Source organism: Malania oleifera, chromosome 7 (genome assembly GCF_029873635.1).
Source record: "Malania oleifera isolate guangnan ecotype guangnan chromosome 7, ASM2987363v1, whole genome shotgun sequence".
In the NCBI taxonomy this organism is placed as follows: domain Eukaryota; kingdom Viridiplantae; phylum Streptophyta; class Magnoliopsida; order Santalales; family Ximeniaceae; genus Malania; species Malania oleifera.
In genome coordinates this window covers 93778138-93922316 of record NC_080423.1, presented here as the reverse complement: position 1 = coordinate 93922316, position 144179 = coordinate 93778138, and the positions used below count along the sequence as shown (strand labels likewise).

At 35.9% G+C, this 144179-nt stretch overlaps 4 protein-coding genes across 6 annotated transcripts; 3 read left to right on the top strand and 1 right to left on the bottom strand.

Annotated features, from left to right (window-relative positions):
- The first annotated feature begins 1797 nt into the window (after positions 1 to 1797).
- On the top strand, positions 1798 to 3944 carry LOC131160933 (uncharacterized mitochondrial protein AtMg00810-like). Its single transcript, XM_058116804.1, has 3 exons — positions 1798 to 1995; positions 3030 to 3129; positions 3775 to 3944. Exons 1-3 carry the CDS (start codon positions 1798 to 1800, stop codon positions 3942 to 3944), a joined length of 468 nt encoding a protein of 155 aa, XP_057972787.1.
- A 13866-nt stretch (positions 3945 to 17810) lies between these two features.
- On the top strand, positions 17811 to 24890 carry LOC131160515 (uncharacterized). The gene is made up of 11 exons (XM_058116288.1): positions 17811 to 18326; positions 18475 to 18721; positions 19900 to 19942; positions 20042 to 20089; positions 20203 to 20281; positions 20444 to 20489; positions 20584 to 20682; positions 21286 to 21354; positions 21488 to 21806; positions 22770 to 22897; positions 23456 to 24890. The coding sequence occupies exons 1-11, from the start codon at positions 18319 to 18321 to the stop codon at positions 24596 to 24598; spliced, it is 2229 nt and encodes a 742-aa protein (XP_057972271.1). The 5' UTR covers positions 17811 to 18318; the 3' UTR covers positions 24599 to 24890.
- A 24102-nt stretch (positions 24891 to 48992) lies between these two features.
- Positions 48993 to 72159, top strand: LOC131160328 (uncharacterized). Its single transcript, XM_058115908.1, has 6 exons — positions 48993 to 49511; positions 50377 to 50541; positions 50708 to 50833; positions 70070 to 70267; positions 70913 to 71077; positions 71302 to 72159. Exons 1-6 carry the CDS (start codon positions 49263 to 49265, stop codon positions 71719 to 71721), a joined length of 1323 nt encoding a protein of 440 aa, XP_057971891.1. The 5' UTR covers positions 48993 to 49262; the 3' UTR covers positions 71722 to 72159.
- Positions 72160 to 84382: 12223 nt separating this feature from the next.
- On the bottom strand, positions 84383 to 120783 carry LOC131159217 (uncharacterized). Of its 3 annotated transcripts, none has more exons than XM_058113945.1 (9): positions 120267 to 120783; positions 119450 to 120120; positions 112145 to 112221; positions 111880 to 112048; positions 100447 to 100535; positions 100175 to 100339; positions 99921 to 99998; positions 89706 to 89809; positions 84383 to 84785 (listed from the first exon to the last, which is right to left on the bottom strand). In XM_058113945.1, exons 2-9 carry the CDS (start codon positions 120099 to 120101, stop codon positions 84680 to 84682), a joined length of 1440 nt encoding a protein of 479 aa, XP_057969928.1. In that variant the 5' UTR covers positions 120102 to 120120; positions 120267 to 120783; the 3' UTR covers positions 84383 to 84679. The 3 variants fall into 3 exon arrangements, with proteins under 3 accessions (XP_057969928.1, XP_057969926.1, XP_057969927.1); XM_058113943.1 differs by having other exon boundaries at positions 119450 to 120128; positions 120267 to 120694; XM_058113944.1 differs by having other exon boundaries at positions 119450 to 120114; positions 120267 to 120688.
- Between the last annotated feature and the right edge of the window lie 23396 nt (positions 120784 to 144179).

Sequence of the window (144179 nt, the reverse complement as noted above, 5' to 3'; positions counted from 1 at the left end):
AATTAATATATCCTAAATTCTGTTTTCTTCAGGATATTCTCACCAAGGAGATAATTTGATGGGGATAAGCAACCCTTACCCCTTTCCTTCGCCAACATTGGGACATGTGGATGACCTTCGGATGTCCACATTGAGTTGTAATTCTTGTAGGTACACATAGAGTATTTTGAAGGGTTTTGGTATGAGAAGACCCCAGTTGATATGCTGAAGCAAGTCTGAGTTCAAGACCTATATGGGCCCCACATGGATCCATTGGGTCACACACGAATTGGGCCTCCCTTTTGACTTATGTTTGTATTTAATTTGTAATCTTACAAGACAATTTACTTGCATGCATGTGTTTGTTCCTAGTAAGTTGTTCTTAGTAGGTTGTCTGTGTCTATTAAGTTGTTAGTCTTTATTAGCTTGTCTCCCATGCTTGTGTGGGAAGTGCAAGTGTGTTTATGGCTTTGTTTCCCACTCCACTATGTTAGCTTACATATATATCTATTGTAAGAGCTGAAAATTTAGCTAAGTTTGAATATTAAAAATTAAAGGACTTTCCTTTGTGAAGCTTGTTTAGCTTTGTTCAATCCTTGTGATTGAGTAGTGAGAGGCTATGCGTTCTCTCCAGAGATCAGGCGGTGAGAGACCACTAACTATCCAACATTTCTATCACCATCTCTTCCTTCTCCCCAAGTCACTTTCATATACATACATCAGATTACTTCTTCAGTTGTCAAAGTGTGTTCAAGGATATTTACAGTGAGAACTGAGTTTGTGGTGAATCAAACTAAGTCATACAACGTTTTCTTTGGTAAGTGAAAGTTAAAGAGTTGTCCCAAGAGAGGGGGGTGAATTGGGTTATTAAAATTTTTATTTCTTTTTATGAATTCTTAACTTCTTGTTACTTTAACAGACACACAACAAGAACTTAGTTACTTTAATCAATCCACAAACCAATACTTAATACACCACAAGTAAACAAAACTTAAAAAATCAACCAAAGTAATCAATCACAAAATACCCAATCAAGATAGCTTTTTGGCAATTCTCAGCTTTTCCAAGAACTCAAGATATTTGGTTGTATGTAGCCCTATGGATAAATGTAGGCCTTGTATTGATGGATTTGATTTCTTAATATCAAGCACAATATGAAATCCAACACTTCTTCCAAGAACTTAGACTTTAAATAAACTTTCAGTTAATGAGTCTTGGGTGTTAACCAATCAACGTACTCCCTTATGATTTTTGCAATTTGTATTGATCAACCAGCGTACTTCCTTTCGATTTTCGCAAATCCCAAAATAAAATTAATCTTTAGTTTATTTAATATCCAATCCACGTAGTGTATATGATCAAAAATTAAATTCAACCACACAGTTAATATAGGCTGGAATTTAAAGAGAATAAGGAAAGAGAGTGACACCACGTGTTTTACGAGGTTCGGCTTATTCTCAGCCTACGTCTTTGCCTTAGGCCAATACCACCTAAGGATTCCACTATACCATTCCTTTTAGGGTGGAAAAAACCATTACAAGCAATACCCCACGCTTAGACACTCCTTCAATAGGTCATAGCAACGCCTCTCCAAGCGATACCTCACGCTCAGTCACTTCTTCAATAAGCTAGAGTTATGGGATGTAAGTCATGGTGTGTACGAGGCCAAATTTGGCTCATGTTGTGAGCGTGGTAAGTAAGTTTCTCTATAATCCAAGAAGGCAGCATTGGGAAGCCATCAAACGGATACTCAGATACTTACGGGGTAATTCGAGATATGACATCATGTTTGACAAGCAACAGGGTTGTCCTTTAGTCATGAGGTTTGTAGATGCTGATTATACTGGAGATATAGATGCCAGAAAGTCTACAACGGGATATGTATTTACCCTTGTAGGAGGTCTGGTGGTATGTTCGAGATCCATGGTACAGTCTCTGGTAGCATTATCCATGACTGAGGTGGGATATATGATAGTTGCTGAAACTGCAAAGGAAGCCTTATGGCTTACTGGTTTAGTTAGAGAGCCGGGATTACAGTAAGATGGAGTGGTGCTGCATTGTGATAGTTAGAGTGTCATTTACTTGGCGAAGAATCAAATATATCATGCTAGAACCAAGCACATTAATGTGAGGTTCCATAAGGTTCGGGAATTGATTCCTTTAGTTGAGCTTGTATTGGAGAAAGTTCACACGTCTAAAAATGCAGCGAATATTCTGACTAAATTGGTTACTTCTGAGAAGTTCAAGCATTGCTTGGACTTACTCCATGTCTCCAATTGATAGAAGGGAGACAAACCCAACCGAGCGATTCAAGTTTAAGGTGGAGCATTTGGACATATTTTTCAGGATTCTCCTAAGGGGCATATAATCACCAAGGTGGAGATTATTGTTTATGGTATGACTCTTATACCGGTGGTTTATAAACAAAGGGAAGGAAAAACATATGGATGCTTCTTGGTATGGTGTAGTAGCAGGGACTCGTCGACGAGTGCCCTGTGCTCGTCGACGAGTAGATACCAAGAGCCAGAAATTCTCAGAATTGAAGACTCGTTCACAAGAGGATAGACTAGTCAACGAGTGGGCTTCTTTGGCTCGTCGACGAATCCCCTTTACTTATCAACGAGTGCGCCTAGGCTGCGAGCAATATTTTTAAATTTTGAATTTGCATGTTCGAGTGGTTGGGTAATTGGAGGAATACGTCTGAGGGACTATTATATATGTCATTCTGGGCATGTATTGACATAGAGAGAGAGATCATTGTGAAGTGTATTATGTACTTTGACATTTCCTTAGTGAAATTGTTTGTGTCATTGCTTCCGTGGATGTAGGCAACCGAACCACGTAAATCTTGTTGTTGTTGTTCTCATTGTTTATCATTCTCTAGTTGTGTTTCATTTACTTGTTTTGTATTTATTCAGCTGTGCATCCTATTTATCCGATCCATATTACAACACATAGATTATCAAGAAACTTTCTCACATGTAGCCAAACTAAATACTGTTAGAGTTCTGTTATCTCTTGCAGCAAATTTAGATTGGCCATTGCACTAGCTTGACATGGAAAATGCCTTTCTTCGTGGCAATCTTGAAAAGGAGGTGTACATGGACATTCCACCAAGATATACTGCTTCCTCAGAGGCAAAGGTTGCATGTAAGTTACAATGGGCATTGTATGGATTGAAACAATCACCTCGGGCAAGGTTTGGTCAGTTGAGTTTGGCTATGAGAAAGTATAGCTTTCAACAAAAGCAATTCGGATCATACCCTCTTCCTAAAACATCTATTAGGAAAAGTGACAGCTCTAATAGTCTATGTATACGACATGATTATTATCGGGGATGATGCAGAAGAGATTTCAAGAATCCAAGAGAAATTGTCAACCGAATTTGAAATGAAGAACTTGGGAGGATTCAAGTATTTTCTGGGGATCGAAGTAGCTAGGTCAAGACAAGGCATAGTTCTCTCTCAAAGAAAATATGTACTAGACTTGTTGTTAGAAGTAGGATTACTAGAGTGTAAGCTAGCTGATACTCCAATTGTTCAGAATCATAAACTTGGAGGATATTCAGATCAGGTGCCAGCAGATAAAGAGAGGTACCAATAGTTAGTTGGGAATCTCATCTATTTATCTTATACCTGCCCAGATATTGCTTACGTTATAAGTGTATTGAGTTAGTTCATGCACCATCCTAGTGAAGACCACATGGATGCAGTAATTCAGATCCTTCGTTATTTAAAGTCCTCTCATGGAAAAAGGGCTTATGTTCTCAAAAAAATAATCATTTTGATGTTGAAGGCTACATGGGCATTGATTGGGTAGGAAATATTTCGGATAGGAAATCTACATCGGGCTACTTCACATTTGTAGGAGGTAATCTTGTTACTTGGAGAAGCAAGAAGCAAAAAGTAGTAGCATTATCCAGCGCTAAAGCCGAATTTCGAGGAATGACTAAGGGTCTTTTGTGAACTTCTCTAGCTTAGAAGGTTGCTAGCTGAGATTGGCTTTGCTCCTAGCTCTGAAATGAAGTTGTTTTGTGATAACAAGACAACAGTTGACATCGCCCATAATCCTATCCAGCTTGATCGCACCAAGCATGTTAAGGTGGATCGACATTTTATCAAATAGAACATTGAATACAAAATTATTCAGCTTCCATTTGTCAAATTAGAAGACTAGTTGGTGGATATACTCACGAAGGCAGTACCCACAAGGACTTCTATAACTCACTCAACAAGTTGGGCATAAGAGATATTGAAAAACAAGGTATAGTCCCAAGATGGGGGTGAATTGGATTTAAAAATATTCTTTTAATTCTTTTCAAGAATCCTTAACTTCTTTTTTTCCTTTTAATGAATTCTTTACTTCTTGTTGATTTATTCAAATAACAAATACTTAAAAACAAAATTCAATCCATACCCAACAAAGTACTTAACCAATCAATCAACCAATCAATTTTCCAATCATCCACAATATTCAAACTAAGATAGAAGGTTCAGCTTGTGTTTGTTGGTAGCCTTGTAGTTAATGAATTTGCTTTCTTAAAATGAGGTGCAATATAAAATCCAATACTCTTTCTAAAAGCTTAGACGTTAAATAAACTTTAAGTTTAAAGAGTCTTTGAGTGTTTCACCAATCAACGTACTCCCTTACGATTTCCGCAAAAAATGGATCAACCAACATACTCCCTTTTTCTTTCCATAATCCCAAAAATAAATTAAGCTTAAGTTTACTTAATTTCAAATTCACGTAGTGTTTATGATTAAGTAATTTAAAACATCCACGCAGTTCGTATATGTTGTAAGTAAAAAGAGTAAGGGAAAGAGAGAGTAAGACCACAGTTTTACGAGGTTCGACTTATACCCAGTCTACGTCCTCGCCTTTGGCAAACCACCAAATGATTCACTAAAACCAATTCCTTTGCCGGGTGGAACAACACTGTTTACACACTCCTTTAGTAGGCTAGAGTCCGCCTCTTCAATCGATATATCCTCGTTCGGTCACTCCTTCAATTAGGTTAGAGCAACCTCTCTAAGCGATATCCCCTCGCTTAGCCAACAATCCGAACACCTCAAATTTTCCAAGTACTACAAAAGATATGAAGTAATCACTGCGTACAAAGGCACTCTCAAAACATAGTAGATTAGTACAAATTCAGCTTTAAGTACTTCAACATTTTAAATACCAATAAGAAATACAATTGAAGTTCAAGTGTAGAATTCATCAAGGGTTCCTTGTGATTGAGAAAACTCAGTATGAGAACCTTAGTTGATGTTTTAGCAGCAATTCAGATGATTTCCCTCCAGCAAATGTATGAGCAATATGGAACTTTGAGAGAGATAGAGAGATTGAATGCAAGTGTGCTATGTAATTGCCTTAGTTATAATTTCTTGAGATTAAGGAAGTATTTATAGGCTTTTTTAGAATGGTTTCCTTATTCCCCAAGTTACTTGGAGTGTCCTCGAATTTTTTATAATGTTAATATTTCAAAAACCAATTTTTAGAAATTCCCGTTAAGTTCAAAATTTTGAAATCCCATGGAGTCAGTCGGCTGGACAGGCAACTGGGTAGGATATTTCCACAGGGTCAGTCGGCTGGACAGACGGCTGACACCTTCTATCTGCTAGAAATTAATCCTGAATAATTGTCAGTCGGCTGGCTCGACATAGTTCAAAATGGGTCAGTCGGCTGGGCACTGTCAGTCGGCTGAATGATTTCAGTTCATTGTGTCGGTCAGCTGGGCAGTTAACTTAGCTGTTGATTTTCTATCAGTCGGATGAGTAAAGCTAGTGCTTTTCTGGTCAGTCGGCTGACTAGTCCTCTTTCTAAATTTAGTTTTTCTCTCTTACTTTGATATTTCATAAAACATTTTTCGGATTTTTAAAATAGGTCTTTAAGTCTATGTATCCCTTAAAGAATTTCAACAATATTTGAAAAGATATTTTAATTTTAAAGCACTTATATAAAGACTTCTAAGTCATTCTTCATTCTTAAACACTTAAGCCTTCATGCTTTGATCTGCTACTTGTTTTCAAGCTTTAAGATACTTTGAGCTTTTCATCGAGTTCTCTTTAATATCTATGCTCTCATGATCTTCAAGTTTTAGTCTTTGAATTCATGCCATTTTAAGCTTCATATGATCATCCTTCTTTGAAATATAAGCTTTTAACACATTCTCTTTCTTAAACCCTGAAATAAAGTCACTCAACAACACATGTTAAAACATCTTCATTTGTTATCATCAAAACAAGATTGAAAAACCTAGTTAGGCCAACAAATATCTATGCACCAACTTGAGGGGGAGTGTTGGCATGAGCTGTTAGATTAGGGAAATTATAGGAATCCATTTATTGTAAAATCCCATATTTGCAGGATCAACTATGATTCCAGCAAATGAAATTAGTGTATAACCTAAAATAGCTCTTCTTTGTATCTATATATATATGTGTACTCAAGTTATAAAGGATATGAAAAAAAAAGGAGCAAAACCACTATTTTAACAAGAGCACAATCCAAGCTCAAACAAGTAAATGACTTGAGCCTAAGACCCGAGCTCAAGCTTGTAATTCAATTACCCAACTAAGCTTCAACTATGATTTCTAATCTCGTTTAAAGTCGAGCCTAAGCTAAGCTACTAGTCTACCAAGCTAAGCTTGAACATATCAAAATTTAGTTTGGTTTGGCTCAACTCATTTTGCAGCCTATCACTATCATTCTTTAATTTTTTTTTTTAAATCAAAAGCCTTTTTGTCAATATATATATTGGAAACTATATATTGCCACCTAAGCACAACTAATCTTAGGTTATACTTGATGGTGTGAATTTAAAATTTTGCAAGGATATTCAATTTCATATTGCATTTCTCCAAACTCATAAAAATTCTAGTTCCAGACCCTTAATCTATACTACATAGTTAAAGTATAATAATCTGTATTTCTAAAAAAAGAATTCTTCCTTGAGTACTATATATAAACAATATGTTTGAAAGGGAAAGTTGTTTTGTTTTTTTGGAATGAACATGCATAACTTGTCCATAATGGGTCTGAGCTACAAAACCGTTTTTCACTCTTTAGAGAATTTGAACCTACGACTTCTAGAATAAGAGTTTCAAATTTTAACAATTCAAATGTTTGTTCGGGGACAAAGACTGTGTGCAATGGTAAATAGTATTTGTCAACAAAATTAGAGTGGGTTTTTTAATTGCTACTAAAAATTGAAATTGAATTAGCTAAAATAGGTCACTCAAAAATTATATAAACAAATAAAATAATTTGTAATTTGGTTTGCTTTAATATAATAATTAAACCCAACCAAATCAAACTAAAAATTTGCATTTGATTAATGATCTTTTTTTTTTTTTTGTGTTCTGGAACTATCAGACAAAATGTATCGAAAAAAAAAAAACAAATAACAAAAGCATCGAAAAAGGAAAAACAACTCTAAACTTGTCAGCTATAAGAAAACTCAAACCATTAGGAAGGACACACCATATCTAGTTTTGAAGAAGTATTTGTGAACCCAACTTAGTCAAATAATTGCAGTTAAAATTCATACATGGTCTTTAACAAATTATGCTCCAATTCAACATTTGAGATGTTTAACATTCACAATAGAAGACCACAACTGGTAGAGAGCTCATCCTCAAAACCTAGATATTAAGGATAGAGGGTTAAGAGGATCTTATACTAGCTTTGGAACTGCTTACAGAGACGATATGTGTCTAAACGTACATTAATACTCTCCCTTGAGCCCATGAAGGAAATGAGACAAGAAGAGCCCATGGGGGGAAATGAGACAAGGAGAAGTCCAACCCACGGAGGAGCCAAGTAGCCTAAGGCCCAACTCTGATACCATGTTAGAGAGCTCATCCTCAAAACCTAGGTAATAAGGAGAGAGAGTTAAGACGATCTTATACTGGCTTTGGAACTACTCACAGAGATGATGTGGGATTGGACGTACATTAATAACAACGGATGCACATGAGAGTTGCATGTCTTCATATGTTAGAGAATTTCCAAGGAATCTAAGTGAAGAATTATGAAACATTTTTAGATTCCAAGCTAAATTAAGGTCATGCCAAATTACTACCAACTATGCCAATATACTACTAACTATCCCAACTGAACTAGAAAAACCAACTACTCAATTGCCAAGATGATCTGTTAGACATCCTAGCCCGGGAGTATATAGTCCAGAGGGGGGTGAATGGACTCTTTTTGCAGAATTACAAACTTTCTCTACAAAATAAAACACTTGGTAAGATGCTAGCAATTATATCACAATATATGAAATTTAAATCATGCACAAGACAAATAATAAATAGTATAGGGAGAGAAAATCAACACCGGTATTTTTACGTGGTTCGGCACCAAGCCTACATCCATGCCTTGAGACCAACTCAAGGATTCCACTATACGATCTCCTTCACCAGCGAAGAAGCCTTACAACTCGGGAACAAATCCCTACCCGCTCACCAAGAGCCTCTTCGGTTCACAAAGAACCTTCACCAAATGGTCAACAAAGAACCTTACAAGAAGATGATGGAAATATAATATGATGCTTCTCAAATGAGCAAATATTAAATACAAAGCAAACCTCATACTATCTCTCAAACAATGAATCAAACACAATTAAAGAGCAAGAGAGAATGAGCACTTGTGAATGAAGAACAACAATGCAAAGTGCTAGGTGCTTAGGTTTTGGTGCAAAAAGATATTTTTCATTAAAAATGATCAAAAACCTTCAAAACCATGTTAATACAAGTCCAATAGCTTGTGTTTATAGACTAAGAGCCTTAAAAGCCGTTGGAGGGAAGAAAAGATATTTTATTTGGTAAACTAGCCATTTTCCGCCCATTAGCGTCATTCTGCCTGTTGGACTCGTCGACTAGGCCCCTACACTTGTTGACTAATCACATACTACAACTCGTCGACGAATCTCCTATTTTTGTCAATGAGGTCACTGAATTAGAAAAAGTCATCAACATAAAAGTTGTGGCATTTTGTCTTAAATTTCCAGGGACACCAAGATCATCTCATTTGGACTTTTCTAGCAAAAGTTATGCCCAAAATACTGAAAGGTGTTTAGGACTCAAGGCTGTACTATGGTAATGACGATTGCTTTGTTTTTCCTTATCAAAAAGCGGTTTAATGACTCAAAACATTCTTGGATAAAAGTATATGAAATATATTAAGTCTAATGAAAATTAAAACTTGTCCAAATGAGTTTCCTTTTGAATATAAGATATCTTAATTAATAAAACACGTTTGAAAACCCATTTTGATATCTTATATGCTTAGTATGTCCTTTTATAAATATACTCGACTTTCTTTAAACCTTTAGGACACAAGAGTCGTTTTGATAAAACCGGGACTAAGTATGAAGATGTTCAAAATACCAAGATAGTTGAAAACTTGTCTCTTTAGATCGAAAACATGTTTGAGTTTAGGATTCATTTAATAGACTCTTTAAGTTCAACTTTGAAAACCATGAAATGTGAGTTTGTGTTTATATTTTTAGTGCAATCCTATAAACTCATGTGTCCTAGTATACATGTGTTTTGCTCAACTCTTACTCAGAAATCATGCAAGTAACACACTCGCAAGAGTTACAAAACATACTACCTCACACAACCCTTATTACAAATAATTCTATAATTAAGCTTCATTTGGTTGTGCTTGGGTCATTCCGAGTATGTGTCCATTTGATCTTTCTTTCTTGATGTCTACTCTGTCACGCTCCGAACCCAGAAATGGGACCTAGGGGTGAATTTAAGTATCCTAACCTGTCTCTGTATCAATTAAAACATACATGATACAACATACAAAAAGGGTCCGACCCCGTGGGGTGACGGATGTCCACATACATACATACAACCATTCATACTCATCCATAATACGCATTGGAAAACGATCTTTCTATACAAAAACTGTACCATACCAAAGTCTATACATACTAGGGTAAACATCCCTATGAATACCATACATACTACAAGTGTCTACAAAATCCATTACGACAACCCGGTTACAAAAACTTGTACCTACCAGGCACTAGTAGTAGCCAAACCACACCCCCGCTTCCGGATGCTAGGATGCTAGTTTCGGTTACCCGAAGGACCTGAAAAACATTTGTATATATTCGGGGTGAGACACCTCTCAGTAAGGGAGAAAATAGTTTATATCAGTGTGTGACATACCAGTGTCATTTTACATACTTCAAAACACTATACATACGATACAGTTTGAAACAATTCGTACAATTTCAAAACAGTTCCATACATTTCCATACAGTTCCAGTATTTTCACAAAAACCATTCCAGTTCATACGATACCCAACATACATACATACATACATACATACGGTCAGTGTCATCACACTAGTTTGCAACTACACCAGGTCACCTCGTCTCACAGCAATTACATTGCTACATACGCAACTACGTTGCGACGATCAAGGCCCAATGGTGAATCCATTGCATCATACGTAACTACACAAGGTCACCTAGTCTCACAACGATTACGTTTCTACACATGCAACTACGAAGATCTACAACTCAGGCCCAATAGTGAATCCATTGCTACATACGCAACTACATAAGGTCACCTAATCTCACCCTGATTACATTGCCACGTGCCAACTACGCTGCGACGACCTAGGCCCACTATGAATCCATTGCAACATACGATGTAGAATATAGCTCACACCACTTCGGTGACCAACCGAAATTAGACTGGTGATATTTCACACCCTCGGATATAAAGCCGGCCACTCTCGACGTACGGTAATTAGCCGCCACATAGCTGATTTTACAAAATCTGGAATCATTTTGGAACTCACGTTCCTATACATTTCACCGTACGGTAATTAACCGCCACATAACTATTTTACAAATACCTGGAACAATTTCATACAACCATACATACCACACTTATTTGGTTTACGACAAATCATATCATTTACAATTTCAAGTATACAGTTTATGCAAATATGGATTACGGTCACCTCAATAATACAGTTTAAAACGCAACCAACTGTTTTCCAAACAAAATAGAGATGATACCCGAAATCCCCGATTTTCTCAAAAAATTGTAACCCGAAAATCCCGCATTTTTACCCAATAAATTTTCCCAAATAAGTAGTCAAAACATACATACGATCGTAGCCTACAGGCTTACCGATCCTGATTTCAGAAATAGACTGATATAAACAGAATCCCCTTACCTTAACCCAAAATCCAACTACGAACTTTACATCTCTCAAAACTACGAACTGAGACTCCGAAATCTACAAACCCCAGTACATAACATACTTACAATCCATATCACTACACATATACTGAATCAGAAATGAAAATCGAGCCTTACCTCGATTTTTGCCCCTGAAACCCGAAAACGCTCGAATCGAGATTCTGATCCACTAGAAACGTAGAGAATCCTTCACTAATTCTCACAGTAACTTTGGATTTGTAATTTCGGTGACAAACGGCAAAGGAATCGAGGAGAGAGAGAGAGAGAGAGAGAGAGAGAGAGAGAGAGAGAGAGAGAGAGAGACCAAACTTAGGAGCTAAGCAACCCCTAAAATATCCTTTTATAGACCTTTAACTTGAGGGATTTAGTCAACGAAAAGGTGTATTCATCGATGAAAAATTCTGCGTTTTGTCGAGTAATCGGCGACTTCGTCAACGAAGTCTGATATTTCCAATTTTCCCCCTCTCGGCTTTCCTTCCTCAACGAACCTCTGAATTTCGTCAACGAAAATCCTACTACCTTCGTCGATGAATTCTTGCTTTGTCGACGAAGCCTGCAAAATTTACATTTTACCCCTCTTTTACAAAATCAACTCCACATATAACAGTTCGGGTTCTTACATACTCGGCCCGATCTTTGCCTTCGATCCAATAATTCATGTATGAGTGTCTGTACTAAACATGATCTACAAAGATAGGAAAATATTAAGAACAACATATAGTTTAATATCATCAAAACACATTAAACAATGATGGTGTAGCCTATAAGGTTAACATGATCCCTCATGAGACCACTAGTTCCATCTTACTTTGAATTGTCTTGAGATCTACTGTCAATATTTATCTTCCTTCGGCTATTGTTAGCAGGATTTAACTATTCTAAACTACATACAAGAAGACAAATTGATACGATAAAGACCAAAATTCATATCAAAGTCTTTTGTCAATTGTTAAACCAAATAGTTAAAGGTGTTTCATTCCTACTATGTTTTGATGTTATCAACCCATTAGTTGCTCTCAAGGTTACTAACGTTTCTCTAAGATATGTTTCAAGTATACAGAATGGCATCTGAACCAACAAGCAGTCAAAACAACTCATGTCATGACCAGAAGCACAAGTCTCTCAAAGCATTCATGAACAATACAACAAATGTACAAAAGTCATCTGAAAAATAAGTGTGTAAAATAAGAGAGATATTATCTTGTAAATATCTTGTACATAAAGTGAAACTCAATACTAAGAGCAAGAAAGAGGCATATCACACACGCACAACAAAATACTAGTAAAGTCATTTTTAAGTATATAAAGAAACCCCCAAATGGACAAGAACCTTCTTAGAAACTTAAAAGGACAAAAAGAACCTTTTGGGTGTCTCTAAGTGAGCACCTTGTTGAAGCTCTTTGTGAGCTGGTGTGTATTGGCTTCTCCGCCCGAAGGAGGATTTTAGTGGATTTTGGGAATCCTTGAGTTGGTCTCAAGGCGTGGACGTAGGCAGGGTGCTGAACCACATAAATATCAATGTGTTAAGCTTTTCTTCTCTCTTATCTCATTTATATTGTTATTGTGATTTGTTACATTTCCTTTTACACAACAATTTTATGCACTTGCTCTTGGTAAGATTTCTGTGCTTGTAGAAAGTAATCACATCACTGAAGAAAGTCTATTCACCCTCCCTCTAGACATACTACTAGGCCAACATCAATCCTTTTATCTACAACAATTGAGAAAAGATTGAAGAATATATTCTTTCTATGACTTTAGCACTCTACATCCTTCAAACTACCTAAATATCAATGTGTTAAGCTTTTCTTCTCTCTTATCTCATTTATATTGTTATTGTGATTTGTTACATTTCCTTTTACACAACAATTTTATGCACTTGCTCTTGGTAAGATTTCTGTGCTTGTAGAAAGTAATCACATCACTGAAGAAAGTCTATTCACCCTCCCTCTAGACATACTACCAGGCCAACATCAATCCTTTTATCTACAACAATTGAGAAAAGATTGAAGAATATATTCTTTCTATGACTTTAGCACTCTACATCCTTCAAACTACCTAACAAGTAATGATGAAGGCCCTTGGGAGATTCTCCCCTTTGAGGTTGTAGGAAGATCGTCCTTTTATCAATGGTCAAGACCTTGAATGAAGAAGTTTTGATGGAAGAGCATAAAAAGAAAGCCAAACCAAAATTCCTTGGCCTTTTAGCAATCCCAAAGAAGATGTAGAATATCTTCAAGTCTACCCATACACCAAGCACAACAACGTGAGTCAACTAAATTAAGTTTTATAGGATATTCACTAGTAAAAAACTATCCATGATATGCAAACAAAAAAAATATTTTAAACTTTTGAGAGAATTTGTACTTCCAAATTCAAAGTTACTGTGACGCCCCAATTTTTTGTACAAATTTTTTTTTTCCCAATAATAAATAAATAATCACTTGTCATCCAAAACATCCACAAATCAGCCATGTCAACAACCCTACTACCATTCGTACGACTCGACTTGTATTGGGTATTGGGTAAAGTCATTTTATTTATAAAATCTAACAGCGGAAGACTATATATATATAAGTCAGAATACAATACCCAGAGTATCAACATACATATATACACAATACTATCTCATACCCAAAAACAATACAACTCTAGGGAATCACACTTCCCTAGTCCAAACTCACTCTGTATATCAGGGTTCCAGCTCCCTATAATCACGGAGCTCTATCCCCCGGTCGGTCTCTATTTCCTTAAAAAATTAGATAATTTGGGTGAGACACATCTCAGTAAGAAGGAACAAATTATTTACAGTGTGTGGCCAAATGAGTTCAGTTATAACATACTTTACTTTTCAAAACAACATTTCATCTGAGAAAATACACTGATATTCACATTCTCATAATCATATAGATATATAACACAAGTTTTTATAACTTTAAAACCATTACTCAAGTTTATTCATTTACAACACACATAATTTCCTACAAAGTTCCTAAGAATAGGGAAGATTGCCCGCCCATACAGGTAGCTTCCCTCTGCCCTAACACATTATGCTGCCAAGAATGACCACATCTGATACCTATCGGGGCACTCACCTTACTCAGTAATCTCTCAGGTGGAGAGTTTCACTTCGCCTCAATTATTTATTTTATAAAACACACACTCTTTCATTTTTCATAATCATTTCCCATTTTAACTCATTACATATCTATGTATACATAAATTCACATTTATATACTTTACATACTACATTAGATCACATAATTCCAATTTTCGACACATTTACGATTTCCATACTGAGCATACCTCCCCAACAACATCAGTAGGAATCTCACAACACAATTTCCATACTGAACATACCTCCCCAACGGCATCAGTAGGAACTTCACAACACAATTTTCATACTAAGCATACCTCCCCAACGACATCAGTAGGAGCTTCACACACACACACAGTCTCCATACTGAGCATACCTCCCCAATGGCATCAATAGGAACTTCACATACACACACAGTCTCCATACTAAGCATACCTCCCCAATGGCATCAGTAGGAACTTCTCACACACACACAATCTCCATACTAAGCATACCTTCCCAACGGCATCAGTAGGAACTTCGCACACACACACAATCTCCATACTGAGCATACTTCCCTAATGACATCAGTAGGAACTTCACACACACACACACAGTCTCCATACTGAGCATACCTCCCCAATGGTATCAGTAGGAACTCGCACACACACACACAGTCTCCATACTAAGTATACCTCCTCAACGACATCAGTAGGAACTTCACACACACACAGAGTCTCCATATTGAGTATACCTCCCTAACGACATCAGTAGGAACTTCGCACACACACACACACACATAGTCTCCATACTAAGCATACCTCTCCAACGACATCAGTAGGAACTTCGCACACACACATAGTCTCCATACTGAGCATACCTCTCCAACGACATCAGTAGGAACTTCGCACGCACACACAGTCTCCATACTGAGCATACCTCCCCAATGGCATCAATAGGAAAGGAATATCACCTACCCGCAATCATTATGCGGTATTGACATTTCATCAATCATGTTTTAGTAAATCACAATTCAGTTCAATATAAATATTCTCATTATTTTCTATGCGCATTACATCATCTCATAATAATATATATCATATTTCACGTATTTTCACATTTCCCAAAATACTCATATTAGTAATTTGTACAAACTTATTTTTCATGCAAAGAATCTCTACTCATGCATAAATATCACATTTCATTTTTTTTCACTAATCACATCAATCATTCTCGTTTCAATATTTTCTCAGAAAATACACGTTGTTATATTTCACATTTTTCAATATAAGTCATATACCACACAGTCTTCATTTAATATTCACAATTTAATATTACTCAGATGCCACATAATTTATCTAATATTTATATCATAATCATTTTCAAGGAAAATACCATATGCTCATTTTCACATATTAATTTAAACAACAATTCTAAAAATAATGTTATAATTTATTTCCCTTACCTGGCTTACTGAGAGTCTCGTTAATACCCCAACTCCTACGCCCTTGGCGCCCGAAATTCAACTCCTTCAATTTACATTTTCCCTAGATTAATTAATCTATTTCTCCAAAATAATACCCATCTAACCTTCCCTAAGCTTCATTTACCTCAAATTAATATTTAAACTAACATTTAACAGTCCCACTTAATTTTCTGAATTTTGCTTGCGGGTCCCAAAATTACACCCGCGGCGCTCACTCGATTCCTAAATTCCAAAAATTTCGCTTTAACTCCAAATGCTCAACATTTTAGTATTTCTAAATTAATCTCAATTAATTAAAAATAAGCTCCTTAATAACCCTGTACCCTAAATTTGGGGTTTTACCCACGACTATCCCACGAGAATTCTGTCCTACTAGACTTGTAGAGAATCATCCCTAAATTCTTGTGGTGGTGTCCGTTCGTCGATTGGACTTATAATTTATAAGAAATTAAAGAAAAAGGGGAAATTGGTTTACCCCAAGAGATACGCCTACGCCACTCCTGCCACCGATCTGCTCCGGTAGAAATGACGGCAGCGGAGAATAGAGTCTAGCGGTATCTTTCGATTTTTGATCGGACGAAAATTTGTCACGTAATTGAGGAGAGAGGGGGAGAGAATGAGAGGAGTGAGAGAGACCGTGCAGGGCTCTTGCACAGATAGAAAAGGAAGAAGGGTGGGGCGGATCTCTCTTCAAATTTCATTCCTAGGAATGATAATAATAATAATAATATTTAATTAATATTAATAATAATATATTTTATTAATAAAAATAAAAATAAATTTCAATTCTTTTTTTCTTTTTTTTTTTAAAATTTAATTAACTAATTAATTATTTTATTTATTTTTATTTAGGAATCACTCCACCAATCTTGTATAGCCCTTTTTAGGGTTATTACAGTTACCCCTATCCATCCCTAGGCAAGTCAACCACTAGTAGACATCTCTTAAGCTATAAATCATATAATTAGCAAAGTATCTATAAAATGAGTCCTCTAATTGCACCCGACAAGCTAATGATGTCAATATAATGACATGTTGTAATCCAGATGTATCATAGATGAGATGTGCTCAAATCCTAGTTACCACAATTAGAATTAATATTTTTAACTTTTAGGTGTCATTCTATCTTCACCCAATTTTATTGAGGTTCAATCTCCAACCAAACATCAAACTTAAAAATTTTTGCTCATCCCCCATTTTGAACCTAAATCCATCCTTGATGAATCATCATTGAGTTCCAAATATTGATGGGTAGATTGATGTCGTATAAGAGGAAAAAAAAATCTTCTTTTCAATACTTAGTCTTCATAAAATTCAACTAGGTTTTATATACATTTAGTACGATATCACAAGACAATTTTTCCAACAACGTTATGTTATTATGGTGAATGCATCGATGACCCAATCCTCCAATTTTTTTGGGGGTCGTGATTGAATCTCATATAACAAAATGAGCACTTCTCTTATTCTTTGTAGATACCCAAATGTAATTCTTGAAGATCATATTGATGGCATCACAAATTGATTGTAAAACATTCAACCAATAAGAATAAAAATAGTATCGACTGACTCGCACACGTTCTAGAGGTGTGAAAAAAAATTAGGTTTTATTGGAAAGATAAGCCAAATCTTCCAACCTCTTTGCCTATAAAATTACTCCAAACCTATGTAATTACTACTTGATAAAACCTACATATAATCTAGGAAATCTATTAGAGTTCGGAGCCTTAATCTTTTCTTAATTTCTCCTGCACGATGGGCTACATTGGTTTATTTTTTAAAATTTTTTATTTTTTGAGGCAGAACAGAGTGAAGAAGAAATTGTTAGGTGACCCGTCGGTGAAAGTAGCTTTCCTCTTTCTTACAAATAGTGAATTTTATTTTATTCCTTTTCTTTTTTTATTACCCACACAATCTCTTGAATTCTTAAGGCGCTGTTTGGGAACTTTGTCCATATTCCACGTTTCATGGTTGGCGCGTCAGGGGACGCTTCTTCAAATCGCGTTGTCCAATCTTCGCTAGCCTATTCATTTCATAATTTTCATCGCATTTGTGATAATGAGATTAATTCGCCTTTCGCCCACACTTTTGACGTCCTTAAACCCTTCCATCGGATAGTGTGATGTGACCCAGAGGTTTTGCAAAATGTAAATTGCTGATCTCTCTCTGGCTCTCTCTCTGCTGTGTTTGGAGGGAAAGGGTCATTGATCCCCGAACAAAACGAAGAAGAAGAAGCAGCAGCGGCATCAGCATTCAGCATTCAGCATTGATCATCGAATGAAACGGCTATTTGGGGTTTAATGTTATTCCTTTTTGCGGGATTACCATATCTTCCAATTTCAGCAAAACAAGCCACCCTCAGCTGTATCTCCTCTGATGCAACAATTATCACTTCCTTTCTCACTTTATAAAGCAAAAGATTCATCTGCGTCAATCACTCCATTACCATTCCCTCCCCCTTTTCTTTAGAGGAGGAAAAAATAAAATAAAAAAAAACCCAAAAGTTCTGAGTTCTTGCTCTCGGTTCGCAAAAATGTCGAGGTGTGCTTCTGATATATTTTGAAGACATTCCTTTCCACACTTTTGCTTTTAGGTTTTTTTTTTTTTTTTACCTCGATGCTAGAAAATGTACTTGTGAAAGAAGCTATGAGAATTCAGAGTAATGCAATTTCCAATGTGGGTGTTGCAGAAAATTACAAAGATCAGCGTGGAAAGATGGGCAGAGGAGGAGCCCACGAATCTGCGCCATGGATGCATGGAAGGCCCAGCGACCGGCGCGTGCGAGTCACAACTCTGTATCCGCACAAAATTCCACACGGACACAGGCAATGGAGGACGACGACTCAGGCAGTGGAGAGGGACCACCAGCACGGACAAGGGCTAGGAAGAAGATAAAACTGAGAACAGTGGAAGAAGTGGCAAGCAAAGCTAAAATGGTTCGTTTTTTATTTCTTATTTTTTTCTATTCTTAATTATTATTGTTATCAGGTTCATTGATCTAGTTTATATTTCCCACCAGGGAAGGAGAGCTATTTCAGATTTTATATTTATTGTGTTAATCTTCTTCTGTTTATTTTTCCAATGTGCGAGACTGTGACTCTGTGGATAGGGTTTAAGATGGGTTTATGGTAATTAATGTCTCGGAATTAAGATTTAGTTTATTAAGCTGCTAGCTATAATTTTCTGTGCATTGTAATGGCTTTCTCTTTCTGTCATCGCAAGGGCCATTGTTGGGCAATGTGAATTGAATATTTAAATGCCATCTGCCACATAGTGTACCCCTTTCAATAATAAATACTTTTTTTTTTTAACGAAAAAACTTAGTTTGTATTCTGAGGTGATGACTTGAAGGATTTGTGGTTATTAATGCCTGCAGCTGGAAGCCTTCTTGCTCTATTTTGTCATTAATGTTTTTATCTGGTTTCCTAAATTGCAAAGACTCTTTATAAATTTCCAATTGAGTTTTATTACAAAAATTTTAATGCCTCAGATGCATCTGGAAAAAACAAACCCAAGTAAACTTGTACCTGTTGTGAGGGCAGCCACAATTATTGAAAGGACACCAAAACAAACTTCTCCATCATCAGAAGGAATTGTACTTGATCTTCTAACTAATAATTGTTTGTTTATAATGAGATCTGTTCAATAACCAAGACAGAAAAAAGTACTGAGCTGATCATGAGTTGAGTAAATTTAATACACCAAAGGAGAAACAGCCAGTATGTTTGTTTAGTCAACAAATATGGCTGTATTCCCGACCAACTCTAATCAATTTGTTGACTGTATTCCCGACCAACTCTAATCAATCTTATGAGTTCAGACTGATGCCTTTAGGAATCTTGTCATTGACATTCCAGTTTAATAGTCCCGACTGTCAAGCATTGGTAGATGAGTGAAAGGTTTTTGGGGAGCATTTCCTGCCTACTTCTTGGTTTACTAATGTGTGCAGAAGACAGACATACATGCAGATATGAATTCTTTGGATTGTCAATATGAACAAATGTTTTTTTTTTTTTTTTTAATGAAAGAAATGTGCTGCATGGTTATACTCAATCCCCCTTACCTTGTGTTTTGTGAATGTTGGTTTGAATAATCTATTTGAAATCACATGCAGGATAGAGAAAGCCCAAATCATGAAGATCATCCACTCAATAGAGGTGCACTTGTCCTTTTGTTGGGAATATTAACTGTTAATTAACCTGTTCAAGATTCAGTGAAATGAAATCAGTTTGTAAATGAGTGATTTGTTGTATCAGGCCACACAACAACTGTGGAAACCAAAGATTGCCAAGTTGCATACAATGGTTAGCATTTATTTCTTAATTTAAATTGAAGCTTGTATATCTAATCACAAGTATTTCAATATTCAACAATAAATAGGTATCTTTGTTTCTGATTTTGTTACTACTTGTATTAGGTAGAGCATCAGATGTTTTATCTGAATCATGGTTGCCTGAAAAGCGCATTCTCCAACTTGTCCTTGACATATTGCAAAGGTTAGTAGCTTTTAAATGCAGTCCTTTTTTTTTGGGCATATGTAGGGTCAAGTTCTTTGCTTTATTTTAAAAAACCGACATGGTGGAATGCAAATGAGTAATGAAATATTCAAAGTTACTTTCATGAATGGAAAATCATTTATTTTGTTATCCACTTTTTAGGAGAGACACATATGAGATATTTGCAGAACCAGTTGACCCCAATGAGGTGTGTACTCATTTCATTGTTTTCTTCATGTTACGTCAAGAATATTTTATTCTATTTCATCCCTTAAGCTTGACACAAATTTTGGTTTTCTAAGGTTGAGGATTACTATGAAATCATTAAAGAGCCCATGGATTTTGGCACCATGAGAGCTAAGCTTCATGAAGGGATGTATAGAAGTCTAGAACAATTTGAGGTTTGTGCATTTCCTAGAAATTATCTATCTTGCCAGTTCTTACCATGAATATATTGATATTAGAAGTTCCTACCATACTTACGTAAGATGCATACATACTACAAATTAAAAAATGGCAATGTTACTGGTATACACTCTTACAATACATAGCAACCTTGAGAAGGGTCTGCACTCGCTTTTTAAGTAAAATGAAGATTTGTGAGTTTATGCAAAACCACTTGTCACATTTCCCTGTGGACATAGCCATTTCGAAGCCCAAACATTCTTGTTGTTTGAGTCATGAATCATGATCACATCATGTATTAACCCATTTAGCAAGCTGCGCAGGTCATATATGTCTATATTCCAACTTAGAACTTGTATTTATCCCTCCATGCTGTTTTCAATTCAAACTTAGGGCAGCTATGCAAAGGGTAATAAATCATCCAAATATCTCGTATTGATTTTACAACATGGATTCAATTCTATGGCAAATCAAATTTGCAAGCATGAGTGGTATACTATATATTTGGCCGTTGGGGGCATGCAGATATATATCATACCCAAATAACTGGGAAAGCTGGGCCATCATCCACCTGATTATTTTTTTGGACTATTTTGCAGCATGATGTATTCTTAATATCTGGAAATGCAATGCATTTTAATTCCTCAGCTACAGTCTATTTCAGGCAGGTAAGTCGTGATAGAATTCCTATGAAGTTTATTGATTTCTTCATTAATGTTATTTTAAACTACAGTGATAATTTCTTGATGTCTCAACTAGTTGATTACTGCCCCCCCCCCCCCCCCCCCAACTTTTTTTCAGGCTCGTGCCATTCATGAGCTAGCTAAGAAGATATTTCATGTTCTGAAAAATGAACCTGAAAAATTTGAATTGGAGTTCTCAACGACAAGACGGAGATCTGGTAGAAGGCCCCAGGGTGATGCCAGGGTCTCAAATTTCAGCTCATGTTCTAAACTTGCTAGAAATATTGACTCCAGTAATATAGCTTTCGATGTTCCAGACAAGGACATGCCATGTTCATTAGGCAGTCCATTGAATCTCAAGAGGTTTGTCCAGTCAAACCCGGGGTACTCTGGTGCTGCTGCTCGTGTTGACGTAAGAGATCGTGAAACTTTTTATGGTAAGAAGTGTAAATTGATCTATTACATTTAGTTCCTTGGCTTGGTGAGGAAAAATTATCCCCCCCAATCTCCATGGGAGCCAAGTGATATAATGGATTATTTATGAGTTATAAAAAATAAAGATGTTAACTAAACTCATCTCCTACATTGGAAGTCTTGTAGAAATAATCCCAACCAGTAACAGGAGGAGAAAAAGGCAAATATTTTATTTTTATTTTTTAATAAAAAAGGAAGCATTACTTTTCACAGAATTTACTTCACATTTGGAGTTGCAACTCATAGCCTCAATCTCTTAGTGGATGGATAGAAAATTTTCTTCTTTCATTTTTTCCTTAAGATCTTTATGCTCTTTAAGTATGCAACCTAGTGACCTGGGAAATGCGATCTATGGGCACCCTCTCACGATATAATAGTTAAATTAACAAGCCTTACTTTATCTTCTCTAAAGAAAAAAGAAAAAGAGAAAAGAAGGGTGAAAGGCTTTGTTTTGTTGGTTCTCCTTCTGATAGCTAAAAGGTGCAGTTTTATGGAAGATTTAATGCTGGTTGGATCTTCATGTTATTCCAATCTTTAGATGTAGGCCATTACTTATTTAGTTATTCTTCCCAGTTATTGCCACATCAGTTCCCAGTTATTCCCAGTTCTTCCCAATTGTTCCATAACCATAAGATCTGGGGCCTACTCTTCTAAGTATATGTTGCACTCAACTTCTTGGAATTATGATTGAAATAGTTCTATGTCTCATGGAATCTTCATGAAATTCCAACTTTCATTTCAGTTGTGATGACCAAAGTTCAGCTGCAGTTTCTATTACCTGGTATAATTGCATTGATGCTTTGGACCTTAATATGACTCCATAAACTTCTTTCAGTCTATTCCACTCATACTAGCCAGAATTCATATTAAAATCAAAGTTTAAATCCTTTCTGACTTTTTTTTTTTTTTTTTGGTTCTGTGAACAGGCACTAGGGATGGCAAAAGATCTAGTTTTAACACAGCAGACCGGCGTTGTACATATATACCATGGATGCCTGTTAATGAGGACAATTCAATGTCCTCTGTTTATAATAGCCCCAAAACACTTACACAAGTAAGGTTTTCTTCTTTTTTTCTTTTCGATTTTCATTTGGGCTTAAACTTATTAACAAGGTAGATTGATGCATTTCTAAATATATGCTTAAAATATCTAAACATTCTTTCCAAGTTGTATGGGCTTATCATGTGCATAAAGTTATTTGAGGATGCCCCTAATTCTATGAAGGCAAAATTTCTCAGGCGCTATTTTCATAATAAGAAAGGATTTATATATCATTCAGCGTCCACCCTCTTAATATTGAAAAGTATAATTAGGGTCAAGGCCCTTCTGCCTATTGCCTGTGGTTGTATTTGCACCATCCTAAGAAAAGGCTTTATGAAGGTGTCTCCTTTCCCCAGAATCACATTGATTGGATGATTTTTCCTGACATTCTGTGACTGCTTATTTTATTCACCGTCCAATATATGGGCATGGAAGAATTTGTCAAGTGATCCCAACCGTCCAGCTGTGAGGAATAATTAAGAACGTTTACTAGTTATCATCATATTTTTCTTCTCAGAAGTAGGACTTCTTATGGAGTGTGTAGGTCATTAGATCTTCTTATTTTGATAGGTGGATCAGAAGGACATTAGTTACAGAGAAAGCTTAATGCTGTTTGCTAAAGATTTAGGACCAACAGCCCAGAAGATTGCCAAACGAAAGTTACAGGGGTGGCATGCAGGCTATTATGAGAATCAGACTGCAACTTCGAACTTTTGGTTTCAGGCTCCAAAATGTCAACTTCCTATAGCTTCTGACGCCACACAATTGAGACCTAGTATTCTGAATACTGTTACTCTTACTCCAAGATCTTGCAATTCTATTGAGCACCTTCCTGGGCATGCTACTGTCCTTGAAAACAACAGCAACAGAATTGATACGGGTGATGCTGACAAAGGAGCAAAGGCTTATCATACTAATAAACCAGTCCTTTTTGGTGCTTCAATTGGAGAAATGATTGACAATACCACCAGGAATCACCATCATGCCTTTGCTGATAATGAACAAACTAGTGATGTGGTGGATGTTTTTGGTCAATTCAGAGAACAGACGGTCTGTGAGAGCCGAAAAACTCAGATTCAGTTTGGTTCATCTTCATCAACTCCTAGTGCTGGAAAGGATGCTTCAGTGCAGTGGATAGGAAGCACTAGAAATGCACAAACAATGTTGAACACAGGCAAGTTGGATCATCATGTGCAGCCATCAGCCTCAGCTTCAGAGCACCCTGCGTCAAATACACACATAGCAAGGAAAAACAATCAGAGTCCTGCACCCAATTCATGTCGTGTACAAACCACAGAGCTTTTGAGCCCCAGTGGGCCCCGTACCTCCACACAGAACCTGGATTCACAATTCCCATGTCGAAAGAATCAAGACATAGCTGCACTGGGCTGTGAGGACGGAGGCAGTAGCTTGCCCGAGGCATGCCAGGCTTCAAAATCAGTGCCACCCATTCCAGTGCTGCCTCAGTTCATTTTCAACCTGCCATACTTGGAGTCACGTCTTAATCAGATGAATTCCTTAGAACAGGATAAAATGCTGCAACCTTCAGGGAAACAAAATTCAGGCACTGAGTCAAGATTCTTTGATGAAATGAGTCAACAACTGGCTTTTGCACGTGCCCGCCGAACTGAGGCAACCACTCAGGCTTTCCTCCATAGTCAACAGCAATCCACCTTAGGGGCTCAGCATGCCAATTTAGCACTTCAGCTGTAACAAATTTATTCTGGGCTCAAAAATTATTATTGAACAAAAAAGAAAGTTGTTGTTTATATTCCATTTTCACTTTTAAGATTTCTAGTGCATAGTTTTCCTGTTTGCTTCGAACTGGGAAAAGTGGGGAAGGTGCACCAATGCATTCCATTCTCCTTCCTGTAGTGTTTTTTTCCTTTTCTGCCTTCATTGTATTAGCACATACAGTAGTTAGTATTTGCCACATACATGCCTTGCATGGTTTGCTTGTTACCAATCCTTATATATTTCCCTTATAAACATTAGGTTGAAGGAATTTACACTTTCATTTTCATGTTAAGAACATGAATACGCACATGCACACAAAATAAACTAATGAACGCAATTTTAATCATATTTGAATAATTTTATTCTAAATAGTATTCTGCATATGAAAATTTGATATCCTTCTTAATTTCTTTTTCAAACAAAGTCCTTAATGCAGGTGGAGCCTATTTGTTGAATATCATTATTATTACTAATATTTTTTCAAATCAGAACTTGCACTTAATGTTGCAGTAGGTATGGGATGTAATTATCTCTACTTCTGCAAGTAATAGGATATCGTTTAATAGGATTGTACCCGTATTTTAATAAATAATGGAAAGTAGATTTAGCAACACTTTTTAATGCTCAAAACATTACATCTTACTAGGAATGTAGTTGTTGTGTTTTTGTGGCTCATATACTTGATGAATTGCATAACAAGGAAGAAAACATAGTAGAAAATCACATGTACTAAGAAGTAGTAGGAAAATAGTCGACTATTTAGTTCTAGAATTCAGACAATTTACATTCTGTCTGAAACAGTTGATAGGTTGGCCCAATCAGTCGACAGTTTGGCTCGAGATGCCAAGCACAGATTTCAAATTAATAAATGGACGTTAATACGGTTGGGTTTCGGGGGAAAACCTCCGAGGAGGCTTATATATACATAGTATATGTTATATATTGTAAGTCAAGTGCTTTAGTTGATAATTGTTGAGAGAATTGAGAGGGTTCTTGTATTGCTCTTGTAATTTACCCAAGAATATAGTGAATCCTTACTATTTACTCCCGTGGATATATGCATTGTCAAACCACATAATTCTCTGTGTCTTTGTGATTGTTATTGCTTTAATTTACCTGCTGTAGTTGTGGATTGTTCTGTATATTCACCATTAGATTATTACAGTGCGTGTTTGATTCTTTATGCTAATATATATTTTTGATGTGCATATTTGGGGCGTATTACACAAAAATTGGTATCAGAGCACTGTTGTAATGGTCTCTACATCTTCATTTGCGAAATTTTACGTTGTCAAGTTTGATGGAACCAGGAATTTCGATTTGTGGCGGAGAAGGGTGAAGGATCTCTTGGTGCAGTAAGGGATGGAGAAGGCATTATATATAATTCAACCGGAAAGTATGGATGAAACAACATGGAATGAATTGGAGGCAAATGCGGTATCAACTATCCGTTTGTGTTTGCCTGATGACGTGTTGTATCACGTCTTATGGATTCTCCGGCAACAGTTTGGCGTAAACTGGAAAGCTGATATATGTCTAAGTCTTTATCGAACAAACTCTTTCTTAAGCAAAACTGTATTGGCTTAAGATGGTGTAGGGTTCAGATGTGCATTATCATATCAACACTTTGATGGGGATCAACGGGCCTTAACTGTTTCCTTCACCGACATGGTGACACGTGGACGACATCCCGATGTCCACTTTTGTTCATAATTATTTTGTAGGTATGCATGGAGTTATTTGAAGACTACTTGAAGACTTTCAGTACGAGAAGACCCCAGTCGATATGTTGAAGCAAGTTCGAGTCCAAGACCCATGTGGGCCCCATGCGACTTTATGGGTCTCACACAGATTTGGCCTTCCTTTGATACATGTCTCATATTTTAATTGTATTAAGTATAAGTCAACTAAGCATAAGCATGTGAGTTTAGTAAGTTGTGAGAGTGTTTATTATGTTAGAATTAAGTGTAACTATTTAATATTTTGTTTTCTCATGTTTAGCTTCCCATGCTTTGTCCCCCCATGCCTGTGTAAGAGTTAATGTATTGTCCCCCCATGCTAAGTCTTTATATTCTAAATCATTGTAAGAACTCTACAGAGTTGATATTTTGAATATTGAGAAGAATTTCTTTGAGCTTAAAGCTTGTCCAATTATTTTGATTGAGTACTGTAAGACTACAAATGTTCTCTCCGGTGATCACGTGGTGAGAGACCACCCTATCCAACACTATCACCATTCCCATTTATTCCTCATACATCTCACACGACCATTTATATAGAGACTCAGGAAAATAAAATAATAAAAGAAAAGGGGAAAAGTGATTTTTAGCTGGGGAAGGAGAAAATCGGTGACGGTCTTCTAGAGGAGCCAGAAAACCGACGATGGTTTTGGTATTTACCGCAAAGCGGTGACGAGTAAACAGTTAAAATCGAACCGATAAATGGAAAACTAGCGACGATTTTTTGAGAGCTGGAGAAAACTGGCAACGGTTTTCTCTGCAGTGGGCATTTAAGGGGAAACTAAGAGCCATTTTATTTTCATGAAATCAAAATCTCCTCCTCTCTCTCTCTCTCTCTCTCTCTCTCTCTCTCTCTCTCTCTCTCTCTCTCTCTCTCTCTCTCTCTCTCTCTCATGCAGTGCACGAACCCTCTCTCTTTCTTTCTTCGATTTCGGCCTCATTTAAGCCCGGATTGACGATCAGAAACCATTACGGGGTTCCTGGGAAGATTCTCTGTAACCTACGTGGAGTAAATTTTCAATTTGGGGTTCTGGGGCACCATCTAAAAATTAGGGTAAGTGGTGTATTTCTAGGGTTTTTAAGTTAAATTGGAGTATATGAAATGTAGGAAGTGTTACATGGAAGTTACTACGGGAGTTGTGTTGAATAATTTGGGAAAAATATGAATTGCAAATTTTTGGGCCACGAACATTGAAGTGCGTAAAAATTGGGTGTTTTGTGAAATCTTAGTAAGTCAGGTGAGGGGAATAAATTATTATAGTTGATTTGAGAAATACTAAATGAGTTATTATGTGAAAATGAAATTATGTTATTTTACCTAAAATTTATTTATGATATAAATGTGACGACCTGCTTAATTTCCACATTTTTGTTCCATAATATAAATACAATATCACAAAACTCAGCAGATCATAATCCACCTGAACTCATGGGTACCAGGAATACATCAGAACACATAACGGAAGCCTAAACAGCAAGAAATATGCAATCATAAACATCACATTATACCATACATCACAATACCAGAGTTACTACAACCACTGTATTTATATACACACAGTACACAACCCAAAAGATATTTTAGGGTCATCCCACAAAATACTTCTGACCCTATCAACACTTACCCTTTTGGAAGGACAGATCAACAGTACTAAATCTGCGAGACTTTTCCCATTCTCCTATCTGGGGCTTCTGAAATGTTTATAAAATTTTGAGGTGAGACACCTCTCAGTAAAGGAAATAAACCAATACTAGTGTGTGGCAACATGAGTATTCCGTGTTATACATATATCATATAGAAACATATTTAGTAAACTGTCATGTCATATTTGGGAAAACGTATATATATATCATCATAGCATGGCAGAACATACTGCATTTTCATAATCATATTTCATCTCATAAAATATAATACAAAAATATTCCTAGTAGGTTAGTTAGTTGTTGTCATGTATAACCCCCATATGACTGGGTTGTGTGGCCCGAAGGCGGGACCTGACAATGGTTGGCCGACCACTGCCAAGTCAAAAGTACAATCTGTAAGTCTGATGAGTTTGCCAGACCTGGTCTGTACACCAAGGGCGCTCGCACACTTCTTAAAAACCACATCAACCATCCAATCTCACACCACTCCGTACAGCGGCATTAACACAAATATCATGATCATGATGACCATAGACACATAGCAACGGTATCATGCAAGTGCTAGCCTAGACCAAGCCAACCAGGTTCTGATATCATATAACATATACTGAAACTGTGATACATGAATATTTCTTATCATTAATTATCAAATCAATCATATCATTCTGCATATATACGTATATCATGAAAATCATTTACCATAGCTCGGCCTGTACGCCGGCAAATCATATCCATAGCTTAGCATGTACGTTGGCAAATCACATTCATAACTCAGCCCGTACGCCGGCAAATCATATACATAGTTCAGCCCATACGCTGGCAAATCATATCCATAGCTCAGCCCGTACGCTGGCAAATCATACACATAACTCGACCTGTACGCCGAAAAATCATATCAAAATCTCGGCCCGTACGCTGGTTTTCCAATATAAAAATCCGTATCATTAACACATTCTCAGAAAATAGTATTTCATATCAATTTCAACTCATGCCACACAAAACAAGTTTTTCGTATATTTAACATACCATCATTTTCAGCAGTATTTCCCAAATATAAATCATATATAAATATATTTATTTTCCTGAAATCAAATGTTGTAATAATATACATACATTTTCATAAAAGAACTAGCTTAATTTATCCTCTTTCCTGAGTCCTAAAAAGCCCCTAAGAGAAATACTTCTTCACTCGCAAGGTTCCCATTCAACACCCTAAAAACAACTTCCCCAGAACTAAAGTTCATTATTTCTACGTGTACAACACTTTCTACAACTGTCAAATAGGCAAATACTGAGTAGAAAACCTTACCGTGGATTTGGGATGGTTTCCAACTCAGCCCCACCGACGATCCGTTCTGGCAGACTTGTAGAGAACTTTCCCAAGAGCGTCGTGGTGACTTCAGATCGTCGAACTGGCAGAAAATCGGCCCGAGATCTTAGAGAGAAGGGTATGGAACCGAAGGATGAGAGAGAGAGAGAGAGAGAGAGAGGTTTTGCGCAGAAAATGAACTGAAAAATCATGTTTAACCCTATTTATACTACAGAATTCGTCTACGAGCCACGTCACCTTGTCAACGAGTCATGTAAAAAGTTCGTTGACGAACTTCAACCCTCATCGACGAATTTCAGGCTTCCAAAAATCCTCTCTCGGTATTTTCTCGTTGACGAGATGGAACTTCGTCAACGAGATCCTGAAGAACCCTTGTCGACGAAGCCCCTGTATTCGTTGACGAGACCTGAAAAATTTCTTATGATTATCCCATCCAATTCAAGTTCGTTGACGAAGTCGATTACCTCCTTCCGTTCTTGTTACCATTTTCCTTTTTTTTTTTATTATTTAAATACCATTATTCTTCGAGTCATTACAATATATATCAGATGAAATTTGTGTGACATATGATTTATATTGAAATGTGTACATGGAAATGTGATTACTGAATTGATGAAATGAATTATGAAAGTTGAAATGAGGTTATTGAAAATATGAATTAAGATATGAGATTTGAAATGGGGGAAAATGTTGAAAGTGATATCTACTGAAAAATAAACATCTTTTGAGAAATGATGAATATGTGATACATAGAAAGGTTTTATTGAGAAATGTGAATTTCATGAAATGAGTAGTGAATACTGAAAATGTGAATATCGCAATGTTAATTCTGCAATATGAAAGTGAGAAATGTGAATATGAGGAATATGAATATGAGAAATGTGAATATGTGAAATGAAAATATTGTAATGTTAATTTTGCAATATGAAAATGTGAAGTATGATTATGGGAAATGTGAATATGTGAAATGTGAATATTGCACCGTTAATTCTGCAATATGAATATTAAATTGTGAGAAGTGATTTGTGAAATTCCGAAAGGGGAATACAAACATGTGATTAGTGAAATGCCAGTAGGCAGTGATAATCCTGATTGATGGATATGGAAATCCTAATGATGGGTTGTGATATTGAGAGCACCGTACCATTGCTAGTGATGTTAGTGCAACCACATGGCCTCGTGGAGCGTGTGACGTGACAGTCGACTAAGTTGTATAGTAGAGTTGTTGTGCCCCCCGAGTCCGAATCAAGGCTTTTGGTTGGCCAGTCGTACTACGGATATGAGATATGTGATGATATCTGACTCCCGGTGACGCAAAGAATGCTGGTGATGTAATCACGGGTATCATTTACATGCTTTCTCATAAAGTTGTTGTATTATTTGATTCCGAGGCAACGCATTCTTTTATTTCCCAATGATTTGTTAAACTGTGTGGATTAGAGGTGTAACTGTTAGATTATGAACTAATAGTTGACGAACCCAGAGTTCTCGTCGACGAACGTCCTTTTAGATCCCGTCGACGAAGTACACGTGTTCGTCGACGAGAAGATATCGAGAGCAAGGAATTCAGGTCATTAAGGGTTCGTCGACAAACTCATTATCTTCATTGACGAATACCCTTCTGTGACTCATCGACGAGTACACGTGTCTCATCGACAAGGCCATATGAACAACCACCTATATATAGCGAAAAATCAGATTTCTTGGCAAGAAATTCACTTCTCTCTTCATCTTCTCTCTCTACTTCGGCTCTCCCTCCTTCTCTCTACAATTTCAGCTCCATTTTTCCCCATTTCGATGATCAGAAGTTACCACGTTGATCTTGGGGAATTTCTATACAACTTAGTCAGAGCAGATTGTTGGTTTGGAGTTCTTAGGCACCATTCCAAAATTAGGGTAAGTGAGTTATTTTAGGTTTTACCTGATTATTAGTTATTTATAGACCTAGGAAATGTACTAGAAGGTTTTATACTGAAGTTTGGGTTGATTGAATTGGAGTTAATCTAATTTTAGGAATTGGAGTTTTGGGATGTCATACGCGTGGTTTAGGATTTTAGCAGGTTTCCCAAGAACTAGGTAATGGGATAAACTAAGTTAGGTATTTCAGAAAATGCATTATCCAATATTTAGTATTTAATTTAGAAATTATGTATACTTTGGGAATACTGTGATGAAACTAAAATACTGTGATGAAACTAAGGAAACTTTGAAAAATAGATTTAATAATATTTTTTTAGAAATTATATGATTTCAGACTAGACAATATGTTATAGTATAGTACCCATTTATGTGTGGCATGAGTATAGATTTATGCAAATGATCATATATCATAATATTATGATTTTTCATAACGAACATGATTTAATGACAGTTTTCAGAAAAACTAGAAATAGTATAATAACTATATTTTCAATATATCATGATATTCAATCGGCGCAGATGCCGTAACTTTCAGTCGGTGTAGATGTTGTATTATTCAGCCAGTGCAGATATCGAGATATTCAGCCGGCGCAGATGTCGTGATCAATTTTAATATGGCAGTTTATTCAGAAATTGTGAAATGACAGCTTTTATTCAGAAATATGTAAAAGTTAAATTTTATTTATGAAATATGAAAATGTTATTTAAGAACATAATTATATTATGAGAAATGTATTATATGATAGTAGAGTCCGGATGGCTTAGTTTAGATTCAGAGCATGGTACCGTAGCTATCAGTTCAGGTAGTGCTACCACACATCTCAGATAGAGTGTGGGAGTTTGGATAGTCGATTGTGCATCAGCGTGGGAGTAGTTGCCCCCTGGTAGTCCGGACCAGGCTGGGCAAGCCAATCGTACTTACAGAATTATCAATTTAAATTAGCATGGTAGGCCAGTCATTGTTAGATCCCACCTACGGGCTGCACAACCTAGTCATGTGGGGGTAATACATGATATCAACTAGCTATCCATCCAGGGTGTAATTTCAGTATTATGCAGATATAATAGATGATTTTATGTATACCGATGTTATATGAAATATGATTTATATAGATTTATATAGAATAGTTTTATCAGATTTATCAAATGTAGTTGAATTATGTATTGGTTTTCCTTATTTAACAGATATAATATACCATGTTCAGTATATATTTATATTACAATGATACTCACGTTGTCACACACTGATATTAATTAATATCCCTTACTGAGAAGTGTCTCATCCCAGCATTACAAACATTTTAGGAAACCCAAATAGAAGAGCGGACTGAGCTCTGAGGTAGTGGAGGTTGTTTGATACTACCTTGTTTGAAGGGTGAGTTGTGGGGTTGTGTTCAAGATGGATTTTTAGGGTTATCACCCTAGGATATTATGGTTCTTTTTGGGGATGAATGTATGTGTATTTATGGACATAGTAGAACTTTGGTATTGTATATATATGGTTGTGTAAATTATAGTTTCCGCTGCATAAATGAAATATATGTATAGACAGGTATATACCTGGTACCTATGGGTTCAGGTTGACTTTGACTTTGTTAGTATATTATGGTATCAGAGTTATTATGATAATTTATTATGTGGAAATATATATATACAGTAGAAATTTCAGGTCGTTACCTATTTGGCTCCAGAATTCAGACAATTTACATTATGTTTTAAATAGTCGACGATTTGGCCCAATCAGTCAATGGTTTGGCTCGAGATGCCTAACGCAGATTTCAAATTTTGAATAAATGGATGTTAATATGGTTGGGTTTCTGGGGGAAACCTCCAAGGAGGCTTATATGTACATAGTATATATTGTATATTGTAAGTCAAATGTGTTGGTTGATGATTTTTGAGAAAAATTAAGAGGGCTCTTATATTGCTCTTGTAATTTATACAAAAATATAGTGAATCCTTATCGTTTGCTCTCATAGATGTAGGCACTGTCGAACCACGTAATTCTCCGTGTCTTTGTGATTGTTATTGCTTTAATTCCTGGTTGTGGATTGTTCTTTATATTCACCATTAGATTACTGCAGTGTGTGTTTGATTCTTTACACAAATAAATATTTCCGTTGTGCATATTTGGGGTGTTTTACACAACAGTAGAAGATTGGAAACTTTATATATTCTTTGATGTTTACTAAATTTTTTATAACTTCCATTACCAAAACACTCCCAACAAATCAAAATGGGCTTTGGACAAGAATGTTGTTTTCACTATTAAATCATTTTACAAGGAACTCTCATTGCTGGGAATAAATTGCAACAACTCCTCTTTTACTAAATGTTGTAATACTACCTCCAGCTTGACTAATTTTTTACCTTCTGAGAGATTAGTTAACAAGTGAATAAAGTTTTATAATATATTTTAATTAAGAATTTTTATGCATTTAAATTGCCATTAAATATTGTCTTATAATTTCTACTTTATAAATTTAATATATATATATATATATATATATATATATATATGTATGTATGTATATATAACTATTAAAGACATGGCACATTGGGCAAGCATTACCTACTTATTATTTACGGGACTTTGATTTTTTATCTTTCATATTTCAATGTAGCCATATTCTAATATGTATTTCTCACTTTATATGTATAGTCTCCCCCTTTTTGGCCCTTATAATATTGAACTCATTTTTTGGGTGAAATAAGCCTAAATATTCAAGAAGTTGCATAAATTTAAGGATTTGCAATTAAATTTACACGATTTTAAACATTAGAATTAAAAATATATTTTTGGTAATTAATTCATAATAAGGAGCATTTTTGGGCCTTAAATAAGATAAAAAGCCCAAATCGAATCATTCCAATATTTAGTCGTAATTCAGGAAAGAGGTTTTAGAGCAAGTAATGACACCAAATTGTGCCCACCATTGATGCCAAAATTAGAATGGCACCAACCATTTAACTTGTTGAGGGTGGCACCATCTCTTGCCCATCAAGGGAGCAGTGCATCTTCCCTCTCACTGCATACAACGCAAACGGTGATTAGTTGGATGTTTATAATAATCTTTCATCCTTTGGATGCCTCTTTTGATAGTTTTTGATGAGCTTCTAGCCATTTAGGGATATAAATATACCAATCCTTGATACTCGAAATGAAATCATACAAATCCTAGGTCTCTTTGTTTGTCCATAAATAGGGCCTTAAGGCCCTAGGCTTAAGGGGATTGAAGGACAAAGAGGGAGAGTTGAAAGTATGTTTGATTGATTACTTAGTTACTACTAGAAGCATTCATCTTTGTTCCTTATTGGAATTCTAAACACATATTATATTGGATTTCTATTTGTATTTGAGCCATTTTTGTTGTTGTTAGGAAGATACGCATTGTTGAACTTGTTATATTTACTATGCATCACTAGGAAGTAGGAACATGCTTAGAATTATTTATTTTAATTTACATGATTAGGAACATGCTTAGGATTGCTTATATTAATTTGTATGATACGGAGCATGTTTAGGGTTTTCAATCGTTTACATGATAATTTCATTAATGATATTTTTTGGAGTAAACATTTTATTTGCATGATTATTGATTTCAAAAATCATGTTTAAAGCCATGGTCAAATGTAGGACGACCATTATTTGGATCAGCATCATACCTTCTACTTGATCAAAAGTTCCCTCTAACGGCACTTTGAGCTTGATTTGAGCATTTTTCTTTCTTTGCTGATCCACTATCTTCATTATATCGTTTTGATGGGCCCTTCTCTTCAAATCCTCAAGGTAGGATCTTTACAATTATTTATTTCACATTATCAATCCCCCTTATTTTCTTAGCTTAACTATCATTTACCTCTAATGTTTCCCTAAACATCTTGCATTTTAACCTCAACTCGATCCTAATTAAAGTCTATCCTAAGGTTCACTCCAGTTATGCTCTCCCATAGGGTAAGAGATCCTATCTTTTGGAAGAATGCTATTGAAGAGAAAAAGTAGAAAAATAACACAAGGAAAAAAAAAGAGATGTTTAAACAAAAATTAGGACAAAACTAAGGAGAGAATGATAACAAAGTTGAGGTAGTCACGTAAGCAAGGACAAGAAGATAGAAGAAGCTACTACTATCAAGATGTGCACTAACTAGGGCATGGCAAATTGGGCGCTTGAGCATTTATGTCTTCTCATTGCACAACCCTCATCTAGCCTACATTTTGTCCTATGCAAAGTCCTCATCAAGGCCTTGATTGCGTGAATTTCTTGGTTCAACTACTCAATCTCATAAATCACATTTGGCTTCTCATCTTAGAATATTTTGCTTTTCATTCCTCATCCTGGTTGCGCATTAAGGTATTTGCTAGCAAACTTTTTAAGGTACTTCTTGAAAAGAGAGGACTTACTAATCATTTTAATTATAATTATTAGTGTATTTTGAAGAATTAATTAGAATTACATTTTTAGAAAAGGTGTATTTTGTGAAAAATAACAAATTAGACCAAAAATATTACTTCATTTGGTGAGTACTGAAAATGAAATATCACTATTACCCCTAATTTATAAACCATCTCTAAAATGTTGCGGAACAAAATAGGAAAAACAAGTAAATATAATCTTGTTGCTTTAAATATAAAGCAAAATATTTCAATAGAATTCATATACGCTTAGAGTTTGGAAGCAGAGAGTTTAGACCTTGGATTTGGATTTGGGTAGATTTGGATAAGTTTTAATACAATTTTATATTAGATCTTATCAAATCCAAAACAAATCTAAATTTAAGGTTTCTCCAAATATATAGTTAGAATTTTATTTATTCCAAGTTACATTATTATATTTTTATGCATTGAATTAACCTAGATTTAATGAATTATATTTAAAAAAATTAATAATAATAACCTAATATTAGGTGTGCTGGAATAGAGTGGATTGGGAGTTGAATGGAATGATAAATTATGTGGAGAACATGTAAAATTAAAAAGAAAAAATTATTTTTTTCTTACATGCCACACAAACCATGAGCATGTAAAGAGTTATTTTCGAAGAAAGGTTGGAAAAATTTTCACTAAATTTATCACATCCTATTCTTTAATAAATATTTGCAATGCATATTGGAAAAAATTTTTTTCTATATATATATATATATATATATATGTATATATATTATAATTTATATGGCATTTTATTATTAAAAAAAGGACAAAAAAATGCAAGGAACCTTAGTTCCATTTATTTAGATTAAAAATAGTTGTCAATGAAAAGTAAGAAATTATTTTCTTAAAAAAGTCCCTTCCTTTAATTTTTATTTCTTTTTAAAGACAAGATATTGTTTAGAAAAAATATTTTCAATAAATAATTTAGACACGATAAGTTAAGGTAAACATGATGTGATTTGATTTTGTTATACTATGAAAAATATCAAACCCATCATTTCAATTTAAATAAATTATAAAATTTAATTTAATTATAAACTCATCAATCCAACTATCATTTGTGGTAGCCATTTATATTCTCAAGTTTACTTTTAATTAAATTTAACATGCAAAAAAGTAAATATAAAAATGTAAAATAATCTATTACCCAATACCTCATTATATTAAAAAATCAATATTAACACATTACAACAACAACAAAACCAAACCTTAAGTCTCACTAGGTGGGGTCGGTTATATGAATCATTTTGTGTTCATTTATACAATCATGAACCATTTCTTTTAACAGATTTAGGGCTATTAAATCCTTACTCACTATCTCCTTACAAGTTATTTTAGGTTAACTCCTACCTCTTCTACTGCACACCACAGTAATTAACTCACTCTTCCTCACTAGCGCACTATGTGACCTATGTTGTAAATATCTATATCATTTGAGTCGTCCTTCCCTTATCCTATTTTTTATAGGAGCTACTCCTAATTTACCGCGAATATATTCCTTAATTTATCTTTTAGTGTTATACCACTCATCCATTTAAGCATTTTTCATCTCGGTAACTTTTACTTTTTAGATATTCTATTTCTTCGTTGTCCAACATTTTGATCCATATAGCATAGCTAGTCTTATAACCATCCTATAAAACTTCATTTTTAATTTTAAGGGTATTTTAAGATCACAAAGCATACTTGAAACACTTCTCCATTTTACCCAATGCAGTACATTATTTTCAATTTCTCTTTCAATTTGCATAAATCCAAGATATTGAAATCTACAAGTGCTATTTATTTTTTTATCATCAAGTTTAACTTTGTTTCCAATATTCCTCCTACTATTACGGAAATTACATTTCATATATTATGTCTTATTTTTGCTTATCCTAAAGTCTCAAGATTCCAAAGTTTCTCTCCAAAATTCTAGCTCAACCTCTATTTCGCCCCTAGTTTCATCAATTAATACAATATCATCTACAAACAACATACACCATAGAATCTCATTTTGATTACTTTTAGTCAGTTGGTCCATCACTAAAACAAAAAGATAAAGGCTCAAAGCAGATCCTTTATATACACCTATGGTGATTGGAAATTATCTAGTTTCTCCATCTATAGTCCTTACACTAGTCATTACTCCATCGTACATATCCTAATGACATCAATATACCTATTATATACACCTTTTTTTTTTTTTTTTCTAAAACCCACCATAGAACTTCCCTAAGTATCCTATCATATGTTTTCTCTAGGTCAATAAATATCATATGCAAGTGATCTTTCTTCTTTTCCCTAAACTTTTCCATTAATCTTCTTAAAATATATATAGCTTATGTTGTAGATCTCCCAGACATAAAACCAAATTGATTTTCTAAGACCTTCGTTTTTAACCTTAATCTTTGTTCAACTACTATTGGTCTTACAAGACTTAAAATCTTATTTTGATGATAACAAATACGAGAAACTTAACTTATTTGGTTAAGTGATGATATTTCAGGACTCAAGTATGTGAATACAAGGTCAAATGCTCACAAGGATCATTGAAAGCTTATACTCCAAAGAAAGATAATCAAATGAAGTTTAAAGAATATTAAGACCTGGATTCAAAGATGATCTAATAAAGCTTATAGATCATGAGAACATGAATATTAAAGAGAACTTAATAAAAGCTTAAAGTATATTGAAGTTTGAAAACAAGATGGAGCCAAAGAAAAACAAGCATGAAAACTTAAGTGTTTAGAATGTCAAAGTCCTAAGCAATCTTTATGTAAGTACTTCAAACAATTTCAATATGGATGCATGAAACTCTTAGATTAAGCTCTTAGGTCAATAAATACCATATGCAAGTCGATCTTTCTTCTTTTCCCTAAACTTTTCCATTAATCTTCTTAAAATATATATAACTTCTATTGTAGATCTCTCAGACATAAAACCAAATTGATTTTCTAAGACCTTCGTTTCTAACTTTAATCTTTGTTCAACTGTTGTTGGCCTTACAAGGCTTAAAATCTTGTTTTGATGATAACAAATAAGAAGAACTTAACATATTTGGTTAATTGATGATATTTCAGGACTCAAGTATGTAAATACAAGGTCAAATGCTCACAAGAATCATTGAAAGCTTATACTCCAAAAAAAGATAATCAAATGAAGGTTAAAGAATAATAAGGCATGGATTCAAAGATGATCTAATAAAACTTGAAGATCATGAGAGCATGAATATTAAAGAGCACTTGATAAAAGCTTAAAGTATATTGAAGTTTGAAAACAAGATGGAGCCAAAGAAAAACAAGTAAGAAGACTTAAGTGCTTAGAATGTCAAAGTCTTAAGCAGTCTTTATGTAAGTACTTCAAACAATTTCAATATGGATGCATGAAGCTCTTAGGTTAATTTATTGAATCTAGATACCTTTTAAAATACTTGAAAATATTTTATAAGGTAAAAAATTATTTCAAAAAGGTTAAAATTATTTTTGGAATGAAAAGCACCAAAAATAGGATTTTCCAAATGTTGTTATTTTTTTTATAGCCGCATTTATGTGCATTTTTTTCTATCAAAAACTCCTTATTTTAAAAAGTATTCACCATGAAAGTTGTGATTTTTTCTCTTATCTTTCTGTTGATACCAAGAACGTATAATTTGGAGTTATATAGAAAACATTATAATCAAAATACTGAAGGGGGGTCGAAGTTGTCAAGAAACCAAAGTTTTTGTCTGCTTAGAAGACTGAAGTTTAACTTCAGTTTACTAAAGAATTTCTTCAGAAGACTGAAGATTAAGTTCAGTCTACTGAAGAACTTTCTGAAGAAATCCTAAAGAGGCAGTATTACCTCAGAAGACTGAACTCTTCACTTCAGTCTTCTGACACTATTTCCAGACTGATTTTTTCAATGTTTTAAAGTACTTTAGAAGACTGAACCCGACACTTCAGTCTACTGAACACTGTTAACGGCCATATATTTTAAAAATTTTTAAATTCAAATTCATATTTCTTGTACTCCAAATTTTCTATAAACTTGGAAAACACTCCAAGTTACTTAGGAAACACAAAATAGACTTGATTTCTCATCTATAAATAACCCCCCAAGGCTAAGGATTAATTATACCAAGAAAATACAGCAATCAAGCTTTCTTGCTCTCAAATCTCCCAATTCTCTCAAAGCTCTTTTATGCAATCAATTTCTAAATTTCACTACTGAGATTTTGCTAATTTAAAGGCCACAGTTCTTGTGTTCTTAACTGAATTTTACAACTAAGAAAGAACCCCGGTAATATCTTCTTGAGCTTTACCTTTCCATATTGTGATTTTGATTGAAGTATATAGTTTTAAATTGTACTAATCAGTTCTGTTGTGAGAGTGTATTTGTACACCATATTGTTTCTTGTTTCTTGTAGTTCTTTAAATGATTTCAGGTTGTTGGATCGTTTGACCGAGCGTGGGGTATCGCTTGGAGAGGCGTTGCTCTGGCCTATTGAAGGAGTGACTGAGCGTGGGGTATCACTTGTAACGGTTTGCTCCGCCCGAAAAAGGAGTGTTCTAGTGGAATCCTTAGGTGGTATTGGCCTACGGCGAGGATGTGGGCCGTGGATAAGCCGAACCTCGTAAAAATCTTGGTCTCGCTTTTACTCTACTCTTTTACATTTAGTGTATATATATTGTGTGGTGTGTATGAGTGCAGGTTGCTGAAAAAACAAAATCCAAGATTAATAAGAAGACTCTTGAACTTAAGAAAGTATGTTTTGATTAAACTTTTGCGAGAACCAACAAGGGAGTACGTTGTTTAATTGTTTGCGGAAATCTTAGTTAAGAGAGTGCAAACAATTTTCATTCTTTACAGGGTTTGAAACAATCATATACACAGAGCTACAAACAAAATTGAAAATTGCCAAAGAACTGCATATTATATTTTGGTTGGGTATTTTGTTAATTGATTACTTAAGTCATTAATTGGTTATTTGGTTGATTAAGTTTTTTTTACTTGTATGTTGGTTTTTGGATTGATTGTTAAATTAAGGTTTGGTTGTGTGATTGCTAAATTAACAAGAGGTTAAGAATTCATAAAAAGAATTAAAAGAAAATTTTGATAAGCCAATTCACCCCCTTTTGGGACAACTCCTTAACTTTCAACTACCCTTTCCCATGTTTCATCATATGACTTATAAGTTTAATTTCACGATAGTTATTACAATTTTGAATATTTCCTTTATATATAAGTATTAAAGTGTTTTTCTTATATTCATCTGACATTTTCTTAGTTTTTATAATTGTATTAAACAAATTAGTTAACCATATAATTGTGTTATCACCTAAACATTTCCAAACTTAAATTGGGATGTTATCCGGTCCTCCAACTTTCCTTTTTTTCATATATTTTAGTGCGAACTTAACTTCATTAAATCTAATTTTACGAATAAATATTATATTTTTAGTTTTTTCCTCATTTGTCAAATCTAAGTTTAAGCCTTCTATTTGGTTTTCATTAAATAACTTACTAAAATAACTTCGTCATCTTTCTTTAATGTCTTAATCCTTAACCAAAACAATATCATCCTCACTTTTTATACATTTTACATTTCCTATGTCCTTACTCTTCGTTTCTCTAGCTTTAACAAGTTTATATTAATCTCTTTCCCCTTCTTTTGTATCTAATATATCATACAATATATTAAATGATTTGTATTTAGCTTCATTAATGACCTTGTTTGCATCTTTTCTCGCTTCCTTATACTTTTCAAAGTTTTTCATGTTTCTACATTTTTGCCATGTTTTTATACCAAATTCTTTTTGTTTTTATGAACTTTTGGACATATTTATCCCACCACCAACTTCCTTTGCTATTCGAGAATCTTCCCCTTGATTCACGTAGATTATCTTTTGCTATCTTTTTAATAGAGTTAGTTAATCTACTCCAAAGAGTATTTGTATCCATTCTATCCTCTATAGTCCAATCCCCATCTTTGATTATTTTATCTTTAAATTTTATATTTTCTCCCTTTAGGTTCTACTACCTAGTTCTCTTACATTGGTTTATTTTATCATTTTTCTTTAATTTTTTTAATACATATATCTCACACGAAGACTCTTTGTTGTGTGGTTAGGATTTCATTTGAAATAACTTTATAATCCTTGCATGATAAACAATCTACCCTCTTAGTTAAAAAAAAATCTATTTGACTTTTATTTTGTCCACTTTTAAAAGTTATTAAGTGTACTTCTCTCTTCTTAAAGTCAGTATTCATTATACTAAAATTATATGACATAGCGACTCTAAGATCATCTCTAGAAACTCATTTTTGTCTCCACATCCATATCCTCTATTTATCCTCTCATAACTTTATCATCCCTTCCAACGTGTCCATCCAGATCTCATCCTATAAATATTTTCTCAATCCCTTGTATGCCTTGTATAATACTATCCATATCTTCCCAAAATTGTCTCTTAAGATTTTCTACCAAGTCAACTTGAGGAGCATAAGCACTAATGATATTTATTATCTTTTGGCCTACTACCATGTTGATTTTTATAATTTTACCTCCTACTTTGTTTACATCAACAAAGCTATCTTTTAAGTTTTTGTCTACATTAATTCTTACTTCATTATTATGTTTTTCTTTTCTAGTATACCAAAGTTTAAATCCTAATTTATCTAGTTTCTTGAAAGCAAATTATATTAATTCTTCTTCTAATCATTGTGACCACAATTTCCATGCTTTTTACCTATAAGTGTTCCTATATTCCAAATTGCTAATCTAATCTTAGTTTTTTAAACTAACTTCTTTATCTGCCCACGACCAGAATGATGCAGGAACCCTTGCCTATTTGACACAGTACCCGGGCACCGACACTTTGTTGGAAGAGATATCAACAAACAATTACATCAAAATAATTCTTCTCCCTATATGTAAGCAAATATAGTGTATCTCTACTTTTATACGTGCTAAAAATAATAAGAAAAATAATCAATTACACCAAGCCACAAGAACACAAATAATTTTTTACGTGGAAAACTTTCCCAGTGTAAGGAAGAAAAACCATGGGACCTAATCTAGTTGAAATCTCCACTATCAACCAAATAATTGGCACACCAAGTCTTCTCTAATTGCAATTAGATGCTACAAATATATCTCATCAAGATATTAACAATCTTGGCAAATACAAAGAGAATTGGAGAGAATATACCAAAATCGTGGTTACAGTTCACGGGCAAAAATCCCAACTCTCGATCTCAAAATCTGATCTCCACCGTTCAAATTGTAGCTCCTTGAGTCATGAACCTCTCCTCCAAATTTCAGCTCGATCGGACCAGATAATAAGTGGGATCATAGTCTTGATGAAATCTGGCCAGCATGAGAAAAATCACGTTTTTCTCTCTTTTTTTTGTGAAGTGATGGCTCCTCCCTTCTCCAATCTCTTTTTATAACTTCTTTTAGGTTATTACACTAAAGGTCTGGGCTTTGGGCTTTTAATAAAGCCCACTTGGGCTTTCCTCAACATGGAAGGAATTAACCCAACAAATCTCTCCCTTTACGACTATATGGAGGGAATCGCCATCCCAGCGATCAAACAACAAACTTCAAGCTTCTCCCTTGGCAGTATCTTTGTCAACATATCAGAACCATTATCATTAGTGTGAACCTTCTTAAGTTCCAGCAACTTATCGTTCAATGCATTTATGATCCAATGGTATCATACATCAATGTGCTTCGATCTTGCATGGAAACTAGAATTCTTAGTAAGATGAATAACACTCTGGCTATCATAAAACAACACATACCTCTGCTACTTGAAACTAAGTTCTCTCAAGAACTTCTTTGCCCATAGCAACTCTTTAGTTGCTTCCATTGCTACAATGAACTTTGCCTCTGTCATAGAAAGAGTAATACACTTCTAAAGTCTCAATTGCCAAGTTATAGCCTCACCTGCAAAAGTTATCAAATAGCCCGAAGTAGACTTACGAGCATCCACTTCCCTAGCCATATCTGTATCTGTGTAGCCAACTAACAATGGTTGTTTATTTCCCAAACCAAGTCTCAAACTAGAAGTGCCTCGAAGTAGACTTACGAGCATCCACTTCCCTAGCCATATCTGCATCTGTGTAGCCAACTAACAATGGTTGTTCATTTCTCAAACCAAGTTTCAAACTATAAGTGCCTCGAAGATACCTCATGATCGACTTCACTGCATTCCAGTGCTCTCTTCCCAGATTTGACAAGAATCGGCTAACTACACCAACTGCATAGGCTATATCTGGTCTTATGCAAACCATTGCATACATCAAAATTCCCACTACTGAGGCGTAAGGAACTCTTTCCATGTCTTCCTTTTCCTTATCTCTAGAAGGACATTCCTTTGTACTTAGTCTAAAGTGGGCAATGAGAGGAGAGCTAACCACTTTAGCTTTGTCAATATTGAACCTCTGAAGCACTTTCTCAATGAACTCCTCCTGTGACAAATATAACTTCTTGGTACTCCTGTCATGATTGATTCTTATGCCAAGAATTTTCTTTGTTGACCCCAAATACTTCATAGCAAATGACTTACTCAATTGCTTTTTCAACTGGTCAATCCTTGAAGCATTCCTGCCAACAATCCGCATGTCATCCACATAAAGTAGTAAGAAAATAAAATCATCATTAGAAAATTTCTGAACAAATGCACAGTGATCTGAAGTTGTCTTCTTATAGCCTTGCTCCCCCATAATAGACTTAAACTTCTTATACCATTGTCTCGGTGCTTGTTTCAAACCATATAGACTTTTTTTTAGCTTGCACATATAATCCTCTTTCCCTTTCACTCTAAAACCCTCTGGCTACTTCATATAAATCTTTTCCTCCAAATCACCATGAATGAAGGCAGTTTTCACATTCATCTGCTCAACTTCCAAGTCAAGACTAGCTGTTAAACCGTTTACAACCAGTCTAGCTTTGTACTGTGGCCGTGAAGAGAACTCATTTGGCTTCTTCTTATAAATCCACTTGTTCTCCAAAGATCTTTTTCCTTTAGGTAGCTTCACTAACTCAAAGGGTGTGGTTATCATGCAATGACTGCATTTCATCTTGCATGGCCTCAACCCACTCTGCCTTGTGTTCATCTTCCATGGCTTTTGCAAAACACCGGGACTCTCCCCCATCAATCAATAACACATGTTGTTCTACTGAATACCAAGTGGAAGGATGTCGGTCTCTGGTTGACCTCCTGGATGGAATCTCTGGCATTGTCAACTACTCATCAGTCTCAACATCTCCCTAAACCTATAAGGGAACATCCACATCACTTCTACCCTGGTGGTCATCTTGAACATCATTCTCAACTTGAGATGGAAAATTCTTCAAAGGAACCAGATCCACATCAATCAAACTATCGCCCTGCAGAGACATGGATTTCTCTTCCTTCTCAATATCCTGAATCGTCTGATCTTCTACAAACACGACATCTCTACTTCTCACAATTTTCTTCTCAGCTGGATCATAAAGCTTGTATCCAAACTCATCTTGACTGTAGCTAAGGAATATACACTATCGCGTTTTCTCATCAAGTTTGGACCTTTCATCTTTTGGAATATGCACAAATGCTTTACACCCAAAAACACGCAGATGATTATAGAAAACATCCTTACCTGTCCAAACTCGGTCTAACACATCAAACTGTAGAGGAACACAAGGTGTAAGATTCAACACATGAACAACAGTACTCAATGCCTCCCCCCAAAAGGATTTTGGCAATCGATCTTGTGAAAGCAAACATCTCACTCTCTCAACCAATGTTCTGTTCGTCTTTTCTTCTATGTCATTCAATTGAGGAGTTTTCAGAGGAGTCTTTTGATATCGAATGCCCTATTGTCTACAATACTCATCAAATGGACCAGAATACTCTCCACCATTATCAGTTCGGATGTACCTCAGTTTCTTCGTAGTCTGTCTCTCAACTAGGGCTTGAAATTGCTTGAACTCAACCAACACTTGGTCTTTTGACTTCAAGGTATATACCCACAACTTCCTTGAATGATCATCTATGAAAGTCACAAAGTATCTAGAGCCACCAAGTGTTCTCATCTTCATAGGGCCACACACATCCGAATGTACCAAATCCAATATCTCTAACTTTCTCAAATGAGGGGAATTTTTGAAGGAAACTCTACTCTGCTTCCTTGACAAACAATGAGAACACCTTTTCAGAAGTGTACTTTTTAGTCCACATAGTAGACTTTTCTTCCTAGTAAAGCTAATCCTTTCTCACTCATATGAACCAGTCTCTTGTGCAACAACTTTGTTGTACCATTATCCTCCATCGCGTTAACTATGTTGTTGGAGACCTTTGCTTGTAGAACGTACAATGCAGAGTGCTTCATGCCTCGAGCCACAACCATAGCACCCCTGGTGAGCTTCCACTGGCCATCACTGAAAGTGTTGCAGTACCCTTCGTTGTCAAGTTTATCTGCATAAATCAAATTCAAACGAATGTTAGGAATATGCTTCACATCTCTAAGAACTAAACTCGTGCCATTATTTGTCTTCAGATACACATTCCCAATTCCAATGACTTTAACCAAGCTATCATTGCCCATCTTTATTGTTACAAAGTCACCAGATCTATAGGATGTAAAGAGATCCTTCCGAGATGTAGCATGAATAGAGGCACCACTGTCAATCACCCAGCTGGTCTCATGGTATGCAACATTTATCACCTCATCATCATAAATAATGAGGATGTCTGCAGGAGTGGTGGTAGCAACTCTATCATTACCATTTTTTTCATCTCCAGTCTTCGTTCCCTTCCCTTTCTCATTCTTGTTTTCTTTCTTCAATTGCTTGCAATATTTCTTGATGTGTCCTTTTTTCTTACAATGATGACACTCAACATTTGCAAACTTGTTGGATTTGCTTCTACTGTTATCTCTATTCTTTGGACCTCTGTTCTTACTTCTCCCTTTTTTTTTTGTAACCAAGTTCTCTGACTGTGAAGAGGATCTCTATGTTTTTCTTCTCATCTCTTCATTTAACAAACAACTTTTGGCCATATCCATTGAGATTACACCTTCTGAAGCAAAGTTAGATAATGAAGTTCTGAGCGTCTCTCACGAGTCCGATAATGAACCAAGCAACCATAACCTTTGTATCTCATCATCAAACTTAATACCCATTCCAACCAACTAATTAATAATTCCTTAGAATGTATTTAGGTGATTAGATAAAGGAGTCTCGCCCTGGTACCTCAAAGCCATCATTTATTTAATCAGAAACAATTTATTATTTCCAATCTTTATAGCATATAACTGTTCAAGCTTACTCCATAGAGAATGTGCATTTGTCTCTCCACTAATACGGTTTAAAACATTATCATCTACCTACTACCTGATATACCCACACACCTATTGATGAAACAAAGTCCATTCCACATTAGAGTTTTTTTTTTTTTTTGGTTTTTTAGCACTAAACACCGGTAGGTAATAATCTTTCATACAAAGAAGATCCTCCATTTTTCCTTTCCATATGTGATAATTTGAACTATTGAGATTAATCATTTTACTCGTATTTGCTTCCATAACTCAAACTGCCAACCTGGCAATTTGTCAACCGGGTTCTGATACCACTTTGTTGGGAGAGATATCAACAAACAACCACAATGAAATAATTCTTCTCCCTATATGCAAGCAAATATAGTGTATCTCTACTTTTATACATGTTGAAAATAATAAAAAAAATAATCAATCACACCAAGTCATAAGAACATACGTAATTTTTTATGTGGAAAACTTCCCCAGTGTGAGGAAGAAAAACCACGAGACCTAGTCCAGTTAAAACCTCCTCAATCAACCAAATAATGAGTACACCAAGTCTTCTCTAATCGTAATTAGAGGTTACAAATATATCTCATCAAGATATCAACAATCTTGGCAAATACAAAGAGAATTGGAGAGAATATACCAAAATCATGGTTACTGTTCACGGGCAAAAATCCCAACTCTCGAGCTCAAAATCCGATCTCTATCATTCAGATTGTAGCTCCTTGAGTCGTGAACCTCTCCTTCAAATTTCAGCTCGATTAGACCACAGAAGAAGCGGGATAAGAGTCTTGATGAAATCTGAACAACATGAGAAAAAACACGTTTTTCTCTCTTTCTTTTGAGAAGTGACGGCTCCTCCTTTCTCCCCTCTCTTTTTATAACTTCCTTTAGGTAATCACACTCAAGGGTTGGACTTTGGGCTTTTAATGAAGCCCACTTAGGCTTTCCTCCACATGGAAGGCAATAACCTAACAAATAACCTAACTTTGATACCAGTGTTAGGTGGTCTAGGGCCTTGTCAACCCCAAAAACTAGCTCTTGGGGTTGAGAAAACCCTAAACCACCTAATATTGGTATCAGAGCCTGGTTCACCAACTTTCTCCCTAGTGTGTCGTGCCGGGGGAGACCCCAATCATTGCCATGCTGAGAGAGACCTCGATGTGTGAGGGGGAGATTGTTGGGTTATCCCACATCGGTTGTGGAAGGGGCCGGTGGTCAGTTATTAAGTGTGAGGAAAAACCTCACCCCATGAGTTAGCTTTTGGGGTTGAGAAGACCCTAGACCACCTAACACACGGCGCGTTGCTTCGGGGCAACAACCTTGCCCACCCTCGCTCACTTTTCACTACACCCAAGTGGTACAAGTGCAGCATGTCACTCGTAAGAAATGCTCAAGAAAATATTCGGTAAGGATTCATATTATAGTGATCTAACAAATTTTACGCTGGCTATCAGCTACCTAAAACAACCCTCCTCCTTTATCCAAGTTTGAGATCAATTGTGTGTAAAAGATTAGGACATTACAAATGAGGTTTAAAAAATAAAATTACAAAATAATAATAAAAAACATATCAAAATATTAGAGTAATGAACTACAAATTAGCGTGAAAATTCACTAAATAATATAATTATATATAATGAATAAAATAATCAACATACATTAGTAGTGATTGATTTTTGCGTATTAAATAGTTTATTTTGTTATTTTTTTAAAATTCCCATATATCAAACGTTTAAGGTCATAATTGAAATAATAAATTTCAAAACTAAATTAAATAGACTCAAAATACTTAATTTGATTTGATCCAAACAAAAAAGTTTGTATTTATTTATTTTATTTTTTGCCTTGTAATAGGCAAGGGGCACGCGGGCAGTGCGGTAATAACCTAAAAAACTAATTAATGTGCTCAGCGGAAAAAAAGAAGAAGCTAATTAACGAAATGAAAGGTAAATTGTCTGGGCCATCTCTCGCTGATTATTGATAATCCAACGGTTCTCGGCTTTCCTTTAAAATGCAATTAACGGCTGTACCGCTTCTCTCTCTCTCTCTCGTGTTTTTTCAAGGGGAGTTCGTTAAACGCGGGCGCATCCATTTCCAGAGACATTCCAGCCCATCCTCCTGGTTCTCGGTGGAGATCGTGCTGCTTCAGGTGCTCGCGGTGGTGGTGGTGGTGGTGTTGCTCGCGTGGTGGCGCACCTGCCGGTGGCGGTTGTTCTGGTGCTGCAACGACTGACGGTGTGTAGTCATCATCATCATCGGGGTAGAGCAAGACCGGGAAGAGGGGAAAGCGGGGGAAGATAATGGCTTATAGAAGGAGGCAGGGAATGGCTAGGGCTTCGACTTTCAAGGAAGAGATACATTACCCTCCGGACGACCCCTTTTCTTCTTCGTCTTCTTCTTATTCTTCCAATTCCAATGCCAATTCTTCGTCTCTTGCCGCTCAGGCGATCCGAGCATCTGCCGCGCATCGCGAGTCGTCGCTTTCCTCTGCTTATGGCGATTCTGCTTTTTCCTACGCCAACAGAGATTCCGAGCGTCAACGATCTAAGGTTCTTTTTATATCCATTCATTTTCTCATACATTTGCCGCTTTTCTCTTTTACCAGCAGATCGGTCTCAATTCTCGACATTTTTAATGCGAACTGAAACGACCTAATGTGTGTGCGCCTCTCAATTGAATGTAGATGAATTACGCGTGACAAGTTTGTTACGGATTCTCTTTTCCTGGACGCTGATTTTGTTATTGAATTGGAGATGGTTTTCTTCTATGGATGATTCTGTTGATGTTAACTCTTAAAAAAAGAATTCTCTTGATCTTTTCTTTTCAAGTTAGGTATGGTGGAGCAAGTTGTAATGATTTTTAATCCATTAATTTTTGTTGAATCTAGTAATAGTTCGGAGGCATTGATATATATAGCAGAATTCGGAGTATTACTGATGATGATTGGAAGTTCTTCTCGTTAGTAATTTTGAGTACGACTTAGTTCTATCCGCTCTCAAAAAGTTTCAACATCGATTGTTTTCTAAAAGTACGTTGCTTTGAGAAATTATACTGCTAAAAATCCAATGTCTGACAATGAGAACGGCAGAGGATACATTTTCTGCACTATTGGTTTTCTTCTGTATGTAAGTGCATTTTACTTTGGACAGCTGGAGAGTCAGATATCATTCCTCAGTCAACACCTGTGCACTAAGTTTATGTTAAATTGATCAGTTTGTTTCTGTTATATATCTTGTTGGCATTGGCCCTTAAAATGTAGAAGAACTAGTCTGTAATCAAGTAAATTGGCAGAAAAGGATTCATGTAGCGACCCCACTAGTGGGACTTAGGCTTGGTGTGTGTACGTGTCTATATATATATCAGTTTTTCCTACTCTCCTGAAATGAAGTGAATCCCTGACAGTTCATATTGCAGGTTCCTACTCAGTATGAGTATACATCGCTGAAAAGTACAAATGAGCCCAAAGGTTTTTGGGGTGTTTTGGCCAGGAAAGCCAAAGCAATTCTTGACGATGATGAGCAGTTTGATATGCCTAAAAGAGCAAGGCCACAAATGGTTGATTCGTCTACAGGCAACCTGGTAATTATTAAATCACAACATTGTTTTTTATGCAACTCTGGCCACTTTCAAGTTAAGGGTGATCTTTTCAGTGTGCTCGTTTTGAATTTTAATGCCGAATACTTGTTCATGCAAAGCCTCTTTTATGATTTTTAATATTGTTCCTCTTATCTTCTCCATATTGCAGGTATCCCAACCATATCAGTCACCTGAGAGCATTAGAAGAATGGACAACCCCAAAATACGGAAGGGCTTGGATGCAATCACATCTTCTCTCAATCACATTGGTGGCACCATTGGAAATGCTTTTGAGGTTAGTTGTTTTGATCTTATCCTTTTAACAAATTATGCCTTTAGAATGCCAATTCATTTTCCTAGTTTCTCAACTGCAACACAGTCGCCTGATGGTCTATAGTTTCTTCTGTTCTTATTTTCTAACTCTTGTCAATTATCCCAAAATAGTGAATACTATTATCTATGGATTGTTAACTGCATTATTCTGACTGCCCACATCAATTGCCTCACATGATTTGATGTAATCTTATTCCCCATTAATCATCGTTTTCAACATTATGATAAAACAATAAGGTATCATCTTCAAACATATACGGCGACTTCTTTGTTACCAAGATTTTTTCTTATTTATCTTTTTAATGTGTTATCCATCTACTAAATTCTCCAAAAACTTCCTTTATTGAACTTGTAGAGTTCTTCTATGGATGGTTAATTGCATTATTCCTACTGCCCACAGCAATTGCCTCACATGATTTGGTGTAATCTTGTATTCCCCATGAATCATCTTTTCCAACATTATGATAAAACAATAAGATATCATCTTCGTATACAGCGACTTCTTTATTACCCAGATTTTTTCTTATTTATTTTTTTAATGTGTTATTCATCTACTAAATTCTCGAAAAACTTCCTTAAAATTGATTTTGTAGAGTTCTTCTTTTGAACCCAAAGGCGACTTCTATGTTACCAAGATTTTTTATTATTTATTTTTTTAATGTGTTATTCATCTATTAGGTTCTCGAAAAACTTCCTTAAAATTGAACTTGTAGAGTTCTTCTTTTGAAACTCAAAAAATTAATTTTCTATTTTCTGTTTTTTTTGGAATTGAAGTATTAAAAAGCTTACTAAGACTAGAAACAAGAAAGCAACAAAACAAGAGTAGATTTTTCTTTTTTTCTATTTTTTTTCTTTTTTGGATAAGAGAAAATTTTTATTAAGAACCAAAATAATGTACAATGGAAGAGGACAAGATGTCCTCAATATATAATGAACTGTACCATAAATATTACAAAAGAGCTGCCCTCCAATCCCTTTGAAGATCGGACAGCAATAAACCCCAAAAGACACCAAAAGAATGGGCCCAAAACAAAGCCAAGAACACCACCCTATTCCACAAGACACTAGCGCAAGATGTTCAACCCTTAAAGATTCTTGTGTTCTTGATACAAAGGGTCCATAAGGTAGCAAAAATTGCTCCGTTCCATGATATGCCGCCCTTTCCACTTGAGCTAAAATCCCTATCCTTCATGATCAAGAAATCTCCCACATTCCGAGGTGCCATCCAGCTTCACCTGTGTAAGATCATGCCTGCATATTGCAACAACACCAAGTAAGCATATTCAGAATTTTGATACAGGTTTACTTTTTACCATTTTTGTTAAAAGCAAGACATAAGATCTGTTGTAGGAGACAATGAAGAGTATTCTAATGTAAAAGAACATGAGTAGTTGCAGTGGTTTGGTTAGATTGCATTTATAATAAAATTTTAGGGGATGTTTGGCATTACAAACTTAGAGAGAGAGAGTGACTTTCTTCTGTTTTTATTTATGGGGCACGGGTTTCATCATCTGTAAAGAGTTATAGCTTTATTAAACTCAACTAAGATAAAAATCATTTATTGTGCAGTCCTCAACCCTTGCACTTAGCCTTCAAGAGAAAATTATAAAGAAAGGAATTACTATATATGTAACACATAGTTGTCCTCATGTGGGCATTTGGTTCACAGAATGTTTGCAATAATACTCTAAAATATGCCCAAATTTGGTTCAAATTAAAAATTAAGATTCCAGGCATGTTAAAATACCATCAGCATCACTTTTCATATTTTGTGGAGTATGATTACCATTACATATGTGATATTGTAGGTTGTAACATTCCAAAGACGGGGTAGTGAACAAAAAGACTTAAATTCCTGGGAAGGTCGTAGGAATAATACCAATGTACCAAACATAGAAATCCTGCAATCATGGGAATCTAATGGGGTATTATTGAACTTTATTGGAATCTTTGAATCTGCAAGTGAAATGGCTTTGTAAGGTATTAACTCTTGACTGATCCTATTTAGCACATAAATTTATTACAAAAGAATTTTTTGCATCTAACTGAATAATGTGAGAGAGAACACCTGTTTTGCATTTTTAAAATGCATGATGGTCAACAAAGTATCATAGAAATATATTGGAGAAAAAATTACATTTTGTTTAGTTGAGTCAATAATGCATTTTCTTGTTGAGGAAGTCTTGAATGTACACTGAATTCCTACAAGTTGCAGCTCTAGGGACTTCTGGAAATGATTTTGGAACTTATTTTACTTGAGGATAAATTACAAGGAACCCAAACTTAGGCCAAATTTCCACTTAGTAAGAACATCCTGACCCAATTTGCAGCTGCCTAACAAATTAAGATGGCATCGACAATTTGATTCAGCATGTTTTCACTTCCCATCCAAATTTCAAGAATAGATGGAACGGAATGCAAGAAAGAAAGATGTAGAAACATCTTAGGAGCAAGAAATAATCATAGAGCTTAAGATCTTGAGAACCAGTGTTTAGATATTCGAATCAGTAGACAAAGTATTATTAACAGGTCACAGCAGAAATTTTAAGGTTAAGGCTGTATAGGTTTAGTTACCAGTTCTAAGGAAACTTGTCGAGTGTAAACATGGTGTAGAATGCAAGTATATTTAAAATAATGAAAAAAATGTATCTGAAATGGTCAAATAGTGAATAAGCAGTGTACAAAGGTTAAAGTCGAAGTAGAAGGAAAGGACAAAGAAGATAAACTTGCGAGGGAGAGCACAAAACAGTCTTCCAAGTCTCATATTGTGAGCAGGATGAAGCAGCGCATCATATCTCACACACGTGTTTGGAAAATTTTCTCTCAGGTAGGCAGTTGTTTTTTCCTTTTATTTGGTTCAAAGTGGGTAATGGCATTAAAATCGTCTTCGGGGAGGATGTAAGAGACTTTGTTGGAGCAAAAGGTTCCTCATTTTTTAAGCTTTCTTCACTTCATAATGCTTCTATAGGCTCCTTTATTTCTTCCGAGGGTGGTTCTTCTTCTTGGGATTTCCATTTTTACAGGGATCTCAACAAAGGAGAGGTCGATGAGCTCAGTACCCTCATTTCCTTGTTGGACCAGCACATTCCCTCTTCTTGCGAGGATGAGAGAGTGTGGGAGGTGGATTTTTCAGGTATATTGCTTCCAAATATTTTCTATCTCACCTTTTAAAAACTCATACCTTAATCCTTTTCCTTGGAACCACTTTCTTTAGAGTGCTAAGGTGCCAGGGAAGATTTGGACTTTTGTCTGAACCATGATTTTGGAAAGTATTACATGCATGATCTGCTTCAAAGGAGAATACCCTATAAGGCTTTTTGTCTTGATATATGCTTCATGTGTTGTGAAAGCAATGAGTCGAATGCCCATCTTTTTGTGCATTGCAAGTTGGTATCGCAGCTTTGGAATGCCCTCTTCTCTCTGGTGGGGGAAGAGTGGGTGGCTCAAGGAAAGGTGAGAGACCTGTTTTTGGTTAATTTGAGGGGAATGACAAAGCTCTATGATGTGCGGCTGTTTTTGCCATGATTTGAACCTTGTGGATAGGGAGGAATGCTAGGATTTTGAGAAGCTGATCAACTTGTTCGCAACTTCTGTGGGATAGAGTGACTTCCCTAGCCTCCTTGTGGGTGCACTCCTTGGGTTTCTTTGGGGGTCTTCGCTGTCTGACCTTGCTAGAGATTGAAAGACAGCGCTCTTGAGAATTTTTTTGTATTGTGTTTTGGTTTTTCCTCTTTTGGTATTTTCCTCGCTGTTTATTGTTTTTCTTCAGCTTTTCTAGCTAGTTGAGGAGGACTCCTCTAAATCATGTTCTCTGATTTTCAGATTTAATAATATTGTCTTCTTGTTCCATTAAAAAAAAAAAAAAATTGAGAGCAGGATGCTCCTATGGTGAAAAGCAAACTAACAAACTTGGCCTTTGAACTGTGCGACTATCCTCTGCCACAAAACAAGGGTTGGCTAATTTTTTTTCCCCCCTCTGTGACCATCTGCTGTTTATTGTTAGTGTTTCCTGCATCAGGAACTTCATCAACTATTAATCCGTAATTTGTAAAATTTAACACCTTGTTTGGATTTATTTTTGTTTAATTTTTTTTTAATCAATGAGTGTCTGTGTTAATTTACTCTTCCTTTGATATAATTACTGCACACACAATAGGAACGTATTGATTTGCATGGAACTAGAAATACCTAATATTATAGGCTGCAACTTTTTTTTTTTTTCTTCTTTTGGGAGTTTGGGGGGGGGGGGTCAGGGTCACAAAAAATTATAGAACTTAGTCAATTTTCTAAGAAGGACCGAGACAAGGTATCTTAAATTTTGGCAGGGATAGGGCTGTAGCTGAGCCAAGCTTTACCATGCTCTAACTTGTTCATTATGCAAATGAACAAGCTGACGAGGGACCCCTATGGTGCAAGGTTATGCTGATGAACGGCTTGGTTCCTTTCATCTTATTTTGAGAGGGGAGAGGCTTTGGGGTTTGTTAGGCAAAAGGTGAAAAGGGGCTCTTACTAATGTTGGTTTAGGGTTTCTTTACCCCCACCAAGCCATCTTATTGGCCTTGGGCCTGGGTTTACTAAGATCATGTTATAGAATTGGGGTAAACAAGCCCACACCCAGACAGCCCCTACGTTTAGGTTACATAAGCCCACTACAGTCTATGGAACTTGACCATGGTTTTAAATAACGGCTGCGACTGTTATGTAATGCCGTTACGTAATGGTTTTGTGGGTTACCGATACTGTTACACACCACGAAACCAATGGGAAGAAAAATCACAACCGTAGCAGCTGTTACGGACCGCGACCGTTATGTAAAGGCCGCTACAGCCGTTATGTAATCGCTACAGGACTATTACACCAAAAAAAATTTTATTTTTTACTTTTTTTTCTCACTTTTCTCTCTCTTTCATATATCATTCTCAATATACTAAGTAGCAAGAGGGGAAAAATATTATAATGAGGATGACAATGATACAAAATTTACTATTTCTTTAAATACTCACAATAGATGCATTAATTAATAATTTGAAAATACTAACTTTTTAGGAAAATATTTTATTTTGATAATATTTGTAATGTGATATTTATGTTCTATATTTTTCAATTTCAACCTTCTTTCTTTTCTAGCTATTTTATATTTTTATTATTTGTATGTCTTATGTGTCTAATAAATTAATGGAGTGTATAATGTATTTTTTTTTATTAATTAATTTAGCACACATAAGAATTTATCACAAGATAAGAACAATGAGAAGTATAAATACACACACACACACGTAATTTTTCTATCAATGGTGGTTGAAAACAAATGTAAACTTGTTGCCGTTACCAAATAACTTAGTTACTCGAACTAAAGTATCCAAAATACGCTAAAACTCTTTCTAAGAAGGGCCAAAAGTTTAAAACATGCAAGTACGCTAATATGCACAAGGTTGTGCATGTTTCAAAAAAATTCACGACCATTACACCTGCTTCCCGTTATATAACATCCACTACTCCCGCTTCCCATTACACCCGTTACTGTTACATTACGCTACCCGCTATGGCGATTTTAAAACCATGAACTTGACCCTATTGAAATGGAGCTGCCCACAAGCCTCAAAATTTTGGTTCAACTCATTTATCAAACAAGCCTCAAAATTAAGCTTGGAAACCATTTTGTATCATGAATGAACTTGAACAAGCTCTTATGAGCCAAGCTCTTGAGTTGTTTGAGCGGCTTGGTTTGATTTTAGGCCTAAGTAGGGGCCAAGGATTTTATATTGTAAATACTAAAAATAAATAAATAAATAAACAAATAAAACTTAATGGTCCCCGAAATTCCGGCAATGGGTTGGGGGGTTTGGTGGGTTGGGTGGGGTGGCTTGGCCCTCTCTCTATGCCAATGGTTAATTTTTAGGTCAAGATTACTGACTATTGGGAAATTTCCATAATTGAAATTTTAAATTGGACAAATTTAGTCAAACAATGTGGATATAATCAAATGATCAAGTAATGTCTCAATTGACTCAATGCCTTTAAAGCACACTTTTTGCAATTGATGATAGTATGTTTTGCATCTCATAAACCCTTAGCACATTGTCTTCTAGGCAAACCTTTGGCCAGTGATTAGTAAGATACCTTTATTTTATGGTGTGCCATAAAACCTAAACTTCCTCTCTTCCTGAGCTGTCATTACACATTAAGGTTCCGTTTTTGGTTGGTGATGGCATGACCATGGCCCCACAGATTATGGTGTAAAGTGGGAAAAAAAGAGAGGAAAACATGGGGAGAGAGGAAGTGTAAGAACAGAGAGGCATATAATGACATTATCTTCTACGTAGAGTCACACCCTTTGCCACTTATTTTAGTAATATGACTTTGATTTAATGGTGTGTCATGAATCCTAGGCTTCCCTTCTTCATGAGCTGTCATTATACAAACTATGGTGGTTTCCAGTTGGTGATGGTATATCATGCTACCAAAGACGACAAAGTAAAGTGGGAAAGAAAGGAGATGGAATAGAGTGAGAGAAAACGTAAAAAGGTACAAGTGCCCATCCATATTCTTTAAATAAATTCCAAAGCCGTTTCTCTTAAAATTTAGACAGAGTATCTAAGTGTGCATGTAAATTTCATTACATTTGTAACTAACCTTAAGTTCAAACATGTGTGTATAATGCAAGTTTATTGATGAATAAGAAGATCACTGATCTAGAATGGTCAAATAGCAAACAAGTAGTGTTGGAAGGTTTAAGATGGAGAAGAAAGTAAAAGAAAAAGTGAAGTAAATAAACTCACCAAGAGGGAGAGCACAGCAGTCTTCCTACCCTTTTGATTGTAACTTTGAAAGTAGGTGCACCAATAGAGATGACTAGACTGAGAAAAGCAACTCGAGCCACCAAAGAAGAAGAAAACAAAAAATGACGGGATAGGGAAGAGAGGGAGAATGGAAGTAAAGGAGAGAGGGATCTAGTCCAAGTATTCAAATCAATTAAAGTTCCCTTATAACAGGCATAATGTTATAAGAACTTTTTTATAAAGAGGGAGTAGAAGTAGATAGATAAAAATGCTTACTCCTTAGTTAAATGTACAATTCTTTTAACTATGGTTTCCCTAAGAAAGCTAATGAACCCTTGATATTCATCGATTACATAGTTTCCCATAAGCCTTAAAATGTCTTAATTCTATAGTTCATCGTAATTGTAGAAGAGTTCTTTAATAAAGAGGGAGTACAACTGATTAGAATGCCAATTCAATTTAGTTATAGGTACATTTCTTTAAGCTATGGTTTTCCTAAGAGAGCTGATGATCCCTTGATATTTCATTAATTACATAGTTAACTCTAACCTTAAAATGTCTTAATTCTATTGTGTCCTTCCCTAATATTCACAAGACACACACATAAGTTATTGTTATGACAATTCAAGTGGATTTGGACACTCATGTATCATAAGGATGATGCAATTTGTCACCAAAGAAGGGGATAATAGATGTATAATGTATGGCAACCATCCAAGAACAAAATCTTTGACCCTAAAAGAAAATTATTGAAAAGATAAACTAGACAAGACTACTATAATTGACTAGAAAAAGCCTTATGGGTTGGTAGATGAATCCTTTTGTACCAATTTACACAATCTTATACAGTTACCTCCAACAAATTGAGAGTTGGTAATTCTTTACTTGCTCTCTTATTCTGGGTTGTCGCCTGTGACCTAGAGGTTACAGGTTCGAGGCGTGGAAACAGCCTCTTGCAAAAATGCAAGGTAAGGCTGCGTACTATAGACCCATTGTGGTCTACCCCTTCCCCGGACCCTGCATACGTAGGAGCTTTGTGCACCGGGCTGCCCTTTTTACCTGCCCTTTCTACTACCATCAACAATAACTAGCTTATTTTCACTAGTGCAATAATTGGCCTACATTGCAAGTGACCAAACCATCTTAGCCACCCTTCCCTCATCTTATCTTCTACTGGCGCTATGCCTCAACACGAATATCTTTATTCCTTAATTTATCCTTTAATGTTAGACCACTCATCCACATTAGCATTCTCATTTTAGCAACTTCTACTTTTTGGATATGTTGTTTTTTTGTTGCTCAACATTTTGAAAATAATACCATGTAGCCATTATTGCCACCATGCCATGACTACACTAACGCCTCCATGACATGAAGCCAACCCTCACTACATGGGTGAAGCTAAGTTCAATTGAAAGGAGGAAATTATCCCTCTTATTTTTTGTTAAAAAAATTGTAAATAATATTAAAATATTGAAATAACAATTTTTCCTGCACATTTCATTGTGTCCGACCCTTTTGCCCTCTAAAAAACTTCTTAGACCATTCCATTTATTTTGGATCTTTGGGTTGGTGGTTCTTCATCCATGGAGAAATAGATATTACCATTGGTGTTGTTTTCCTTTCCTTGCACTAATGTTCATTTGGCAGGTATCTTCTTTAGTTTTTCTTTATATCAAATATAAAGTGGGACACGGCTGTAGGTTTCAGCTTTGAAAGGATCTCTAGTTAGGAGAAATAAGTTTTTAGGCTTCCTTCCCTTCCATCCTTCATCCTACTTTATGCTCTACTGATTTTATCTCTTCTTTTGTCATCATTCATGGCATTACGTTTTCTTGGGATTGGGATTTAAAATTTTGTAGGAACCTTAATGGTAGGGGGGCAGAGGAGTTTTTTCTCTCATTTATTTATTGGATTCTTTTTAAGAATTATGGGATGTTAATAGTCTGATGTTTGAATAATTTTGGTGTTTTCATGTAAATTATTTACTCTCATCTAAACCAATCTTTCTATTCTTTCCCTGTTGCTAATCGTATATGAGAGCTAAAATGCCTACAACGGTAAAGGATTTTGTGTGGATTGCCATTCTTAATAGAGTTAACACAAACAAACTTTTGTATCTTCCTAGACCATTCATGGCTCTCTCCCTTGATGTATGTGTTATATGTTTTGCTAGTAGTGAGGATCATACTCATTTATTTCATCATTGCTATGCAGCATGATGCTTATAGAGAGCTTTTTTGTTTGTTGGGGTTAAATTTGTCCTTAGTTTAGGGAGGATTTGTTGTTGGTTGATTTTGTTGGATTGGGGAGGCAAAGAAAAAGGAAGTTCTTGTAGGCCTTGTGGCAATGGTATAGTCCCTGTAGTTATAGGGATAATTTGGTTGGATATGGATGCTTGGGTTTTTCGTGGTTGGAGAGGAATGCTTGGAATTTTCATGATTGTGCTTCATCTACAAATTTTATTTGGGATGTGATCTTTTCTTTGGCCTCTTCGTGGGTGTTCACTATTTGGTGTTTTGGTAGTATGTCTTTCTCCAATTTTGTGCTTGACCTTTTTTGAATAGCTAGCATAGTTGTCAAATCAAGATTCGCATCGTAAATCAAAATCTCAATTTTATGAATTGAGAATCAAATCAAATCGTAAGATTTGGTACAAATTTTCAAAAAATCAATCCCAAATAACATGCATTTATTGATATATAGCCCATTAAAAAATAGTGAATTACATTAAATTTTAACGATAAAAAAATATGTTTCATGTGTGTGCTTTCTCTAAATAGTAAAATGGTGGGAGTCTAAAAAGATTAATAAGAAGACCTAAACTATGAGGGAAGGAAATAAGAAAAGATAACAAAAAACTAAGCCTATGGTATTTATCAACAATTAGAAAACATATTTCATGCATATGCTTTTTTTTTTTTTTTAACTAAAAGAGGGCGGCACCTCCATTTATTTATGAATAAACCCTCACTTTTGACGGAAGAATACTGTGGTTACAAGTTAAAACCAACCAACCAAATTAGGACAAACAAAATTAAACATAACTAACAAAGGAGATAAAAACATAAAACAATCAAAAACAAAATGAAATACACCAAATGAAACTCTAGCGATGAACTAACGACGAACAGAAACAAGACCCCACCTATCCATCCGAAGGATACCTTTCAGATAACATGGTAGAAGATGTTGTTCTTCGTAAATTACATTGTTTCCCATTTCTCTTTTTTTAGTAAGAAAATCAGCCGCACTATTGTCTTCGCTATACTGATGCATTACCATGACATTCACTCCTTCTAACTCTGCCATGAGTTCCTCCCAAAATTCCCAAAGATACCACAAAGTACATATACCTTTCCGAAACCAATCAACTACAATTTGTGAGTCACTTTCAATAATCACATTAACATAATGCAAACATTTACACAAACGAATTCCTTCCCTGATTGCTTTTAATTCTGCACTATTATTCGTACCATTGCCAAAATAACTTGAAAAAGCCGCTTTTACCATGCCATGACAATCCCGAATAATTCCTCCACCTCCTGAAGTACCCGAAATGCCTTTACAACTCCTATCACAATTAAATTTTATCCATCCTACTGGAGGTTTAACCCATGAAATAATTTTTCCAGGCCTATCGCAAATTCTCTGATGCTTAATTTGAAACTCATTCAAAATCTTAATGTCCGACTTCTTCAATTTTTGAAAAGAAATGGTGCTTTCAGCAACAAAACTAACCCAGAATCAAACACTTCTCCACATCTGATCTGCACTTTGATAAACTCCTTCTATTCTCGCTTTACATCTTCGATTCCAGAGGCACCACGTAATCAAACATGGAATCAGCCTGATTAAAATATCTTTAATAGACAATTTTTTTACATAGTGGAACCAATTTGCCATTTTATTTTTCCAAGGAAGAGATCGTTGGAAAGAAATCCCCAATGCCACACTAGCCCGACGCCAAACCTCTGAAGCCACCTCTCCTAAAGAAAGAATATGATCAATGTTTTCCTGGCTTCTATGAACGCAGCAATCACAAGCTGAAGCCATTGATATTCCTTTGGTCTAAATTCTATCATCTACAGCCAAGCATCTAAACCAAGCTTTGCATCGATATTTCATGCATATGCTTGCTTTCTCTAATTAAAAAAAAAAAAAGTTACTCAAACGAATAATTAATTGAAAAAACTATTAAAAAATCACAACACAGCGAAATGTGATTGTCTAACATGTGTAGATTGGGGACCACACGCCTTGGTGGGGATGGTGAGACAAAATGTGTGTGGGATTAGGTTTCCTATACCATTTAGTTGAGTTGCTACTAACCTTTTATTTACCCTAGGTGTCATTAGGTCACTTAATTTAATTAATAAAAATCAAACTTAGGTCACAAAACTAATAGGGTTTGGTTTTTGTAATCGAGTTGAGTTCGGTAGTATTAGCATCTCTTACAGATCTATCTCATGAAAGATACCTAATTAACCTTAGATTATCCTAAATATGTATAGCAAAGATCTTCAATTTGCTCAATTATTTATAATTTATCATCCATTTTTAATCTTGATTTGCTTCATGGCCATCTGACATCCCAGTCAAGTACGAGACAGTTCTCCCACTTCAAGAATCCTGAAAGGGCACTATGACCCTGTTTTTGAGTTCCATTGTTGGATTGGTTTAACTAGGGTTGTCAACATCAAATATTGATATGAGAATAAATTGTACAATAAGTAAACAAGAAAAATGCTACAATAGTTAGCAAAATACAACAAGCAAAACAAGAAATACAACCTAACTTGTAACCAGTAATAGGAAAACCCTGCTCTTGAATTTTTCAATTTCTATTTTTTTTTTGATAAATTTAAAACCCTATTTTTTTTTATGGGAATGCCTCAAAAGAAAACCTTAGAGAATTTAGAAACCCTAGAAAAAAAAATCTATAAATTTTTATATTTCTTGTACAATTTTTTTTTTTTTTGAATTTTTAATGAAAAAAATAAAAAATAATAAAGAAGCGGATAATTAACTGAAAAAAGAAATCAAACTAAGTGACAAGCACAAAAAACCTTTTTCTTTTTCCATTTTATTTTTAAAATTTATAGCTATGTCGCGACGCTTCTCGGGAGTGAGGGTGCCCCGGGGTGGCGAAATAAAAATGGTTTAATTATTTTCAGGAAAAATAGGAATGATTGGAGTCGCCATTAACCTTTTAGTGTGGTTAGAACACTTGATTGCTACTCAATTAAGGGTAGAATCGGTCTGCGTTACCAAAGCAGGGAAGTTCGGTTACTCGAGGGGAAGATATGAGCACCCCCTACGCGCCCGTTCTACGAATGGTACCTAAAGTCTTTTATTTTACTCCCCTTGAAAAATTACAAAATTATAATGTACATGCACAGATATTTACAAGATATATTTAATATAAATATTCCCTTAGAACCAGGGTACGCAAAAGCTTAAAGAAAAGCTCGTACCCTTTTGTTGCAATCATGGGGATACGGAAAATTGAGAAAATATATTACAAAGTACACTCCCGACCTTTTGAAAATTTGTAGGGTTTTCCAAGTATGAAAAATACTATTTTGGGAGGTTTTTGATCTAATTCAGGATGAAAAATTACCAAAAATGATTTCTAGGTCTCAAAAATATTTTTCCTGATTTTTTCTATTTTCCTAAATTTTTTAATTTTTTTTTATATATCCCGAACTTTGAGCAATTAAATAACGAAAAGACAATTAAAGAAAATAATGAAAGTTAGGTCAAAAATACTTTTAGAATTTTTCTCCTAATTTTCTCTTCTTCTTTTTTTTTTTATGATTTTTCTATATTTTACCGAAATTTCAAATAGCCAATATAATATGAAAAATAAATAAAGAAAATAATATAATACTAATACCATATATCGTAACATGTAAATAATAATATATATCATAATAGTCAAAACCTCAATAATAAAGTCCCAATATCAACAATAAAGGGAACTTCCAATAACATGGCAATCAATCAAACCCTAGTAATATACCCTAGTATGGAAATAATTAAGCCCAAGAAATTATATACAATTTATAATTATGTAAAGAAAAAAAAAGAGATTATGGAAAATAATTCACATCATGAATCTAATACGAAATATACACAAACTCTAAAAAAAATCAATATACCATAAGATGGGAATCCTAAAAATAAATATGGAAATAAATTGAGTTCTATCAAGCAAGATTCAATAATATGGAAACCTAAAAATTAATATACATTATATGGAAACCCTCAAGATCAATATACAATAATATGGAATCCCTAAAATTAATACACACTATATGGAAGTAATTAAACACCTAAACATGGAAACCAATCAAAATTCTAAACATGCTTAAATAATAACATAACATAGTTACAACCCTAAATAATAACAATAATAAATAAATAAAACCTAAGTGCTATATAATTAACAAACATGGTGGAAAAACCCTAAATAAGTATTAACAATACTATAACAATATATACATGACAACAAGAAAAAAAAAAACTTTTAACAATAATATACAGTAACAATGAATAATATAATGACGATAAGAACTTAAATAATACCACAACAGATCTAAAATTTTTAATAAATAAATGCAATAAATAATAAAAAAGTTTTAACAATAATATACAACAACTATGAATAAAATAAAGATACTGAGAGTTTAAATAATACAACCACAAATCTAGAACTTTAAGCAACAATAGAAAATATGAACATATATACTAGGTAATAAAGGATATAAAAATTTAAACATATATAAAACATGATGACAATAATAAAGTTAATTTATAACAATAAATCATAAACATTACTAACAAATAATTACAATAAAATAAAATAAAACATAACAAGACAAAAAAAGAAAGAAACACGTGCATGTGTGTGCATGGTTGGAGGCAGGGAACTCACCGCCGGGATGTTGCCGGAGCTGGGTCGCCTGGAGTTGGTGCAGAGCCAGTGCAGGGAAGGGGAGAGTGAACGGTGCGGTCTCCGTAAGGTGGCTGGAGGTTAATTGCTGTGTTATGAGTGCGTTCGGTGGAGGAGCAGCGGGGATCGTGAAGGATGGCCGGAGCTTGTGCAGGGAGGGCTGCTGTGCAGTGTTGGAGACGGTGGTTGTCTGTTCTTTCCGGAGGCATGTCTGTTGGAGTTGCAGATGAGATAGTGAGGGAGATGGAGGACTGAGAGAGTTGCGTGAGGGTGAGGACGGAGAGGAGAGAGGCTGCCGGTGACGATGAGGTGTGAGGGATGGCTGGCTCTGCAATGTGTTGCAGGGTGAGGACGGAGAGGAAAGTGGCTGTGCATGAGGGAGAAGCAGCAGCAGTGGTGTGTGCGTGAAGAAGAAGATGGAAAGGTGAGTGAATGGAAAGAATGAGAGAGCTGTGGGTGAAACTGTGCGTGAGTCTGGAGTTCCCCCTCTGCAGCTGTGAAATTTGTGTGTGTTCTCTCCTCTTTTTATAAGCTTTTAAAACCCTAAGAAAACCCTAAAATTCTTTGCCTGTTTGCCGGCAGCCCCTCCTTTTAATTTGAAGCAATTTCCCAATTTTATTCTTCCTAAAAAAATAAAGGATAGGCCCAATAAAATGGAACTTGATTCCCGGAATAGGAGGACCTGGACTCAAATTTTAAACCAAAAGACCCGATAAAAAAAATGGACTTAATTTTAAAATAACAAAGACTCAAATTAATTTAATGACCGGGACTCAATTTCAAAATAATCGGGACTCAATTTAAAATGTCGAGGACTCACATTTAAAAATAACGGGGCTCAATTTAAAAATGCTGGGACTCAATTTTTTTTTAAAGACCGAAACTTAATTTTTTAAATGACCAGAACTCAATTTTTAAAATGACTGGGACTCAATTTTTTAAAAATAAAAGAAATCAATTTTGAAATTAAAGGACCCAATTAAAAATAACTGGTACTTGAAATTGAAAATAAAAGGACTTGATATTTGAAATAACTGGGACTCATTTTAAAAAACTCTAGACTTAATTTAAAAATAATTGGACTCAGACCGGATCCTCCCCTTCCTGGTATACAAAGTCGACTTTTATTACGAAGGGTCTTCCCAACCCGGCCTGGTTAAAATTGGGGTGTCTGCAAGCAAATTCAAATAATGTAGTATTGATAACACTAATATAATGACAATATATAAAAATCAATAAATAAAAATAAATAAAATACTCATATATATTTTATTCCCTACTCCCCTCCAAGTTCCAAACGAAACCCTAGATTCCGTAGTCTCTCCCTATTGCCCATGGTTTTAAATAATGGCCGCGACCGTTACACACTGCGAAATCAGTGGGAAGAAAAATCACGGCTGTAACGGTTGTTACGGTTTGCGATCGTTACGTAAAAGCCACTATGGCCGTTAAGTAACTGCTATGGGACTGCAACACCAAAAAAATTATTTTATTTTTTACTTTTTCTTCTCATTTTTTCCCTCTCTTTCATAAATCATTCTCAATATACCATGTGGCGAGAAGGGGAAAGGATTATAATAAGGTTGACAATGATAAAAAAATTTACTATTTCTTTAAATGCTTACAAGAGATGCATTAATTAACAATTTGAAAATACTAACTTGTTAGGAAAATATTTTATTTTGATAATATTAGTAATGTGATATTTATGTTCTATATTTTTCAACTTCAACCTTCTTTCTTTTCTAACTATTTTATATTTGTATTATTTGTATGTCTTAAGTGTCTAATAGATTAATGGAGTGTATAATGTATTTTGTTTTATTAATTAATTTAGCATACATAAGAATTTAACAATGAGAAGTATAAATACTCACACGTAATTTTTCTATCAATGGTAGTTTAAAACAAATATAACTTGTTGCCCTTACCAAATACACTAAAACTCTTTCTAAGGACTAAAAGCTTAAAACATGCAAGTACGCTAATATGCACAAGGTTGTGCGTGCTTAAAAAAAATTCACGGCCGTTCCCCCCGCTTCCCGTTATGTAACATCTGCTACTCCTGCTTCCCGTTATACCCGTTACTGTTATGTTACGCTACCCGCTACTACGATTTAAAACCATGTATCGCCCCCTGTGGCCTCAAGCCACCCAACTCTGCTGCCTGATCACTGTCACCAACATCCAGACCACCGCCAATGGAGCTGCTGCACTGGGGAACCCCTCTCTCTCTGTCTCACAAGCATTTCAGGGGTTTGGGGAGGCCGGGTTGGGTAGCCACTGACAGCCGCATGGGGTCTACTTCTCTGCCTGCTTTTCTCTCTGTCTCTACATTCAACTCCCTGCCATCACAGCCGACAACAGGAAGACAACAAGAAGAAGAAGACTACAATGAACCGTACCCTAATACTATATGTGTGCTGCATGTGCCTTACTACATGGTTGAACCAATGCATCCTTAAAAGGGTAAAAAAAAAAAAAAAACTTTCCTCCTTTTTGGATTCTCTATATTTGTGGCCGTGGATAGGGAAGTGTGAAGTTGCTGATGATGTTCAAGGTATATGAACATGGTTGAATCAATGCATCCTTAAAAGGGTCCCAAAAAAAAGAAAAAAAAGAAAAAACAGAGAAATTATCTCCCTCTTGGATTCTTTTGCACCTGCCAATTAGAAAACCTAGGGTTAACCTTTCTCTTGATGACTCCTCCATATGTGGCTTCCTTTCCCTTTCTTCTTGGTTCCTTCTGAACCTTCCTCTTGCCAAGACCCCTTCCTTTCTCCAAAACGTCCTCTTTTAATGTGAATCTCCAATCTTTGTCCCCCTGGCCCCCAACAATATCCTCCTTCCAACGTGCCTCCCTAGCTCTAGAGTTTGGGTTTTGCCCAAATCCCAATTCTTCCCAAGGGATTCCCAATTGAGCCCGAATTCAACCTCTGAACCAATGAAAGTGTCGAGTCGCCAGGATTGGGAAATTGAGTCTGAAGTTGGCTGGAAAAGTATGTGCCAACCGCGAGTAGTACCATCTCAGGCAACTATGAGAGAGAGAGAGAGAGAGAGAGAGAGAGAGAGAGAGAGCTGAACCAATGAAAGTGTCGAATCGCCAGGATTGGGAAATTGAGTCTGAAGTTGGCTGGAAAAATATGTGCCAACCGCGAGTACCATCTTAGGCAACTATTGTGCTGCCCTCTCTTCTCAACAGTATGACACTATTGTCCCACTAGAGGGAAGAATAGTTTTGTGAGGCAACAGGAGACCTGAAGTCTTGCCTTTCTCTTTTTCAGCACACAACCTGTGTAGAGAAGGAATTAAAAGCAAAAAACAATAGGCTATTTTTGGGGTTTTAAAGTAGTTGGAGTTTGGCTATATCTAATAGGCTGAAATGATTGGATGGTCCCAATAGGTTCAAAATTGTGTGAATTTATTGTTTCACATCAATTTGTTAGATTCAAGGGTGAGTTTAGAGACTCAACACAATTTGGTTGTTTTTTGATTCTCTAGTAATATTCAAATTGGTTTGATGTGGAATCGATAAAAATCATACTGTTTGTATCGCAAAAAAATATATTTAACCGAAAGACTATATAATCTAATTACAGTTGCGGCCTTTGCATTTATATGGGTAGTCTGATTGGAAAGGATGCTTGGTTTTTTTGTGATTGGGCTTCATCTATAGATCTGATTTGGCATAGTCTGTTTCTTTGGCTTGCTTGGGGTTGTTCATTAATGGGTGTTTTATTAGTATGGCCATCTCTCATGATTGGTTGGCCCTCTTAGCTTAGTTTTTGTTTTTGTTTTTGTTCTTTAAATAGCTAGCTTTTGTTTTCGATTTCTTTTTGTTCTGTGAGGATTTTTCATCCTCTTTGTACTTTCTTCTTTATTATTGAATTTCTTCCTTTTCCATTAAGAGAGAGAGATGGAGCATTGTTACAATTAGAAGTCTCAGCACCACAATGATGAGCTTGTCTGGACGCATTCCCTCATAGAAAGTGATATTAGCCTTCCATTGGGTATTGGTACTTATCACTTATCAGGTATAAAATAGATCTGCTTCTCTTTGTTCCTACAAACATAATTGTTTCATTATTACTAACAGAATAGACTACCAAAAAAATAAACAAAAATTCACTTTTACTCCGAGATAATCCCTTGAAAGGGGGAATCTGTAGCATAGTATTTTCCATTGTGTCCCGGCCCCATATCGGATGTATACTAGGGAGATCTTGAGCTTATAAGGAGGGTTTGGGCTCCATGTAAGTGAGGCGTCTTTTATAGAACAAACCTGTGAGGCCAGTGGGCCAAAGCGGGCAATACCTCACAGGAGTTGGGCTTAAGACCGTTACATTTGGTATCAGAGCCACCTTGGGGGTACTATAATATGAGTGGATCTGCCCTGGGGGTACTTTCATGTTAGTGGATTCTACATAGAGGTGTAAGCCACTCTAACAAGTACATCAGAAATTGGATGGGAGAACTTGTCACGGTCCCACTTCAGATGTGTACTGGGGAGATATGATCTCTCTCTCTCTCTCTCTCTCTCTCTCTCACACACACACACACACACACACGGCAGAAGGCAACCACAACAAAGAACAGTGAAAAAAACCATGGAATGTGTGGGGTGTCTGTGCATGTCTGTTGCTGATAGTTGTGTTTCCTGCCATGGGGTGCCCCTACAATTTTTATTTTATTTCTTTGTTTGCATTTGTGTCACATGAATGGCCATACCCCATACTGATCTTGTGCCAGTACCCATGTTTCATATGCACTATTCTCATCACCTGATGCTTGTTCCTACTACAGCTAGTTTTTGCCTGGCCTACTATCATCATTGTGCTGCCACTAAGATGGAGGAATAAAAGCCTGCCATCTTATGTATTTTGTTTAGTGGTGCAGTATATTAAATGACTTCTTGTGTGGATAATTTTTAACTGTCTAATTGCATGCATTTTCCCTTCTAACACATGATCTGGACCACTATTGATAATATAATGGATAGAGTAGTTTGAACCCATCAATTTGAATTAATTATTGTTAAATGATAAATTACTGAATGTGTGTATCTGTTATACATGCTTTGCAGTTAACTTGGCCCATGTACAGTTATCTATTTTAGAGTCCTCATAGGTTCCCGCTAATGTTGGTTTTGTGCCCAAGTTCCTAGGTAGCCATTTTTTAGAGTAAAATTTAGATCAATAGCCAACGAATGGTTACTCCCAGTATGGCTTGTATGTTTATATGTGTGTGTGTGTCTGTGTGTGTGTAGAGAGAAAGAGAGAGAGAGGTTACTCCCATCCGGCTTTAGTCAATTTTTCTTGCTTCTGATTAAGTATTAAACCTGTGACAGAGATTGGACATTCACTCATAAATGGAGTTCTCTCTCAAAATACTTCATGGTTTTTTTATTGAGCTCTAAAACTGCAATGGCCTCGCTTTAACATTGTTTTCCACATTCCAGGAAGGTCGCACAATCGTGGAGAACAAGACTGCAGACATCATCCAAGAGACTCGCAAGCTTCAAATAAGGAGAAAAGGAGGCAATTTTGAGGCACAAAATCAAGTGTCTGGTGTAAATAGTTCATTGCAGCAACCTCTATTTCAACCTGCACAACCACAAATACAGAACCAAGAAACTCAGCTGAAGGCATCTCGCGACGTAAGGTGGCAACTTTGTAATTGTGTATTGCTGGTTCACGCAATGAAAGTGTGTTGAATGTTTTTAACATCAGCTTGACCTACTTGAAAGCATCCAAATAACTAGCAGAAGGGCACTTCCTCGGTCTGTCCATTACTCAAATGTTTAAATAAGCATTGTGAGTTCTGTAAGAATAAATCAAGCTTACAGTAAGCCAACCTCAATTTAAAAGCATTAAAAGATGATAAATAAAACAAGGAAGACAGGCTCTCTTTTTCGGTCAGACTGTCATTTTTTTGGAAATCTTTAATTTTTATTCATGGTACTTCTGCTGTGGGACTTAGTATTTTACATAAAAATGTTAATGATGGGGTGTGCAGCTGACTTTTCGGATATCATTCTCAAGTTAATTGACAGTTGAGATGATCTTATGTTCAATTATTTAGGTTGTGTTTGAGAGCATGGATTTCAGGTTGCAGATTTGGATTTGTGTGGACTTGGATGAAACTCGGTATAATTTTTTATTATACAACGTATACTTTATTCAAGTTCACACAAATCTAAATTCAAAGTCTGAACTTCAAGGTCCTAAACATGGGGTTGAAGTCCAACTGTTATCTCATTTGGATATGATATGCATTGTTTGGCGTTTGTTCTGGTTTGCAGGTTGCCATGGCAACAGCTGCCAAAGCTAAACTACTTCTTCGAGAGCTGAAAACTGTAAAAGCAGATTTGGCTTTTGCAAAGGAACGTTGTGCTCAGCTAGAAGAAGAAAATAAAATCCTTCGGGAGAGTCGTGAGAAGGGAGACAATCCTGCAGATGATGATCTGGTATCTTGCTTCTATTTGTTTTTATGATTTGAAGATCAATACATTGTTTTTATTTGTCCGGACACACTAACATCGTTGGTTCGAACTTCTAGTGTACAAAAATTGATAATGAAGATGTTTACACATTTGTACATATTGTTTTATGTTTTATTTTTGGGAGCAGAAGTAAATATAATGACGATGATGTCCAATGTGCAATTTTTTTTTTTTTTAATGAATCCCAGATACGCCTCCAACTTGAGACACTTTTGGCAGAGAAGGCTCGTTTGGCCCATGAGAATTCTGTATATGCGCGGGAGAACCGCTTTCTAAGGGAAATCGTTGAATATCACCAGCTCACCATGCAGGATGTTGTTTATTTGGACGAGGGCATTGAAGAGGTCACAGAAGTGTACCCAATCTCCAGGATGCTCTCTGTTTCCCCTCCCTCACCCATGTCCCCAAGCTCAGCTCCTGATATCCCTCCATCCGACAGCCCACCAGCAACCAAGGAAATCTATTCGGTCCCGATCCCGATCCCAATCCCAATCCCAGTCCCAATAAAAGAAATTGCGGATGATTCGAGGAGTGAGGTCCCACCAAGTTCTAGTATCCAAATTCCTGAGGCAGAAAATGCAGAAAGACACTCAACTTCTTCTGCCTAAATTAACTTTTTCTTTCATCAAAAGTTTGTACAACAATAGGTTTTTTTTTGGGGGGGTGTCCGTGGAAGGGAGGAGGAGGAGATTTCATTTTTTTAAAATAATTTTTTAAAATTTTGGGGCTAGGGTCTCCATTCGTTATTATTCTGTGTATGTAATTGTGCATGCCATCTTTGGGGGATTTGTTGTTAGACAATGTCAGAATGCTCGTTCGGTTTTTGACTGGACACTGGACATTGTATTGTAGCCCTTTCTTCTGTGGTATTGTTGATTTTATAATTGTGAATCTGGAATGCAATGACATTCAAAAAAGTGCTAAGTGTAAAGTTTTGAATGCCTGTCTTTGATGGTCATTTTTCAAATGCTAGGACAAGTCCAACTATATATATATATAGTGTGTGTGTGTGTGTGTGTGTGAATACAAGGACAAGTCCAACCATATATATATATATATCTGTATCTGTGTGTGTGTGTGTGTGTGTGTCTCCTATATATATGTATGTGTGTGTGTGTGTGAATGTAAGGACAAGTCCAACTATATATCTGTCTGTATCTGTCTCTGTCTCTGTGTGTAGGACAAGTCCAACTATATATATGTGTGTGTGTGTGTGCGCGCGCATGTGTGTGAATGCAAGGACAAGTCCAACTATATATATATATATATATATCTGTCTTGTCTCTATGTGTTAGTTTCCATTTATTCTGAAAAGTTTCTTGGGAAAAAATGACTGTCTATTAAGGAATTTTTTTTTTTTTTATATCTTTTTATAAATTGATTAAAAAAAAAGAAGAAGGATTGAACATATATGTTAAGTTATTTGGACCTTGAATTAGAATTTTATGACGTCATCCCTTCTAGGTATCAAGATTTAAGCAGTGAGGGATGCTAAACATACTTTACTAACTCATTAAGTTCACTAGTTTAGTATTTCTAGGATTGAACATATATTATTCTTTGCATTTGACCTTATGTTTTGTTCATATAATGGGAAGATGTGGCAATAGAATGGAAAGAAAATTTGAATGGGGAAGGGATAAACTAAAATTCATCGTGTCTGATTCATTTCATTCCCTACTTATGTATTAAACATGTAGTAAATGTCATACTTATTAGTGAGATTACCCTTTATAATAAAATAGCCCAAGTGTTATAGTTCAACTATGACTTGGACTACAACTTAGGCCTCCATTGCACCAGCCAGTTGCTAACATGCCTTTGACCCACAATTGGTCACTAACGCTTAAGAGTTGAACCCAAGACTTTGCTCTAATGCCGCTTCTAGGATCAAGGTCTTCCATCGCACCAAAAAGCTATAAATAATAGAGAGTTCTTCAAATCTTTTATAATATAGTAGTCTAAACGCCATATTTTGACTATAAGTTTATCCACACCGTGGGCCTTCATTACACAAATCAATTGCAGACACACCTTAGCCAACAAGAATTTATTTACATTCCACTCTCTTCAATGAGTGGTACCACACCAAGTTTACTTAAGAAACCAATGAAGGATCACTGTCCATACTTCCCCTACTCTCAGCACACTTGTGACATGAAAGGCTTCGTCTCTTGCTTATGCGGGTACTTGATGTGACCTTAAACCTCCATATTAGTCTTCTCCATATTTTTTAGTTATGGACATAGTTTTTGTCTATTACAAGGACTACAACAATCTTCATTACATCCTCCATATTAGTCTTCTCCATATTTTTTAGTTATGGACATAGTTTTGGTCTATTACGAGGACTACAACAATCTTCATTACATCTTGCATAACTGATGTGTCAAATTATTTTTGTCAACATTCATTTAATAGTTTTCAGTATTCAATTGAACTTATCATTATTATGTTAAACTTCTCAATTGTGAGGAGCATTACTTTTAAAGTATATCATGGATAGATAGCATCTAGTTTAAATGAGTTCTTAGGTGACATTTATTTAACATTGCTTAGTACTGTCAAAAAACCTTTAGGTATAACATTTAAAGATCAAATAGCATTTAAAAAGAAATGTCCATTAGCTTGAGACAAATTAGTTGTTTATTAAGCCCAACTTGCATAATTGTCGAATAGAAAACTAATAGAAATCATTCTCCAACAAAAAGTAATTGCTATCTTCTAAATTGTGTTCATTTCAAGCTAAAATTTTGTGGGATTGATTGATTGGATAATATAACACTAGAATTTGGATAGAATAATTTCAATATTGTATTTGGTTCGTCATTTGTAAGGGATAAGATATCAGATGGGTGGACTTTTTTCTTCACTTTTTGGCTTTTATGCGTTTTTAACTTCCTAAATTTGAGCTGGCTAATTGGCAGACTGAAACGACCAGCTCAAATCCCAAGTGCATTATAGTATTTATGCAGACTTAACTCATAAAACAAATGTGCCCTAAACAAATTAAAACAACTTTAACCATGTTAAAAATATTAAAAAGATCAAACAAGTATGACTAAATCTCACTAAGTATTAATAGGTTAAAGACATTCATGGTCACTAAACTTGTCACTTCAAATTCGATTGGGTCATTGTACTTTAATTTCTACAGTTGAAGTCATCAAAGTTACTAAATTAGCTCAATGTCATAAAAAATAAAATGAACGTTAAGTAGAGTAGACATAATGCCTCACCAACGTCCAAGTCAGCATCCCCATCATCCTTTTAACACCTACTAATGCATGACTCAACATCTCCTTCACAGCTACGAGTAGTGACAATCCATGAAATTTCGTGACTCGAACATACCCTAATCTCGTTTTGATGATAACAAATCAAGGTTACTTAACATGTCTATGTAAGTTTGAGTTTCAGGACTTGAGTGTTCTTGTGAGCATACTTGAAGAGCTTAATTGATTTTGTTGACTCTACAAGTCCAATCCAGTTTTGATAATAACAAATCACTTGGTATTTGATCTGTGCATTGAGTTTGTGAACATGACATATATTAAACATGCACGGAAGGATAAGCTTTTTGTTTTATTTATTGGATTAAATTGGATCATATTCTACTTATCTGTTGACCTCTATGCTCACGGGTACACCCACTAGAGTAGGAATGTAGATAGAGTAATGAAGAATAACATTTTAATTGTATAAACTAGGGGTAGCAAAATGGATTAATTGCTTGGGTTTGGATCAGGTCATAAATGGGTTGGATTCGAGTTTATCTATTTACAAATGGGTGAGTAAATCACAAACTCAAACCCACCCAATTAATAAAAGGGTTGTAAATGGGTACCCATTATATAATATATTTATATAATTTTTTTTCTTTAAAATTTCATCAAATATGAGTTAAATATTTTTTAAAAGAAGCAACATTTGTTCTTTTCTCATTAGTATCTTACATCTATGCATTAAAAAAATTTTATTACTTTATTTATTTTTCTCTTTAAATATTGTTGCCCTTACAAGGCTTAACATCCTATTTTGATACTAACAAACAAGTGAAACTTAACATATTTGGTTGAGTAATGATATTTTAAGGCTTAAGTTCAAAGAAGGATGATCATATGAAGCTTAAAGTATGGATTTCAAGATGATATTTTAAAGCTTGAAGAATATGAGAGAGCTCAAAAGTATATCAAAGCTTGAAGAAAAACAAGAAAGACTAAAGAAAGCAAAAGCAAGAAAGTTCAAAGAAAAGACAAGCATGAAGACTCAAGCGCCAAGAATGTTCAAAGTTTTAGAAGTCTTTATGTAAGTGCTTCATATTTTTAAATATCTTTTGAAATATTGTTGAAACTCTTTTAGGGTTGAATATACTTAGAGACCTACTTTTAAAAACCTGAAAAATGTTTTATAAAAATCAAAGCAAGAGAGCAAAACTAATTTTGAAAACTAAAAATGAAAAATGAAAGATTTTTAGAAAGTGGACTGGTCAACGGACTAACCAGAACATACTGAGATTGGCCAACCAACTGAAAAAACATCAGAGTGGATAAACTGCCAGCCGACTGACAGTTTAAACTAGAAATAGTCAGTCGATTGACAAGCCCAACCGACTGACATTTTTGAACTGTGTCGAGCCAGCCAACTGACATTTATTTGGGTTAAATTTTGAACAGACAGAAAGGTGTCAACCACCTGTCCAACCGACTAACCCTGTGCAATACACTACCTAGTCACTTGTCCAGCCAAATGACTCTACGAGAATTTGAATTTTTAAACCTCAACGGGAAAGTTTTAAAAATTAGTTTTTCAAATATTAACGTTATAAAAACTTGGTGGACACTCCAAGTAACTTGGGGAATAAGGAAACTAATCCTAAAAAGTCTATAAATACTATATTAATCCCAATAAATTAACAACCAAGCAATTACACGGAAAACTTGCATTCAATCTCTCAAAGTTCTCTATTGCTCATACTCTTGCTGGGGGAAATCATATGAATTGCTGCTGAATCATCAACCTACGGTTCTCATACTGAGTTTTCTCAATCACAAAAGAACCCTTGGTGATCTCTACATTTGAGTTTCAATTCTATTTCATATTGTTATTTAAATTATTGAAGTGCATAGTGCTGAATTTGTACTAATCTACTTCGTTTTGAGAGTGTTCTTGTACGCAGTGTTTACTTTATATTTCTTGTAGCTCTTGGACGATTTAGGGTGTTTGGATCGTTGGCTAAGCGTGGGGTATCGCTTAGAGAGGTGCTGATTTAGCCTAATTAAAAGAGTGACCGAGTGAGGGGATATCACTTGGAGAGGCGGGCTCTAGCCTACTAAAGGAGTGTGTAAATGGTGTTGTTCCGCCCGGCAAAGGAACTGGTTTTAGTGAATCCTTCGGTGGTTTGCCAAAGGCGAGGATGTAGGCTGGGGGTAAGCCGAACCTCGTAAAATTTGTGGTCTCACTCTCTCTCTTTCCTTTGCTTTGTTGGCCTAGTTAGGCTTACAAATTCTTGGTTTTGATGATAACAAAGTAAAGTTATTTAATGCATTTTCAAGTGATATGACTACAGGCAAATATGATTTGCTCAAATTACATATACCCTGACATGAAAGCTTACAAGGATCAAGGGACAAGGAAAGTCATATAAGAACACCAAAGATCCACAATGAAAGCTCATAGAAGTCTGAAAGATTGAAGAAGCAGCATTGAAAGGACTCGAAGCAAAGAAAGTTTCAGAATAAGCTTAGGACAAAATCTTTGTAAGTACTTCCAAGTATATTCAAATATGAATCTTTCATTTTGAAGCTCACTAGGCAAAGAGACTTAGATACCTTAGTATAAAACTTGGAACACATTTTTCAAAGTTAAACAAACTCATATTTCAAGATTAATTCAGCAAAGTAGAGAGAATTCAAAAATATGTTGAAATGAGGAAAATCTGCTGACAGACGACTGTCTGTTCAGAGATAAACGAATGGCATGTTTTGAAATGTTTTTAATACAAGTCAGAATACTGACAGACGACTGTCAAGTAATGGACAGACGATTGCCAGTGACTAGTGCGCCATCTGTGAGTGTTCTGCCATACAACTGTCAACCTTCTGTGTATATTGAAAAAATTGACTTGTTCATGGACAGACGACTGTCACCATATGGACAGATGACTGCCACCCTACTATATTGTATTAAAACTAAATTATTCTGGTGACAGACGATTGCCAATCTGGGGACAGACGACTGTCACCTCTCTGCCTATGAATTTTATAGTTATAATATATAGGTAGACGACTACCAGGACTTCACAGTCGTCTGGCTCGTGGTAGTCGTCAAATTTCCAATGGATATATTTTTTGAAATTCAACTTATTTGAAGCTTAAATAATTTTAAAACTTGGAAACAACTCTAAGTACACTTGGGGAACAAGCAAGAAGTTTTTCTACCTCTATAAATATCCTCAAGGATCATTGTTTTAAACACCAAGAAATCAATTCAGCTCTCATTCTCTCTTAAAGCCTACTGAAATTCTGAAAGTGTGTTATTGCTCTCATCAACTCACGAAAATCTTTGAAAGTTTTGCTGAGTTTCTCACTGAGTTTGTACATCAAGTTGTTGATTCTTTTATTCATTGAAAGATACTTATGGTGATAAACTTCTAAGAGCTTCATTCTGAAATTCATGTTCTGAATTTACTGAAGTATATAGTGTTTTAATTTGTACTAATAAGCTCTTTGAGGAGCAAGATCTTGTACGCCTTGTTTTATATCTTTGTAACAGGTTGAGTGACGGTTCGAGTGCTGAATCGTTGAAACCAAACAAGGGGATATTGTTTGGAGAAGGCGGGCTCTAACCTTACCTAAGGAGTGTTGTAATCGGTATTGTTCAGCCTAGTAAAGGAACAAAGATAGTGAATTCCTTTGGTGGTTTTGCCAAGGGCGAGGACGTAGGCTGTGTTAAAGCCGAACCTCGTAAAAAACCCTGTGTTCTTCTTTCTCTTCTCTACTCTTTATTTTTCAGCAAAAGATATCATCTGTGTGGTTGCTTTAAAATTCAATTCTGAGTGTTTGGTTGTTAAATAGACCAGAAGATAATTTGTTTTGGATTGATCAGCATTGATTGCGGAAACCGAAAGGGACTACGTTGGTTGATCATCTTTGACTTATTCATCTGAAAGTTTATTTGAAAGCTGAACGTTAGGAAGAAGAATAATTGTGATACAGGGCTTATAACAAGTTCAGCAGATTTTCATATCAACACAGGGCTATTATTTCAAAGATTGAGTGTTTGTTCATATTATTTTGATTGTGATTACTCTAGATAAATTTTGTGATTGTGTCTAAGTTTTCATTACTATTATAACTCAAAAGAACTAAGACTAAGGGGAATAAAATTTTTAGATCCCAATTCACCCCCCCTCTTGGAAAGCTATTCCAATTTCATACTCTTTATTTTCAGCACATATAAACTGCGTGGATGATTTAATTTCTTAATCATATATACTACGTAAATTTGGAAATTAAGTAAACTTAAAGTCTAATTTTGATTTGGGTTGCAGAAACCAAAAGAGAGTATGTTGGTTAATTCATATTTTGCGGAAACCATAAGGGAGTACATAAATTGGTTAACACCCAAAGATAAATTAATTAAGAGTTTATTTGAATTACAAATTTTGATAAGAGTGTGGATGTTTTGTTGAAAATCATTTTGAGAAAGCAAATTCATTACCACAGGGCTTGAATCAAACTTTCATATTTATAGGGCTGCAAACAAATAAAAGCTGAATCTTATATCTTAGTTTGGATATTGGCTTGGTTGACTGTTTGGTTACTTGATTTTTTAAATACTTGTGTTGTGGTTGTGAATTGAATTTTATTTTAAGTATTCATTGTGTATTTGATAAATCAACATAAAGTCAAGAATTCTTAAAAAGAATTAAAAGAAAATTTTTAAATCCAATTCACCCCCCTCCTCTTGGGACTACACCTTAGTTTTCAAATATTTTATTTAAAAAAAAATGATTTGAAATTTAAAAAATATCACTAACAACCTATTTATCATTTTTTTTCTTCCTAATTATTTCAAAAAATGTAGTTATATAACTTGTATCTTATCTATACTTGTTTAAAAAGACATGGTACATCATACATGCATCAAATATCTTAATTTATACATATATAGAAAATTCAATATTTTTTCGATAAAAAGTTATACGGGAGACCTAACGGGCACCCAACTCGAACATGACTAACCCGTTTTATTAATTGGGTTGGGTTTAGGTTAATTCGTTTATAAATATATCGCTCCTCCTTAGACTCAAACCCGTTTTAAATGGGTTGATAACATGCTACCTGTTGGGTTGTGACCTGTTTTGCCACCCCTAGTATAAGAAGAAGATACAAAGTCGTTTAAAACTATTCGTCATAATCAAACATCAAACACCTTGTGCACCATATCACATCAAATAAACACCAAAGTTGTTATCTAAAGTGGTATGAAGTGGGATTATTAAATAATAATAAAAAAGAATAAAAAACTATTATCCACATTTCATTAAAAAGAACTATTTTTTTTTTTTAAATTGCAAATTCCTCTTTTGTTGGTCAATGCAGCTCACATCATGTGCTTGCCCTTGTACCCTGCTGGTGATGTTGTTACTGCCTTTTATTCTGCTATTGCTGCCTCTTAGTCAGTATGCTTGGCCGTGTTCCCTACTACTATTGTTTTTGCTTGCCATGCCTTGGCCGTATGCTCGGCCTCCTATGGAAGTGTCTTTCTCAACTGTCTAGCTACTATCCAGTGACTCTTGGAGTTGATCTCAATTAAATAAAAGTAATCAAATTGAATCACTTCATACATACATCTAGCATCCACCTCACTGTAAAAATTCCTTTTTGGGTTGTTTGAGTGGACATTGTTAGGATTGATTAAGTGGACACTATTAGGGTTAGTTAAGTAGAGTGGGCTTCTTGTCCGCTTTTGCTAGTAAGTTGTCTAGTAGGTTCTGAATTATGATCATGGAATCTTTTGGTTTGGTGTGGCCTTCTTGCCTACATAGGTAACACTTCATCTTAGCACCTTTCCTACTGACCTTGGTTAGGTTATATTCCTTTATCTCCTCAACATCTCTCCTCCTTAATTTATGTCTCCTCCCTTGTTTGAACCTAACTCTCTTTGGTGGTAGCACTAATTCCTTTCCTCTCTTCTGCCGCATATCAAAGCTATTATTGGGGATTAAGAATGTGGCCATGTATCTTCAGATTTGTTTGAATTGTGTAGCATACATTGACATAAGCTTCAACTTTTTCATTGTTGTAAAAAAAAAGGTAAGAATCAACATGAGTGTAGGGTATGCTCCCACTTCCTGCATAAGCAAGAATGGGATCCTAAGTTTATAACATATTGACTGGAAGGCAAGGCGCTAGAAATTTGGGACCACCAGACCATTGTGAGGATGCATAGTAGGATGTCCTCCTTAGCTTTGTCTACTTCCTTCTACATTTTTGGACACAATGGCCCAAACCATTTCTTCATGGTCTCCCTCTTTAGATGTAACCTCCGTGCTAACTAGCACCTAATTCCCCCCCTTAGTGTCAGAATGCCCTTCTTCCTAGCCTTAATAATCAAGCTTGTTCAGAAGCATAACGCACTTGGGTAATGATGAGAAACAAGACTTACGCCATTGCTATGTTGGTATATTACTTTATGCATAACCACTGATGAGTTACAGGGGGAAACTTCTCTGATCATGGTCATCTTCTTCTCAAACTCAACCATATAGTTTGCCCTTGCAACATGTCATAGGTAATCTTTTAATAGCTTACCTCTATGCTTCTTCCTAAAGTTAACGTACATATGAAACACAAAGAACCTATGTTCAGCTCCTACAAAATGCTCCTTCAATATTGTCACAAGCCCCTGCATTCATAATGAGAAAAAGCAAATGAGTGCTACAATAAAGTCAAATGAAACCAAGCGTATGAAAATCAGAGCAAGTTAGTGCTACAATGAAGCCAAATTAACCAAATGTATAAAAATTAAAGCAAGTGTGTTGCATTGAAGCCAAATGAAACCAAATGTAAGTAAATCGCAGCAAGTGTGCTGAAATGAAGCAAAATGAAACCAAATGTAGGAAAATCACAACAATAATCTAACCTTTATGCCTACCGACATGAAAGTTTACAAGTGGTTATTTTGAATGTCCAATCTTCTGCCAGAAGCACAAGAAACCAATCCCAACTATCATTGCACACATCAACAACTATATAAGCAATAGGGAGTATGCAGCCATTGACATCTATGCCAACAAAAGCCTACTACCCTACCTAACCGCCCTTCAGAAAACATCCATCCACGTTGAACACTCTCCTACAACTAGACAAGAAATCCTCCTTTAAGAATCAAAAGAAACATACATCAAAATATACAACTAAGTTCATAATGATTATGCTGCCCCGATTTGTCCTTAACAGCTATCTATAGTAGCCATTGAGCATTGAATATGCTTTTCCTCAAACCTTTCTAGCATTTTCATATATATATAGCACTACATGCCTTAGTTGTAAGAACCTGAATGTGATAGTCATGCCTCACTCTCTTTTGCATACCTTTCCTTGTCCATTTCAGGTCAACCCTGAAAACCTCCAAATTCCTTTTCGCAATCTATCTAAATGATGCAAACTTTATTTGGAAGTCTTTTGAGCAACTATGTGTATTGTTCATTGTCTTTATTTGAACTATGGCACGATCTCTTTTGTATGATGCCCACAAATTATATAGACACCCCAATTTGCTTACAACTTTGACCTTTTGCTTTTTATTTCTTTCAAATTTTATTAAAAACCTATTCTTGCAAGCATGCTGCCAAATAAATTACTTCAATTCATCTAATGCTCTAAATAGCATCATAACTTTGAATTGGGGAACCTCCACGTTGACCTTTGTATTGAACTCACTCCACCATCTTGAATAACCACCTATTGGGTCATAGTAAATTAGAATCATAGTTAGTATAAAGGTCATTTGATCCATCATAATTTGACTCTAATTCTAACTCTAAGACATCAACACCAACACCTTCTTCCCCACAGTTTTTTTCTCTTAACAACTAGGTCAACATAAATCCCAAAAAATTCTTATCATCACAATCGCTATCATGAAAGTCATTTTCTTCTTCCTTTTCAACATGTTCAACAGATAATACATCAAATTGTTCAATAGATAGTTCATTAACATTCTTAGTAGGTGGTTCATCAACATTCTCAACTAATAGTTTATCAACATTCTCAATAAATGGTTCATCAAGCTTCTTAGCACATGTTTCCCACTCTTTCTTAGTAGATGGTTCATCAACCTTCTCAGCACATGGTTCCCACTTTTTCTCAGTAGATGGTTCATCAACCTTCTCAGCACTTGGTTCCCACTCTTTGGTTCATTAACCTTCTTAACACATACACTTTGCCCAACACTTTCATCTTCTTCAACATACAAGTCTATCCACCTATCTTTATGAATCCTTTCAATCATTCTCAAAGCATCTCTATCATTTTTAATTGGCTTTAATGCTTTCAAGCCATCATTAAATCTTCCATGACATTCCCAATAAATTGTTTTTAAGTTATTGGTACCACAGAACTCCTCAACCAAGTCTTCAATAACCAACAATGATATTTCATCACTATTTACCCACATCAAAATAATCAATTCTACTAGCAGAATATATGCTCTCACCCTCAACTAGCAATAACTAACCACCATAATGAAATCCTAGGGTAAAGTATTCATCATTATTGCCCAGCCAAATTAAACAACACCTTCATTATCAAAAACAATATGTCGCAGCTTATGTTCTTAAATACAACTTAAAAAATAGGGCTACAACGTATTAAAATACATTAAAAATTAAGCATTATGCACTTCATACATTCTCAACATAGGTGAAAATTGTCTATGAATTCCTTTATTTTATACATATCCCAAACCCAGGGCCATAGTGCGTCATATGCTAACATTGATCTACACATCGACTTATAGTGCATCACATGCAAATAAAAGCACTAATTTTTATAACCAAGGGGGTCTCAAATCTACTTTCTTTGACCAATGACCTATAGACCTGCACATCAGTTGAATAAGAAATTTTGGGTTTCAACAATTCTAGAACTTCAAACTTGCTCTAGAAAGGCAGAGGTCTTCGATCCAACATTCGGATTGGGGTCATATTTGACAATACTTAGCACCTCACATTGAAGATAATTGGGCACAGCGCAAGGATACATTCAAATCACTAAAGTGCATGGATTGTGGTTACTCTCCTAATTGTGAAGGAGATGTCGAGTCATGTATTCAGTAACTTTGATAACTTCATTTGCTAAAATTAAAATACAGTGACCTAATTGGATTTAAGCAATAAGTTTAGCAACCACGGTTGCCTTTAACCCACCTATTAACAATAATAAAATCACCAACTTTGACATAGTCTATTGTAGTCTAAAACCATAATTAGAGAATAAGGTAAACAAAGAATGTTAACATGGTTAAACAAAGTGTAAAAAAGTTAATAGACTATCCTTCTTGCCAAAGCCCAAGAACAACAACCTGGTAAATATATCATGTGGAAACAATGCCCAATTTAGCAATAGAAATGGAATTGGAATAGAATAAATGATCATTAACATTCTTTTGGCCACATGATTCCAAATAGCGCAAAAGGGCTACTCAACACGAGCATATGATGCGTTTTAAGATGCTGATATGAAGGGTTGTTGCTGCCTGTAGTAGTTGGACTAGGGTAGCTGCTTATTGCATACACAACATAAGCTTCATAAATCAGCCAACTCCATATTTTTCAGTTCATTCACAATATTCATTTCTATCAACATTTATTTGCCACAGTTTAGGTACCTCTGCTTGCTCGCTTCATAGAACAAGCATACAAATTTTTTGGTATACGAGTGGCCTCAACAATCAAGAGAGCAAAGAATCATGAAACACTTTTGAGGTGATTTCAGAAATTATCATATTTCATTTTCAATTGTTCCAAAAGTGGTGGTTCAAAATCATTTTTCATTTTAACAAATTTAATTTTTTAGTATTTCAAACAAGAAACTGCAGTAACGGGGGAAAATAACCCACAAGAACAGACGACAAAAAAATCAGAAGGTAAGATTGCTTGCATACGGCGGCCTCTGAATTTTCATGATATGACAAAAAGAGGTGAACCTTCCTGGGAAACATGGAGGGGCAGTAGAACATAAGATCTACAAACATGGCATGTGAACAATGTTGCATATGTTTGGATTTCCAAAGAAACTTGGTCCGTAGATTAAAATGACCATTAAATACATTTCCAGTATTGACCTATTCTTCATACAACATATGAGCAAATAACCAGTTCAGTTCAGTTCTGTTGGGAACCACTTCCTGCCACTATCCACGAACAAGGCAGAGCAAAAATACAGTCAGATTCGCCTGTGGTTGGATGAGGTGCTTAGGAGGCGATCACTTCAAATATGGATTTGGCATTTTGGACTTCAAAGAAGAAAAACTACACAATTTTTACAATTGTTGATTTCAGAATAGCTGGAAAAACAGACTAGTAGAACCATCGCCAAATGATCGGAGATCTGCAGGTTTTACCAATGCCCTGCACAAAGGGCATGTCCTCTCTCTTTCAAACCTGGAAACACAAAACTGTCAATAATTCATCTCAAACCAAACACAGAAGCACATATGATGAACAATCATAAACAATTGGCAACTCATAATAATAAAGTGCGCAGAAAATATATATTTAGTAGCTGCGTGCAAGCATCTGGGAGATGTTTGTGATTGACTCACAAAAGTAATTTATGCAACTTTTGACTGATGAATTTGGACAAAATACACCAACCTCCCCTTGAGGTTTTTCAAAAAGATGCAGACCTCCACTTGTGTGCTCCCTAACATTTATATATAACAACATTATATCCTTGTTTGTCGACCTCATGATGACTTCATATATGCCTTAACAATGAATTTCATCCCTTAAATGGGAAGAAAGAAGCCTTAATAATCAAGGAAAAAAAATTTCATATTGTTCTTGGATGAGTTTCAATGAGAACACTGTGTCATTGGTCAGCACAAAGTTATCCAGTGAGAATACTCATGGAGAAGAAGATGCATACTCGTGGGAAATTATATAAATATTTCTGACTTATGTTCTGAAGGAGATGGTAAACTACTGGGGGCTATATGTGTCGTTTTATTTAAAAATCAAGGGAGATTAGCGTGATTTTTCTAAACATCAGGAAAGGTCTTCGTCGGCAAACCTGAGGGAAATCCATGTATTTCGCCCAATAAATTGTTTATTAAGAATATATATGCATATTTGAGCCATATGTCACTTTATTGTCACAAATTATCCCCAAACATCCCAGGCATAGTTGTTAAAACGAGACTAAATCATGCATCAAAATCTGAAATCCACAATTGAGAATCAAAGCCTAATAACATTCTGTACAAGTGTCTGGTACCACTGCTGAAAATTCTGAAAATGAAACTAAGAAACATAAAAAAAAATAAATAAATAAACACAAACTAAAAAAGAAAACATCAACCTGTTTGGTTCTCTTACTAAAACTAAAAACAAAAACAGAAAGCCTGTTTTTTTTTTTGTATTTTTTTTCAATCTCTCTATTTCTCTTCCTCCAAAGCTACATTTTCCCTTCGATATGAGAAAACTTCTAGTGGAGTGGTGTTAAGGAAAGCCTGTTGAACAGCTGAGGAGACGTGCCAAGTTCAAACTATGACCTCATGGAAGACAACACTCAGGATCAGTTTCTAAGAATCAACCAGCAATTAAATATTTTGAGCACCAATTTTGCACATAATTTGCTAATTATGCAATGGCAATTGCAACCCCAAAAATCCAAACCAAAAAAAAAAAAAAAAGATAAACACAAGTAATTGATGCTGTGAAGAAGTACTGACTGAAGTGTAGAAGGACGGCAATGTCAAAGATTGACAGTCCTCTCTTTCCGCAAGGATGTAGAACAAGAAGTTCAGAGAAAAATGATTACTTTTCAAACTCAAATGATCTGTCTGAAACAATTTTACATTTTGTTTATCAATCCCAGTAATTGCACAATTGAAATTTTTTTGAGTCGTGGAGAAGTTGAAGTCGAAGGTCAAAGCACACCCCAATCCATACACAATAGCTTGGGTGAACAATACCAGCTTGAAGGTCCGTCAGCGTTGTTTGCGTAACTTAGACCGGTTCCAATGTGGAGACGTGCAATCTTTCCTCACAAGATTAGTCACATTCTTTTTAAGGAATCCATGGCTGTTTGATAGGAGGATTTTAGCATGATGTATAAGAAAATATCAACAAGAGGAGGTAGAAGTTCATGCCATCTTGCAATCTTCCACTAGCCAACATGAAATGCACCACCAGATCTTCTCTAGAAAGTAATAGCAGAATGACACCTCATTGCTTTTCCCAACTTGACGAAGTTGATATCTTTTCGGCACAAAGGAATTGACGTATGATTGAATGATGGGAATCCAACCATTGGATGGATCACTTTAACTCTATTTGGAGGTCAATTCCAAAGGATAGTTTCAACAGCTTGTTGGGCCATAAACCAAACATATTAGGTTTAATTAAAAAGGCATATACTTCTATTGGGGTTTTTGCTTGTAAATTTATCTGTAGGAGTTGGTGGTAATTTTCCTAATTTTAGTTTCCCATATATTAGATGGTTGTAATGTTGTAGGAACCCTGCTTGTCATGCACCTAATGTCTTAATTCTCACCACATACAGCTGGTTTTACACAGTGACAATTAGAGTTAAACTAGATTAGCAACTTGGAACATAGAGGCACTTGTTGATAAAAGCATGGAGCTAGTTGACACAATGAAAATTAACATGATCTACCTTAGAATATTAAAACACAATGGTAGTAAATGTTAAAAGAGTAGGAAACAAAATCATAAAAAATAAAGATGATCTTAGGACAAGATATAATAAATATTGTAAATGTTTATGCACCTCGAATAGGATTTTAAGAATTTTGGGGGAAGATGGATTATAATATACAATGAATATCAAGGGAAAAAAATATTCACAGGAGCAGGTCACATTAGAAAGGACAGCAAATGAAGGGCATGGATTTGGAGATAAAAAGAGTTGGGTGATATGATCATACACTGCCATGCCATATAATCTTACAACAATGAATACGTGCTTTAAGAAAATAGAACAGCTAATAACCTTCGAGTATACAAATAGATGCTTCATCAATCTCCCATCAAGGGATAACATTTCATGTTGATGAAAGAAATCCTCTATGGAAGCAAGATCAGATCAATATGAGGCTAGAGAAAATTGGAGTCGTCATTCGTGATTCTTTGCGAGAAGAATAAGACTCACAATCAGTGGGTGAAAGTGCCATTGTCAGCTATCCAGTGGATTGTTCAAAGCGTGACCTCGATTAAAACTCTGTTGACTAGCTTCATTTTCTGGAAAAAGTTTGAACAATTTGATTATTTGGTGGCAATTAGACCAACTTAGGCTGGAAAATTTCTAGAAGCCGGTTTGTTTCTAGAGGTAAGGGTTATGCAGATTTCATTCCAGTGGGTTGCAAGGGCTTCGATGGAGAGTTTTTCTGGATCGAATACAAGGGTTTTTAGAGCAGCAGGGTTAAGTATCCCAGAATTGAAGGAACTTCCACCTAAGAGTTGGAAGGATGTTCTTACTGGATCAAATAATTTGAGGAAGAAGGATAAGTTGTTCTGTGCTACATTTGGTGGAAAAATGGGTTCTTACAGGGATCAGTTTCCCCAAACTGTCAGTGGAGATTGGCACATGTTTGGTTGCTTCATTGGATAGAGAGGAGGTGGTGGCAGCGCTACAGAAATTCAAGGCTAGCCAGTTTGCAAGGGAGAAGGGAGGATAAGTTGCAAAAGGAAGTCCTTCAGCCTTTGTCTCATGAAGTGATTAACGATCAGACGAAGTCAAGGACAAGGGATTCTGATGGCGCAAGTCACAAGGCGATGGTTCCAGAGGCAGCTAGGGTTTCCTTCATGGAAGAACAAATGCTGAAGGCTACTTGGGTTGGGCCTGGGTCTCTAATGCTTATCAGACCAGGACCGTATTACAGACAGTTATGGTGGCCTCTTTAAATTGTTGTGGGCCAGTCTTTTAAGCATAATCATACTAACGTTAGTAATTTAGGCCTGCTTAACGAGAAGAAAAATATTCTGGGTCTCTTCAGCTGGGTCATCCTAATGGGCAGGACCAAAATCCTATTCATAAAAAGCCCACAATATCCAGGCTGATTAGCAGGTCCCTCTTTTGAATGAAGCCCAAAGTCCTCCTTTAAAAACTCGAGGGGGTTGGACTTCGTCAACCCTCTGAGCAAAAGCTAGAAGATAACAATGACCACGATGACCAAGAGGACAGAAGGAATTGCTCCAGAGATAGAAAAGGAAAAGAGGCAGAATTAGAAAGATCAGTTTCTAAAAACTCAACATCTATTCTACAGGGAGAGCTATACAGGAGAGAGCCATCGGTGACAGAATATTGGAGATGAAAAAGGGGAATTTCCTCTAAGAATCATAATTCTTGTGAGGATGAAAATCAGGGTATTATTGCTGCTTTGGAGGGAAATACATCGGGTAAGGAAGTAAATTCAGACAATTTTGAGGAGCCTAAAAGGTTTATGCTCACTGAGAGGAAATGCAAATGGATTTTGGAATGAGGAAATATTTTGAAGACTGAGATTCTTCTGCTGAGAAAACTATATACATACATACATATATATATATACATACATATATATATACACACACACATATATATTCAGATGGTGTTTTGAGTGTGGAGGAGCCAATCAGTGAGAGGTCTTGCAGGAGCCGTGGTCGAACATACACCAGATGAAACCAAAGGCTACGAGATAGGAGGCGGAAAAGAGAGAAAAAAAGAGAGCATGTTCTTAGCTTCTTTCTCAACTCACATACAAATATCTCTTAAGTAATATTTTTTTTATCTAACATTATTAGGCATTTGTATAAATGATAGCAATATCAGCACTTCTTCCTTGTATGATATGTAGAAACATGTACATTGCATTTAAATCACAATTCACAAATGATCTAAATTGCAGAACAAGCATTCTAAATCACAATTCACAATGGGGATAGAATTACAGTAACTCTACAACCAGATGAATCAACAATATCAGCAAACCCCAAGAGATGCTCTAGCATAGGTAAGTGTAATTTTTTCGACCAAAAAAAGGAACCAAGAATACTCTCGAACTTCCCATTTTAAAAATAATAATAATTAATTTCTGGACTTAATAATTCTCCACCAATTCATTCTAGAGAAAATGACATGAGTAATTTATTGCTTATTAATGCAAACTCAACAAAAACATAAACAAATTAGAACCACAAAGACTCTCAAACTTCCCAGTTTTTATATTAAATCAATTTCAAGACTTAAATAGCTCTCCACCAATTCAATCTAGAGAACATCATATAAGTAATTTCATTTATAGCTCATAAACACAAAGCCAAGAAAAACATAATCATATTACAAGGCAACAAACTAACCATTCTGATACGCAATCTTCACAAAAGATGTGTTTACAACGAAGTAGGATTGGAGCATGCATCTTCTCCTGGCATATAGCACACAAATCTCCTGCCGCGTTGACCTACATTAGATCACTAAACAAACTTAGAACACACAGATAAAACTACTAATAGAAGCTCTGTAATGTAAAATTTTAAGCTAAGAATTAAAACTAAGGGGAAAAAGACATTGAATAGATAGTAATGATTGGAGTGCATGTTGCACAATCTGCTGAAGAACCTCCATGGCGGCAAGATTAAATAGATTATTGTATTATTTCAACTCTCCTTGCTCTTTTTTATCCTCCTTTTTCCCTTCTTATTGAACGCGTAATACTCTCTATTTAACGACAATAAATTGCTATTAAACCAGTCATAGCATTATACAGCATGTTCTGCAGCATGTCTGTCCACGAGAAAAATGAGGATGCCAAGTAATGCGACCATACGTTTCACCAATCAATAACATGACAAATGAAATTTAACAATGATGTAATGGTAATTAAATATCGGAATGACATCTGCATCAGTGACTAGTAAGTTTAATAAAACCAAGTAAAGGGACAAAATGCAGAAGCTGTAAATAAATATAACCAATACAGAAAGAATGGGGGAATAAGGTCCATTTAGCCAACCCATCAGCACTTGAAAGAAGATGACATAAATTTGCCAAAGTAGGAACCTTTCATAGAACACTAATAATTCAAAAATTATTTCAAAAAATAAGATTGACCAATTTTTCCCTGTTTGTTATGTTCTAGCAATCCATTGCGAATATAAGTCAATGTTTTATGTTGCTGTACATAAATCTCCAAGAATTATTATCCAGAGCTCCAAACATTAGTTTACATTTTGCCACCATTAAAGAGTGTTGGCAAATCATACTACTTTTAGCGTTGGAAATGGGCATTCATCTTAAGAAAGGTATTCCTTCATCTTCTTAAAATGCCGACATGGGTGGTGAAATCTTCTCCTAATTGAATGAATCAGGTGGTTGTAAGGTGTTTCACGCTTTCCTGTGATTCAGAAAAGCCTCCATTGATGGAAGCCACATGCTCTCTCTTATTTTAAATGAATTGTTGGATACTTCAAAAAAGAGTAGTAAAACTCATATAGGAAAGGCCCATGACCACGAAAGTTGGGCTTACGTATGTGTCGCAAGTATAATTTTCAGAGAAAGATAATAGTAACAGGTGTTTGTGTGCAAGCCTGTCATTTCTTTCTCAACACCATTTGAATGGGTTCTCCTTGCAGTTTATTTAAAAGGATCTCGTGGTTCAAGGCAAGGCAATGTGCACACCAGACTAACAACATCATATCAGCGGTCTGAGTAGGCCACAACCCCATGTGCATAGCCTTATACGTTGGTGTGGGAAAACCATGTATAAATAGTTAGCTATTTTAGGATATTCTTTTAATAACATATTGTATCCTTAGAATTAGGCCTATACAGCTAAGTTTCCTATTCTGTTAGTGTGTCCCATAAATCATGGGATTTGATTTATTAATTTACTTTTTAGGAATGCTAGGATTGTTGTATATATTCACATGTAATGTTCAGGTCAATATATAACTCCATTCAATTTTCAACATGGTATCAGAGCCAAATTAGGCTCCTCAGGGTTTCAATTTTTTCAGCCTTCATCGCTGATATTTCCAGCCTTCATTGCTGGTTTCCTCCCGTCTTTGCAGACCTCTGTTCTACTCTATTTTTTGAGCCTGTGCACCTCTGTTTCTGCCAAACAGGGCTTGTTTCGTCAAAGCCTTAAAAACTTCTGTTTGCCTTCATTGCCAATTTTTATCTTCTGTGGGTTTCACTTTTGCCCAGTCGTCGTCATCATTTCTGCTTCCGGCTGACATCATCATTGATTAGCTGATTGTTCAAGCCTTCAAGATGTCAGAAATCGTGGAGACTACTACTACAGCTCAATCAGAAGAGGTAATCCGACCCCAACAAGCAAGAGAATTGCAGAATAATTCATGCCTCCTACAGGTTAGATGGAAAGAACTACCTTAAGCGGTTTCAACTCATTCGCACAGTGTTGAAAAGCAAGGGAAAGATTAGCCATCTCACGGGTACAGGTCCTAAACCAGGGGATCCTAAGTTTGAAGCATGGGATGAAGAAGTCTCTTTGATCATGGCATGGTTGTGGAATTCCATGATTCCAGAAATAAGTGACACATGCATGTTTTTGGCTGCTGCAAAGGACATCTGGGATGCGATTCAGCAAACCTATTCCAAAGCTAATGATGTGGCACAAGTGTACGAGGTCAAGGTAAAAACTATGGCTGCAAAACAAGAAAATAAAACAGTCACTGAATATGCAAATCAACTGAAATCCTTGTGGCAGGAATTGGATCACTACCAGGTGATAAAAACAAAATGCTCCGATGATGCAGCGGTTCTAAAGGCCTTTATTGTACAAGATAGGGTGTATGATTTTCTGGTTGGACTTAATCCAGAATTTGATCAAGTGAGGATTCAGATTCTTGGGAAGCCAGAGGTTCCAAGCTTTAACAAAGTAGTGGCTATAATCCGAAGTGAAGAAAGTAGAAGAGGGTTGATGCTTGAACAACAAATCACTAATAGTTCGGCTATGGTGGCTAGTGGTAACAATAAATCAGCCACAAACATCAAGAGAGGAGCAACACTTGAAGGAGAAAAAGGTGGCCAGCTGATAACCCAAAATCGTGACGGATTATGGTGCACTTACTGCAAGTAAGTCTCATCACACCCGTGAAAAATGCTGAAAACTTCATGGAAAGCCTCCAAGCCGAGAATGGGGCCAAAAAGGAGGACAACCATGGAACAATGGACAAGTCCACATTGCTGCAGGACCACAAGGTGAATCAACATCGCAGGAGCTGAGTAGTTCCAACCAAGAAGAGATTGAGAGGCTGAGATCACTTACCAACAGTCTTGGAAAACTTGAAGGATCTCCAAGTACTTGTTCTTTAGCATATTCAAGTGAGCTTCCATCTTCTATTGGATTAAATGTCTCAGACAAAACATTTACCAACTCCTAGGTCATGGACTCAGGAGCAACCGATCATATGACCCATTTATCCAATATTTTTTCAACCTATACTCCATGCCCAAGCAGTAGGAAAATAGCCACAGCAGATGGATCCTCGACCACTGTGGCTGGTTTTGGGGATGTGAAAATAAGACCATCGGTAACTTTGAAAAATGTCCTTCATGTTCCTAAATTGTCCACAAATCTGGTCTCCATACATAAACTCACTCAAGATTTATGTTGTAATGTGATTTTTGACAGTAGTAATTGTATATTTCAGGACAAGGATTCGGGGAAGATGATTGGACATGCTGGGGAAAGGAATAGCCTCTACTATCTTGAAACACCAAGTCAGTTGCACATGACCAAGGACAGATTATCTTCTTCCTTTATGTCAGAGTTTGTCTTATCCAAATTTTACTTCATTATTGCTGACTTGGACATCCATCGTTTAGGGTTATTAAAGTCATGTTTCCTTCCTTGTTTAAGGATTTAGATGTTGAAAATTTTCAGTGTGAGGTATGTGAACTTGCTAAACACAAGTGTGTACCTTTTCCAATTAGTTACCAAAGAAGCTCAATTCCTTTCTATCTTATTCACAGTGATATTTGGGGTCCATCTACTGTTTCTAATGTTTCTGAGGCAAGATGGTTTGTTTCTTTCATTGATGATTGCACTCGTGATACCTGGATTTTCCTGCTTAAACATAAGTCTGATGTTAGTATTATGTTCCCAAATTTCTATTCCATGATCAAAAACCAATTTGGGGTCAATATCAAAAGGTTTAGGTCAGATAATGTTAGGGACTATTTCAATCAAATTCTTACCCCATATTTTCAGACAGGAGGAATAGTACATGAGTCATCTTGTGTCAATAGAGAGGAGAAATGGCCATCTCCTTGAAAAAAACAGAGCTTTGTTGTTTCAAAAAAATGTGTCTAAGGTTTTTTGGGGGGAAGCAGTTCTGACAGCCACTCATCTAATAAATCATTTGCCTTCAAGAGTCTTGGGTTTCAAGAGTCCTATGGACATACTTTCCACATTCTACCCATACCTAACCACTACAAACAACCTTGCTCCTAGGATTTTTGGGTGTGTGTCATTTGTCTTGTCCATGTTCATAGTCACAACAGGGAGAAATTAGATCTAAGGGATCTAAAATGTGTCTTTGTGGGCTATTCTTCGACTCAAAAAGGATATAAGTGTTACCACCCTCCGTCAAAGAAATTCTATGTCTCGGTGGATGTTACGTTCAATGAACAACAAGAATCTTATTTCATTAATCCTTTTCTTCAAGGGGAGAATTCAACTAGGGAAGATAAGGAAGATTTTTTGCTTGATTTGCCATCAATTCCTTCGTCTAAAACCTCGAAACCTATACCTGTACCTCCTTGTTCATCTTGTTCCAACCATGTACCTGAGAGTTCTTCTGAACCTGTGCCTGAAACACCAAATGAACCCAAAGAAAAGACCGATTCTGCTCCTAGAAATACCATATTTGGCAAGATGTTCACAAGAAGGAAGATGGCTGTTCCTGAACCAAAGCAAGTCCAAGAGTCCAACTCAGATCATTTGAATGAGGTAACAATTGTTAACCATCCATTGCAAGATAAAACTGAATCTCATGTTGATAATGATGACCAAGACCTTCCAATTGCCATTAGGAAAGGAACTCGAAAATGCACAAAGCAACCATTGTACCCTCTTGCACATTTTTTTTCGTTTAAGAATTTTTCACCATCCCATAGAGCCTTTCTTGTAAGCCTAAATACCATCACCATTCCTACCACATTATCTGAGGCTTTGTCCAATGGAAAATGGAGACAAGCTATGAATGCGGAGATGGAGGTGTTGGAAAAAAACAAGACTTAGGAGTTGGTGAAGTTACCGGCAAGAAAGAAACCGGTGGGTTGTAAGTGGGTATATACGATGAAGTATAGGGCAAATGGGTCAATTGAGAGATACAAGGCGCGGTTGTAGCCAAGGGGTATACTCAAACCTATGGGGTTGATTATTTAGAGACCTTTGCTCCTGTTGCAAAGATGAACACGGTTAGAGTATTATTATCACTAGCAGCTAATTATGGTTGGGAGTTGCAACAATTTGATGTCAAGAATGCTTTCTTACATGAGGAACTAGAGGAAGAGATTTATATGCAAGTTCCACCAAGATATGGGAAGAATTTGGCAGCTCACACCGTATATAAATTGAAAAAGGCACTGTATGGCCTTAAGCAATAACCAAGAGCATGGTTTGGGAGATTTGCAAGAGTTATGTTGGCTATGAGATACAAACAAAGTCAAGGGGATCACACATTGTTCATTAAACACTCTCCTTCAGGGGGAGTTACAGTCCTTCTAGTGTATGTTGATGACATAATAGTGACAGGAGATGATGCTAAGGAGAAACAGGTCTTGAGTCAATATTTGGCTAGAGAGTTTGAGATTAAAGCGTTAGGGAGACTGAAGTATTTTCTCGGGATTGAAGTTGCTCACTCTAGGCAGGGAATTTTTATCTCTCAACAGAAGTATGTCACGGATCTTCTCAAGGAAACTGGCAAGACAGCATGCAAACTAGCAAGTACTCCCATGGATTCTAATCTTAAACTTGGAAAAGCTCAGAGAAATGTATCAACGCCTAGTAGGAAGACTCATTTATTTGTCTCACACACGACCAGATATAGCATATGCAGTGAGTGTGATTAGTCAATTTATGCATAGCCCAAAGGAAGTTCATTTACAAGCAGCCCATAGAGTACTACAGGATCTGAAGGGAACACCAAGGAAAGGTATCATGTTCAGAAGAAATGGAGGATTGGTACTTGAGGCATACACTAATGCTGATTATGCTAGATCAATTGTGGATAGAAAATCAACCTCAGGATATTGCACCTTTCTCGGTGGGAATCTTGTGACATGGAGAAGTAAAAAAACAAAGTGTGGTAGCTCGATCGAGTGCAGAGGCTGATATCCGGGCAATGGTTTAAGGTGTGTGTGAACTACTTTGGCTGAAGATCATCCTTGAAAATTTGAAGATTAAGTGGGATGGCCCTATGAGACTTTATTGTGACAACAAATCTGCAATCAGCATAGCTCATAACCAAGTACAACATAACCAAACGAAGCACATTGAAGTTGACAAACACTTTATCAAAGAAAAGTTGGAGAGTGGATTGATTTGTACACTTTACGTGTCTACACATGGTCAACTTGCTGATGTCCTTACCAAAGGGTTGAGTAGCTCTGTTTTCCAAACTATAGTTTCCAAGCTGGGAATGGAAAATACCTATTCACCAGCTTGAGGGGGAGTGTGGGAAAACTGTGTATAATTAGTTAGCTATTTTAGGATATTCTTTTAATAACAGATTGTATCCTTAGAATTAGGCCTATACAGCTAAGTTTCCTATTCTGTTAAGGTGTCCCATAAATCATGGCATTTGATTTATTAATATACTTTTTAGGAATGCTAGGATTGTTGTATATATTCACATGTAATGTTCAAATCAATATACAACTCTTTTCAATTTTCAATAGTTGGAAGAGGTGATTTTCAAGAAATGAACTTGAGACCACCAGATGAGTGTAACACACTTATGGCTGGGGATTAACACCAACCAACCATGGTAGACCAGGACATGATCTTTTATTTTTCATATGCCAATGATTTGACAGTTTCACAGGGCAAAAAATGGAACAAATTAGTACTTAACAAGGCTAGGAAGGTCCAAGGTGATAAAGAAGATGAGGAAAGCACCTTTGATCATTTTGGAATGCCATTTTGATCATCATTCAGAGAAAACTGCAGCATGCAATGTTTTTATAAAAATAATAAGGTTTACTTCAATGCATATTGTAGATGTACTTCGATTTGTCGCTCCAAACACTTTCATCATCATGTGATCTTGTTCTCAAATCCAAATTCTTCAGCTTATCAATTCAAAAATTACAATAGAAAATCGGCAGGCTGTTGCTACAGAGGAATTTAATAATCATACTGAACCTGCTTGTGCATGGCAAGGGAGGCAGTTGGGAGTTGGGACTGCTATAAAATACATAAAAAATGATAAATTAAGCTCTTGCAGTTACATGTAAAAGGTTAACCACAGGAGGCAGCAGTCATGTGGAAGTTCAGGTGTTGTAGAGAATGGCAGTCCAAAGAGGCAAGTAATGGTGCTGGGCATGGAAGACAACTATGAAATGACTGGTCCAAAAACGTGGGTTTATACCATTCAAAAAGAGATGATGTTGATAGATAAAAATGGCAGCGATGCACTAAACATGTGTGATGGAGTATTTTGACAATTAAAGAATTTCCAGAAAAGAGACCATTTCAAAAAACAATAATAAATTATTTTTTCATATTTTTAAATATGCAACTCACCAAAAATTGAATACAGACGAGATTACGAGAAGAACAGCTTTGAGCATTTCGATGTTTTTATGTTCATTGAAGAATTGATAGCAATCTTCAGAAAATGGTACTAAACACACCCTTAAGCATTGAGACAGTTGTAGGAATGAAACTCAAATGAAGGCTTTACCAAATTTTTATTACAGAGATGTGGAAAGGGAGGAATGAGAATAGCATATTATGTCATTAGGTAGGAAGATGGGATAGCATGGAACGACCCTCAGAGGATGTTTTCATTACTGGGAGATGGAATAAAATTTGATCCAGAAATTATGTCCTCAATGCTCAAACTTCTACAAAAGGGAGATGACATCTTGATCTAGGGGAAGATTTCTAATAGATATTTTTGGTCGAGAGGTGTCATAGTGGAGGATGGAGCATTTCCAGTAAAAAGGGTGCAAGGTTATTCTGCTTCAACTCAAGGCATCATGTGCAAGATGACAAGAAGAGGAACAATGAATCATTGCAAGGAGAGTTCTGGACCTTCATTTTTGTAGAATTGGAACTGCTAGGAGACATGCCAAATTTCAGCAAATCAGTGTTATAAAAAATAATAATAAATTAAAAAAAAACTCCTGCATGATGAAGCAGGAAGACAGACAATTTGTTAAAAAAAAATCAGCAATTCACTGGCCAAAAGGGACAATAAATTGATAATGAGGACTTCCCTCTAAAGATCTAGGATGTCTTATTTAAACAATTAGTCCCAGAAACTTCTCTTCCTCGTTCAAAATTAAACCATCTTTTACACATTTCCTGGATTTTTCTTTAAGTATCACTCTTCAGTGGTTGACGTATACTTCAATCTCTTTTTGATAAGAAATTTTATTGGGAAGAAGAATACAAACTAACAAAGGACGAGAAGGGTTCACTGCTACAAAGATGAAGAGAAAGAACAGAAAATAAAAATAAAGGCCTAAACTAAGATAGCTTATTAAAAAAACATTTCCTTAAACCTTTCCCTGCATAATTAATGGTGCATTTCAAATTGCCAATTTGCTTTATCTTTTCTTTTTCTTGCATTTTCACCTCAAAAATCCAACTTCCTGGAGTAGTCAGCTCGAAACCCATCTTTTTCCAAAAGAGCTTGAGCTTCAGCAATATTTTTCTGTGTGTGTGCGTGTGTGCGTGCATGAACACATATATAAAAGAAACTTTACCAAGAGAAAGGAGAGAATATGCAAGGAGGATAAGAAATCCTACTAAAACAAAACTGAAAATAAAAAATAAAGAAAAAAATAAATACATACATGACAAAAGAAAGAAAATTGGGTTAACAAAGTCTTCCAATCATTCCGAAGTTCAGAGAAACTAACACTGCCAAAACAACTTTGAAGATAAAATAAAAAAACCCACAGGGGCAAAAAGACCATCCTACCCCAAATCACTGAGTGATTGCAAATATGAGCATTTCTCTCCAACCAAACAACCAGAAAAAAGGAACACAAAATCTACACACCACCTTAATCTTCTCCCATCCGTACAACTCCCACCAGAAATCTCTAAAAGCAATCAGCAAAAAAAGCAATCCTAGGGGCAAGGAACCAGAAACTGGTCCCACCCAACACTATCCAAATAAATGAAAATCCTTGTTCCCTCCTGTCCGTTCCAGAATCGGGTAGGGGAACATACAAGTGATTGCCTTTGTAGATAGCAAACATGCTCACAAGACACACACTAAGAATAAGACCAATAGAGACTTCATAAGGGACTGTTTGTGCTGCAGATCTTAATGCTCCTAGAGAGGCACCCCCCCCCCCCCCAAAAAAAAAAATTCACAACAGAAAAATTTGTTCTCGCCGGGACGTTGGAGACATGTTTACTTGAGGAGGAGGCTTCGTTGGGCTCCTCATAAATGCACATACTTCAGTTGGGAAAGCCTTAAAACAAATTGTTAGTGTTGACTCTATTAAGGATGGCCCTCCACACAAAAGCCTGAACCTTAAAAGGAATTAGCATCCCACAAATGATTAGCAAGAGGAAAAGAATGAGAATAACAAATCAGAAAAGAATAAAAATATTTACAAGAGAATCCATCAAAGACATCCAAACTACAGACCCTGACAAAGACATTCCTAGGACTCAAAAAAAAAAATCAAAACAAAACAAGAGAAAAATAAAAATGGTGCTTAACCAGCATGGCAACTCAAGCAAATTGATAAGATCCTCAAAATGTTGAAGAGGCAGTTACAACATGTATTTGGAAAACCACAAGTGGTCAGCAAGTTTTGACAAACATGCTGAAGAATATGGTTTGACTAAGATTCACTGACGCCAAATTTGGGAGCATAGAATTCAGGTCTTGGATTTAGATTTGAGTGGATTGGACAAAATTTAATACAATTTTGTAGAACACCTTTTCCAAATCCACAGAAATCAAAACCCAAGCTCTCTCCCAAACATATTGTAAGAAATAAATGTCATTCAATTAAATAAAATTCTATAACAATATACGGCAGTTAGCAAAGTAAGAAAAAATAGCCATTATGCTATAGCTGAATCGACACCATGCACAAGCCAGCTTCTCTACAATATGTTTGCTTTCTACTTGTCTCCTTGAATCAATGCTTCTGATTTGCCTACGGATGACATGATATATGTTCCCTTGGAGCTTTTGACTTAAAATGAATGTACTAAAAATACACATGCAGGAATATACCTTACAACAGGGACTATTGAAATAAACGTAAATAATTATGATCTGAAACATCACACACACAAGCACACCATTCATATCAGAGAAATTGGTAAAATAAGAACACATTACCTGTTCTAATGTCGCATAAGCACCATAATGGACCTCTTTACGTGATAATGCTTTCAATGCCGCAAAGAAGGATTGAACCTGAACATTGTCAAACCAAAAAAGAGAGGGTAGAGGGGGAAAAAAATGAGCAACATGCTAAATCATTCTCTACTACCCAAAATCAAACTTAATTGCAAAATTTAAAAAAGACAAGTAACATGACAAAGTTATTATGTGACAAAAAATAGAGGTTGAATATCCACTTAAAATCATACCTTCTCAACAACAGATGTAAGCTTGAAAGTTAAATACAACCCTGTCATCAGTGATGAAAATAGGCTGCCATACTCTTTGTTCAAGAAGAAACGGTACCAGACTGGTGTTGGCAACAAAGCACGGTACAAAAGTAACAAATATTCAACCAAAGTAAGCATTTGGCCCTGGAAAACAGGTTCTTCTGTTGTAAGAGCAATGGCATACAAAAGGAACTAGATAATATGAACCACAAGCAAAATCCCTGAGTGCGAGGGATTTCATTATTCAATACCTGCTTACGATAATTTCGACCTCTGCTGTTTTTGTAATACATTAGAAGTATACACTTGAAAACCATTGACCCCTGCCGGACCAAAGTATCTGAAAAAATATGCATGCATCAAACTTAACAAGCTCATCAAGAGCATTGAACGTGATAAATCCAATAACTGTACATATATCAACTTGCTAAAACAGAAAAAAAAAAAAATTTATTTCAAAATGAAAAACAGGAAAGGCAAAGAGGATGACAAACAATATGTAAATAAAAATAAAATATTATTTTATATTATTATTTTTCCAAAATGATAACGCTGCCAAATGTCAAGAAAGTGCAAAAGTGCACATAACAACTATAAAAGTTAAAGCAGGCACGATTAATATAACTTCCACACAAAGAAGAACTCGTGCATTTTGATCACCGATCCAGTGATCAGTATAAAGGGGAATATAAGAATATGATGATGATGATGATTATTTGAGAAGCCAAAAGAAAATTCAGCAAAGCAGAAAAGTATCCAGATTGATGCCTTCCAGTGTACATCTGGCCTAAACATCCCCCTCCCTCCTCAAAACAAACAAGCACATCAAAGTTTCAATCAGTGGTAAGATTCAGGTTGACCTAACATGACATTTTCTATAATCCCAAACACAGCAATGCATTACAGACCATTTGCATGAGCACACCCCATCATGCACATGCACCAACTAGACAAGAAAAATGCATATAATTACAATATAAATTCAGGAAAGTTGATCTTATTCCATGTGGAACCAATCACATATTTACCGCTGAGAGGACTTATTCCATGAGGAACCAATCACAGATTTAGGGTTGAGAGGACACACCAGAAATAAATTGTCTCAGGTTACTGTGTGTTAAGAAGGGAATGTTGTCCTTTATATGTATAAAAGATAATTATAAATAGAATGGGAGAACTATATACTCCATAGGTCCTAGTGGTATCAGAAATTATTCAAAGTAGTATCAGAGAAAAGACCGGACATAAACTCTTTTGAGCTGCAGCCACTGCTGCAGCCCAACCAAACCCCAAGACCCATAGCTGCCTCTCTCTCATCCCAGGAGTGTTGTCCACACCTGAGCCAACTGGAATCATCCAAAAACCTCACTGGCATCACTGCCATATTGGTTCGACAATCACCTCCTGATTTTTTCTCAACAAACCATTGCCACATCATTCTCAAGAGGTCAGACCTTGCTGCAGTGTGCATTCCTAAAAGGCCATTCCCAGCAACTGCTTCATGCCCTCATGCACTGATCACAGGCTAATGACTACATCATTTGCAGGCTTGTGAGGCTTCATTGGGCCTTACTTTTGCCCCAATCTGATTTGTTATGGTTCAGTTCTCTCCATAGCCATGCTAACAGATCAGTTTTCATGCTATTAGATAAACCACCAAATGCAGGCTCGTGAGGCTTTGTTGGGCCTTGCTTTTGCCGCAATCTGATTTGTTATGGTTCAGTTCTCTACATAGCCATGCTAACAGATCAGTTTTCATGCTATTGTGCCCAGGAATCAAGATTTGTGATTTCTTGCTTGGCCTTATTCAGGTTTCATGAATCTAGTGAGTGGGCAGTAAATCTCTGCCCGTGTAACTTAGTTCTTATGCCTCCTTGATGGTGATTGTTGGGTTGTCAGTGCAATGTCAGTTTATGCTGCCTCATTGGTCATCTCGTCAGTGACTGTTGTGTCGCTGTTTTTGTTATTTTGTTTCGCAGCTGATTTTAAAATTTTCCTTTGGATGAACTACATGAATCCCAAGAGCTTAGTTCCCCTCCGTTCCCTTAAATGGTCGTAACTACTCGTATTGCTCTAAGGTCAACAAGATTTATTTGATGGGCTTAGGTAAGTATGAAAATCCTTCATTTTTTTTTCAGAAACAGAAAATGTTGACAAGAGGGTGAGATATGGATTCAAGAGGATGCGGTAATTGTCTCATTGAAATTGGAATTCTAGGGAACTTCAAATTTCTAGGATGTGCATGTACCTTGACATTAGTAAGTAGATTTGGGATTATGTAAAACCCTTGTATTCTAGCAGCCTGACTTGCATGTATGATCTCTTGTAGGAGTATTTTCCAGTGTTCTAAAAGGCTTTTTTGAGGTGTGCCTTGAGCATTTTGCTGCTAGAATGCACTGAGGCAAAGTTCAATAGGCGAAAATCCTGCTATGCGTACGTTTTCTGGGTCAGAGCGTATGCCTCCACTGAAAAAAAGGATTTGTTTACACCTCAAAGAGGAAGGCGCAAGCATTCAAGGATCAGCCCTTAACTTACTTCGATAATATAAAAAACTTATAGAACTGCAAAATAGGGCAGAAAGACCTTTCTTTCATGCTTCTATCAACAAATGGATGAAAAATCAAACGATCGAAGACTCCTCCCTTCAACAAGTGCTCCATCACTTAGACAAAGAGCCACTATCATCTTCTTTGAAGAGCTCCTCCAATGGGATGACTCTGCCGCCACCTCTATCTAGCTGTTCATCTCTTTCCCTCTCTTGTTCTCTCTCTGCAACAAGATTATTGGCTCGTCTTCAAATGTCTCTCACTCTTGTCTCAAGTGTCTCTTTCTCGGCTCGAAACCGTTTTCAATGGAGGTAGTGAACTGTGGAGAGAAGATGGTGCGAGAGAGGCAACCGGAAAAGCAAGATTTCTTTACTAGGTGGGAAGGCAACCTGCAAGGAGTGCCTGTGGCTGTGGAAAGGCAATGTGGCTGTAGCAGAAGAGACACATTTAAACATGCTAAAGCTAGAGCAAGAAAGTGCAAAAACTTAGGTAATGTAAAATGTATAAAGAATGTGGATGATAATGTCTTGGCTAAAGAAGAAGCCATAAAGAGAGCTGGTAAAGCTACTCCAATAAGTTGTTTAATGAAAAACAAGTTGAAGGCTTGAATTTAGAAGTGACAAAAGCAGAAAAGGCTAAAAATTTGAGATTTATTCGCAAAATTAGAGTCACTAAAGTTAAGATGGCTTTAAAAAAAGAAAAGATGAAAAGTGTGAAATCTATAGAATCAATTAACATCCAAATTGAAGTTTGGATAATTAAAGTATATGGTTAACTAATTTATTCAACACAATTACAAGAACCAAGAAAATGATAGACGAATGGGAAAAATCATGTTAGTACCTATATACAAAAACAAAGGTGATATTCAAAATTGATACAACTATCGCAGAATTAAACTTGTGAATCATACGATAAAACTATGGAAAAGGGTAATTGAACAAAAAATAAAATTAGAAACAAGGGTCTCAAAGAATCAATTAGATTTTATACCTAGGAGATCGACTATAGAAATTATTTATCTTTAAAAACGATTAATGAAAAATTTTAAAGGAAGAGGGATTTGCATTAGTTTTTATTGACCTGGAGAAAGCATATAAAAGGTACCTAGGTAAGTTCTATGGTAGGTTTTACAAAAGAAGGGAGTACACGTAAGTACACTATTATCATTAAGAACATGTATGATAAAGTAGCAACTAGCTTTAGAATTGTTGGTGGAAAGTCTAAAGAATTTTCAATCACAAGAGGTGTACATCAAGGATTTTCTTTGAGTCCTTCTCTTACGGCTTTTGTGAGCTGGTGGAGAATCTATAGAATTTTCAATCACAAGAGGTGTACATCAAGGATTTTCTTTGAACCCTTATCTTATTGCTTTTGTGATTGATGAACTCACTACAAGTATCCAAAAGGAGATCCCATGGTGTTTTGTTGTTTGTGGATGATATTGTTTTGATTGATGAAAGTAGGAGTGGAGTAGAATCTAAGTTAGAATTATGGAGAGAAGCTTTGAAGCCTAGAGGTTTTAGAATAAGATTTAGAACAAGTATAAATAAATCAAAACATATGACTGATATTATAACCGTCTTATAAAACTCTTCGTGTTCCTCAGGGCTCAGTATTTTGCTGCTGCCGCTTGCTGGAAGCTGGCAGGCTGCCCTGCTCTTGGCAAGTTGTAGATCAACTTGCATTAAGCCACTATGTTGATGCTTTTGGGCCTTCGGCCTGGCAATTTCATTTCCTTTCTAATTTGAAGCTTGAACTCTTGCAAGTGTAATTACTTATGTTGAACTACGTTTGTTTCACTTGGAACTTAGTTGTCATAATTTCTATGCATTTATGTTTTGGTATTGAATATTTGGCATTTTAAATTATAATATACTATTGATGTGCTTTCATATACCAATTATCCATCAAATAGGCATTGACGCATTGTACACAATTTTAATAATTGTCCGGGTTAGTCTCGTGCCTCGCACCTCACGCCTTGGCTCCAAGTACTCTTTGCGCCTCAGTGCGCCTTGCGCCTTTGACTACTATGCCCACATCCTCAACCACCTTATTAGCCACAAGCACAACATCTAAAATTAGTCTATCTTAAATCAACGCTAACTGAGTCTTGGTTGTATCCCCCAAAACCTCTTGCGGAGCCTTAGACTTTTGAAAGAATCTTGAAAAGACTAGTGACAAGGCTAATAGGATTCGAATCCCTTACTTTCATAGATTTCTCCTAGTTTGGGATAAGGTCTAAAAAGTTCACACTATTTCTCACCACCCCAACACAATGCAACTCAAAAAGGGAAGAAAAAAAAAACTCAAGATGTCTTGCAACACCTCCTCATTCTCCTCAAAAAAAAAATAAAAAGTCCATTGAGAAGCCATTAGGGCAAAGAGCTTTCTCCCTACTCATCTTAAGCACCGCTTTTTAATTTCTTTAGCTCCAAAAGGTTTCTCACCATTGAGTTGAGCGGCCCTCAGTAGGGCTCCAATCAAAACCCTCCACAATCACTTTGTTTGGGAGCTCCTCAATATATATATGGCTACTTGCATATAAAAATTTATTTAGTCCCCAATTGAGAATGCCTCCTCACCAGAGATTCCCCAAGTTTAAGTCCAGCTCCTTCGTAAAACCTCTCCTTCCTTGACCCAACTTCACACACTCTATATAGCACCCAAGCATATCCTCCAACAGTAACAACACCTCCAAATCATTACAAAGAGAAGAACTTCTGGCCCTAGCCTCCTCATCTAGCAATCCACACTCCTCTTGCCTGTGCAATCCAACTATTTCAGGAAAGATGTTGTTTTATCTCTCTGAACATTCCCAAAAGCCTCTTTATTCAGGCATTTCAGCTTCAACATGATATATTTTGGTTTCTTCATCAATTTAAACCCTTTAATCCCCAAACCTAACACTCTTCCCACCAATCTCTAACAAACTCCCAAAAGAAGGATGCATCAACCACATATTCTAAAAACAAAAAGGGGTGGGACATTAATGCACTGGGCTAGAATATAAAAGCAGCATACGATGGTCAATGCAGGCCTTGCAAGGGTCTCCAATACTATGTAAGGAAAGGTGTCTTCCCACGTGTTGGTGAACAAGAATCTTCCAATATAAGCAGAAGCATGTCTCTCATGCCATCTAGATCAAGCAACCATTAAAGGAATGTCCCCAAGTCCACAATCCCAAATAAAGAAGTCAAACCTCCTCGTACTACTAGAGATCCTTGACCCCAACCCCCTTCCCCCCCCCCCCCCCAAACCCCCCAAAAAAAAAAAAAAAAGAAAAAAAAAACCTGCAGACTATACAAACCAAAAACAATGACTATACACCCTAGGCTCGAGCATATGGGTTGGATTATTGAGACATGTTCTCTCATATGGCCAAACTCACTTCAATAATGTTTATGCATTCGCTTCATCAGTTAAGGGTGCTTAGGTTAAGCACTGTTAACCACATTGGCTCAACAAAAGTAAGGGATTAACCAGCCTATGCACATGAGCTAGAGTTGGCCATCCCACCCCCCCCCCCCCCAAAAAAAAAAAAAAAACAAACACACTAAAAATAAAATTAAATAACACTGGACAGCTCAAGCTAAGGCATCTTGTAGGCCAAAAAAAAAAAAGGGATGAAATTCCACTCATGTCTTTACCACTATCCCTTATAGATGACAAACCAAACATGGGATAGGATAATTTTCGTAGCCAATCCAATCTAATACTACATTACATTGGCTTTTATAATAATTGGATGTGAAAAACCCATTCTTACATGGTGATTTTAAAAGGGGTTTACACCGAGCAAATTCCTAGATTTGTTGCTCAAGGGGAGTCAAGGTTGGCATATCATCTAAAAGAAGTCTTTAGATGGCTTAAAGCAATCTCCCATAGCATGGTTAGGTAAGTTCAAGATAATGATTGATTTAGATCTTTAGAGATGTACGGTGGATTGTTTATGCTAATTTTTCAGGTGATGAGTGTAGGGGTATACAGCATTTAAAGCCATTTTTGCAGACAGAGTTCCAAAATAAAAAACTGGGACGTTGAAATACTTCTTGGGAATAAAGGTATCTGGGTCATGTCCTAGCGATTCTCATCACAGAAGAAATATGCTAACATAGGGTTATTGGGATCGAAACTTCTCCTTACACTTAAATATCCTAACAGTAAACTAATGCCAAATGGGAGTGAATGAATTGTTGGCTAATCCCGTATGAAATCAAAGAAAATCTAAAAACCACTCAGCCATATGCTCCTTTTGCAACATGTATGAATTTCTCAATTCTCCCCAAACCAATCATTGCGATGTTGTTACATTGTTATTTGTATCATGAGAAATTCTTAAAATGGTATTAGAACAAGAGATAATAAATATCATTAGTGTTTATGCTCCTCAAGTTGGCTTAGCAGAAAATCTTAAGAGACAATTTGGGAAGATATGGATAGTATTATACAAGGCATACCAAGGACTGAGAAAATATTTATAGGAAGAGATCTGAATGGACACATTGGAAGAGATAATAAAAATTATGAGAGGATACATAGAGGATATGGACATGGAGACAAAAATGAGTCTAGGGAGATGATCTTAGACATTGTTATATCATATGATTTTAGTATAATGAATACTTGCTTTAAAAGGAGAGAAGAACACTTAATAACCTTTAAAAGTGGACAAAATAGAAGTCAAATAGATTTTTTTTTTAACTAGGAAGGTAGATCGTTTATCATGCAAGGATTGTAAAGTTATTCTAGGTGTAAGCCTAACCACACAACTTAGAGTCTTAGTGTTAGATATATGTATTAAAAAATGGAAGAAAAAGGATAAAAAAAACCAGTGTAAGAGAACTAGATGGTAGAACCTAAAAGGAGAAAATATAATAAAATTTAAAGATAAAATGATCACAGATGGGGACTGGACCAGAGAGGATGGGATAGATACAAATACTCTTTGGAATAGATTAGCTAGCTCTATTAAAAAGATAGCAAAAGAGATTTTAGGTGAATCAATGGGCAGATTCTCGAATAGCAAAGAGAGTTGGTGGTGGGATAAAGATGTACAAAAAATCATAAAGACAAAAAGAATTTGGTATAAAACATGGCAAAAATATAGAAATAGAGATAACTTTGAAATATATAGGAGCCAAGAAAAGATGCAAAAAAGACCGTTAGTGAAGCTAACTATAGATCAATAGTTTGTATGATAGATTAGATACAAAAGAACGGGAAAGAGATATATTTAAACTAGCTAAAGCTAGAGAAAGGAAGAGCAAGGACCTAGGAAATGTAAAATGTATAAAAAGTGAGGATGATATTGTCTTGGTTAAGGACGAAGATATTAAAGAAATATGATGAAGTTACTTTAGTAAATTGTTTAACAAAAACCAAATAGAAGGCTTAAACTTAGAATTGTCAAATGAGAAAAAGATTAAAAATATAAGATTTATTCGCAAAAATTAGAGTTAACGAAGTTAAGTTTGCACTAAAAAAGATGAAAAATGGGAAAGTTATGGGACCAGATAACATCCCAATTGAAGTTTGGAAATGCTTGGGTGATAACGGAATTATATGGTTAACTAATTTATTTAATAGAATTGTAAAAACTAAGAAAATGTCAGATGAATGGAGGAAAAACACTTTAATACCTATATACAAAAATAAAGGAGATATTCAAAATTGCAATAACTATCGTGGAATTAAACTTATGAGTCATACGATGAAACTATGGGAAATGGTAGTTGAACAAAGATTAAGGTTAGAAACGAAGATCTCAGAAAATCAATTTAGTTTTATGCCTGGGAGATCTACCACAAAAGCTATTTATCTTTTAAGAAGATTAATGGAAAAGTTTAGGGAAAAGACAAGGAACTTGCATATGATATTTATTGACCTTGAGAAAGCATATGATAGGATACCTAGGAAAGTTCTATGGTGGGTTTTAGAAAAAAAGGGTGTATTGTAGGTATACCGATGTCATTAAGGATATGTACGATGGAGTAACGACTAGTGTAAGGACTATAGATGGAGAAACTAGAGAATTTCAAATCACCATAGGTGTACATCAAGGATCTGCTTTGAGTTCTTATCTTTTTGCTTTAGTGATGGACCAATTGACTAAGAGTATTCAAAAGTAGGTTCCATGGTGTATGTTGTTTGCAGATGATATTGTATTAATTGACGAAACTAGGGACGGAGTAGAGGCTGAGTTAGAATTATGGAGAGAAGCTTTGGAATCTAGAGGCTTTAGGATAAGTAGAAATAAAACAGAATATATGAAATGTAATTTTAGTAATGATAGGAGGAATATTGGAGACATTTAAACTTGATGATGAAGAAATAAATAGCACTAGTAGATTTCGATACCTTGGATCTATTATGCAAGCTGAAAGAGAAATTGAAGATGATGTAATGCATAGAGTTAAAGCAAGTTGGGTAAAATGGAGAAGTGTTTCAAGTGTACTATGCGATCGTAGAATACCCTTAATATTGAAAGGGAAGTTATAGGACAGCTATAAGACCAGCTATGCTATATGGATCAGAATGTTGGGCAACGAAGAAACATAATATCCAAAAAGTAAAAGTTGTCGAGATGAGAATCCTTGGATGAGTGGTATAACATTGAAAGATAAATTAAGGAATGAACATTTTCGCGGTAAGTTAGGTGTAGCTCCTATAGAAGATAAGATAAAGGAGGGACGACTCGGATGGTATGGACACTTGCAACGTAGGCCACATAGTACACCTGTGAGGAAGAGTGACTTACTTATTGTGGGGGGCAGTAGAAGGGGTAAGGGTAGACCTAAAATAACTTGGGAGGAGATAGTGAGTAAAGATTTAATGTTCTTGAATCTATCAAAAGAAATGGTCCATGATCGCATAAATTGGTAGAAAAAGGATTCATATAGCTGACCCCACTTAGTGGGACTAAGGCTTGGTTTTGTTGTTGTTAGAAATTCTTAAGGGTGCATCTAGAAGAGGTTTCTTGTATCAAGATAAAGGCAATCCTCATGTTCAGCGACACACGCATGCAGATTGGGCCAGATCACCTTTGACAGAAGATCCACGGCTAGATACTATATGTTTGTTGGTGGCAGCTTGGTATCTTAGAAGAGACACAAATTGTGGCTGCATGATCAAGTGCAGTCACTTTTGAGCATAGAGTCATGTACCCACCTGTGAATTGATTTGGTTAAAGAATGTTTTGGAAGAGCTTGAGTTTCAACATTCAAAACCTATTGAATTGATGTGTGTTAATCTATTGCTTCAAACATAACTTTTGATAAGAGAATGAAGCACAAGCTGATTGTCACTTTGTTCAGAAAAAGCTTGTGCAAAACCTCATCACAACCACCCATGTGCATCTTATTATCAATTGGCTGATTCATTTACTAAGTCATAGGGGCTACACACGTTAAGTTCATTTTATAAACAATGAGCATATGAAATATATGCCAACTCCAAGCTGAGTTGTTATAGTAACCATGCATTAGGAAGGTACTATTGTCCTTATTATGTACATGAGACATATTAAAATAATAGGTAACCATGTGTTAGGAAGGACACTTTTGTCCTTACTATGTACATGAGATATAGTATAAATAAAATGCATAGGTAACAATTCCGCAGGTTCTCCAGTTATCATATATTATTCAACACAAATATAGATTACAACCATAAGAATGACGAAAAATTACAATGGACGTAGTAGAATAAGGCTTTCTCAAGGAGAATATAGTATTCTGAACTAGGGGTGAGCATAATTCGGGGAAAACCGAATTAACCGACCGAAATTGGTCGGTTCGGTTCGGTTAAAGATTCGGTCGGTTTGGTTATGCATTCCAACATTTCAGTGAATCGGGTTTTGGTTCGGTGAATAGAAAATATTAATTCGGTTAACCGATTAACCGATTTAATAATTAATTAAATTTAAAATATAAATTAGTTTCGTTAAAGGCGTAGGCGGGAGCGGGATAAGGAAAAAAGGCAAAGCTATGGACCACATCGCTCTGCCTCTGGAGTCTGGGCGTTCTTCTGCGCCAGAACGCCATCACTGCGGCACGCCGGCACCGCCTCCAGCAACAAGCAGAATTTCATCCCCATGATGAAACAAAATGTTGCCTCCACGTCGTTGATGACTTGATGTTGCTCCCTATGGTAGTTACCTCTAAGTGACTGCAATACCAACCGGGAAGCAAGCCAGAGCCGTCCAACGTCAGGCGCATCTTGCAAGCCAATCCGGCGAGGCAATCCCCTCTCCCGCTGAAGATGTCGAGGTTGCCGCGCTCGAAGCCTCGAAGTAGTCGTGATTTTGGGCCTTTTGGCCCATTAGCCCGCCCCATGCCTCCAAATCCGACATCTCCACCGTCATGTCGTTGCCGTCGAAGAGCGCCAAGCTGATTTTGGCGTTCGTTCTGGCCCCCATGACGTCTCCTGTTCTTATAAACAAAGTGTACACATAATCATCTCCTTTCACCTGTCAAGTGCCAATTTTTTTTTAGACAAAATAAAAAAATTTAAATGAAAACACAGTGCCAAACAATGGTTCCTCTGCCGCCACGCCGAAACAATTCTTGGACATGATATCGTCGTCCACCGGCGGGGTCCTGAAGCCTTCTTCGCTCTAATTGTGCATGCAACTCAACGAGCTCAATTCAAATTTTGGGTCCCAAATGAAAGAACCCACCAGCTTGGAAGATAAGAATTCTGTCAATGTCTGCTATTCTATACTGCACCTGCCGCCTCTTGGTCTGCATGGTTAATTTCGGTTAAATTCAGTTAACCGAATTACCCGAAAAGAAATTCGGTCGGGTTCGGTTCGGTGAGGCCCAACAGTTCAGTCGGTTCAGTTAATAATATTGTTTAACCGAATATTTCGGTTAATTCGGTTAATTAACCGAAATTGGCCGAACCGACCGTTTGCTCACCCCTATTCTGAACAATATATAAAAACTACTAAAAAGCAACAAGCCTTGCGCGAAGTGCCAAATTTCCCAACAATTGCTCATAAATATCCAAGAAAGATATCTCAAAAATGCATCGCATGAGACTAAATGATGTTTGTACATCTAACTAAGCTACAATATAAACTGTTTCATCGTCAAAAGAAGAATTAATAATGAACCAGGGACAAGAACGCACCATTCACCATGATAATGAAAACAGCATGCCAAAAAGGTGGGATATTTTTTGGAGGAAGCAAGACCAATGGGTACAAAAGTTCATCATTCCGGTACCACCAGTAAACTCCAACCACATGAAGCATAAATATGAAAGAGATGCCAATCAGCAAAGGAATTTTTCTCTCTCCCTGTAGACAAAAAAAAAAATTGCTCTTCTTAACAATCAAGTTCTTATCCCAACTCCTACACTAATGTTTAGAATATGGAAGGACAAATTACATCACCTTCAGAGCTGTCTGCTTTCTCAGAATATCATTTGACTTAAACATAACAGCAGCAATCCAAATTGTCACAAAGAAACCTGCAGGTCATCGCAGCAGGGAAATAGTTATTCATTTAAAGAAAAATATACAGCAACAATACAAATTCATACAAAGAAACAGCAAGACCTTGCAGGAGGGGAAGAATTGCATAAAGAAATAGAAATTAGATAATCTGATCATATATCCTATATCCAACATACAGAATGCTGAAACTTAAAGACACTAAAAAATGGATGATAAAAACTATTAAGAAAGCAACTCATATGCTATGAGGGGAAAAATGAAAAACAAAATAAAATAATAAAATTTAAAAAGAACACTTGCTGCAAAAACGAGCACCCTCATTTCTCCCTAACATATGTCAATTTAGAAGAGGGGAACAAATTGAAAGATGAACAAGCTAACTTGATCATCAAGGACAAAAGCCGAACAAATAAAGAAAGGAAAAGAAACCAACACTATTAAGGGCTCTGTTTCGATTAATTACCCCAAATCCTGAGACAAAGGAATTAGACATTTGAGTGAGGGCAAAAAGGAGTTAATATGCAAAAATTAGATTTACCTGAAGTTGGGAAAAACTATTGAGACTGTAAGGGATTCTTGACTCATCAATTCAAAAAGACAAAAACTATGATAAAATCAAGCAAGAAAAACAGAGACAGTCAATGACAAAAGGGAAAAAGCTTCCCACAGCTAAAGAGTGCAAAGGGGAAACAAATTCTAGAGGGAGTAAACAAGGATCTTCAACAAGAAGCACACAACAACAACTAAGCAGTACAAATTGATGGGGAACCACCAATGGAGAACTTTGGATGTTTATATTGCAGCTAGGTTTTTATATTAATTTGGCAAAACTCTGGTTATTTTAGAAGTTTAGTAGATTTAGGTTTATTTTGTGTATTTAAGTACTTTGGGCTTATTTTGTAATTTCTTGTTTTATTGGGGCTTTTATTTAAAAATATGAGTTTTAGTTCGTAGTGGGTGTAAGTGCTGGACATGGAAGTATTGTACAGTTACAGTTATCACTTGAAATCAGAATTGCTGCAGTTTGCCGTTCTCTCTCCTCCTTCTGTTCCTCCTTCCTCCCATCTCTGCTCTGTTCTGTCTCAAATCCTATCTCTTTCGCCTGCTTTGTGTCCGAATCCTCTGTTCCGTCCTACTGCTTCTTCTTCCTGTTGCTTCTTCTTCTTCTTCTTCTTCTTCTTCGAAATCTGTGTCTATTTCTGAATTCTATTGCTTGTCCAAGATCAATTTGGTATCAGAGCAAACCACAATCACCAGCAGCCATTCAAAGTTCAGAAATTGCGGGTACTGAAGCACTGTTCAACTGCAACTTTTTCCAGAAAATACAATTGGGCCACTGGTTCGAAACTCCACTCTCCAGCGTTACTTTTATTACACCTCCATTGCCATTATAATCAGAACCCTCCGAAACACCAACCCTGAATTTTCATCACCATATAACCACTGGAGGGGCCCCACACATCAGATGAAAAATTCCCAACCAACTACCCCTCTGAATCTCCAACTTTTTGCAATTTTCTTGATACACCGCCATACTCACTGGAATCCCCACCCCTTGATCTCCCACCAGCGGAAGCACCATCGATGATGACCCTCACCAGTGGCATGCGGTACCACATGCCATGTGGCTTTGCTTGAAGCTGGAACTTGGAAGTCCAGTCTTCAAGTGCCGTTGACTGACTCTAAAATGAAGCCAAAAAGACAGACCAACAGAGTTAGAAAAAAGACTTTCTTTGAGTGCAATTGCTCGCTGTCACCCTTTCCCACCTGCGAGTGGGAAAACTGCCGAAGTCTTCCCATGCTTCCATACTCACAAGAAATTGTTTCCAACCACGATAAATTGGGTTTTTCCTTGAGATTGTGAAGCTAAATTGAGGACAATTCAAGAGCTAGTGCAAGTTAAATGTTTTGAGGATAATTTCAGCACCAACACTTATTCAGACTTCATTTGCTTTTGTGGGATTTTATTTTTGGAAACTTGAGAAATTAGGAATTTAGCTTGAGATATTAGACTGTCAATGCACATTTCAGACTCTTGAAGGTCAATCAGTGTTCAGATTGAGACTCAGCTGTGAGATCTTGATATTTCCCGCAACAAATTACCTTCCCTTTGAAAGATTTGGATGTTGGTTTGAAGAAATCCATCTTCAATTGTTTAATACATTTTTGGAGGATAAATTTAGTGTGCTAGCACCCTTTTCCAAGTTTATAAGTAGAGTTTGCTTGCAGCATCTGCAAGAAATCGATGTGAAATACCTGAAGAATCTCTCAAAACTACAAAGTGAACTGTGCTAGCACCCTTTTCCAAGTTTATAAGTAGAGTTTGCTTGGAGCATCCACAAGAAATCAAAGTGAAATACCAAAAGAATCTCTCAAAACTACGAAAGCCAGCATAAGGGCCCTTTGGTAATGTTGTATGAACTTACAGTACATCAAATACACAAAAATTGATTTAATTTTGCTTATCGATTTGAGACTTGTTTGAATTTGCATTTATCTATATTTACTCTCCATACTAAAATAATAACAATAATGAGTCGGCTCCATAAGAATGGGGTAGGAATTATTATAGACAAAAACTTAAAAGATAGCATTGTAGATGTCAAAGGAGTAGGGGATAGAATTATAAAAATCACAATGGTCTTAGGCCAAGAAATAATAAATATCACTGGTGCTTATGCTCCTCAAGTAGGCTTAGTAGAAAACCTTAAGAAACAATTTTCAAAAGACATGGATAGTATTATACAAGGCATATTGAGAAAATATTCATTGGAGTAAATCTGAATAGACACGTAGGAAGGTATAATAAATGTTATGAGAGAATACATAGAGCATAGGATATGGAGACAAGAATGAGCCTAGGGAGATGATCTTAGATTTCGCTGTCATATGATTTTATTACAATGACTGTTTGCTTTAATAAGGGAGTAACATTTAATAACCTTCAAAAGTCAAATAATTTTTTCCTTAATTAAGAGGGCAGATCGTTTATCATGTAATGATTGTAAAGTTATTCTAAGTGAAAGCTTAACCACAAGATAGAGTTTTAGTGTTAGATATATGTATTAAAAAATGGTAGAGAAAGGATAAAACAAACCAGTGCAAGAGAATGAGGTGGTGGAACCTAAAGAGAGAAAAATATAATAAAATTTAAAGATAAAATGATCAAAACTGGTGATTGGACCATAGAGGATGGTGTAGATACAAACATTCTTCAAAGTAGGATAGCTAGCTCTATTAAAAAGATAGCAAAAGAGATTTTAGGTGAATCAAGAGGAAGTTCTCGAATACCAAAGAAAATTGGTGGTGGGATCAAGATGTCCAAAAAGCCATAAAGACAAAAAGAAATTGGTATAAAACATGGCAAAAATTTAGAAACATGGATAACTTTGAAAAGTATAAAGAAGCGAGAAAAGATGCAAAAAAGGCCGTTAGTGAAGCTAAACACGGATCATTTAATAATTTGTATGCTCGATTAGATACAAGAGAAGAAGAAAGAGATATATTTAAACTTGCTAGAGCTAAAGAAAGAAAGAGTAAGGACTTAGGTAATGTAAAATGTATAAAAACTGAAGATTGTCTTAGTTAAGGAAGACGACATAAAAGAAAGATGACGAAACCCAAATAGAAAGCTTAAACTTAGAATTGACAAATGAGGAAAAGATTAAAAATATGAGATTTATTCGCAAGACCAGAATTAAAATAGTTAAGTTTGCATTAAAAAAGATGAAAAATGGAAAATCTATAGGACCGGATAACATCCCAATTGAAGTTTAGAAATGCTTAGGTGATAACAAAATTATATGATTTAACTAATTTATTTAACACAATTGTAAAAAATAAGAAAATGTCAAACGAATGGAGAAAAAGCACTTGAATACCTACATACAAATATAAATGAGATGTTCAAAATTATAATAACTATTGTGGAATTAAACTTATGAGTCATACAATATAATTGTGGGAAAGGGGCAGTTGAACAAAGATTAAGACTAAAAACGAAGGACTCAAAAAATCAATTTGATTTTATGCCTGGGAGATCTACTACAGAAGTTATATATCTTATAAGAATATTAATGGAAAAGTTTAGGAAAAAGAAGAGAGACTTGCATATAGTATTTATTGACTTAGAGAAAGCATAAGATAGGGTACTAGGGAAGTTCTATGGTGGATTTTAGAAAAAAAAGAGTGGATGTAGTAGGTATACTAATGTTATTAAGCATATGTACGATGGAATAATGACTAGTTTTAGGACTATAGGTGGAGAGACTAGAGAATTTCCAATCACAATAGGTGTACATCAAGAATGTGCTTTGAGGCTCTATCTTTTTGCTTTAGTGATGGATATATTGACTAAGAGTATCCAAAATGACGAGGTGTATGTTGTTTGCAGATGATATTATCTTAATTGATAAAACTAGGGGTGGAGTAGAGTTTAAGTTAGAATTATGGAGAGAAGCTTAAAAATCTAGAAGCTTTAGGAAAAGTATAAATAAAGACAAAATATATGAAATGTAATTTAAATCATAGTAGGAGAAATATTATACACAAAGTTAAACTTAATGATGAAGAAATCAATAGCACTAGTAGATTTCGTTACCTTGGATCTATAATGCAAATTAAGGAAGAAATTGAAAATGATGTAATGCATAAAGTTAAAACAGGTTGGGTAAAATGAAGAAGTACTTCAAGTGTACTTTGTGATCGTAGAATACCCTTAAAATTAAAAGGGAAATTTTATAGGATGGCTGCAAGACTTGCTATATGGATCAAAATATTAAGCAACTAAGAAACAACATATCCAAAAAGTAAATGTTGCTAGATGAAAATGCTTAGATGGATGAGTGGTGTAATGTTAAAATATAAATTAAGAAATGAACATATTCGCGATAAGTTAGGCATAGCTCCTGTAGAAGATAAGGGAGGGACTACTCAGATGGTTCAGACACTTGCAACATAGGCCGCATAGTGCACCAGTGAGGAAGAGTGAGTTAGTTACTATGAGGGGCAATAGAAGGGGTAGGGGTAGACCTAAAATAACTTGGAATGAGATAGTGAATAAGGATTTAATAATCCTAAATTTGTCGAAGGAAATTGTTCATGATAGCATAAATTGGCAGAAAAGGATTCATGTAACTGACCCCACCTAGTGGGACTTAAGGTTTGGTTTGTTGTAGCTGTTGTTGTAATGAGTTAATTCCATACTTCCATATATCTAGTTCCAACCTAGTTGCCAATTCTCAACAATGAAGGTATATGATTGTTCAAAAACGTTCCACTACTCTATCTAAGGCTTACCATACGGCTTTGGAAGTTGAGAGATTTCTCCAACTACCGACCCATAACACCACTTCCCATCTTAAAGAACTTCACGAGTCTAGATCCATTTCTCCATGGTCATAAGGTATTCCTAGACCCTCCCAAGATGTTCAAGAGAAAACTCAAATTGTTGAGGATAAACAAGCAAATATCCTAAGTGCTCATGCAAATTGTTGCGTAGTTGAGTATCATGATTGCATAAATGATTTGCATATTAATAGTGCATAACCTTTTGACTCTTTTGTGGACATGAATCATGAATCTTCTCAAAATGAGGTCATATTGCCATTACTGACCCTAAACACTTTTTGGAGCCTCTAGGCCAGAGATGGATCTTGACTTGTCATCAAACTTGTTTGTCTCAACTTGCAATGAACATCAAGATGAGTTGCCAACTACTAGGACAAATATGTTTGTCAATGACCTTTCTATTCAACCTCAATTTTCTATTTCTAATTGAATATGTTACGAACAATTGGTTGCACCAAAATTTGTTGCAATTTCTTTATCCATGGAACATGTTGTAGAAATCCCCTTCAGATTATTTCCCCTCAATCCAATAAAATTGTGCCTCCATCCCTCACATCTTCTCCCTCAACACTTTCCTCAACCAAATCTAATGAAACATTGTCCATCATACTACAATATGGACCAAATACAATTTACTTGAGTGACCTATAGATTTGGATACTAAATTGATTTCTTGTCTGGTGGACTTGTTAATTTATCAAAGGCTACTTGCATTTGGAGGATCATCTAAATATTCTCCAATAGTGATGTAATGCAGATCATGCTTCCTCTTGATTTGCCTACATATTCAACATTGTTCCCACTCATGGAGTTAAAGTTGTTGCACCATTTTAGAACTCAAGGTCGAGTTTTCTCTAACAAGGGGAGTTTGATATAGAACCACAATGAAGAACTTTAGATGTTTATTTTGTATCTAGGTTTTTGTATTTTAGTTTGGAAAAACTCAAGTTATTATTTTGTGTATTTAAGTACTTTGGGGTTATTTTGTCTTTTATTGTTTTATTAAGATTTTATGTAAATGGGTGTTTTAGTTAGTAGTGGAATAAGTGCTGCACGTGCAAGTTATTGTACAGTTACCAGTGGAGATCCAAAGTGTTGTAGTCTTCCTCTCCCAACTCTCTTATGTGAATGGGTGTTTTAGTTAGTAGTGGGTATAGTTACCATTGGAAATCCAAATTGCTGTAGTCTTCCTCTCCCAGCTCAGTTAGTAGTGGGTACAGTTACCATTGGAAATCCAAATTGTTGGTAGTCTTCCTCTCCCAACTCTCTTCTTCTATTGCTTGTCCAACACTCCTACATCACAAATAAACTCATACAGTCCATTCTAAATTTAATTATTTTCCCTCAACAAAGTTCATTCAAACAAACCTAGTAGCCTTAACATCAAATCTCTTTTAGTGGTTGTAGAAAAGATTCTAATATCTGAAGTACCAGAGAAAAATGCATATACAGAGAGAGATAGTGTCTCTGTTCTTTGTTTTTTTGGGATTAAACAAAAATTGCATCAGTGTTTTTAGCTTTAGTTTGCTGGAATCCTCATTAAACTATAAAGGGAGAGCAATCAACTAAGAAATGATGCTATTTACCCATCATGCATACAGTAACTCCCAGTCTCTAGCCATTGATCTGCAACACAAATGCGCATCCTAACAATCAAATTCACAAGTATGCATGGTCATAAACTGTCTAGCATCTCAATAAGATGAAATCTCATAGATTTTACCAACTGTAAAAAGAGAAGCGTAACCAATTTCTCATCTTGGCAATGCTACAACAAATATACTGTCGCAAACATGATACTTCAAATAATAAGTCATCATGATAAATTCAAATACTTCAAATAATAATTGCCACAATTAGTAAGCCATCATGATAAATTCAAGTTAAAAGTACCTTGCAAATGCTGCCGGATAAAGACCACCAAGAGAAGCAAAGAGAAGGGAAGGATTTGCTCAATCCACCTTGCAGCCTGCTGAATATCATACCTCTGGTAAGAAGAATCCCTGTTATTTGCTCCAACCCCATCCACAACTTCCCCATCAGCACTTCCATTCGATGATTGTGAAGCTCCCTCTCCCGACCTGCGATCATTCCTAGAATCTCCCGTACCCTCTGAAACCACTCCACTCATCTGCTGCACAGCTACCTCATCATGGCCACTTGCCTCAGTTACCTGCGCAGCAGCAGATATAGAAGAGGGCATCGCATTCCCAGCCACCGTCCTGTCATGCTCATTTTCGCAGGCACCTATTATCCTAATTGAAACCTCTCCGCCGTTTCCAGTCAATGCAGGCTCCTCAGGCCGATTCTGAATGTGATCCCGGAAACCAGCACCGACAACATTTCCATTAATCAAGCTTTCCGTCTCCTGATCACCTGACCTGGCCCGTAGAATACTAGCTGAATACTCCAACAATGCCGATAATGGTGCCCGAATAAAATTTGACGCAGATAATTGCATTCCATATCGCCTGGAATTACTACTACTACTACTCCCCGAAGAAGAACCTCTGTATGGGTCGGTATTGCTGCCAGGCGCCTCCATCCGCGCCGATCCCCTAACCCTAACCATCTTGATTATCAGTCCAAAGCATCAACAACAATCACAACACAAACAACTTTCCCAAATAAAGAAATCGATTCAAAAAAAAACAATGCATGGACAAACAAATCGATCGAAATAGATAGCAACTGAAAAATACTCCAATACCTTCGAAATCGAAGCTCCGTCGAAGACCCTCGGATCAGAGCACACAATTCATTCCGCAAGCCCTAACCCTAAAACTCTCGCGAGCAATAGGAAAACGAAACTCGACGAGAAAAGGTTTTAAAAACTAACAATCGAATAAGAAATCCGAGAAGCAAAATTCAACAACAAGTCCTTCAACCGCGTGATGTTGAATTAATTAAATAGAGTTCCAAGAATCTTCTCATTCTTCTTCTGCTTCGTCTTCTTCCTGTTCTTGTTCAACGTCTGGATCGACGACTGGAATGCAAAATCGAGGAAAATAGAGAGAGAGAGAGAGAGAGAGAGAGAGAGAGAGAGGCAGAGAGAAAGTGGGCTCTGACCTTCTTCTCTTTCTCGCTCTTCTGGCTCGCGCAAGAAGAGAGAGAGAGAGCTGAAATGTGTGTATAATGAAAATAGGATGAATCACCTGCCTTCTAAGCCGGCTCTTGTGAACCGTGACGCCTTCGTTGCCGTTCGATTTCCATCAAACTTTTTCAAAGTCAAAGCTAGCGGCTCCTTGATCTCTTCTTTTATGGAAAACGGACGGTGATGGAGGGCGGTAGCCGTTAATATTATTACACCCTGTCATAACTCTTCATATATAGTAATACCTTCTACTGGACGCATAATAACTATAATAATATTTTAAATCAATTCAAAAGTTGAATTTCCTTATCATGTAATGAATCTTGATCCAATGAATGGATTTTAAACATCGTCAAGGTTAAAATTATCAACTCTGTATTATAGTCGTGAGCAAAAATAATCTAAAAATAAAATAAATTTTGTTTTCCGTGTAATTTAGGTCCAACCTCCCACTTGAGCAATGGGCAATAAACTCCTTTAGCAAAGGGATGCTTTTAAAGAAAAAAGACTTCTTTTTAAATAGATGATTTGAGAAATCTTGGTTTATGTAATATAATAAAGAATAATTATATGATTTTCACAAAATTAATGTTATCGGGATTATTATAGATGTTCCGAGAATGGCTACTTCAATGAGTCCTCATATTGATTGTGAAAACCAACTTTGATGATATAATATTTGAGAAAAAGGGCATCCGTAAAGGGGAGAGTGGTGGCATGTTCAAAACATTGGATTTTGTCTCTTGTTCCAAAGTAGTAAAACTCATGGGTATGAGAGAAGTTATAAGGTTTGCCCTCAAGTTGGGATTTTTTTTCTACTGCATGTTTGAAGGTAATGTAAAAAAATATATGATTTTGATCACAAACCTATAACCAGTGAAAGTATGGATTGTCCAAAGGTCATAAAGAATCGAGAAAGACATTTTATATATATGAAATACCTTTTAGCCTTTTAGGTTTTCAATTGTTAACTAGAAAATAATCAAGTGGCTCGTAGAGTAACACAATTGGCTAATGCTAGTTTTGAATCATTCATAACTTGGATCGAGGAGCCTCCAAGTGCCGCTTGGGATCCATTTGTGGACCCTTCATTTTTCGCAACTCAATTGCAAGCACCACACAATTTTCATCTAATAATTTTATTTTATTTTTTTATAATCTTCTTTCAGCAATTCCCTACCAATCAAAGACCTAAATGTAGCAGCTCAAGGGAACTCAAAGATAGTTCCTGCTTGGGAAGAGAGGTGGGAAATAGAGTTCGAAAATGGTCGGATTAGCAAAATGAAGGGTCCTAAAGCAAAGGTGTACATATATGTTGTGCAAACAATCGGCGCTTTGATACCAATTGTTGATACCGAGTGTGCGCAGCGAAAGACCTTACACGAACTCATTAAACAATCAATGGAATAAGTAAGCAAGCACTCAATGATGAACTATACTAAACAAGCAATCACCTAACAATGAGAATCAATGAAAGCAATAACCAAAGACACAAGAATTTACGTAGTTCGGCAATTTGCCTACATCCACAGGAGCAGCGATTGATTTTCACTATCACAACGAAGCTTACAAAGCTTATCAAACTAGGGTTACATAATAATTATTAAATACTAATCTAATACGTATAGAATACTTCTACATAACCTAAAACACTTCTGTAGCGATCTCCTAGAGGAAAATCCTTCAAAATCTCTCAATGTACTGATCTCCGATTTGAAAATCTATGACATCTGCGAGTGTAACTATCAACGGTTTGAAGTCAAGAAGAATACCTTGCAGCACTGTCTGAAACCATCAACGATTACACCCAAACCATAGACGGTTTACCCTTAAACCCGTCATCCTACAAATCTCTCGTTTGTTCCTCGTTTTACGATGCTTTCCCCTGGTGCATGCATTCCACTCAAAATATGAGCCATATTCCCAACAATCTCCACTTTGGCAAATATTCACCACTATTGGCCCTAGAGTCGAGTCTAAAGGGGGGTGAATAAACTCTTTTTACGTATTTTAGCTTATCTATACAAAATAAGAAATCTTGACAAGATACAAATGATTATATCACAATATATACAAGGAAAAACATACACAAGATATAAAATAAAAAGAAGGGAAGAAAAACTTAACACCGATGTTTACGTGGTTCGGCCCCTTGCCTACGTCCACGCCTTGAGTCACACTCAAGGTATCCACAATCCGCTAAACAATCTCCTTCACTAGCAGAGAAACCTTTACACATGGGAAAAAATCTCTTTCGCTCCCTAAGAGCCTTTCAACAAGGTTCACCAAGAACTCTTGCAATTTTGTTCACCAAAAACCCTTACACTTTGATTCACCAAGAACCCATTGAATTAGGTACCAAGAACCCTTATACAACAAAAAGATGAATTTGATTTACAAATACAATGCTTCTTGAATGAGCTGATATTTGATACAATGAAATCCTCACACAACTCTCTCAAAGTAGTGAATTACAACAAGATTGAAGAGCAAGAGAGATGTTGAGCATAAAGATGATGAACTAAAATGCAGTGTGCTTGCAAATGATATGCAGTTACTAAATCAATGTTTAAACAAGTCTCCGAACTTGTATTTATAGGCAAATTGAGCTACTAGCCATTTTACGGCCGTTGAGCTTATAAAATAATTGATTACTTTGAAAACTAGTCGTTTATAGTCGTTGGGTTCAAAATCCCGACGCAAACCGTCGACGGATTCCCCAAATCATTGACGGTTTCCCCCAAACCATCAGTGGTTTGCTCAGACTGTGGACGGTTTCATTCAGGCCAAATTTCTTTTAACTCTCTACTTGAAGTCGTCGATGCACCTGGGCCAAATCGTCGACGGTTTTCCCAGTTTCTTCATTAACTTGATTTTAAAGTGCATGAATGAGGTTTTAACCCAACCGAAACCAAGTTTATGAAAGTCTATAATGCTAAGATTGCTTAAAACTTGTCCTTTATGAAAATATAGTGAATATATGATAAAGCTCTTTGTTTTGTTCTTTGAAAACTCATAAGTGTAGAACTTATATATTGGTGATATCTTAAATACTTTATAACCTAATATGAAATGCATTTGCTCAACTTTTGCTCAATGATCTTGCATGAAACAATACCGCAAGAGTTACAGTAGTTCCTACCTCAAACACTCCCTATTACATTATGACTTTGTTGGATGTGCTTTGAGTTTTTCCAAGTGAGTGTCCACTTTGATCTTTCCTACTCGAATGTCCACTTGATCTTTGCATTTAATCCAGTACCTTTATGTCTTTGTCACTTATACTTGTACTAACTTTATCTGCAAATATAGGTTAAAAAGGAACTGCAAAATTAGTTGATATCATCAAAATACATCAAATATAATTATGTAGCCACTAAGGCTAACAATCACCTAGGAGAATTCCGAAAGTATAACCCCGTTGCTCCACCCGAGCCAATAAATTGGGGTCGCCTCCTGTCTAACTCCTGGAGACGTAAACCAAGTCCAAGCAATGCTTGAAATTGACCATGTTAATAGGAACTCCACCTAAATGAACACTCAACTCATTGAACGATCCTCTAAACCATAAGTCTACCTTAGCCGCATCAGCCACTGCCAAATACTTCGATCCAATTGTAATTAGTGCAACTTGAGAATGTATCCTGGACTTCCAACAATTAGGCCTTCCCACAACATACCCCATTGTATGCCTCTTGTCATCTAAGTCCCCTGTGTAGTCTCCATCCACGAACCTCACAATTGATGGATCACTTCTATTGCCCGCCAAAGTACCCCACTGCACCGGCATAGGAAACCTTTGATGCGTCCCAAATATCACCATCCATCCTTGAGTATTGAGCAGTAGACTGTTTACTTAGATTCGCCAATGGTATATCGGTGACCGGTTTAACATTAACTATACTAAACCACTCCAACACCTGATCCACAAAACCACCCTGAGATAACCACACTCTCCTTATAGTTTTGTCCACATAACCACCCTGAGATAATCTCAATCTCCTTATAGCTTTATACTTGTGAATCTCCAACCCAAGAATACTCTTGGAAACACCCAAAACTTTCATGTCAACTTCCTTTCTTAATAGAGTCCCCAACTGATTTACCTTAGTCGAAACCTTCCCAATAATATGCATGTCTCTCATATAAAACAACAGAATAATTGCCGTCTTGCATCCTATCTCCCTCTCCCCCTCTAGGAGCTTCACCAAACCCCACATTTGATTCTTATACAGTAACTTCATCTCCTCCACCATGGCACGCATCCACCTACCCTTCTCTTGGTCGTGCACTACCTCTTAAAAGGTAATAAGATCCATCCTGGTAGTAATGGATGCATAAGACATCAAACCTTTATATATGGGCGGTGGCTTGATAGTGCCTCTAAGCCCATTGTGATCCTGCTGGTCTCTTGATCTTGAAGTCCCTGTATTATGACCAATTTCATCTCTGCCCTAAGTCTGTAACTCCACCTACATCACAATCTCCTTTCAGCTACCGTTTAGACTGTGATACTACAAGTCTCATGAGTTAGAACTCCCTCCACTTTTGCCCCGAGTCTCTAACTCCACTTGCACAACATGCTCGTTGCTGCTGCAGCATTTTAGCACCCATTTCTATTCATCTACCTGAGTACGTTGTCCCATGGTTTTAACACCTAAAACCATGTCTCCGCTAATTGCCACAATGTTTGCCATTAAATCACCCATCTTGAACTCATCTTTATTATACTCTAGAAATATGTACCGTCTAGACATCACGCCAAGCCTAGATCCGACCTTACTAGAAACGTGCATAGTTGGACCTCCAAACTCTGCCAAACCAAATAAGTCTACCGCATAACTTGTCTAAGCCTCTCTTGCAACTCTCCCATAAAGTGATACTTTTGGCGATCGATTAATCGAGAAACCCACCATGCTCACTAAGTTTACAAGAAATTCCTTACAAGCCCTGCATACACCATGTCATGCACGTAAAACTCCTTTAACGCCAGCATACTCGGAATCAATGTTTGACCAGAGGAACTCTCTCCCGGTTTGGTACTCCACCTTAGTTACAAGTTACACCTGACAAACATCTCCAACTTATGTCGCATGAGATACCCCCAGACCTTTCATGATAACCTCACAAAGTACCCATGTCCAAGTCGTGATGCTTCCCTCATTAGTCACCAAATATCCATAACAATGTAGTTAAGAATACCCTTCGTTTTGTGTGTAGTTGGTTTACACAAAATGGTATTATCTGACTCAGAACTTTTACTTGTAGCCCCACCTACAGCTGTGTTACCCAGCAGTTTATAGAGATTCCCTATTATCCTTTGTCTTTTTATCACCATCAAAATACCTTTACACGCCATCATTGTCCCACGTTCAGATTTGTAACTATACCTGTTACACTCCAAAGTACCCAATGATATGACATTCTTCCATAGATCGGGTACATGTCTTACACCATATAACGTCCTTACCACAACATCAAACACTTTGATCCTGATATCCCCCATTCTGACAACTTTGCATGCAACATCATTTCTCATTAGAATGAAATCAAAACTCACCAATCTGTAAGAGGTGAACTAGGTTTTGTTTAGCGTCATGTGAAAAGAACATACCAAGTATAGGATCCAAGAATCCATGAGGCATTGTGAACTTGATGAAACAGAAAGCATCTCACAATCACTGCTCCTCGAGTACCCTTCTTCAACCCTCTTAAGCTTTTCCCACACTTAATACAGCGAACGTCCTTCCTCCTCGTGGATTGCAATTAAGTTTTACTACACTCAATCCGCTCTAGGACTCGCCTCTCCCATGATCTTGATTACCCTTCGCCACGAGCCCTTCGCCATAGGAACCCTCATTACTGGCCTTATTCCTCTAATGGAATCCTAGCAATGCACTCATGATGTCCTCCAACTCCAGGGTTTCTTTTCCCCAAGTCAGCGTCATAACCAGATTCTTGTATGTAGGCAACGTAGGTAGGGAATTCAACAGCATCAACGCTTTGTTCTTTTCCTTAAACTTCACAATCAACTCACCCTAGATCACTAATGATCTGATTGAATGTATTGATGTGATGAGTCAAGTCTGAACCCTCTGCCATCTTAAGCCAAAAAATTTTTTGCTTAAGATACAACTTGTTCGTCAATGACTTAAACATGTATCGACGCTCCAATTTCAGTCAAACCGCTGTTGGCAATTTCTCATCCATATGTGATACAACACGTCATCAGTTAGACATAACCTGATAGTTGACACAGCTCTCATCTTTATCTCCTTCCAACTTGTGTCATCCATGCTTTCCGGCTTCTTTCCATATAGACCCTTCACCATCTCTTGTTGCACTAGCAAGTCCTTCACCCTCCTCTACCAAAGCTTGAAGTTCCCCATTCCATCGAACTTACCAACCTCGAACCTCGCTGAAGAAATCCCAACAATTGCGAACCAATAGCGCTGATACCAATTGTTGTGCAAACAATCAGCGCTCTTATACCAATTGTTGATACCAAGTGTGTGCAGCGTAAGGCCTCATACGAACTCACTAAACAATCAATGGAACAAGCAAACAAACACTCAATGATGAACTATACTAAACAAGAAATCACTCAACAATGAGAATCAATGAAAGCAATAACCAAAGACACAAGAATTTACATGGTTTAACAATTTGCCTACGTCCACGGGAGCAATAGCTGTTTTTCACTATCACAATGAAGCTTACAAAGTTTATCTAACTAAGGTTACATAATTATGATTAAATACTAATATAATACATACATAATACTTCTACTTAATCTAAAACACTTCTTTAGTGATCCCCTGGAGGAAAATCCTCCAAAATATCTCAATCTACTGATCTCCGATTCAAAAATCTATGACATCTGCGAGCGTAACCGTTGATGGTTTGAAGCCGAGAAGAATACCCTACAGCACTGCCTGAAACCATCAACGGTTACACCCAAACCATTGATGGTTATACCCAAATCGTCAATGGTTCGCCCTCACACCTGCCATCCTACAAACCTCTCTCATGTTCCTTGCTTCATGATACTTTCCCCTGGTGCATGCATTCCACTCAAAATATGAGTTACATCCCCAACGATACACAATTGCAAATGCATACATTATATAATGTTAAATCTACAAATTTTCATTTCATCTTCAAAATTGGTCTTCAATTGCGAGTTTATGGATCATTCATACAACACCATCAATCCTATTTATAAAGGATTCAGTGCTTTTAATCTATAAATCTTCCTCTCACCCTTTCATTATATTTAGTTTAATATAAATTATTTTTATGTTATCAGGCTATTTATCTGTGTCTTCTTCATTCTTTAATAATTTTTACCACAAAATGATTGTTAAACAATAAACTCCTTCCTAATTTTTATGCAAAAAAAAAATAAAAAAATGTTAAGCTTGGATTTCTTCAATATTCATCTTAGGTGTTTGAATAAATGCCTAAAACAACACTCCTCTCACAGTCTCATTAATTTTGTCTCCTTTTTTGCATAGTTCTTAAAATTTTGCATTATAGAGTACTATCCTATTTCGATTAGTAGATTGCTTTCTTAAAAAAAAAAAAAAAAAACTGACTATTATAATTATTTGAATTTTTAAGTACTACTTTTTAAAAGTTATTTAGTTTATTTCTTAACTCCATTGAAGAAGATAAATTTCTTTAGTCTATGTTTGGGAGAAGTCTAAGATTTAGATTTATGAATTTAGACAAAATATAATAAAATTTATTAAATTCTATCCAAATTCACTCAAATTCTCAAATTCAAATTTTAGGTTCAAATGTCATGCTCCTAAATACATCATTAACGAAATTATTATGTGAATAAGAGTTATACAATTCAGACTCTCAACAATAATTTTTTAAATGTTGGTTTGGAACCAAAATTGACTTTTTAAAACGTAGAAAAGAAGACAATGACTATGAAGGAGCCTTAATGGTAAAAGTACCCAAAAAAAAAATGAAACCAGTCTACATGCTTTTTCTTTTATTACCAATAATTATGACTCTTTAATACTGTGCTTTTTTTTCTTTACACCTGCACATGGCTTGTATGGGCAGGTGAAGATTTTCTGCTAGGGTAGCTTTCTAATTAGTTATCTTATTCAATTTTCAGAGTAAACCTCCCCCCCTCCCCAGGACATGATCTTTTTTACTTGCAATAGTTTTTCACCTTGAGTCATATATGCACTGTGAAAGAATAATAGTAGTTACAATATACAAAAATGATAAGCATGCTTAAGAAGTCTACTCCTAAAATTTGGCCCTCAATATGATTGGACTTCCTTGGCCATTGGCGATAGATCGAGGATTTAATTAAGAAGGATATGCATAACCCATAAAACTAAATATTAGTTGATTTTCACATTTGATGGTAGAATTGGTGGGCGATGGTCAAAGATTAAGGAGTTGATGATGAAGGATGTGCATAACTCGTGGCAGTAAATGATGTGTTAGGAGTAGTTATAATTGAGGAACATTCCACCTTGTAATTCTTTAATAGTTCGATTAGTAGATTTGTAGTAGTAGTTGGTGAGTCCAAGAAAGGAGCTCAAATCTTTTTCTTTCATTGGAATCTTCCAATCTTGAGTAGCTTTACCTTTTTCTATATCCATCCATATGTGGCCTTGTTCAATTGCATAGCCAAAAAATCTAAAACTCTTTTAAATAAAGGAACATTTATGATAAGCTTTTCTCCTTTCACCTATTGAATATCTTCTATAGACAATCTTGATGGTATTCCATAGTAGAAGCGTAGACAATATTGTTGAGGTATGCACATCAAACTCGTTGAGATATCATGAAAGACTTGATTCATTGACATAGAGAAAGTAGTTGGCCACATTACCTAACCCGAAGGACATTACCAAGACCTTAAAAGCCCTTACTATGTCACAAAAGTAGTCTTCGTCTCATCATCATCTGCTATTGTTACTTAACAGTAGTCTAATTACAAGTTAAGTTTGGTAAAATACTTGGTATGACTTGTATAATTAAAAAATGAGATACTTATTGTGCGTACTTATCCTCCAACAATAACTAACTCAAATACTAATCTACCCATCTCCTACTCTCATCAAGATCCATTCCAATACTCTAGTATTGTATTTCGTTGATGTTTGCAGAACCTAGCAACCTAGGTTTTGATACCAATTTGTGACGACCCGATTTTCTTACCATTTTTTTTTTCCATATAATAATACACAATAATATTCCATCATTTACCACATATCCCTGATACCATATATCAACATGACCCAACCCAAAATAGTGTACTGGGTGATCAGTCCATCTCATAAAAGTATACCAAACAACGGAAATTGATATATACACCATCCCAAATACAAATACCAGAGTTCTATTCATCCTTACTTACAAAAATCCATATACATTCCCCCAAAAATCTACAAAATACTCTAGGAGTCATACAAAACACATCCCAACTCAAAAATGCTTACCTTGACTACTAGGGTACTATGGTCTCCTCTCCCTCGAAGCTCTCTCTGCTTGTCTATCTTGGTTTCCTGAAATGTTTAAATTCTAGGTGAGACACCTCTCAGTAAGACAGAATAAATTATTGATAGTGTGTGGCACATGAGTTTTAATATATCATCACATTCATTTAAATAATTATAACAATTGAGAAAATATACCGATATGTACTCATAATCATAAATATAGAACATAGTGTCATAAACTTTCATATCATTTTCATAATCATATACATAAGCTTTCATATCTCATATCGTATACATATTCATTTCTTATATCATATATGTACTCTTTCATTTCTCATATTCATAATCATATTCTAGCTCATGTGTATCCACCAACATATAACACAACACGTCTGTAACCCATGGCTGTTCATTTATCATATCATATCTCATTTTCATAGTCAACCTCATGAGTATCCACCAGTATAAAATACACTACGCGTCTGTAACTTATGACTGATCATTTTACTTTTCACTTTTCATAAACATTTTCTAGCTCATGAGCATCCATTAGTATAAAATACACTACGCGTCTGTAGCTCATGGTGGTTCATTTTCGCGTCTGTAATGAGAAACCATCCTGAGGATAATCACATCATCATGTATCGCCCCACATGACCAGGTTGTGTGGCCCAAAGGTTAGACCTAACCATGGTTGGCCTACCTAGTTAAATCAAAATAGAAAACGTGTTTGTAGTACAATTGGCCTACCCAGTCCTGGTCCAGACCTCAGGGTGTAACACAACCCTTCACAGGCCCAATCAACTGTCTCTCTACATGTTATGCAAGCTGTGTAGTTGCACTAACACAATGCTAGCAACGGTACCGTGCTCTGTATACTATGGTCCATTAGGGTTCTCATTTCCATATTTATGTGTTCCCATTTCATCATTTCTGTAATTCTCATTATTTCTATATAATTCTCATCTCATCATTTCTGTGTAACACATCTCTGTATATGTCACATATCATCATTTTCAGTATAAAACATATTTGTATTTCTCATATACCATCATTTCTCAATAGAAACATAACTGTATATCATATTTCATCGTTTCTCATTGAAAACATATCTATATAACACATTTTCATCATTTTGTAGTAAAAAACGTATATATGTATCTCGTTTCATTATTACTGAATAAATACATATATCCTCTATTCTATAAAAACATATCTTTATATCCATATCAAACATATCAATAACTCATGTTTCATTTCCGTATAAAACATCTGTATAACTCATATCATTATTTCTCAATGCAAATTATATATATATATATATATATATATATATATCAGTATAAAGCTCATTCCCAATATAAAACGGTTATTTCATATTACTCATGTCGCACAATTTTTTTTAATTGATAATCATAATATAATAAGCATTGGGAAAATATTCATTTCATAGTATTCCAAAACTATATACCATATTTTCATTTTCATATACGATAAATCAACCAAATCATTTCTCAAAAATATTTGTTATAATTTATTTCCCTTACCTGCTTACTGAGAGAATTCCTGCGAAGATCCTAAAACCCAAACCCGCGGCGTTTTGTAGCTCAAAACCCTGAAATCACATTTTCCTAGTTCAATCAACTCAATCCCATAATTACAATTATTTTAGTATTTCCTAGGCCTACACACTCCATTTAATTAGTTAAATCCTAAGCAGTTAACACATTTTTCACCCTTACCTTAACTTTGGAGTGGTGCCTAGAAAGCCCAAAACATGAATTCATTCTGATTGACTTGCAGAGAATCACCCCTAGAATCTTGTGGTGATGTATGATCGTCAAATCAAGCTGAAATCAGAGAGAAATCAAATAGAGAAGGGGGAGGGCTTGTAGCCCTAAGAGAGAGAGAGAGAGTATGTTTAATTTTCTAACAAATAAAAGACTTAAGACCTATTTATAGGCTGTTGGCCTAGCTGTACTCGTCGACAAGAATAAATTATTCATTGATGAGTCAAAGAAAGGCACTAGTCGACAAGAATAAGGGATTTGTCGACACGCCTTTAAATATGAAATTTTCTGGCTTTTAGGATCTCCTCGTCGACAAGGCTAGCACTCGTCAACGAGTCCCTGCTGCGTTGCCCTTTCAAATTTTCTTTCTTATTTTCTTTATTTTCTCATTAATTAAAATTTTCCAAGTCTCTACATCAACGACTTGCCGAGCCAGTCTAGTTACGTTGTCGGCTCATTCGAGCCGCTTTCACGTGCACACGGCTTTGTCGAGCTGGACTAGTCAGAATGTTGGCTGAACCGAGCCGAATTTATCATGTATATGGCTTGGTCGAGCAGAACTCATCAGCATGGCTCCTTATCCGAGCCAGCCGGTATCACGTGTGCACATCTTTGCAGAGCCGAAATCATGAGGGTGTCGGCTGATCCGAGCCAATGTTTAGGGATAATGCGGCTTGTTGAGCCGATATCACGTGTGCATGACTTTGCCGAGTCGAAATCCTGAGGGTGTCGGCCGATCCGAGTCGATGTTTAGGGATAATGCGGCTTGTTCAGCTTGTATCACATGTGCCCAACTTTGCCGAGCCTAAATCGTGAGGGTGTCTACAGATCCAAGCTGATGTTTAGGGATAATGCCGCTTGCAGAGCCATGATCATTGCGTTTTTTCGAGCTACTCTTTGAGGAAATTTCATGCCGAGCAGCTTTTCGAGGGCACTTTGTGCTGAGCAGCTCTTCAAGGGAACTTTTGTGCCAAGTAGCTCTTCGAGGGCATTTTTATGCCGAGCAGCTCTTCAAGGGCATTTTTTGTGCTGAGCAGCTTTTCAAGGACACTTTTGTGCCGAGCAGCTCTTCAAGGGCATTTTTTATGTTGAACAGCTCTTTGCGAGTCTTTTGTACCAAGTAGCTCTTTAAGGGCATTTTTGTGTCGAGCAACTCTTTAAGAGAACTTTTGTACCGAACAGCTCTTCGAGGGAACTTTTGTGCCGAGCAACTCTTTGAGGGAACTTTCGTACCGAGCAACTCTTCAAGGGAATTTTTGTGCCGAGCAGCTCTTTTGTCTTTAAGCCTTATGAGCGTTACTCATTAGTTGGGCCGATTTTCTTTTCCTAATGAGTCATGCTCATCTTTTGGGTTATTTTCAGGCTTCATGAGCATTGCTCATGAATTGGGTCTGTTTTCTTCGCCTAATGACTTATGCTCATCTTTTGGGCTGTCTTCAGGCCTTATGAACATTGTTCATCAGTTGGGTTGGTCTTCTTTGCCTAATGAGTCGTGCTCATCTTTTGGGCTCTTTTCAAGCCTCACGAGCATTGCTCATCAGTTGGGCCGTACTTGCAAAGTTTCAAGGTCTTTCATTATTTTTGGACGTACCTGCAGAGTTTCAAGCACATTTGTTTGGTGTTCCATTTGCTTGGGATGCGTGTTATATAGAATTTTGTCAGCATGCGTCTGTTCAGAGTCTGTACCTGATAAGATATGTATCTTCTTGGGACTGCTTGCTTGTATGGGGACTTGTATTATTTTCTCGAGACGCAAATGAATTAATGGTTTCTCGCCTTTTCGTGATGTGTGCTTTTTGGAGATTCAAGCTAACTTTTCTCTATAAAAAGCGTTCACTTGCTCATTTCTTCCTTGTCTCGACTGAAAGGTTCCCTTTGTTTCTATTGGGTACTCTTCGCCGTCCTCCTTTCTCTTTGTGTCTTTCGTTGCTTTTGTTTGCTTTCTTTGGCATTGTGTGTGTTATTTTGGCTTTGTTCTTCACACATTCTTAATGTTCTTCAAATTCTGTTTGAATGTTCTTCGTGTTCTTCCTTTCCTTCGAATGTGTTCCTAGTAAACTATAGGAAATAGGCACGGTTTATCCAAATCTTTGAACAACGTAAGTTGTTTTTCTTTTTGACCTTTTAAAGCTTGACCCTCATGAATTCTTCTGAGGTTCAATCCATGCCTCTGACTACTGTAAGGAATGCTCGATCAAACCTCTCCCCTGCAGACTTGCATACTGTGCGTCGTTTATTTGCCATCCCTGACAATATCCAAATTAGGCTGCCCCACCAGCTTTGAGTCCGCTCAAGAGCCAAGTCCCATTGAGATCTGCCTATACACCGACTTTCTTAACTTAGGCCTTAGACTGTTGTTTTCCCCTTTCTTTTCTAATGTATTTCACTTTTATAATGAAGCTCCTTTGCAGCTAGCTCCCAACTCATACTTGACCTTGGTATGCTTTGCCATTGTAGAGACTTGAACCCGTAAAATAAATAAGAAAAGGGTAAAAAGGGAATTACAGCAGGGTTTGTCGATGACGGCAGTATGTTTGTCGACGAAGTCCCTTCAGTTCTTTGTCATCGAAATTCAGAGTGTCGTCAACGAAGAAATACCAAACGAGCCAAAGAAAATATCCGGATGGGGTTTGTCGACGAAGTTAGAGCTTCGTCCATGAACTGAGTGGCTAGTTCGTCGATGAAGGTGCCGTCTCGTCGACAAATTTGACTCAGTCAGAGGCTCTATAAATATCATTTTTAGTTTCTTAAGGGTTAAGAAAACCCAAAATCTCTCTCTTTCTCTCTCTTTCTGTAGAACCAACGAGTTCTCTCTTTCTTTCCACGATCCTTCGTCGTCTGTTTCTACGATCGAAGGTTTTTGCGTGGATCAGGGGAGGAAACTCCACAGTTGTAGCGGATCAGATCATTGTTTTGAAGATTTTCAGGATTGTCCCTAAAATTAAGGTAAGGATATGATTTCGTTTTTGAGTCGGTAGTTATGTAGTAGTCAAGATTATAGAGAAGTATCGTTCTTTGGTTTTTAGGTTTTGAGGATCTCGGGTCATTGTTTTGGACCGATCCGTTCGTGTTTCTATTTTCGGGATTTAGGTAAGGGGATTTGTTTACATCAGTCTTTTTATAAAAATAAACCGCTAAAAAGTTAGTTTATGTTTATGTGCATGATATGACTGCTTATTTGCGAAGTTTTCCCGAGTAAAGATGTCTATTTTGCAATTTTACAGTTTTTATAAAAATAGGGGTTTTGGCGTATGATCTCCAAAATTTTCAAAACTTCTTTATTTGCATTAATCTTAATGTAGGAGATGCTTGAATCCTTTATTTTTCATTTAAATGCTATTTATCGAGTTGTATACTATATAGCAGATTTTTGATCAAATGGGTGTGACATATGATATGAAATGGAATACGTAAATCTGTTTAAATACGTATATGAACTATGGGAACTGGAGTTCCATTTTGCTATGTGAAAAATAGGTGTTGGTTATATACCAAGCTGTATACGTAAAAAGGGTTAAACCGCGAGGTTGTGTGCCAGTTTATGCCACAGTGAGATTGTATGAGTTTGTGAAAATTGTACAAGTGATTTGTGAATGTAAAACAAGTTGATTCGTTTTACAGTAAGTTGTATATATGATATTTGGAAATCGTAGCTTGTTACTATTAAAGCCCTAAAAAGCTCACTGTTATATGAGAGCCTTAAAAAGCTCACCGTTATAAGAGAGCCTTAAAAAGCTCAACGTTAAGCGCGGTTTCGTTGCCAACCATACACATGATTTTTAGTGTGGGTATCGAGATAGTTGGTTGGATATTGGAGTGGCCATTAGTGGATTAATGCACCAGGTGGTGCTAGTTAGACTATAGTAAATTGCATAACTTGTAGGCCAAGGGGTAATGTGTTGCCAGTTGTTATTATTGTATCTAAACTGGACAGTGTTCTAAATTTGCATATTTATGATTTGAAAACTAAAATGGGCAAAGTCACAGGTTTGAGTACCGGGCGAAGAGATCGTACAGTGTATGGGCCTGTACCCTACTCTAACCTCGGGAACTCTCACTTGCTATGATGCTAAACTATCTATCATAGGGTTTATGTCTATATATCTCTCTTATATTATAGTATTGAGAATATTCCTTATATGTATCTATTTTCAATTGAAATAAATGCATATGGTCACACACTAATGTAATATCTTCCACCTTATTGAGAAGTGTCTTACCCCAACATACAACCTTTGTTTCAGGTCCTACAAGACGTTGGTCCTAGTTTCTAGAGGAACCCGAAAGGGTCGTTTTGTCTTTAGCTTACGTAAGTTATTTTTTATATGCTATAGACTAGTTTAGAACGTTTTTGGGTTGTAAGAATTAATTATGTTTTAAGTATGGATGTATGTATTTGAGGATACAGTTAGAAAACTATGGTATGTCTTTTAGATTCTCATATGGATGTTTATGTTTTCCGTTGTGCATGGAATTGCATATCAGTATGAAATACACATATGTCCCTATTCAGGGTGGGTTGTATATGTATGTTATCAGGGACAGGTGTATTAAACAGGTGTAGTAGCACTTTGGGGCCGTATAACGGGCCGAGGCGTTACATCCATTCTTCTTATCAAAAGAGGTCATCAGCCTACAGTGCCTTTATTTTGAAGCTATTTTCAGATAAAAAAGCACTTCGTAAGAAGGATCTGCACTATTTTAACTCCCTTTCTGATTATAAGTTATTCACCCCTGGTAGCTCTTCCATTCATAATTGGAAGTTGCAGTTCTTTTTTGCATCTGGGGACCTAGATTATCATGGGCCCAGCATCTAGTCTACTCCTCTTGATGGTGATGTTCTTCCCTCTATCCTCTACTTATTGTGTGCGTGTATATGTTATATATTATTTATCTAACTCTACCCTTTGTTTTAGCCCGGTTGCGCCACTTGGCTCCCACTTTGTCCCCCTTGGAGGAAGTCATCCTATAGGAGCTCCAAACTAGTACCCGATAGGGGATTGTCCTCCACAGCGAGCAGCTCAAGGAGCGAGTTCTTGTGCAATGTGGACTCAGTCGTGTCTCCCCCAATCTTCATCGCTCATGAGCTTTGTACTATACATATGTATTTTACTTCGCCCAATTTTTATTACCTTTTTTTTTTTTTGTAGATATGGGCTTCAATCAATACGAAATCGTGATGGCTGAAGCAAAAAAACAGAGGGCGAGTAAGAAGAAGAAGAAGAAGAGAGAGTTACAGGGCGATTCTTCTCAGATGGAGGATGCCCCTGTGGCAGATATAGAGCCTCCCTAAACCCAGGTGATCCCACCTGTAGCTACTTCTTTAGAGGGACCAATTTTTCATGATCTCACCCTTTCTAGTCCCACTCTTCGGTGTGCAATGCACTTTGAGGACCTTCTGGAGTGAAGCTGACTCTCCCTGAAAATTTGTCTTCCAGCATTCGACACACTTCTTCTTCATTTGATTATCTTTTTTTTTTTCTTTCCATTACGATAAGCATCCAACTAATGACGAGAATTGTCTAAAAGAGATGTTATAAAAATCTAGTTTTTATTTTTTCGCAAATAACTGAAAACCAACAATAGAAATAGAAAACCAACAACATAAATAAATGTATTTTTTAATCTATTTTTTCAGTGTATAAAAAAAGAAACAAAAAATATAAAATAGCAATAATACCAAACATGCCCTAAGATTCCTAATTACTTAGCAAACTAAAGTATGAAATAGAAGTACACTTTTGATAGTAATTCAGGATCGATTTGAAACTTAAAAAAAATTGAAGAAAATGAAAGAAAAATATTAAGAAATTTAGATTAGGTTTGGTTCTTAAATACCTATTTCTATGAATAAATTATTTATAGTAAACTAGTTATAGTTAGCAATATAAAAAATGTTGTTATCATAAAATAAATAAAAAAAGCGAAATTTTAATGAGTTCATAACAAGAAATAGATAAGAAATGTCTATTTTAAAAAATTTCATCACGAAAATTACTATTCCTTTTTATTATTTTAATTAGTAGATGACATAATAAGAAATATACAAGTAATAACCCTATTTTAAAATAAAATTTCTCATCCTTTTTATTTTTTAAAATAAAATTATTAATTTAAATGGAGTCCAAATGATTGCCAGCCGAAGTAAATTTTTTTTTTTTTTTTTTTTTGTGGGGTTTGGTTTATAAAAAGGAAGACAAATGCAAAAGGTGAATTCAAGCTCCAACCTCCACTCATTGGATAGCAAAACGACGGCAATTCATCACGAGCCTTCTCCGCTCTGGCCTAAACCTCCTTTTCAAAGAATTCATAATAAAGATCCCTATATATTCACGGCAGCGAAAGTGGCGCATTGCACGCTATTGCTTCTATGCTGCGCCTGGTGCGCACAGTGGTGTTGTAGCCAGAGAGGACAGGGTCACAGGGGGAGGAATGAAATTGCACGTATGATTATTGTTAGATTAGGATTGTAAGAAATGTAATTTTTTTATTATTATTTTTAGTTTCAATGGTAATTATAAAAGGAAAAAATAATTATTTTTTTTAAAATTCTCTCAATATTTATTGAAATTTACGTTTTCAGCATCATAATATATTTTGCATTTTAAATAACAATAATAAAAATAATGATATTATGTTTTTAATTTTTGTCATATTTTATTGTTATTATTACTAATATAAGCATTAGGTAATACTATTATTATTATTATTATTATTATTATTATTATTATTATCTTCGAAAAGGGAAGTGATTATGATTCTACCCGTAAGAGGAAGAATCCTCATTTTATCTGTAAAAACCCAAAAAGAAATATAAAATATTAGTGGATTGATTTCTAAAAAATAAAATAAAAAATACTAATAATAATAATAATAATTAATTAATCGGATTTAAAAGAAAAAGAAAAAAAATTTAATTATTTTATTTTATTTTATTTTTTGGAAATCAATCCACTAATATTTTATATTTCTTTTTGGGGTTTTACATTTCCCCAGAACCAGATCAATAACGAACTCTACCTCACGATCAGGAGGTAGTCCCGGCAAATTCTCGGGGAATACATCAAGAAAATCCCTCACCACTGGGATATCCTCCACCCTCAGTTCCCATTCTGATACAGCCTTCACATAGGCTAAATATCCCTGACAACCTTCTGATAGCCATCTATGTGCCTGAATAGCAGATAATAACTGAGGTGGGGTGCGCACACGTGATCCCACGAATTTGTACTCCTGTCCCTCTGGAAGTCTAAACACTACCACTCTCTGATGGCAATCAATGCTAGCATAGTGCGTAGCGGAATCGTGGTGGGCCCATAACCCACAGGTCCCAAGATCGAAACCTGGCTCTGATACCAAATGTAACGTCCCTCAATTTCTTAACATAAAATATCACATAATAAATAAAATGGTCAACCCGAACCCGTGGGTAGCGGAGACACCTATCAAACACAGCGGAAAACCTAGCAGCAGTAAACATAAAATCTCAAACATCCAATCATAAAACATAATAACAGAGCATTCTCTATATCCTCACATACATCCAAATATCTCTAGGGTCAAACACAAAATAACTCTGACGCTATTACAAAATCTTACCCTTCTCACAGGGTAATCTCACTAGCTCAATGGCGGCGGCCCTGACCCGCCAGTCTCTCAGGAGCTCCTGAAAAATTAATTAAGTTTGGGGGTGAGACACTTCTCAGTAAGGGAAAATAAACTAAATACAGTTGTATGGCAACATAAATATTTAATGCATTTGTACGTATACAGTACATTTCATAATTCTATAAACATAATCATATCGTACTGAGTAAACATATATTTTCACATCTGTTAATAAATCATATCATACATAAAATCATCTGTTATAACTGTAGTACTGAAAACAAACCCAGGATGACTAACTAGCTGGTGTCATGTATTACCCCCCATAATGGGTTGTACAGCCCGAAGGCAGGACCCGACAATGGCTGGCCGACCACTACCGAATGAAATATGTTTGTAAGTACGATGAGCCCGCCACACCCTGGTCCGGACTGCCAAGTGGACGTTCACACTCTACTGAAAGCCACATCGACTATCCATCTCCTATCCCCTCGTGAGACAGTAGCACTAATAAGGCCTCGTGCCAAAATTAACCCATAACTACGGTACCGAGCTTCTGGTCTGAACTAAACTAACATCCTGGTTGTGAAAACGTATAATACATGATCAAACGTAACATCATTACGGCCTCGTGCCGAAAACATAGATACGGCCTCGCCCCAAAATCATACATATGGTCTCGCGCCAAAATCATAATAATGGCCTCGCGCCAATAATATAAATACGGCCTCGTGCCGATAGCATAAATACGGCCTCGTGCCGATAACATAAATACATGGTCTCGCGCCAATAACATAAATATGGCCTCGTGCCGATAACATAAATATATGGCCTCGCGCCAAAAACATAGATACGGCCTCGTGCCGATAACATAAATATATGGCCTCGCGCCAAAATTGTTTCAGGTATATATATACTGAAAATACATCATTTATTACATAATCGTCAAAACCATTACAACATAACTCATATTTTCATAATACCTGAAATCATGCTTGGTTCGTAAAATTTTTCACACATAATACATTTCACATAAAATAATATTCATGCCACACATATGCTGTTAAAAGTCATACTTCATATTCTAAAATCGTGAATCCTTACATCTCATACATACATATGCATTTTAATCATCATAGCAATATTTTCCCAATCGTACATTTCATTCGTAATACACAATATAACATATGCTTTTCTGAAAATAAATTTACTCATAATCAATAATAATTTGTATGGAAAATTACTGCTTTAGTTTATTCCCTTACCTGCCTACTGAGAAATTCGTTAAGATCCAAAATTTCACGCCCTTGGCGCCCGAAATTTAACTCCTGCAATTTACATTTTTTTCCAGATTAATTAATTTATTTCTCCAAAATAATACTCATCTAGCCTTCCTTAAACTCCATATACCTCAAATTAACATTTAAACTATTATTTAATATCCCTACTTAATTTTCTAAATTTTACCTGCGGGTCCCAAAATTACACCCGCGACACTCACCCGAACCCTAAATTTCAGAAATCCTACTTCAGTCTCAGATGCTTACTATTTTAGCATTTCTAAATTAATTCTAATTAATTAAAAATAAACCCCTTAATAATTGCTGCACCCCAAATTTGGGGTTTTGGCCCGACACCCCCATGAGAATTTCGTCCCACTAGACTTGTAGAGAATCATCTCTAGATTCTCGTGGTGGTGTCCGTTCGTCAAGTGGGCTTATATTTTGCAAGAAATTAAAGAAAAATGGAAAAATGACTTACCCCAGGGAATACGCTTACGCCGCTCCTACCACCGATCCGCTCCGGTAGAAATGACGGCAACGGCGAATGGAGTCCAATGGTATCTTCGGATTTTCGATCAGGCGAAAATCCGTCACGAAAACGAGGAGAGAGGAAGAGAGAACGTGAGGAGAGAGAGAGATTACAGAGAGTTGCAGGACAAAATAAATAAATAAATAAATAAAGAAGAAGAAGAAGATAGAATATAAGAGGGGGGGGCGTGAATCATTTATATCAGAAGTCTATATATATATATATATATATATATATATATAATAATAATAATAATAAATACATATTTAATTAATATTAATAATAATATATTTTATTAAAAAAATAAAATAAATTTTAATTAAATTTTTTTTCTTTTTCTTTTAAATCCGATTAATTAATTATTATTATTATTATTATTATTATTATTTTTTATTTATTTTATTTTATTTTTTGGAAATCAATCCATTCATATTTTATATTTCTTTTTGGGTTTTTACATTATCGAATAGGGGAACATGAATGTTATCCCATCTTCGACTAAGCATAGGAATAAGAGTTGACGTCAAATTTTCGATTTTATCCTAATCTTGATTCCATGAACCAACATTTAATTTCATTGACAAAGAGAGCCTTTCCTTAATTTACCGTTAAATCATGACTAAGAAATAATGAAAATGACAATTTTACCTTTTATTCAATTATAAAGCTGAATGTGACTCTAAATTTAATCCTCGATAAATTAGAAAACTAAAATCAAGCTTCTCATTTGAAATAAAAAAATAAATAAGTAGTTGGCGAGCTCCCACTTTGTGTCTTATAGCTTCAATTGCATAATTTTAAAATAATCCTTCATTTATTATAATTATTATTACAATAAAAAAGTGTGTTGATAAATTAATTAAAAATTAAACTAGGATTTGCTAGTTTAATATAATAAATAAGAAATATATTTGCTAGTTACACTTGTGAGGTGCAATGAAAATTAGTCATCGATCTACAAAACTTTTCCAAATTCTTATCCTTCTTTGGATCTTGTCAACCTAGTTAAACAATTTGAAAATAAAACAAACTTTAGCATAAATAACATCATGAAGAAGCCATTAGACCATAATGATTCTTGAGTATATCACACATCAAATAATCTAACTTGTGGGATATTAAGTCATATTGGTCTAGGTAAAGACCATTCAGACCTACTAAAAGAACACATCTTTTGCTAACAAGTATTACTGAGATAAATTCATGAACAATAATTCTCATGTATTATTGAGTATAAATCAAGAGCTGATATCCAATGTTATCATTAAATACCAGTCCTATATTATTGAGTATAAACCAGGAGCTGATATCCAATGTTATCATTAAATACCAATCCTATATTTAAATAAAAGATGCACACAAAAAATTGTGATGCCACTTGTAATACGTCAGTAGCTGCATCACAACCTCATGATTTGGCCATCCATCATGCCTTATTATGGAGCCATCCACATCTCTTTGCATAACCCTTTGTTCGACCTACAAACATAATAGTGATTAAGGTTTAAAATCCCTAAGCCAACTACATAAATATTTATTTTAGAATTTGAGAGAAAATTTAAAACAACTAAAAAACTTAAAATCAATATTAAAGGAAAAACATAAGAATTCAACAACATAACACAACAAACTAGTAGTAAAAATTGCATGTGCTTACATAAACAAAGATTACATGTAATATAGTGTCTTTCCCTACTTCTACAAACATTTCCAAGCCTCTCTCTTCTAGCACTAGCAGCCATTTGATTACTCCCAACTAGGGCCCTTTGGCTGGTTCTTTTGTTGTGGTCAAGCTGCTTATAATAAGTACACCTAATAGTGGTGCTTCTCCTTGCATCATTCTTAGGATAGCTTCATCATGTTCTCTCCTACGATTTTTCCTTGGTTTACTTGGAAGCCTCCTTAGTGGTGGTGGTTGTATAGGGTCTCCAAGTCCATTAAGCCATTGATTTTTATTAGGTAAAGGATTGACGGTTTGGTCATATGTTCTCAAAATATATCTTTTGTGATAAAATGGGTGTGTGTTATCCTCCAATTTCAACTTCTCATACTGCACAATAGCAACACAATGTTGACAAGGGATTCCACTAATTTGTCAATAATGACAATCTCAAGACTACTATTCAAGTGAAACAACATATCGTTCTGATCCATCTAAAACTTCATAGTTTATCCCTCCACCATAAATGACCTTACAAAACCTAGCAACTTGGCTTATCTTCATCAATCTTTTTTAAACTGTAGAAGACACACTATACTCCCATGATATAGCTTTGTCTAGGCTTTTCCTCAACATTATGATCACGTTCATCCTAATAGAGTTAAATAAGGTCAATATAGACTTCCCCCTTATGTCACCAATCCATTTGTTGAAGCTTTTGTGAAGTCATTAACATTGTCAGCTTGGGCTCTCATGTCAAATAGATGCCTACATCAATATTTAAGAGGTATTTTCTTTAAAGTTACAGTAACATCGGGATCTATCCTTTGAATTTATTCCATAACTTCTCTAAATGATTCTTCATTTGGCACTCTAGTTGCTAACCAGAAAAGTTTCCTAAGCTCCAAACAATTATATCTTTTCTTAAGGTTGCTGAACATGTGTCTACAATACAGTCTATTTGTATCAAGCATTGTGACATGGCATATTAAGTATACCCCTATTAAGAAAGACAATATTAGAATTCATGCGACTTTGAGTGATGCATGTATATACCCCATTTTGTCTAATGCTTATATGGGTTTTTAGATTTAATTTTGATATCCATTTGGGTCTTTTTCCTAGTCCAATTTCAAATTTGTACATGGTTGTGTAAATATTCATTAACACATGAAAAATG

Coding starts and splice junctions, on each gene's coding strand:
- LOC131160328 (XM_058115908.1), top strand. CDS start 49,263: ATGGCTTATAGAAGGAGGCAGGGAATGGCTAGGGCTTCGACTTTCAAG. Junction 49,512..50,376: donor CCGAGCGTCAACGATCTAAG/GTTCTTTTTATA, acceptor TTCATATTGCAG/GTTCCTACTCAGTATGAGTA. Junction 50,834..70,069: donor CCATTGGAAATGCTTTTGAG/GTTAGTTGTTTT, acceptor TCCACATTCCAG/GAAGGTCGCACAATCGTGGA.
- LOC131159217 (XM_058113943.1), bottom strand. CDS start 120,128: ATGGTTAGGGTTAGGGGATCGGCGCGGATGGAGGCGCCTGGCAGCAAT. Junction 99,999..100,174: donor TTACATCTGTTGTTGAGAAG/GTATGATTTTAA, acceptor GACAATGTTCAG/GTTCAATCCTTCTTTGCGGC. Junction 89,810..99,920: donor CTTATGCGACATTAGAACAG/GTAATGTGTTCT, acceptor GATCTAATGTAG/GTCAACGCGGCAGGAGATTT.
- LOC131160933 (XM_058116804.1), top strand. CDS start 1,798: ATGAGGTTTGTAGATGCTGATTATACTGGAGATATAGATGCCAGAAAG. Junction 1,996..3,029: donor CCTTATGGCTTACTGGTTTA/GTTAGAGAGCCG, acceptor CCATTGCACTAG/CTTGACATGGAAAATGCCTT. Junction 3,130..3,774: donor CTCAGAGGCAAAGGTTGCAT/GTAAGTTACAAT, acceptor TTGATGTTGAAG/GCTACATGGGCATTGATTGG.
- LOC131160515 (XM_058116288.1), top strand. Junction 20,090..20,202: donor TTGCCAAGTTGCATACAATG/GTTAGCATTTAT, acceptor TACTTGTATTAG/GTAGAGCATCAGATGTTTTA. Junction 21,807..22,769: donor AGATCGTGAAACTTTTTATG/GTAAGAAGTGTA, acceptor TTCTGTGAACAG/GCACTAGGGATGGCAAAAGA.